The sequence below is a fragment of the Ruditapes philippinarum genome, unplaced genomic scaffold, assembly GCF_026571515.1.
Source record: "Ruditapes philippinarum isolate M1 unplaced genomic scaffold, ASM2657151v2 ctg4965_1_1_1_1, whole genome shotgun sequence".
Taxonomy (NCBI): Eukaryota; Metazoa; Mollusca; class Bivalvia; order Venerida; family Veneridae; genus Ruditapes; species Ruditapes philippinarum.
In genome coordinates this window covers 26,290-170,468 of record NW_026856774.1, presented here as the reverse complement: position 1 = coordinate 170,468, position 144,179 = coordinate 26,290, and the positions used below count along the sequence as shown (strand labels likewise).

At 31.7% G+C, this 144,179-nt stretch overlaps 2 protein-coding genes across 2 annotated transcripts; one reads left to right on the top strand and one right to left on the bottom strand.

Annotated features, from left to right (window-relative positions):
- The first annotated feature begins 32,380 nt into the window (after nt 1–32,380).
- LOC132747665 (irregular chiasm C-roughest protein-like) lies at nt 32,381–105,868 on the top strand. Its single transcript, XM_060737110.1, has 14 exons — nt 32,381–32,704; nt 58,757–58,844; nt 76,310–76,496; nt 89,034–89,237; nt 92,046–92,168; nt 96,123–96,437; nt 98,281–98,392; nt 98,833–98,984; nt 99,368–99,625; nt 99,987–100,280; nt 100,613–100,723; nt 101,419–101,558; nt 101,932–102,059; nt 103,861–105,868. The coding sequence occupies exons 3-14, from the start codon at nt 76,433–76,435 to the stop codon at nt 104,135–104,137; spliced, it is 2,178 nt and encodes a 725-aa protein (XP_060593093.1). The 5' UTR covers nt 32,381–32,704; nt 58,757–58,844; nt 76,310–76,432; the 3' UTR covers nt 104,138–105,868.
- A 19,642-nt stretch (nt 105,869–125,510) lies between these two features.
- LOC132747664 (brain-specific homeobox protein homolog) lies at nt 125,511–139,921 on the bottom strand. The gene is made up of 4 exons (XM_060737109.1): nt 139,231–139,921; nt 128,455–128,745; nt 126,249–126,433; nt 125,511–125,836 (listed from the first exon to the last, which is right to left on the bottom strand). The coding sequence occupies exons 2-4, from the start codon at nt 128,735–128,737 to the stop codon at nt 125,525–125,527; spliced, it is 780 nt and encodes a 259-aa protein (XP_060593092.1). The 5' UTR covers nt 128,738–128,745; nt 139,231–139,921; the 3' UTR covers nt 125,511–125,524.
- Nucleotides 139,922–144,179: the final 4,258 nt, after the last annotated feature.

Sequence of the window (144,179 nt, the reverse complement as noted above, 5' to 3'; positions counted from 1 at the left end):
AGACAAGTAGCTTGATAGATGGAATGGTTTGATAGAAGACCAGGTATTACAATGTTAGAGACTGGCCACAAGGATAAATTGTGGCACATAATGAATGTAATGAAATAACAGACCAGTCTGAGCAGTGTATTGATGAGACAATAATTACATTGTAACTGCTGCAATTGTGCATAAATTTAATCATTGGAGGATAGTACTTAGGGTTAAATTAGATAATACCTTTTGTGTGGGATAACTTGTATGTGTACTTTATTCTGCAGACAATGTTTTTTCTCTGTTTTGTTGTTGCTGTTTTTTGCCTTTTAAAATGAGAAACACAAACATTGGTAAGAATCAGTATTTATCTAAGTTATATTAAATATATTCACCTTTAGCTTTACACAACATATCTTAACCATGCCATGGCACCAGTGCAGGCCAAGATCAACTGGCACATCATGACAGCTGTTTTAATATGGTCAGAACTGTTTGCTACTTATTCAGTACTTTTTGTAAAATTTTCCCTATATATGATGAATGTTATTGTGAAAAACGAAAGATGGACAAGTCTATTTTAGATGTCGGTTTAAATATATTTAATTAAGCGTGATTGCAAAACAAGTTCTTGCAACTTATATATCACTTTGGACTCACTTTGTTGAACCAGCCAGTACTGGTGTCAAATGAAGATTAACATGGTGGTGACCTGATTAGGGCTCAAACCCATGATCCACAGGTTAAGAGGCAGACACCTTAACCACTAGACCACAGCTCCCATTTAAGATATTAAGGATGTAAGGGTTACTGTCATTTAATGAACCACATGTTACAAGCCTTGAAATATCAATATCTGCTGAATTAAACATGACAATAATTTTTCTCAAATACAGCTTCTCCAAATGATGCTTTGTTTTTCATTGTCTTTATTTTATGAATTACAATATATTGGGTAACAAGGTATATGACCTAAAGAAAACTTTATGTTTAGAACTGATTTTTATTGTCAGATAAAGGTTTTCATATCAGAATTTATTTTTAAAAGTACGTCAATTCTTTTGTACTTTGAAAATAAGAATTTCACTGCACTTTCTTGTTACACTTGTTTTCTGCATCATCCAGAAGAGTTTTCCCATTAAATTATTTAATTACACTTTCCATAAAAGGACTTTGTCTTTAATAAAACAAAACACAGTTTTGTATAATTATGAGGCTGTAAACAATAAATTCATGTACCTTAGTTACTTAAATTACCAAGAGTATGTTTTCTCTTGTGATAATTATGACATTAAATCATTAAACAATGAAAACACTTGAGACTTAAAGCAATTTTTTATGTTCTTCAATGCTTATAATAGAAGTTAGTGAAGTCATAATCTGCCTTGCTTCCTAAACAAATTTTCCTTACCATGCTTTGTGTATGCACTTGCACAGCATTAAATTTTAAAAAGTTTTTTAAAAAACTTGGGGGTTTTTTTTTTTAAACCTTAAAACCCCAAAAATGGGGGTTGAATAATGGTTTTTTAACTGAAAAAACCCCACCCTAAAGCTGGAATTTTTACCTTACAATTTATGTTTTTTAAATGGAAAAAAACCCCCGTTTAAAACTGGAAAATTTTACCTTGACAATGGGGTTTTAACCCGAAAAACCCCCACAGTAAAAGGCCCGGAAAAACTGAAATTAACCCAAAGGGTTTTTTAACTGAAAACAACCAATTTAAAAAAATTTAAAAATTCCTTTTTTTAAATTTTTCCCTTTCCCATCTTACATAGTCTCAAAATGTTACTATGGTAAAGCATTCCCCATTTCCCGAGAAATTGTAAAATATTAACAAAAAATTGCTAAAACCTTTGGAGACTCAACCCAAAATTATTTTCTGTTGTCTTACAAAATTGGAGACTAATTATTCTGCATTTATAAAGTCAGGACTAGTGTTAGTTTATTCATGAGAAAGGTTTAAGCTTAAAGAGTTTATTGAGAGGAAAATCTAAGTGTTTTAACCCAATGTCAGTGTGTCCCATTGGGTTTTGGAAATTAAAATTTTTCCAAAAACCCTTTTTAATTGAGTTCGATTTGGGATTAATCTTAGTTTTTTAACCTGGGAAAGAAATGGATTTTTTGAATGCTTTTAAAAAATTTAATTGTCATTTTTTTAATTTTTAAAAAATTTTTAAACTGGAAAAAAAACTAAAATTTTAAACTGCCCTAGTTTTTAAAATGCTCTTTTATGGCATGATTTTTGATAACAGGCAATTTTAGTTTTTAAACCCCTTCTTTTTGGTTTTTATTGTTGAAAATTTTTTCTCTGTTGAAAACAGATGCATTAAAAAATTAAACTTGTCAAAAGAGCAAATTTTTTTTGAAAGTTTTTTGTGTTTTTTTACATGTAAAACATATTCAAATTTAGTTTCCAAAATATTTTGCTTTAAATTTAAATCAGGCATTAATTATTTTTAATTTTTTTTTAAAAGGGAAAAGAATTTACTTGGAAAAGTTTTTCCTTTATTTTTCCCGGGGAAAAAATTTTTTCTCAATTGTCAAAATTTTATGAAATACAGGGGTAGGAGCAGAAAAAAGTAAAATATTCCCAAATAAAAGCTGGGGAAAAAAGCTTTTTTTAGGGTTTTCAGAAATTTTAGATATTTTAAATTTTGGATCAATATTAAAATTATTTAAAATCATGTGTTTTTGGTTTTTAAATTTTTTTATTTAAAAAACATAATTTTAAAAACTTGGGAAAATGTTTATAAATGGGAAAATTTGCAAATTAATCTTTATAAATATAAAGTTTTTTCCCCTACTTGGAATTTCTAATATAAAGGAAGGGGTCTTAAATTTTTTTAAAGGGGTGACAGTACAGGATGCTTAAATATTTTTATTTGATTTTTTGCTGAAAATATTCTAAGAACCCCCCGGGAAAAGTTCATTGGGAAAAATTTGGAATTTTGGGAATTTTACTTCCCAAAATTTTTTTAAAGGGGGGGGTTAAAACCCTTCCCCAAATTTTTTTCCTTTATTACTAAAATGGGGGGCAAAAAGGGAAAAATTTCCTTTTTTCAGGTTTGTTCCCTTTTCTTTTTGTTAAGACGAGAAAGTCCAATTTTGCTTCTAAGACAACCTTGGTTTTATTTAAAAAAATTTTTTTTTAAGAAAAATAAAATTTTTCAAAAAGGAAAAACAGGGCATGTTTCCATTTTTTTTAATTTTAACTATAAAAACTTTTTGACAAAGTTTTTCTTCTTTAAGGGCTTTATGCTGTAAAATAACTTCCATGTCAACCTGTTTCAAAAAAAGGCCCCAAAATAAAACTATAACCGTTTCCAAAAAATTTTTGGGGAAAAAATGGAAAAAAGGGAAATTTAAATTTTAAAGAAGAGTTAATGTATCTTTATTTTATATATTTAAATTTTCCGCAGAAAAATTAATGCCCCTTTTAAAGGTTCTGTAAAACATTTTCTTTCAATATAAACCTTAAAATAATTTTAAAAAAAATCAATCAAGTACAGAAGTTTCTTCTGGTTGACAGAGTCTTTTTCATCATATTTTCTTTTTTAGCTCCTTGGGTTTTTTTAATTCTTATGGAAATTCACGGGTTCCTTTTACTTGAGGGTTTTTTGGGTTTTTAAAAAGGCCCCTTTTAAAAAAATCAATGTGATTGGCAATACAAATGAGGAATGGAAACAAGCCAATTTAAAAGCTCCATTTTAATTTTTAAAAAATGCTGTTAAAATATGCAGAATGTTCAACAGATTATATTTTTATCTCAAAGCCTGCATTTATTTTGGTATAAATTTTTATAAAGGACATAGAGTTAGGATATTTACAGGAGCTGAAACAGAGGACAGTATTATTATAATGTGACAATTATGCAGATTTACAGTACAATTAATGGAGTATAAACATGACCACAAGGTCTTTGTCAAATGTGATGGATTTGATGCCAGTTAAATAGTTTATTGAGCTGGTAGTGGCCAGTTTATGACAGAATTACAAAGATGAAAGGCTGATACTGGATGAAGTGATGAAAAATGAGAATAGAGATCAACAGACAAAGGACACAATCCAGCCACAACAGCTTGGCACCCAGAAGGCGCCAAACCAAAACCTAGAGTTTCAGGATATAAGAGTGGTGAAAGGAGCGGAGGGACATGTAATGAAGTTACGTGAAATTGTCCTCTTTTGTACCAGTCAGGTGCAACCCATTCTCCCAAACCTTAGGGGCAGTGCAGGGTCCGCCCTATTCCTAGGGAATGGGTGGTTTGGGGTGCAAGGGTTACAATTGACTCCATGGTACTGAATTATTATGGAATCAGTTAGAGATCATTTAAATTACACATTTACAACATATATTACAATCATGTCTGCCTATAAAAAATGCAAGTTCAATTTCTTCTCTGAGGAACTTTTCAAGAATGGAGTTTAGTAAAGAAAGCAATTTGTGTTTATTCTTAGTTTTTCTTGAATAAATTTTGATGTTTTTCCTTTTCACATGAGTGTAAGACAACAAATAGAAAATTCAGTGGTAAAGGAAGTCTGTTGAAGAGATATAATTTACATTCCAATGTTTTAATTTGAAGCATCAATCTGTGTGACATTTTTCATTATTTTTAGTTCCCATGGGTGACTGAAGATGGAAACGTCAATGAGATAGAACTGAAAATTGGAAGATATTTTCATTACTTAATGCTGATGGATAAAAAATAAATTCCAATTTTGGTTTAGGGAACATAGATTTTCAGTTTATATTAATAGATCTATACATTATGTGCTCAGATTTTATAAACATTGCCAACTTAAAGGTATTAAAATTTAATGCAGTAAGTGTAAAACTGTGTTGAAAATGCTCTGTCTCTTCCATTCATTAGGAGTATTAAACTTGCAGCAATAATTGGTTGCCACTCATTAACAAAATTATATGTTGCCACTCAAAAACATTATTAAAGAGGCAGCAATGATTGGTTGCCACTCATGGTTACCACTCATTTACTACTTATAATAATAATAAGGCAATAATTGGTTGCCACTCAGCAGTATTATTCTTGCTGCGGTGATTGGTTGCCACTCATTAAAAGGTTTTAACGTGCATAATAAATAACTAATTTGGTTGCATTAAACATACATCTCTATAACTGATGGTGATGGTGGCCAGGTTGCTAATTGTGCTGGCTACCTTCAGCCACTCATTAGTTCTATTAAAAATATTGACCTTTAAAGAGATTTTATCTATCAGATCTGTGAAACCTCTTTGAAATGAAATATGCTTGTAACAGAATCAGAGGTATAACAATGTGGTAATAATGTTTTATTGAATTAGAATATATAAGTTATTGAATTGTTTTTTTGTCATTGATTTTCTTAAAACACCATTAGAATCATAAATGTTCAATCTACAGGGTTATTTATATATTGTGTTTCTGTTTAATGAATTGGAATATGTTTGAGATCTCCAGTAGTCTTCCAGAATGATCCTGTGATTTTACCAGGGGATTTAGTAATTACAATTGATGGGGAAATGTTTTCTAGAAGGATATAATATGCTATGTTTTTTATAGATGGCATAAATACTACCTAATATGGTTGTACTGAATGTATTATAATCTGTAGAGGCAACATATTGCTCTGTATGACAATTATTATTATTATTATATCTTGTAAGTCATTTCATTTCCTTATTTCATTCATAATATTTTTTTAATGACTTTTCTCACCCACATGATATGACAGCAATGATAACATTATGATAGAGTGTTACGTGTTGGAAGGTTGCAAGTTTGACACCCTGCATTGTCAGGTTTGAGTACCATACATGCTCCTTTACATTGGGTTGGATATTGTAGTCATAAACTTCTGAATTTTTAATATATAAGTAAAAAAAGGTGTAAAGAATTCCAACAGAAGCAAGATTGTGACATTTAGTGTTTTATTAGACTCTAACATTTTGAAGAACAAAATAACTGCCATGCACATTATAAGTTCTTTAAACCACCTAACCCTCAAGTTTTATCTACAAATGACCAATAAAAATCAATTTTTACAATTTTTGATCAACCATTAAATTGTATCAGAAGATACAATAGCATTTGGTGATGGATAAGATTTTGATGGGTAAATGTTACCGTGACCGAGTGGTTAAGGTCATTGACTTCCTGACCACTGTGGGTTTGAATCCTGACAGGCTCTTTGGATTCTTTCATGTGAGAAAGCTATCCAGCTAGCTTATGGAAAGCAGTGGTTCTACTCAGGTGCCTGAAGGGCATTTGAGGTCTTTCTCGACCAGAAAAGCTGGAACATTGCCATATGAACAGTATACTGTGACAGTGTGACGTAAAATCCAATCAATCAAACAAACAAACAAAATGTTTGTGTGGTGAAAAATTAGCTGAATCTTATAGTTCTTAAATGATTAATATCTCCATTGACCATTGATTGATCATGTTTTATATTGATGTAAGATTTAATGATTTGTTAAATAGTCACAATAAGAAGTTTGTAGAGGGCAGCACTAGTGAGGCTTAGCAAAGCTTTCTTTATTGATTGCTGAGAAAAAAGGTACTTAGGAGATATTCAAGTGGTACTGTTGGTGACAGAAATGGACAGCTTGTATAAAAAAATAAGACCACAATCCTTACCTTTGATGCTCAAAATGGCTAAACGTTTCTTGGAGAAAAAATGAAACCTTAGCAGATATTTAAACAAAATTAAAACTCATTATATTTTGCTTAATGACATTAACATGCTTACACTAACAGGCACCTACAAAAGTTCTCCAGTCTTTTATTTCTGTTTTGGCTAAATATGAATGCTTGCTTTAAAGCAAATGCCTCCACTTTCATCAATTTTTTTTAAAAAATGAATTTAAAAGAAAAGTATTGTGAGACAAACAAAAATTTATTTTACATATTGCAAATGGCACTTAAAATTCATGTAATTTACCAAAAAGAGGTTAAAATATGCAAAAATAGCCCTTACCACGTCAGTCACATCGGTTGTTCTATTTGGGTGCCAGTGTTCGTGCCTGAAATGATGCACAGAAGGGCACCTGAGGTCTTCCTTCACCAGTTAAGCTGGAAAGTAGCCATATAACCTATACTGTGTTGGCGCTACATAAAATCTAACCACAAACAAAGAAAGAGAGAAAAAACAAAAGAAATAGCGGGTATCTCTTGAAAAAATGCTTGGGTAAAAATGGGTTTAAAGACAAAATATTATGAACTGAACATTTCTAACAATATTAATGATGTTTGTATTTGGGCTCAGACTTGCAAACTTGACATAACTAGACCTTATGTAATTACCCTTCTTTATATTTTAAAGATATCATCTAAAACAGATTGCATTTACAAACTGCTGTCAATATACAGAATCCAATCTTGCAAAATTTTCAATTTTTGGTCATATTGGCAATCTTTAAGGTTTTCCATTTTGACAATTTTATAGGCAAATAAAACATGATACAGTCAGATTACTGTTGCACTGCAAAGATGCCTTCTATTTTACAATGATAACATTTAAGTCATCGCTGTGGACAACAACCATTTGTCACGCAGATATCACTGACCATTAGCATTACATTTGAGCAGACTTATTCTTTTCTTCTGCCAGTAAATTAGATTTTCCTCTTCTCCAAGGATTCCCTTTAGAATCTCAGGAAATACAGACATTGAAGTAGGCAATTAATTATTGTAAGATTAACCAATCACCAATAAATCCTGATTTGGTAATACAGACGGGCAAGTGACATTTTGTGTCCATTATTTACACTTGTATTGCAATATAAGTCACTCGTTTGGCACATTTTGAGGACATTTTGTGGACTTTTTGTGGAGTTTTGATGCCAAGTCTCTGCCGTAATGATATTGTTAGACACATGTTTAATGCTCGTTTTTTTCCAGAAATATAGAAGGGCAGCCAAATGGCCGAGAATTTATTGCATCATTTATTAGTGTCTTGTAGAAGATTCAAATCAATATGGCATTTCAGGAAATAACTTTACAAGCCTGTTTGCGTCTTTAAAACATTGCCCTATTTATTGTTTTCTTCAGTAATATATCTAGAGATAGTTCATTGACTGCTTAATATGTACTATTTTTGGCCACATTTAAATTCCATTCATTCATTCTGAACACTGCAATTATGAATTAGGAAACTGACAAACAATTCCTTTTATGATTATCCAAAAAAAATGTTTTGTTCATTGAGGTTCCCCGGATTTTAATAGCCAAGTGTTGTGGTTTGCTTTTCAAATTATGTAATAACAGGAGATCCGACTTTTTTCAAGTCTGTCAAAGTTTTTGTGTGTGTGCTTGGTCTTTTGACAATATATATAAAATCTGATTTGCATGATATTGACCTTTAGGCTAAAAATGAGAAATAGGGGAAAAGTGTAACAATTTTCACCAGTTTTTGTGAAATTAAATATTGATATAGTATGAATTATACTGTACAATATTAACTGAAAGCTTGACTTTGATAGAACTTGGTGCATTTCATTTTAATTGATTAGTGCTTCATTTAATCATTAGAAATGCAAATTTCATTAGTAATCCATTTGAAATCCACTTGTTTAGCTTAGTAGGGAAAGCATCGGATTTGTAATGCTAGAGTCACAGGTCCGATCTCCAGGCATGGCAATATTTGTCCATGACCATTTATCTTGGACATTAAGTCTATTGGACATTTGTCTCTTGGTCACTTCTGATTCAGAAATCATTTGGGATAAGTAGTTGGTCACTTGTGGAAAATTTGGTAATACCAGGATAAGTTATCCAGGAAAGTTGGCTGTATAATACTGCATGTTTGTAACGTCGCTTTTCATTGGATAATCGTGACGTTTATATAGTTTTATATTACGGCTGTTGTCGATTCATGAAGAAATCTTACTTTTTTCTCTAAAAAATGATGTTTGCTGTATTATAAATTTGTTATAAAGATTGTTGACAGGTTATATGGCCATATATAAACTATATAAACGTCACGATTATCCAATGAAAAATGACGTTACAAATATGCAGTATTATAAAGTTTTATAAACACGGCTGCTGTCGATTTATGAAGAAATCTCGCTTTATTTCTCTAAAAAAAAGATGCTTGCAGTATTATAAATTTGTTATAAATATTTCTGACACATTATATGGCCGTATATAAACGGTTGTCAGTTTATATTTTCAAACTACCGTTTATATAGGACCATATAACGTGTCAAAAATCTTTATAACTAATAGTATATAGGTAAATGAAGTGCCAAGATTTATTAAATCAAAGGGCTGCAGCTCTATGGTATTTTCTGATCTTTGCAATCTAAATCATACTGACTATCTGTATGTATTTTCCTGTATAAGTTTATTTTTATATACAGTCAACTATCGTTATCTCGACATCGCTTTTCTCGATATTTCGTTATCTCGATGAAATTTTGAAAGTCCCGATTTTCTTCCTTCTTTATCTATATTGGAAATATTTGTTTATCTCGATATTTCTATTTCGATATTTTCAGTATCTCGATGTAAAATTTCAGCCCCAACAGTTATTTTCACACTATTATCCTTTGTTTATCTCGACTTCGTCCGTTCCCTTCAGACGTGTGAAAAACACAATCTAGACGATAATTGCTCAATTAATAGCGCGTGTCATAATGTCGATTATGTTTGTAACAAGTTCAGCTGTTTTTATAAAAGTTAATCTATTTAGCGTGTTGATTGACTTATGTCCACAATAAGTGAATTTTACATTCTTTTTAAATATTCGAACACTGTATCAATTCATTATGACTTTAAATGTAAATAAAAAAGTGAAAGTATAGAACACTATCGTTGCAATATTGTTTCACAACATCACCACCAAATCAATCAGCGGTGGAACAATCTTGAGAAAGACCCGATAAATAACCCGGGAGGATATCCGGATCAACCATATCCGATATCCGATTCACTATATTGGTGTATTACTGAGTAAACCTCACTATGTGTTTTTATCACAGACACCCGTATTTCCGCTGGTAAACATCCGCTTATGTTACTTTGTTAAATATTGACTAGGCCTATGAAAACAAGACATGGGGATATTATAGTTCATTTGACATAAGGTATGCACATGTCTTTTGTAAAAATCAGTTTCGCCTTGTTCTAACCCTAATATGTTTATCTCGACATTTCGTTATCTCGATATTTTTTGGACGGTCCCAATGACTTCGAGATAACGAGAGTCGACTGTACTATAATTCATCTTACGCAGCGACAGCATTTAGATTTTTTTCTGTAACAGTTTGAGATTGATACATATGGAATTGTGCATGACTAGAATCCTTATTCATTTTGAGGTATTTTGTCCACGATAAACCTGTTGTTTAACACTGATGAAAATAATTTAGCGAAAATCTTCTCGCCAAAACAGTCCGACATGTATATATTCCACTACTCGACTGTGTACTACCCGGTAATCGACATAGCTAAAAATAGCATTTTCATTGATTAAAATGATATTCATCCGAGTGCATTCATGATAATCCGAAGCTTTACGGAAATAGCCGAACATTTTTCATTGGGTAAAAAAGATATTCATCCGCGAAATTTGTGATTGTAACCTCATATTTCTATTGACTAATCTAAACGTTTAATGCACTGTAATTCGTTTAATGCCTACATTAAAAATGATTCTTTCTTTTAAATTGCTGGTTTTTAAGCAGTTTTGAGTGAGAACTACTTTGCGTTGTTAGGTCTGTAAGGAAATTTTGGGTTAGACCGTGGATGTTAGCTTTGTATTTACTAATCTTGCGATCAGAAAATACAAAAATGTGTTAAAATTGGTGTTAAAAAACAAACAATCCTTTCTGTATTTTGATAAGGTTGAGTTTGACTTGTAATTGTAATTATAGACAAGGTTGATATGAGTCAACCCATTATGATTTTCAAGGTGTAATTTGTAAAAGAAAGCTGCAAAAATCTGTTTGCGGAACTCAATTCAGGCACTTGAGGTTGCATCAAGGTTGAACTACCAACCATCCTATACGTCTTAGTTGTCATAAATTTGCAGTACAATAATTTTAGTCTAGATGCATATCAAACAAACAAAGAAAAAAAACAGCTGACAAGCATGTTTGTCAGTTTTACATTGTGCACATCAGATAAGAAACGACAATAGCCAAGTTAATTAACTGTAAAACTTATTATAAAAGTTAAAATGGTTTATTGATTGACCAATTTTCATCTTGTTTTGATGAAGTGTGTTGTCTGAGGTGAACCATCTGCTTTTGAAGATGCTTATCAAGATAGGTCCAGTCATTGATCATGTTTTTATTGATTTTAGAATTAAACCAAACTGCCCTGTCCAGTGTGAGGTGATTATCAAGGAAGTGCTCCATTGTTTGGAACCTTTTACCCTGGATTCAAAGATCAGAGTAGATTATTTGAGATGTTTATATTGATTAACCTTTGCCTTTCTCAATTTTGTGTTATGGACTAGCATCATTTCATATTTCTGTCTTTTCATTTAATATGTGAGCAGCTAATAGGTTAGAACATTCAGAGATGTATAAAATTGTAACTGGGACATTTTCTTTGACTGGACATGCTCTTTACTCCTGGATTATACTCAAGTGGTTACGGGTTCTAGAGTTCAAAGGATTAAATAGGAATGGCTATTTAAAGAAAGTTCTCTTGAGATTACAGGTTATACTAAAGAGTACATAATGGATTTGAAGAGCATTTTTGAATAGTAATGTTCAGTATGCTCTTGTAATTAGATAGGTGATGATTAGGCAAGGGGAAGCACTTAGACCTGACCAGGAGAAATCTGTTGATACATTGACAGCATTTAAATACAAAAATGTATAAACATTTTGATCAAATGAAGAAACTGGTAGTTTTGTTTGTTTCTTAGAAGAGATTTAAAGAAATGACTTAAGGTGTTTTTTCATCTTTATTTCAGAGCAATTTCGATAAAATGTTACTCAACATGTATGGATTAAGACAGACACTGTGTCATTGTTAAATGCAATATTGTGAGGATCTACAGATTACTGTATGTGAATATATGAAGGTATGTTTTATTTATTCAAGTTTTTAGCCTCCTCAAAAGTTTTCAGAAACTTTTACTTATAGAGCAAAACGAAATCACTAAAGAACGCTCAAAAAGACAAAATTGAAAATGTTGCAGGCTAGTTTTGATTGAGCCTGTTCTTGGATGGTACTGGACATTGCAAGTAACCGTCCACGCCCGATTTTCGTTTATGGTCAGTTATCTGGGATATGGGATGGTGTTGGAAACTTCCATGGATAAGTTGCAATTTGCTTGGATCAAGGTTACAGATCATTGAGACTAAAATATTTTTTTACTCATAGTTCTAATACATCTATCATTAAAGTAATAAAAGAGAGCACCCTGTATTACGCATCAGATATATTATTGTTTAATATTAGTTTGAATCTGAAAAAGGAAGATTTAATGAGAGTGAAGTGGATTGATTAAATTAAGAAGAACCATGATTATTTTCATGGCAAGTTTGTGTCTGAACTCTTCCATTTTCTCCTTTCTACAAGTACATACCACCAACTTTCCTTGTCAAAGCTCTTGAGTCAAAGATGGAACATATGACTGGCCTTATAGAAATGTTATCTTATATGTTTCAAGTTAATCATTTATATAACAAACTTTATTGATCTTAAGACTGGGATGCTCCTTTGGTGAATGTCCATTTTGACATTGCTTGCTGTTCTATTGTACTTTATTTTGTGATGGGAATGTAATATGATATACAACATTGTCTGGTGATAACAAAAAAAAGACATATATGGAATTATGTGGCGTCATTAGCTGTTTTACTGGGCATGTTACACAGGGATATCACTGACCATTGAGATCACATTCATGCAGACAGTCATCTGTTCTGATGTCTTAATAAGTCTACAGAAAAACAAGCTTTTAAGTGGGTTTATTGTAGTGTTAATTATTGTTGTATAAAAGTAACCTGTCTTCATTCATTCTTAACTTGGAAATGAAGTACCAGAATTAATATATTCTGTCCATTACATGTAAAGGAATTGCAGTATAAATGAAAAGGGCCTTGATGAGCAAGTGGTTATGGTTGTAGACTTAAAACCACTTGCCCCTCACCTTTTTGGGTTCAAATTTAGAAAGGGGCTTCTGATTTGTAAATGCGAGGAAGCTATCCCAGTAGCTTAAGGAACTTCAGTGATTCTACTCAGGTGCTCGGTTGTGTGGTTGTGCATAATAATGCACAGAGTGACAAAATTTAATGATGTCTTCTTCCACGTTTAAAGCTGGAAGGTCACCATATGATATTCACAGTGTTTGTGTGACATAAAACTGACACAAAAAAAAGAAAGTATTGCTTTAAACAATGGTGAATTGTACCAGATCTGTTTTATTTTACATGTATAATAATTTTATTTTACATGTATAATAAAACACACATTGATTGGTTTAATATACTTATACCAAATTACAAAGTAAAAATTGTAAAATTAGTGCTATAATAAATCCGTATGTACAATCATAAATATCAATATACAATATTAACTTCCTTCCTTTTTAATATCAAATTATGTAAATTAATTTATCCAAGCAAGACTTTATGAAGGGTTTAGTCATAGAAATTTTTCTCTTCAATAAAAGGAAAATACTTCCAACTAAAAACGCTCCAACATACAATGTAAACTATAACAAAATTGTCCACCAAACCATCTGAGCCTAAAACAAAATTACTCTACCATAATATCTGAGACTCAAACAGAATTACTCTACCATATTATCTGAGGTACTCTACCATACTATCTGAGCCTAAAACAAAATTACTCTATCATAATATCTACTCTTCCATAGTATCTGAGGTACTCCACCTTACTATCTGAGACTAAAACAAAGTTACTCTACCATACTATCTAAGGAATGCTGTATTATTGGTATGGACAATTATTAACAAATTAATTGAAGATAATGAATATCTGTGTCGCAGTGCGAGTGCCCCGCGGGAGAATAAAAGTCATTATGTTGTACAGTTTGTCTTCGTTATTTGTCCAAATAAGGACAATTTGTTGGATATGTGACAGAAAAAGAGGTTTTTTTTCTCCCTGCCTTCCAATAAGAAAAGTGGTGATGTGAGAGCTATTAAAGAAAACATCAAGAATGAGACTGTTTATTCTAGTTAATGACCGGCCTATCTTGTTTTTGTCCTGTGTCTTTAACACAGAAACATCAAGGTGAACCAGTATAATAAGATTGTATAGAAATATAATGCTCTGATTTTCTTGAATTTTTAAACAATGCTGAATTTTATATCTTCCGATTTTAATTCTAGTTCATGGCGCAAGTAGTACATGTACATGTTAATTAATTCTTCATTCTTGAATCTTTGACCTTATACTTTTTTTCAAGTTTGATTTTTTTGAAATATTGTGACACATATGGAGGTAAGTAGCTTCAAAGTGAAGTAATGCAAAACTTGAAAAATTAAAATCTATGTGATAAGATATCTATTTAGCCAGATCTATTATTGTTATGTTTCTAAATGTAAACATTGATAGCAAAGTTAAGAAAATGTTGATAAATTCATAATGTTTTGCTCTCTTTCATCAAAGTTGCATGACCTTTTATAGATTGCTTTATCTAAAAAAAATTCTGTACAAAAAACATAACAATTGCAGACAAAGCAAAAAAAACATCAACAACAAATTCCAGAATATCTGATAGGAAAGTTGTTTTTCTTCCCCAGTAATTGATCTTTATAATAATTTTGACATGCTTTGAAATAGAACTTTATTGCCAAAATATTTCCCTTAACAACCTAAGGGATTTGATTATAGTGCCATAAAAATGCAAAAGTGATGTAGAAAAAATCAGATTTGTTTTTTTATCAAGTCCAAGTTTTGATATAAATGTTTTTTATAGCCTTTTTAGCTCACCTGTCACAAAGTGACAGGGTGAGCTTTTGTGATCGCTTTTCGTCCGGCGTCCGTCGTCCGTCCGTCGTCCGTCCGTCGTCCGTCGTCCGTAAACTTTTACTTTAAATGACATCTCCTCATAAACCACAAGGCCAATTTCATCCAAACTTCACAGGAATGTTCCTTTGGTGGTCACCTTTAAAAATTGTTCAAAGAATTTAATTCCATGCAGAACTCTGGTTGCCATGGCAACCGAAAGAAAAAACTTTAAATATCTTCTTTTAAAAAACCATAAGAGCTAGAGCTTAGATATTTGGCATGAAACATCTTCTAGTGAGTGTCTACCAAGTTTGTTCAAATAAAAGCCCTGGGGTCAAAATTGGCCCCGCCCCGGGGGGTCATTGATTTTCCCTATATGCATATAGTGAAAACTTAAAAAATCTTCTTTTAAAGAACTCAAAGAGCTATGGCTCAGATATTGAGCATCAAACATGTTCTAATAGGTGTCTATCAAGTTTGTTCAAAGAAAAGCCCTGGGGTCAAAATTGGCCCCGCCCCAGGGGGTCATTGATTTTCCCTATATGCATATAGTAAAAACTTAAAAAATCTTCTTTTAAACAACCAAAAGAGTTAGAGCTAAGATATTTAGCATGAAACATGTTCTAATAAGTGTCTACCAAGTTTGTTCAAATAAAAGCCCTGGGGTCAAAATTGACCTCGCCCGGGGGGGTCATTGATTTTTCCCTATATATGCATATAGTAAAAACTTAAAAATCTTCTTTTAAAGAACTCAAAGAGCTATGGCTAAGATATTTAGCATCAAACATGTTCTAATAGGTGTCTACCAAGTTTGTTCAAATAAAAGCCCTGGGGTCAAAATTGGCACTACCCCGGGGGTCATTGATTTTCCTTATATGTGTATAGCAAAAACTTAATAAATCTTCTTTGAAAAAACCCAAATAGCTAGAGTTAAGATATTAAGCATGAAACATCTTTTAGTGAGTGTCTACAAAGTTTGTTCAAATAAAAGACCTGGGGTCAAAATTGGCCCCGCCCCGGGGGTCATTGATTTTCTTTATATGTGTATAGCAAAAACTTAAAATCTTCTTTGAAAAAACCCAAATAGCTAGAGTTTAGATATTAAGCATGAAACATCTTCTAGTAAGTGTCTACAAAGTTTGTTCAAATAAAAGCCCTGGGTTCAAAACTGGCCCGGCCCCAGGCGTGTCATTGTTTTTAACTATATGTGTATAGTAAAAACTTTAAAAAAATCTTCTTTTAAATAGCCCAATGAGCTAGAGCTTAGATGTTTAGCATGAAACATTTTCTTATGGGTGTCTACCAAGTTTGTGCAAATAAAAGCCCTGGGGGTTGGGGCGGCCTATATACAGGTGAGCGACCTTAGGGCCATCATGGCCCTCTTGTTGAGAAGAAAATTTGTTTTGATAATACACAACAATTATAGGTTACTGTATTGCTATCATGACAATTGCTTTGTATCTAATATAGAAAATTGACTTGATATCAAAATATTTCACCAGTGAGGTGTATTTGCTTCAAGACAATGGTTCTCAGACGAAGTTGGGTCCAATTGTCATCCGTTTGTCCCCACCTTGGGATTAGAGATTGGTCACTTGTGGACAAATTTGTAATTACTGGTTAGTTATCCAGGAGAGGTGGTTAAGTGGATCAGTCTCGGAGATATGACCAAATATGTATTTAAGGCATAAAAAAAAGAAACAAACAGAATTAAGTTATTGATTAATTAATTAATTAAAACAAAAAAGTAGATCTTATAATATCTTTATAAATTCAAAAACAGATCTTATAATCATAAAAAGTTCATTTTAAAAATAAGCCGACACCATACAAAAAACGTGTATTGAAATTTCAGTCATCAAGAGTGTTACAAATATAGACCGATCAATAAATTATAGCTATCCAAGATAATTACAAAATTAAGGCAATAAAGTATAAAATAATGAAGATGTATCTTGACGATTATGTGCAGCAATAATGTGGCATATACGGAACAATATTTTATTACCAGCAATATATGAAAAACAGTTAGGTCACGCATTTCATCTTTTAAATTACATGAAATCTTGTATAAAACAAACTTTTGAAATAGCACAACAGGGAATAAATAAAATCATTGAAATATTGGAAATGTTAACTTTCAGTGTATTCTGAATTATATCAGACATTTTTCAGTAGTCTGTTTTGAAGATAAAGTCTCAAGCTATTATGAAAGCTGCATCGGTTGTTGCTGTCATTGGTCCTTGTAGAAGTCCTTGTTGTGCAAAAAAAATCAAGAAGCCCATTCCTAAAAATCTTGGAATACTTGTTAAACATAACAAACCACAGTTGTAAGACATGGGACATTACACTGAAAGCTATATTTATGGAGTTGGGTAACCTTCAGGGTTTTCATCAGAAGTGTTGGCTGCACTGTTAAACCAGTCTGGATTGGTTGGTGTAATTGAATTGCCCTGCTTTGAATTTCGAATAGCCCATTAAAAATTATATAGATTTTATTATTGAAATAATAAAACAGAGCTTACCAACAGTATACGGATCCGGGTCAGACAGCACAAATTTGCAAGTTTGCCTGACTATACAAGTGGCATACTGGCTAAATCACTTTCGGTTTCAGAAGGTTAAGAGCTTTAAACCTTGAACTGCTTTATATTCAAAGCAAGACATTTTAAAGCAAGACAAGTCTTTTGCTCAAAATAAGCATTGAAAGGGACAAAGACTTAAAACCTTAACTAATATTAGTCTCTAATATAAAACATGTTCTGTCAAATCATTATTGAATTTTATGGTACTGTTGTGGCAGAGGGAATTTCTCTCATTATTTTCTAATTCTGCCTTACAGCAAATGTGCAGTTATTTGCATTTTATTGGAAATATTTAACACCACTAGTTATATCTGCCTCCTACAGACAATAACAGTTATAGTATGTTCATTTCTAGACAATATCATGCAGGGAAGAAATTATTCCCGATTTCTCACAGTAAAAGTGACTCGCATTAGGTTATTCATGAGTACGCAGTTTGTGTCAATGTGAACCACAATTGTAGAAAATTGTTTTCCATATAAATTGATTGTAAAATAAAGTTACAGCTTTATGGCTATATTAAGAAACCAGGAAATGAACAGAAATATTGATGCGTGTATTTATGATTAGGAAATTATTGAGTTGTCTCCCTTTCATGATTAATTTCAGAAAATAATATTTCGCTTGAGAGTGTTTGAAATCTACAGCTGAATTAATTTTCAGAACAATGACTTCAAGAGAGCAGATCTGTATCTTTGTGTCACATGTCTATTTTCACATATTATTTTCATGCATTTTTCTTTGAAGAATCAAAATAGATTCTTTTCCAATGATTTTCCTGTCATCAGGGCATTTAATTCTGTTCTTTATTGTTGTACATAATGTAATTTAAGAGATAGTAGTTTTACATATGTTAAATCAAGCATGTAATTTTATAATTTATTTTAAAAAAAGCAGCTAAATAAGTGAACAATTAAAGCAAATTTATTTTGTTGTATTTTTATTGTTGATAAAACACAAAAAAATCACACAGACATAAAATCTGCACTAGAAGACAATTACTAACCCCCCCCCCCTCCCCACACACACACACACACACAAACACTTTCTTGAAAATATCAATATTTTTTTACACAGGAAATATTTCCTTTGATGTTATTTCAATGATGATCTAATTTTACATGTAATTGGCAAGGTTTACTGCTGCTTTTGTTACTGATTATTAAAATGTTCAAAGAGATGTGCTTGATTTATGATCATTTTTTTAAAAGCAGGAACAATGGGGGACTTGATTAAAATTGAAATTTTGGTAGAACTGTTTTGATTTATACTGATCTAAAGGACAATTATTTTATTAAGTAATTTGGTGGATGAATATCATTGTGTTCATAATTATGCTTACAATACTTGAACAATAAGGTGACATCGTGATCAATTTACATGACATGGTAATACTTAAATTAGATAAATTAAAAAAAGTAACAATAAAACAAAAAAAAAAAAAAATGACAGAAATTTGATATGGTATTTGTTTTAAAAAGCTTTAAATGTTTTAGCAAGGCTTATAAATATGACTGCAAGTGACTGTGCAATCAGACCGGTCTCTATACTGTTACGATAGTGTAAGTTAAGTAGAGATACTTGATGAACAAATCACAGACAAAATAAAGCAATGAAACATAATATACTGTACCTGTAATGCCAATAAATACATGATACCAAGAAAAGGACAAAATTAATAAAAGAAATAAGAAATCCATTGAATTGAAAGTGGCGGTGTGGCCAAGTGGTTAACATGTCAGACTAGTAATCTAAGGATTGCTGATCGCGTGGGTACAAACCCTGTCAGGGATAAGCCGATGTTTCTTTGAGCAAGAAACTACATTCATTGCTTTTCTGGTTGGTTCCAGGAATGAATTTGAGTGTTTCAATGAATTTAAAGCTTCCAACACAATCAAATTCAAATAAATTTGTATAAACTAAATTGATAAATTAAATAAACTTAATTTCATTCTGTAGTTGTATTAATTTCATTCTTTACAAAAAAAGCATGTTAGGTTCACATCCTTTACACTAGGATATTATGCTCCACTTCAAATAGAAATATAGACAAATTACAGAGAAAGAGAAAAAAACAATTGTCAGTTAAAAAGACGTGCATGGTCATTATTTCAACCAGAACCTCAAAAAAACTTCGGACAATCATTGTTTTTCACATCCATTGTTTACTGCGGTTACATTAGTGTAATTGAAGGGCTTCATCATGGAGTGTATGTTTTAAGTCTCCCGAGATTTCTGTTTTATATAGATACGTAGGTATACTGTTTGTCTTCCTTGGTGCCGTCGTAAGTGCGCGTGTATACTTTATCCTTGTGTGTATGTCACATGATCAAACTGGGGGGACTGGTTCACGTTTTATTTGAACTATAGATGAGTTACAGAAAACCAGAGATATAGTTCTAGTCAATAATTGGAGACGTGCCTCACTGAGAGCTTTTGCAGTGTTACAGTTTGTTACAATATTGGAGGCATTTCGATAAAAAGCTCTTCGATACTTTGTATTGGAACTTTGTGTTCGGATGTAAACAATAGAGAGCTTCTTGTTTTTACTTGAAAATGTAAACAAGTTATAAGCTTTTATATACAGCTAGTGAAGTATTTAACAATTAAATGAAAAGCAAATTAACAAAGTGAATTTTAAGTGCTATGAACTTAAAGAGAGGAGATTTTTTCGTTAAAAACTTTAATATAGAACAAGTTATTAGAGCTGTAATTCAAAGAAAAGACTGTGGTATGAATTTTTTAACTTTCTATTATTAGATCTCTTATTATTTAATATGGAATTTTATTTCTAAATATAATTTTGTATAGAAGATATAAGAAAAAAGCAGTTAATGTTCCTATTTTGTTGATGACATGATAGTCATGTGATAATAATAGTGTTAATGGAAAGAACCAATGAAAAAAAGGAGATTTTTATAATAATTAAGTTTGCAATAATTTATATCTGTATCCTTATGTAATGTTTAGGAAATAGATATCAATTTTGTTGTAGAATATCATGGTTTGAGTTCAAATGCACATGAATATAATCACAAAGACTGTAGGCCTGAGTGATCAATTACAAAGCATTTGAATGATAAGCTGTGCATTATTATACCATAATGCAAAAAAGAGTTAATATCTATTTCCATTTTAACATGCTAATAAAAAGGAGGCTTGATAAAAATATGTTGATTTCATTGTTCATTGAAGTCATTTTCCTGACATCATTTGGTTTATTGATGCCATGTATGATATGTAAGCATTTGTTTTATGTCTTGCATATATTGTTAGCTCACCTGTCACAAAGTGACAGGGTGAGCTTTTGTGATCGCTTTTCGTCCGGCGTCCGTCCGTCGTCCGTCCGTAAACTTTTGCTTTAAATGACATCTCCTCATAAACCACTGAGCCAATTTCATCCAAACTTCACAGGAATGTTCCTTTGGTGGTCACCTTTAAAAATTGTTCAAAGAATTTAATTCCATGCAGAACTCTGGTTGCCATGGCAACCGAAAGAAAAATCTTTAAATATCTTCTTTTAAACAACCCTAAGAGCTAGAGCTTAGATATTTGGCATGAAACATCTTCTAATGAGTGTCTACCAAGTTTGTTCAAATAAAAGCCCTGGGGTCAAAATTGGCCCCGCCCCCGGGGGGTCATTGATTTTCCCTATATGCATATAGTAAAAACTTTAAAGATCTTCTTTTAAAGAACTGTAAGAGCTAGAGCTAAGATTTTTGGCATGGAACATCTTCTAGTGAGTGTCTACCAAGTTTGTTCAAATAAAAGCCCTGGGGTCAAAATTGGCCCCGCCCCGGGGGGTCATTGATTTTCCCTATATGCATATAGTAAAAACTTAAAAAATCTTCTTTTAAAGAACCGTAAGAGCTAGAGCTTAGATATTTGGCATGAAACATCTTCTAGTGAATGTCTACCAAGTTTGTTCAAATAAAAGCCCTGGGCTCAAAATTGGCCCGCCCCAGGGGGTCATTGATTTTCCCTATATGCATATAGTAAAAACTTAAAAAATCTTCTTTTAAAGAACCCAAAGAGCTAGAGCTTAGATATTTGGCATGAAACATCTTCTAGTGAATGTCTACCAAGTTTGTTCAAATAAAAGCCCTGGGGTCAAAATTGGCCCCGCCCTGGGGGGTAATTGATTTTCCCTATATGCATATAGTTTAAACTTAAAAAATCTTCTTTTAAAGAACCGTAAGAGCTAGAGCTTAGATATTTGGCATAAAACATCTTCTAGTAAATGTCTACCAAGTTTGTTCAAATAAAAGCCCTGGGGTCAAAATTGGCCCGCCCCAGGGGGTCATTGATTTTCCCTATATGCATATAGTAAAAACTTAAAAAATCTTCTTTTAAAGAACTGTAAGAGCTAAAGCTTATATATTTGGCATGAAACATCTTCTAGTGAATGTCTACCAAGTTTGTTCAAATAAAACCCCTGGGGTCCAAATTGGCCCCTCCCCAGGGGTCATTGATTTTCCTTATATGCATATAGTAAAAACTTATAAAATCTTCTTTTAAAGAACCCAAAGAGCTAGAGCTAAGATATTTAGCATGAGACATGTTCTAATGGGTGTCTACCAAGTATGTTCAAATAAAAGCCCTGGGGTCAAAACTGGCCCCGCCCCGGGGGTCATTGATTTTCCTTATATACATAGCAAAAACTTAAAAATCTTCTTTGAAAAAACCCAAATAACTAGAGTTTAGATATTAAGCATGCAACATCTTTAAGTAAATATCTACAAAGTTTGTTCAAATAAAAGCCCAGGGGTCAAAACTGGCCCTGCCCGAGGGGTGTCATTGTTTTTTACTCTATGTGTATAGTAAAAACTTAAAAAATCTTCTTTTAAAAACCCAATGAGCTAGAACTTAGATGTTTTGCATGAAACATCTTCTTATTGGTGTCTACCAAGTCTGTTCAAATAAACAAATAAAAGCCCTTGGGTAAAAATTTGGGCCGGGGGGGGGGGGGGGGGGCTATATACAGGTGAGCGACCTCAGGGCCATCATGGCCCTCTTGTATAATAAAGCACTTGATTGCCCTATCTGTTTAATAGGGAAATTAATAGTGTAAAGCATGTTAGCATTGATAATATATTACAATTTTTGTGCCTTGGCTAACAATGATAACTCTTCATAGAGTAACTCAAACTTTACCAGACATATCTCTTTGCCAAATACCCACAGAACCAGTGGGTCAGAAATAACTTATATGTTTTCTTGATGTTTGTTTTGTTATATTATGACATTTTCTTTGTTTCTAATGACATTTTTCCTTATCTGTTATAATGTTAATGCATATATTATCAGCATCTATATCATGGTACAGGTTGTTTGGATGTTTGATCTTTGAGGTGTTTACATTCTCTCCTGCAGTGTTTTTGTCCGAACTATCACATTTATTTCTTAGATCTTTGTAGCAAAGTAATTTGTGATGTTATATTGTGAAAGCCTCATCAATAAATGCTTCTGTAGGTTGATATGCAATATAAACATTCCTATAGTAGACAGTGTGATCCCACTTCTGACATCAAAATTTGTTGCATGCTAGGGGTAGGCTTGTTAGTGTCTGTTAGGGTGGCTTATTTAGGGCTAGATTTAGTTTGCAACCTTAATTAAACAACTTGGAAGGGTAGATAGGACCTTTCGACATAAACTGCATTAACTGGATTTCAATGCTGTTCTAGATCTGTGCAATATTTATGGCTTTGATAATTTAAGATGAGGACAACTGCCATTCTCAGACTGATATTTTATAGAAATGATCCCTTAATTAGTATTTGGACTAGTTTTTGGACACTGATACTAGGTGGTCATAGAGATATCATTTTATAAGCCTTTGAACACTTATCATGCATAATTATAATGGGCTTAATTTGTCAACTTTGATTTGAAAACTGTCTATTGATATTGTTTGTTGGGTTTGATCCCAAACACTAGAAAAAATGATCCAATAATACGAAGATCATGACATAAGTACAATTTGAAGAGATTATAAGAATCGTTGTTCTCTCTCAGGTCTTCTGGAAGTGATTGTAACCCAACAACTTTTTACATCACTTGTCTATCCCAATGGTGTATGTACATAAATGTTTAAGATGTCTAAAGTTCCCTCAAGGGCAATGGCTAACCATGAGACCTTCATTTTAGTTTTCCCTCTAATCATAGAATACTAATAAGTATACCTAAGTTGAGAGACCATGACTGTTTTAAAGCTTTATAAAATTGTCTTTATGGCCATGCATAAACATATTTTATTTGGTACTTTTCAAATTTGTAATCCAAACTAATTGACACTTTAACTTTTTACACACTCAACCTTATCTTGGTGCTTGGCACTATGAAATTTTTAATTGGAACATGATTGTAGTTTCTTGAGTTTGTCCATCTTTCTGTCTGTCCTGCTGATTCTTCCTTCACAACATTTCTTTTTTATTTTTTTACTGAAATGTAAATACACTAAGGACTTCATTCCTTGATTTGTGTCAGGCACTAAATTTTTATTACACAGAAAGGTCATGTTTTAGAACAATTTTGGTCAAAGTGAGGTCTGGGAGCATTTATTGGTGCTATTTTGAAAACACAATGTCCTGTCAACTGTCTAAAATAATTACATAACCTCTAGAAATTACAGCTGCGTCTGTCTAATAGGTAATTGACATTTTAGTCTTCTGTGGTCAGGATCTCTCAGACAGTCATCTAAACTCCTGGAGGATTCAGACCACAGGTCACATGATACACTCTTCAACAAAGAGGGAGAATTATTTAAACACAATAGGTCACATGACAGCTCTTCTTATAGGAGGTATAGAATTAAAGCCTGCAAGTTAAAGATGAAGACACCTGTCAATGTAAAACAAAATTAATGTCTTGCACTCTTATATAGAAATGTTGATTTAGAATGTGACTGATTGGTTATATTTGTATAGTGCTAGATAACAATTTTGATAATGGTAGAAGCTGAAACTGGTCATATTTTGTTTCTAAAACAGATAGAAGATTAAGTGGATGGACATGCAGCTTTGTATCTCTTTTATAAAACTGTACTTGCTTGAACTAAATTTATTTAAGTAATACAATGCTTTAATCAACAAAAATAAATTTGCCATATTTGGCATTATTAATTCTAAAACTTTAGTTTTGACAAATCTGTAAAGAGCTACTAGACTTTTATTTCTTTAAAAAAAAACATAAAAACAAAAAAAAGCAAAAACATAAAATGGACTATCATCCTGAACAGACAATAGCTTGCACTTTGTAACTAATAATACTATTAAATTGACTTGCAAAACATGTGTCGTTGAGGGCTTTAAAGAAAACACCAAACACAAGAGTTATTGCCCTTTATAACTTTGTTTGCCTTTTACAGTGCTATAATGTTATAGAATTCAACTTCAATTTACTAATATAAAAGATATCATGGTAAGACTTGCAGAAGGAGGGGTGTATTTTAGCAGATTATGTTAAACAGAGGGGAATCAATGATTTGTAATTAGTGTGTAAAAAGTTTTGACAATATTGACATGTTGCTCATCATTTAGATTAATTATGTTTGTATACCACACATGTTGATGTCTCTCTGACACTGGTTAAATAGGCAACATTTTATGCAAATACAGTACAATATTTTCCCTAGTTACACTGTATTATTGGTACTTGACTCAATTTAATCTAATTTCAGACCTAATTTTCATGGATGTTTTTTTTTCTTTCTTTTTTTAATTCTTTAAAAAAGTTTTATTCTACTGGTAGAAATTGATTTAGAACTTACTTTTATGTTTTTAGCTGTTTATACAGAATTTATGTTAGTTGGATGGTGTGCAAATTAAGCTTATAGACACAGTCTTGAATCTGTTCATGGAACCAACCAGTACTGAGCAATGAGTGTAAAAAGTTTCTTGCCTAAGGAAACAATGGCCGAATGAGTTGTAAAAGCCATATTCTAACACTATCGGAAATGTTTCTATATAAACAAAGAAGGCCCGAAGCGTGCATTATTCTGCAACAATGCACTCGCCGTTCTTATTATCTCCCTGTGTATTTTCACATTGAGGGCGCCATTTTGTTTGAAAAATCTGATAAATAAAAACAATTTTTTGTCGAATTTTGTTGTGAAAACTATCTAGAATGATAGAAAATGGTCTAACTAAGAAAATAAATCCGAACACCAATATCTTTAATTCAGTCGTTAACGCTGTACGGACGTTTAAAGTGTTGTTTACGTGACGTCACAATGTAGCGCCAAACAGCACGTGCAAAACAATCAAAATCAAGTACGCTATTTTAACGTCTCAGACAAGTTAAGTTTTACATTTATTTCACTTTTAATAATTTGTATTTCGCTTGGAAAATTATAGACTGAAATAAAATAAACAAACAAAGTTTTATCAACGTTTTCAAATTCGTTATTCTCAAAATGTTTCTACACACGGTAGATTTAACGACAGTTTTTTTCAACCCACTGGAACGGCCTTTAAAGAACGTTTCTATTGGAAACTCTGAGGCGAAAACAAATTTAAACGCCAAACATAAAGTCCAACTTTATAATAATAATTATATTTTTTCTTGACGTGTTAGAATGGAAATAGATATTAATTCTTCGTGCATTATTGTATAATAATGCACGTTTTTCGTTCAAATGCTTTGTAATTAATCACTCAGGCCTATCGGCCTTCGTGATTATATTACTACGCATTTGAACTCAAACCGTGCATTATTCTACAACAATGCACTCAGAATTGATATCTATTTCCTAACTATACTACTGAAATCTACTAAAAATGAAAGGATTAACAACAATGAAAAAATTTTGAAAAGTTGGTTTTACTAGATAGTGATTAACTTAATATGAAAATTATTTTGTTAATGTCTTTTTTACAGAACTGTTCCTGCAGATTAATGGAAATTGCAAAATTGTATTAAAGTAATTTAATAGATATTGCACTTTTACAACAGAGAATGATTTGTTTGTCTCAGCTTCTATCACTATAACACCTCACATTTGAAGAATTTTTGGCATTTATAGGTAGAGGAAAAATAAATTGTATTAATGAGTTTAAAACCTGGAGCCACTTATGCTCATATATCATGCTTTATGAAAGAAGTAATTGGAAAAAAACTAATTTGTCAATGTTTTACTAGAAAACCTGGTGATAATGTTAGCATAGAAGATAGGCTAACAGTTGTGATGGTTGTTTGATAAAATGGTGTCAAGATTTGTACCTGTCTGCCTGGAATGTAACAGTACCACTTTTATCTTAACAAATACTGTTTTAACCATCTTTTACTGGGAATTTAGTTTACACCTACTTTATTTAACTGGTATGATTGTAATGAAAAGGCACTATGTTCCAATTTGCAATATTTGGAACAGTCCATTAGGTGTATAAAGGATTAGCTTTTGAAATTCTAAAAAAACTTGTAAATATTAATTTGTGATCTTGTTCATACACAACTTGAGAGGGGCAATAGTGTAACACTTGACTAACATACAAGAACAAGTAGGATAAATTTAGTTGCAACACAACACTATTACAAGAATGACAACATGACATTGCCTTAACTAGGAACACTTATGATAATTTTACTTACAATACAACACTGCCACAAATAACAACACAACACTACAGCAACTATCAACACAACAATGCCATCCCTTACAACACGACACTGTCACATCTGAAAACACAACACTTCCATAACTGAGAACACAACACTTTCATAACAAAAATGCCACATTGCCACAGCTAACAACACAACTCTGCCACAACTAACAATAACACTGCCAAAACTAACTGCACAACATTGCCACTCTAACAACACTTGCACAACAGTGCATCTTAAAATATCTTAATCAAAATAGTTGGGGGTGCATCTGTATTTTACTGTTGTTCAAATTTATATCAGTCTGCTTCAATTCAAGGTAAAATTTACAAGTTCTTACAGTTTTGAATGTTCACTTATTGCTTCATCAAAGTCATTTGTCTCAATACATGTAACTGTTCCATCATTTATTCACTCCCAAAAACTGTAACAAGTTTGATACCTGAAACAGTAGATTATTTATTCTCCATAAAATGAATGCTTGTTATTTCTTCGATACCTGCTAAATCAATTTCATCTCCAACATAATTGATGGGCCTTTCAAAAATGTGTTCATTTTTTTAGGTATCCTTTACCCATCTTGTTTTACCACTTGTTTTAAAGTTTTTTGCAATTTCGTAACATCGCAGGAATCTTGCTGAATCCTGTATAAAATGTTTGCTGAGTTAATATCGGAAATATTCTATATTCTTCAGCAATCTCCGTAGAGATTTCCACTGTTTTGATGAATCATAGAAAGTTTGTGTGGGGGAAGAAAATTAACTTCAATTCAATTTTATTATCACAACAGCAAAGTCAACATTTGAAATAATGCTGAATGGAAGGAAAATGAGAGAGAGTTATTAAATCATGTAAGGGATTTGATTATTTTGATAATAGAATATATTGCAATGAACTCCCCTATTTGAGAGCATGATAACATTTTTGCAACTATTGAAAATATAAGGTTGGCTTATTTGCAAACAATTTCAGTTTTATATGCAAAGGCTATTATATTATCTATATCAATAGATTAGATTCAAACATCACACAGGGAAATGTAATCAAATTTGAAGACTGAATAAAGTCACATAACTCTGCCTCCATAATGTTAAGCTGTAAGTCTTGCCTCCATTAAGTGAAGTCCCGTAACTCTTGCCTCTATAAAGTTAGCATTATGACTCTTGAAGAATTAGACAATGCATTAGTTGTGTTATTTTCTGCCTCATCCTAAAAGCAATTTTTTTAAGAGTTACTTCCCTTTTGTAACTTGAAAAGTGAAGTGTATACCAGCTATAACTCTTTTGAAAGTTGTTCCCCTTTACAGACAAGTTTACATGCTGTGTTCCTTTTTTGCATTTGTACAATTGATTGAGTTGTCCTGCTTTAAATTACAGAATTAAGTCAATTAGTTTAGTTACAATAATGCCAATATTGAAAAAATTGAGCATTCAGTTGCATGTTCAGGCCTTGCACCATATACCTGATGTGTTCAGTATATCTATCTTCAATTTTTCTGTCCCTACAAATATGTAAAATATCTCCCTGATTAATTAAATGACATATGAGTTGACATTAATCCCTGAAATAAACAACTTTTATTCTGGCAGCAGGAAAAATTTGACTTTGTAACTAGAGTGCTATTTTGGCAAAAAACATTGAGAACGAAGCGCATTTTTCCTATGAGTTATATGACAGTTATATGAAATATGCAGATATATTGGCAAGCATTTAGCAGTCAGGTGTTAGAACACGGGCTATCATTCAGCACTCTAACATTTGTTAGCACAGCATTATTATCCCCGGGTATGATGACAGTTTGCTGCCCAGATACACGTTCTATAAACATCTGCTATGCTATAATGTCTGCAGTAACAACAATGTTTTTTGTATAATGTTTTTGATATATAAATATTATCCAATGAGATGTTGTTCCTATAATTATATGTATTTGTTTTAGATTTTTTGTTGTTTGTTGTTGCTTTGATTGCTTGTCAGAGATATTGAATTACTTCCCCTTGTTTTACATGCAGTATAATAAGTGTAAGAGTTACTTCCCTTTTAAATTGTAGCTATTGCAAAACATTAAGTTTTGTAACAATTTAAGCTGAAGAATGCTATTTTTTTTCAACAGAGTTAAATTTCAATACATTCTTTAGTTCACTTCTCATTGATAGTAAAGTTTGGAATTATATCTCACTGACAATCCTAAATTCCTCAGTTCAAAATTTGAACAGGATACAAAAAGTGCCTATAATAATAGGCATTAAGTTCTTTTTGTATTCAAGGGCAATGTTTTAGTAAAAAGTCTTAAATTACCACCCTTTGCATCATTTTGAATTACTTCCCTTATTGAATATAAAAGCATGTCAGTATTCAATGAATGTCAAAATTCTGAGACATTTATAATTAAAATGTTCTTATGTCCCAGTTTATTTGAAAACAAAAGTTACCCTTTTATATAAATATAGCATTTTCTATCATAATTATTTTTGAAAGAATCCTTCATGTCAATTAGTAAGAAACATAAAATTTGGAGCAAAACACCCAAAATTACAACATAAAGTAAGTAAACATGATTATTATCATCAGTGTAAGCAATTATTTCGACTGCATAACATCATATTATGACAGATTTTATTATAGCTCACAGAATTATATAGTTCAGATTGTACACTAGTTTCTCATGAGGCGACAGCAGACCCTAAAAAAAGTTTTCTCGTAAAGAAATAAAAGCCAGGGGAAAATTCCCAGCCCCCCTGCTTGAGAAAACTATTAGAGAAAATTGAAATGAAAATGTCTTAGTACCCCTAGCATCACTCAATTTTACAAACTGAAGACACCTGCTCTAAAAGAGAAACAAAAATTGTAATCACAGAATTTTCGTAGGAATCTTAGATCTTGTATCCAGGCTTTAGAACGATGCTAAAATGATGCTTAAACTGAAATAAACTTGTGAAAACGTTTTGGGAAAATTGCTTGTTTGTTTTTTTCTCCACAAAAACAAAGTTCATTAAGAAGCTATTAAGCATTTTTTTTCCGTTTAAAAATCCTAAACAAACAAGTTTTTGAATGTCACACACAAGTTCTGAAAAGAATTTAAATCTTAACATGGAAATGTTCTCTTTACAGTCATCAATAGAATATTGTTTTAAAAATAATTCAAGATTTAAAGTCAAGTCCTACCCTTTAAATCTGCTGGAACTAAAAATAATTTAAGCCTTTAATGTCACCGGTATAGCTGCGGTCTCACATCCCGGCAGAGCCCCCGTAGTTTCCGGGGTGATCCTGGAACGACCTGGCTATGACCGGGAACAACCGGAGTACATCTGTATATCTGCCGGCAACGTTCGGGATGATCTGGGAACAGCCGGCATTCAACCCCGGATGGATTCAAATATTTAATATCACCATGGTCATCCGGGAGTAAGTGAAACTGCAGCTTATAGAACTAGGCCAGTCACGTAGTCTGACCAGGATCTATATACTGTAGGCTGACCATTGTTAAATTTTCACATTTATATTCTTAAAACTGATTTGACCATCCAAAAACTGTAAGCTCGATGAGGTCATGAAAGAATTTAAATATGTAAACTTAAAGGATTAATAGCCAAAATCACCAATAGCAACATCAATCAAAATGAATGTCATTAAATTTTGAATTATCTATACCCCATAAAAGAATGAAGAAATTATGAATATTATAACAATATAAATTACATTAATGCAGGCAGTGACTGTGACTGGGGGGGTTGGTTGGGTGAATGGTTAAATATTTTGAAATATTTAAATTGATAGAATGTGTACAAACCTGCCTTCATGTGTTATACAAACAACCTGATAATTTTACTCTGTGGACTAGAGTGTTTAGGTTGTTTGTATGCAAGAGGTTATTTGAGTTTGAATCCCATGCTGAACTCTGGCTACATATTTCATAGCATTTGTATCATGATGGTACATATTGAAATGTTTACAGAATAATATAAAACTAAATTAATGTATAAGATTATAATATCATCAATGACATAATGACTCACTCAAGTTTGATGTTTCTAATTATACCTTTATATAATTGAACTTTTTATTTTTCATCAGGAAACACAATTTTGATATAGAAATGTCATCGTTGCATCATCGTACATGAGAAGTTTATATCTATTGACCTACTCGGGCCTTAAATGGAAGCTGTTGTTATAATAATTATGTAAAATAAGTGGATTACAAGTTGATTGAAGTGCTATAATAAACAATATGTGACCAGTAGGTGGTTGATCTGTAGATTATTGTATGATTTGAAGCCTGTTATAATAAATAATAATTGACCAGTGGGAGGGTGAGAAATAAATACAATGCCAGCATTCCTGGTAATGGGCCAGTGGTAGAGGTCATCTCCAGGAAACAAGTGGAATATCTCAATCTTGTCACATCGTAGTATTTCATATAACATTAAAGAGATTGTTATGATGTTACATGAGTTACTTTTATGATGTTGGTAACTTTAATGTGGATGTTTGGATTTTTCATTCCAGGTCGTATTATTGATTATGAATGTTCTGTTCCTTTTATTGAAAAGACCTTAGTTTTATTAAATGAATTCAGTTAACAACCAGTAATAGCATATTCCTTATGAAATTTTGAAGAGTTTTAAAGTATAAAAATTGATGCTTATTTGACTTAATAGTAATTGAAATATTGAAATAAAGCAATTCTAGATACAGTAATATTCTTGAAAAGTTTTCATCGTTTTCTGTGATCATATTAAGTATTCATCTTTTCATTTATTTGAATTTTTATTCTTAATAATTTGTTGAAAAATTAATGAATCCATGATAAGAGGTTATTTTTTTATTAATGTTTTTAAATAAAATTAAAAGGCTTTTTTATTTTTAACTAAAATTTGACTCCTATGTAACAATAATATTACAAAAATATAATTTAAAACAAATTGTTGCATTATTATGAAGGGTAATTAAAGAAAGAAAAAAAAAGAAATCAACGTTGTTGAACCTTCAACAGTAGAACATTATGTACAAGGACAATATGACTCTGTCCTTGAGACATTTCTTTTCATTGCTACCAGATATTTTCTTAACAATACTCTTTTGTTTAGTTTTGTATTTTGAGAATTTACCAGGCTCTCAAATTTCTGCTAAAATGCTAAGAAAATGCAGCAGAAGTGCTTGCAGACTCATTGTTATCACCATACCTTTATCAATTCATAAGACTTATTCTGATTGGCTGTCTGTTCATGTAAGCTGCAATTTGATTGGTTGAAACACCTGGTTTTAGAATTTTATTTCTGGCAGCACTGCTCTGATCAAAATGTACATCAGTGGGAATATATAGTAGCTCGGTGCCATCCCACCACAAGGAACTTAACAACACTTGTAAAACTGTTGTTGATTTCAACATATTGTTGTGTGAGTAATTGTTCAGTGTGCCATTTGTGTGTAATTTCAGAATAAGCTGGGATTTCTAGTGTGTACACCAATGTGTAAAGTGAGAACAGAATTTTGGATACATCATCTACATTTCCGATCAAGTGTGTGATTATAAACCTAGCTAACCTGGATTTTTTATTGTTTATATCACAGAACATTATCTTGGAGTAGGGCTAAACAGATTCTCAGGTAAGATAAAAGAAATCTTCCTCAGATGTTTGGTAATATTAACAAGCACATAAAGCCACAAAAATCTCTGTGCTGTATGGATTGTATTTTTATCGAACTCTAAATATTACTCTATAAAACTAATCTATCTTATTACTTAATGATTCGCACCTTTTGATAATGTTATATCTGTTTACCAATTACCATTAAGGAACGATTACTTCGTATGCACTTTGATGCAGTTTTCTAAACGAGGAGTCCTGTTATTAAAGCTGAATGATCACTTTGAGGTTTTTTAAACATTAAATCATTATCAATGAGAAAATAACCCATAAAAAACAAAGTTTAAACATTTCTAAGGTGAAAAAAAGATATTTGATGTTTAAATTATCATCTTTTGATAAAAATTAGAAGAAGAAATTATCACGTGGGTGCACAGCAAATCATGAGTAAAATACATTTTGCACTTTCAATACTGGTACTTTTAAAATACGTGTGTAAGCCCTGAAGCTAGGAAAACTGGAATATGTAAATTTTGTTTTGCCTAGAGTATGTAGTTGAATATATTCAAATTAGTTTTATTTGAACCATTAGCAGTCATGCAAGTGCTGCGGAAAGGGATTGCACAAATTTTTAATTATCGAGGGTGCATATCAAAATAAGATTTAAATAACAATACCATTTGACAAACTTGTAAACTAGATATGTTATAGAGAGGAACGGCTGAAATGATGTCTTATTACTGCAGAAGTTACTACAAATAGTTAAATGGATCAGTGAGTCTAAATTTAGCAAAATAAATTTGATTTTCATGGAATTTCTGAGTGACATTTTACTTGATTTGCCATGTTTATTTAGTTTTATTCTACAATAAAGTTTAAATAATGTCACCTGAAAATAGCCCAGAATATTTAAAAGGCTAAACTGTGTCAGTCAGAATTATTTATTGTATACGTAACATACATTCTGATTGACATAATATAATAACCAGAAATAATTTGAAATATATTTTCAAAAGTTTAGTCAGTATAATGCATCAAAATGTTTTGCAGTAGTGTTAAATCAATTTGCTTGCACAAAGCAAAGCAAAATAACAAAATATGAAGTGCAATGGTAATGGTAAAAGTATTATGTATACAAAAAAAGCAAATTGGCAAAACATAAACTATAAAGAAATTGTGATTGTGTGCAGAAATGTATCAATAAAGCAGAGACAAAACATATAATCCAAATATTATAATGCTTCAGATATAAAATATACTGTTCTATTCTGAATACCAGTATTTAACATCCATTTGAAATGTTACTATTATTACTAATTGCTTTGATGCCTGTTATTCATGGACTTGACAAAATGAAAAAAAAATGTTATTGTTGCTACAGCCAACAATTTCTAGAATACTTGAGTTAAATAGCATGTACAACTAATTTACCATGAGCTAAGATATTGTGTTATTAAATATAATAATATTATGGTCTATATTCTACCCTCTTGAAGTGAGATTCTGACTGAGGACAAAATGTATATTTGGATGTTATAATATTTTGACCAGTTCAGCAAGAACTTGAAGGACAAATGATTGCAGCTAGATTAGTCTTTGTTGGACTTGAATGCAACTTACTGTTACATTTCTTTGGTAATGTTGATTTCTGTTCACTTATGTTTACATTGAACACATGAATTATTGGGAACATTCACAATTTAAAACTGCATTTTTAGAATTTAAATAACATTGACAACAATATTTTACCCTTATTTACCATTATTTTCTATCTAAGTTCAATCTAATGCTTAACTCATAAGAAAGTTTGTGGAAAATATTACAGTCTATCATGGCAATTACATTATAATGGACAAATCAAACCCGTGAATTTGATCATTTGCTTTTATAAGCAAATAGATTTAAGTTGAATTTATCTTATAATTTGAACAAAGCAAATATAAGAAATGAAGAACACTTCAAAGCTAAAGCTTGAAAAATTGAAGTTTGTGCAAAAAAACGTTAGGAAAAAAAACGTCATTCGAAAGCATCATGCTTAGAACTCTTGTTATAATGTTACTGATGTTCCTTTTTAGCAATGAACTTGTAGACTTTGGAAATGTTATAAAGGTAGAAAAAAACATGCCAATTGACCTGATTATGTCATTGTGACTGATAACTAAAAAAACAATACAAAAACATTACTGATATACCTGCACTGATTTACTGATTTGTATGCCATTTTTTATGGGACAAAACCAGACTTGATGACAAAAAATATACAGGTTGCAAAGTCATCAAAGAGCATACCATTCAGTAATAGCTTGCAGTGAAAATGAATGGTGATAAACGTAAAAAAAAAGTAATCAGAATTTTCTTTCTGTAATAAAAATGCATGTTTTGTCATGTCGTTTCGTCATTATGTAGGGATTTAGATTGATTTGTTGTCATACAGAAGTGTTTCCCAACAGCCAAGGTGCTAGCAATATGTCTGTTTAAAACATTACGAGCATAGCTATATTGCCTAATGTCAGAATTTTTCCCATTCACTATTTGACTGATGGCTGGTTATATGTATATATATTTCCTAGATATTTTTCTGAAAACCTTTATAGCAAAAATGATGTACCTTGAATGATATTTTCTTATAGAGTAAGTGTAGTAGTGAAGTTAAAGGTTGTGAGTTATAGAACAGTAGAAGTTACAACCAGGGGTGTCACAATTCCATGCCAAAACACCTAGTTTATCACCAGTTTTCTTTGGCATCTGATTTATAATGGTTTTCTAATTACTGTGGCTGATTTGTTATAGATAAAATATCTACCATTTTACTCATCATATTATTAAGATTCAGTTTTAAAAGATAAAAATATGGTATGTTTAGTTTAACCTACTTTCAAACTACCAGTAATAATATAGATATATTTGAACTTATTTTGAAATTTGTCTCAAAGAGAAAAAGTTATGGCTTTACTTTAACATACGAAGTCGGGTTGAAAAGCTAAAATATACAGATAACTTTTTAACAAGTATTTGTATTTATTTTCTAAAGTAGGTTCAGTTAGAAAGTTTTCTCCTGCAAACATGCCAATATTCAGATAAAATTCAAATAAAATTCTTGGTGATTTTGAAATGGGCAGCTATTGAGGTAATGCTTTCCTTGTTCCTAAAAGATTTAAACACTTTTAGAAATTGTTAGTCTTATCTATAATTGCCTTTATGGCAGCTTTCTGTACAAATATGTTTCTAAAACTTTTATCTTGCATACAAAACACTGAAATGCTTTTAAAGGTGTAATTGTTATGTGCAGTTTGAGCTATCTTGGACAAGTTTTGAGAAATTTGCTACCTAAATGAATGAAACTTCATTGTAAAGTATCTCATAATGTAGCGGCCATTTCCCAGCTTCTCACTGGTTTTGATAATTTAATTGTTTATTTTTATGCCCCCAGTATTTAAGGATAGGGCATAAAGATTTCCCTTGTCAGTGATCACAATGTCAGTCTGTAGATTTGTAACTTTAAGGTACAAGTAAGTGTACACTTTAAGCTCCTCATGCTTTATTTAAGGTACAAGTAAGTGTACACTTTAAGCTCCTCATGCCTTATTTAAGGTACAAGTAAGTGTAGACTTTAGCTCCTCATGCTTTATTTAAGGTACAAGTAAGTGTACACTTTAGCTCCTCATGCTTTATTTAAGGTGCAAGTAAGTGTACACTTTAGCTCCTCATGCTTTATTTAAGGTACAAGTAAGTGTACACTTTAGCTCCTCATGCTTTATTTAAGGTACAAGTAAGTGTACACTTTAGCTCCTCATGCCTTATTTAAGGTACAAGTAAGTGTACACTTTAGCTCCTCATGCCTTATTTAAGGTACAAGTAAGTGTACACTTTAGCTCCTCATGCCTTATTTAAGGTACAAGTAAGTGTACACTTTAGCTCCTCGTGCCCAATTTAAGGTGCAAGTTAGTGTACACTTTTAAGCTTCTCATGCCAAATTTAAGGTACAAGTAAGTATACACTTTAGCTCCTCATGCCTTATTTAAGGTACAAGTAAGTGTACACTTTTAAGCTCATCATGCCTTAATTAAGGTACAAGTAAGTGTACACTTTTAAGCTCCTCGTGGCTTATTTAAGGTACAAGTAAGTGTACACTTTTAAGCTCCTCATGCCTTATTTAAGGTACAAGTAAGTGTACACTTTTAAGCTCCTCGTGGCTTATTTAAGGTACAAGTAAGTGTACACTTTAGCTCATCATGCCTTATTTAAGGTACAAGTAAGTGTACACTTTTAAGCTCCTCGTGGCTTATTTAAGGTACAAGTAAGTGTACACTTTAGCTCATCATGCCTTATTTAAGGTACAAGTAAGTGTACACTTTTAAGCTCCTCGTGGCTTATTTAAGGTACAAGTAAGTGTACACTTTAGCTCATCATGCCTTAATTTACGGTACAAGTAAGTGTACACCTTATTGGAACAACCAACATTATGTAGACTAGCTGCATAGTCTGATCTTAAAACATCACTGTAATGAAATAAAATATAAAACCATCAGGAACAGGCAACTAATTGTTCTGACAAATGAAAACCTCCAGGAATTGGAAAATAATTTCATCAAGTGAAGTAGATAAACACTGTCAATGAGAGAAAAAAGAATAAAAGAAAAATGAAAATCAATGAAAGTGGTAATTATTAAATGTGTTAAATTAAAAAAATATAGATAAATATCAGGAAAAGATTTATACTTTAGATTTTATAAATAAATGGAAATATGTCTTTGCAAAAATAAATGTATTTAAATGCTTATTTTCTGTACCTATTTTACGATAGGTAATATTTCACTTATCTCTGCCTATCTTTTGAAAATTCTCTGATAAAATTGATTTCATATTCAGCAACAAAAGCAATAGATAAACATTGCATGATATACAACAATTATATTGAATATTGAGCTCATTTATTTACTACAGTAGTTCTAGACTATTACAAGTCTACAATTGATCATATTGCTTATTCATATTAACCTTAACCTTTCTGGAACAACAAGTGATTAGCCTTTGTCACACTTTGGTGCAGTCTGGCCAGATTCCTTACAACTTTTGAATTATGATATTGAAATCCCTCCACCATTGAACAGACTGTTCCAAATTTAAAGCAATATGGTATTGGTGGTAGTTTTCACATTAGATCACAGCAGTAAGTCACATTGAATCTACCAGAGCACAGTTCAGCCACTGCATCATTCCTAGGCAGGCTGTCAAGCAGTTTACCAGTACTAGTTGCCTTCACTTTCACAAGGAACTGATAACTTCTATACATACAAGAGCAGAGGTACAGTGCAAATGACTGTAGAAAAGATTTCATGATCAATCACAATAACAATGACCTGTGCCGTCCAGGAATCGATCTCGGGGTCGCGAGATTCACAGTCCAAGTCTCTACCTATTGAGCTATAACCAGATGGTTTTCAAAGTAATATGCAGCAGATTTAGGGCATGTTGAAGATGTCCCTTTCTGCAATGCCTGAGAAAAAAATATTTTTTCACTGATATAAGGTGAAATATCTGACTTATTCAAAAAGCTTCCACCTTCCTACTTCTCTATCGCCCCTGCCACCCCAACACCCTTACAAAAGAAGAAGAAGAAAAAAAAAAAACACACACACAAAAAGCCAAATAAAAACCAAAAAAAAATTTTTTTTAAAAAACTTCTCTATCACCCCTGCCACACCCCTAAAAAAGAAACAAAAGAAACAAACAAAACATACGAAAAAAAAAGAACAAATAATGAAATAAAAAAACAACAGAAAAAAAAAAAAAAAAATATAAAAAACCCAGAGAATTGTTATCTGACCATTCTCTTGAGAAGGAACTATTTTAATTATGGAGTTACTATCTCATTGACATGTTTACTGGAAAAAACTTAAATCTTGTTCTGTACATATTTTATCTTTAACACATTTGTGTTATCTCCAGTCCTGATAACAGGGGTTTCCTTGATTAAATTCAGGGAAATGAGAAAGATGCATCGGTTTTCTATGTTTATTTCCCAATTTTATTTCATTGGAAAATTGAGTTCAATCAGATCATTTACCCTGAATGATTGAAGAAATAAAATTTCTTGTTTTAAGATTTATAAGAAAGAGGTTGTTGTATATGGGACAGTGTAAATTTACAGAGTTTATCATTCTCTTTGTATTCAGAAGTTCAAGAAAATGCGATTGAAAAGATTTTAAAAAGAACATAACATATTTATATTACTATCTCTTAGAATGTTTATAGAGCAGTGATGTTGACATGGTTGACCATGCCAGCCAGGCAAGCCTGTACATCATGAGGCCGATTGCTGATGTGCTGTTATCATCACCATGCAGTTTATACTCCAGTGCTTGTGTGTATTTGAGTTATGATTGTGCTAATATTTGTGCCGTGATTTTGCCAGTTTTGGTGCCAATTATTTTGCTAGTTTTGGTGTTGGTAATTTTGCCAGTTTTGGTGTCAGTGATTTTGCCACTTTAGTGTTGGTAATTTTGCCAGTTTTGGTGCCTTTGTCAGTTTTAGGGCCAGTGATTGTGCGACTTTAGTAACTGTATGGAATAGATTAAGATTAGAACAACCCCTATCCATTTCACACTTCCTTCATTATCAACACTTAAGGCCAAAAAAAAAAAATTGTTTGTTTAGGGTAACCTTCCCAAAATTGCTAGGTAGGGTAGGTAGGGATTTTTTTTTATTTTTTTTATTTATTTTTTTTTTCAAAATCTGTCGTAAGTTCAGAGTGTTTTCTTGCACATGGCAGTCTTTCCTACACTACTGACATTGCCTGACTTTGTATTATCATATTTTATCATATAAACAATAATTCTGATTAAAATCTGCATAGCTTTAATGCGATTTAATGTTATTTCAATATTGAATAAAGACAATATACCCAAACGTGTTAATTTTGATGTTTGTTTGCTACAGGCACAGTGCCACTACTTTAAGTTTGACTCTAATCTGAACAGCAAACAGTGCAGATTCTCATCAGCTTGCATGGTTTCAATTCTGCTGATCTGAGTCTTCAATGGTTGCATGGTAGGAGTTAAGCACAATAAAAGAGCTAAAATGACATGCTGTGATCTGGCTTTCAAAGTTTTAGTTAAAAAATCTAGACTTGTTTTTCACTTAGTATTTGATATTCGTGCATTAAATACTGCACATTTCATTGAATTAACAATTGTAGAGCTGACATCTTGAAGCTCTTACAGTATAACAAAGTTTATATTTTGACACTATGGTACAATTTAACAAAATCTATAATTTTGAATTGCACTTTTGATACACTGGTTCACATAAAAAGTGCAAACACTTCTATTTGTAAAATGACACCCTTGTCAATCAAATACTGTTTATTTTCTATCAGATACATGTCAACATATCAAAGACAACAGCCAAGCTTTTTGATGAATTGGCATTTCGTAGATGTCATTCAAAGTGTCGTCTAATAGTATCCATGGCCCATCTGAAAAAAATCAAAGACTAGATCTCAATAACACATGGAAAATGGGACGGCATGAAACAAAATGATGCACAGTACAGAGTCAGACTCCAAGTCTGGCTAAAAATTTGTTTCAGTATGCAAAAGAGGATGAAAAATATACTGGAAAAGCTTTGCAGGTCTCCAGAATATCTATGTAATAGAAAGAGCACCGAAACACGAGGCTATCTGATTTGTACGAGGGGGCGTAGCCCCCGAGTATAAATCAGATTGCCGAGTGTTTTGGTGTTCTTTCTCTTTTGTATCATAGTCAAACATAAAAGCACGTTCCCTGTTCCACAATATGAAACCCCGGTAAAAATGAACCAATGAACGAACATCTGAATATGACATTTCTGTCGCTTTCCCTTCTCTGCCGTCACAATATGTAAACCCCAGCAAAAATGAGCCAATCAATGGGCATGCTCTGGAGTGCGGGTAACTAATACCCGCACTCCAGTTACCGCACTGTGCATGTATATGTATACGATTTAACTCGGACACTTTTTCAACAGAAAAGTCCCCAAACTATGATACAAGTACATATGACCTGTGGCTATACTTTATACTCGAGTGCACTTGATTTTCAGTGAGACAAGGGTCTCATTTGCCTCTAACTACTGTCTGAACTTGAACTGGTTTAATAAATTGTAACACTTTCAATTTTCCAATCAAGCTGAAATGTGTAAATTCAGTGTTTTTTTTTTCACCCTTTTCATTTTAATGTTACTGTTTTAATATTCATTTTGAAGTGTGGCACAGGACATATCAAAACAGCTTTTCAAATTTTTGAATATAAAAAGCAATAAAAAATAGTGGCATTGATTTTACCTAAAATGTGTTAAACCTTGTTATTTATGCAATAAAATATCAATATAGATCTACTAAAAAAAAAAATTTCACCGACAACATCCGAGTACGAAAATTATGGGTATGTTCGTTCTCGGTGTCAAAATTTTCCACTGGCAGGTAGTATCGTCGGGTTTTCGCATGAAATCAATGCAATATATATTTTTCTTTCAAAACTGTCTATGAACAGATCCTTATTTTCACGTTAATTAAAACAGTAAAGCCAGAAAGTCAAATATCACCCAGGTCCGAAAGAGTAGACCGTCATGACATGATTGTACATTGTAGCCTGGTATTTACGCATGAAATACTACATCAACAAAGAGATCAAACGGGTCGAACACACATGCAAACAACTGGATTTTACATACTTTCAAATGGTTTTATCCTCCACGAGTGACACTAAGTCCTATGTGCCTGTATTCTAAGATAAATTCTACATGTAGAAATTCCTAAATCGGAAGTGTTCTCTCGCAACACGTACGTGGTTCCCCGTTCCGCTCTATGTCAATGTATGTAAAACGGAACCGTAGAATACTTCCGGTAGGAATTCCCTTCTAAAAATATCGTCTACATGTAGAATTTTTGTTTCCGATAGCGTGATATTCATTGGACCACAATACAGCACGAGCCAATCAAAACACGTATAACTAAAAATGACCGATCTAAATCGTCTGAGAGTTTTACGAGAGCGTCTCAAGCTTTCAATTCTCATTTATCCTCCCTTTGGCTAACAAATTTTTTTTTGTCCAGAAACGGAAAAAAATAGTTAGGGTCGGCGCATTTTTATAGGTAGGGTCGGGTTACCCGAAACAGACATAATTTTTTTTTAGGCCTAATGAATAAAAACAGGAAAATAAAATTGTCATACATTCTTCGAGTCGTTAAAATTCCAAATATCTGAAGTCAGGATGAATTTATTATCATGCAAGACATGCTCTAATCTTTATAATAAGAATAAAGAACCCTTCACAGTTAAATTTCAATGTTATTTTTACTCTAAATTGATGTAATAAATCACAGTTATATCTTTATTATGCAGTAAAAATATCAGAATAAGTTTTAGTTTTATTTAGTGGTTAAATGCAGTCTTATCTAAGAATGTTGTTCACAGCATAATCATCCCAGTTGGGTGTATCATATTTTCATGGCTCAAATATTGAGAATTCATTATTTCAGGAAAATAGCTTTGATTGTTTGCTTCCATTTTTTTTGCATACATTAAGCTGAGTCAACTATAGTTTTTTTGTTTGAAATTGTTGTTGTTTCAATTGATGATTCATTGAATAGGATTGTTTATAATAATTGAATAAAGCCTTGTATTATTATCATGATGTTGATATGTAATACAGACATAATTATCATCTAGTATTAGGTGGAGAATGATAGAAAAATTGAAATAGGATATACAGTTAAACTTTGTTGGCTCAAACTTGGATAGCACGAATATGTCCCTTCGCTCGAACTCATTGCCCAGTCCCGGCAAAGTTCCTATATAATATATATTGTTCTACCTTAGATAGCTCTAACTACAATCACTCGAACCCGATTTCTGGTCCCATATAATATATTGTAGAGAAAAATTTATCAAGGTGTCTTACTATTAAAACAACACTAATTTTAATATCCCTTCAATACTGAACAAGAATTTCAGACAATTATCGCATGATGTAGATCATTCTTTTGCTCAGAACTCACAGTGTTTTATCAATTTTGTCATTGGCAAAAGTTCATAGCATCAATATAATTATGAGCCGCGTCATGACAAAACCAACATAGTGGGTTTGCGACCAGCATGGATCCAGACCAGCCTTGGATGCGCAGTCTGATCAGGATCCATGCTGTTTGCTATCAGTTTCTCTAATTGTAATAGGGTTTGTAAGGGAACAGCATGGATCCTGATCAGACTGCGTGGATGCGCAGGCTGTCTGGATCCATGCTGGTCGCAAAACCCATTATGTTGGTTGTGTCATGACGCAGCTCATATTTTATTCAATCACTTTGATTGACATTACGATGTACACAGATTTGGTGAAGATTATCTTCAGAGTGTTGAAGAAATTGACAATTCCTGGTCAAGTGGTCTGCACATTTTCCTTAGGACATGAAAACATTCGTGTGATTGTCACATTCAATGTATCTCAGTTAATATTGTAGTCATTGTAATAGTTTGATGTATAAACTTGTATTATCATGTCCTATGATGTTAGCCGGAACTACGAAAATGTGGGTTTATCTTGTCTCATCCTTGGGGACAGTTATAGCTTCATGGTGCACCACTTTTGACAATAGAGCAATCAACGTTTATAGGTTATTATCAATATATTAACAAAGTTGCAAACTATAAAAGATTGTTAAAAAAAGGTTTGTGTCTTGGCATTATGTGAGTTAGGGGAGACTCTCTAGTGTCCACTTGTGCCCGAGGTAAATGCAAGGCAGGTATTCCTTGGGTTTCCAGCTGTATGTAATGGCTAGGTTTTGGAACAATGGCATCTCTACAATTTCTTGCATTTTCTCTAAATTCACAGTTTTCCAGGTTTGTTAGTGAGTTTTTTTCGTGCTGATTAGATGAAAGCATGTACGATGTATTTAGTTTCACATGGCAATATGACACACAGCTTGTATATTAACAATATGCCCTTAATTGCCATTAAGAAACTTAGAAAAGTGTAGAAAAAGCATATAAAACACTCTTCACTCTCAAGTTTAACACTTACAGTGTAAATGTTCTTTTCTACATACTCCAGCAAACCTTGATTTAGGGGGTTGCTGTTGAAGTATCAGCGATTAACTCTCTCATGTTAAACAATGAATCAGTATAGCTTAAATTTGTATCTTTTGAGTAATAAATCTGTCTTTTTCAGACTGGCAAGTTAAATGCAGCATCCTCATAATTCTTTTCAGAACCTGTTCTAAGTTTTTTTTATTTAAACATCTGGTCCCAGGCTCTGTGTAATATCATAATTTCTAAGTTCTGTTTCCTTGGCACCATAGTGTAAACAATACCTTAGTTTGGCTCAACTTGTGCTGTTATTTTATATATGATCAAACATTAGGTAATCATTGTTTATGAATCATAGTATAAAACCTGGAACTATCAGGAATCAGGTACAGGTGTGACGGCTTTTAGACATGAATTACAACACTTCAACTAAGAGGAACTACAGTTAAACCTGGTTATAAAGACCTGACAGTTTATTGCTTATGGAAGGTGGGGTGGATGTTCATCTATATCCACTGGTTGTCATATTGAAAGATTTTTTCATACAGATATTGTGTTCTGAGATAGGTTGAATTATGCGAATGGGCGAGCTTAAGATATAATTATACATGTATGTCAAATTAGTGTTTTGATGGGCAGAATCAATTTGAAGACTTTCTGTGACTAAATTTCTATGTAGTCTTCATTCAAGGTTTCTTTTAAGCACATATTGCACATAACATTTAAGAAGTTGTCATCATGCAGTGGTCTAAAACTCCAGGAAAAAAAACGTTTTCTTGTTTTGTCTCTTACCTTTACAAATTACCCAAAGCATAAGGTAACCAGGTGTTCTGAGGCAACCTTAGGTACTGGCACACATCATGACTGTGTTTCTTTGATTTGGAGAATATAGAAAGTTATAAACATTGAGAACATGTCTTGGCACACATTGAGGTGGTGGTTTTATGTTGTTTGTGATGGTGCTTTACCTTATTAATGAAATAATTGGAAAAATGTTTCCATATCCCCTCCTTCCTGTAGATTTACCAAAATACAGATTATGATGAATCATATGTTTGCTGGTATATACTTACCATGGATTACCTAAATGAACTTGTTCATCTTTTAATCTAAACTTAACTATAGTTATCTTTATATTTATTATTGTGAAAAATCAAATAACATGTATAGAGAACAATGCAAACCATGATCAGACTGAAGCTGTCATTGAAACTATATCAACTGATTTGATAACTTGTGTTACTAACAAAGTTTACAGAATAGAAAGACAAGAAAGTTCGTCTCAAAAGCGCCACCCATTTTGCTTTACAGGTAGCATGACTATAAATTGAAATTAATTATTTTGAGAGACCTTGGCAGCCATTAAGACTATAATTTATCTTACATTACCCAATATTGGCCTGGTTGTCTTTCCTTCCATTGTTATGATTTTGTCTTGTTGAATTTGGAGAATCTTGGGATTACCTCAACCTTCTAGATTTCACTAAATCTCCGAACAGCTGAATAAATATATGGGATATTATCAGTTAATTCACTCTTCCCTAAAACTTGTCATTTCATATAAAACTTTTGTTGTATGCATCATCTTCCAGGAATTCAGTTTTAATTATCTCTCAACAAGATTGTATTATTTCTTAATTAAGGAGAAATGATAACACATTAAAGTATTCTTAATGAAACATTATCGCTGTCGAAGAATTTTTTAAATTATAACTAATGGGTAACATATGCCTGCATGATAAAGATTTATTCACTGCATGGTACATGACTTGTGTATTTTCTATTCTTTCTTTAATACCTCTTAAAATGCTAGACATGCCTTCTCCAAATGGATCTTTGTAAACCATTATATAAAGAAATGAAATAAGATCCTACAAACAAGCATAAAATATAGCCTCTACATTTTTTTGCTTTGACTATCAAAGATTTACAAATCAAAGAATCACTTTTACCCATTGTGAGCATTGCCGAGCAAGTTGTGATAGACTATGTCACCAGTATAGAGCCAGGCCAACCTGATATAAGGCACGAAGATGATATATAATGTTGACTGCACAAAACTATTAATTTAGTATCTAAATAAAATCCCTGTAATACTCAAAATTGACAGGCTACCACTCTGAGAGATTGGGGTGTGAAATAATCTGTAAAGCGAAAACATCAAAGTATGATGATGAAAACACAAAACCATGATGATAAAAATGCTTAAGGACAATGACAAAATGTGAAGAGACAAATTATTTTTCAAAGAAAACACAAAAATTTAAGTTGATAATTATTGCTTATTATACCACCACAAACGAAGTTTAGGGGGGGTATATAGGAGTCAGCTTGTCGGTTGGTCGGTCGGTCGGTGGGTCGGTCCGTCGGTCGGTCCACATCATGGTTTCCGGACGATAACTAGAGTTTGGATTGAGGTATTGTTATCAAACTTGGTATATAGCAACCTTATGTGGAAACTCCGGTTGGTATTGCATTTGGACCCCCTGAGGTCAAGGTCAAGGTCACTGTTACTAAAAATAGAAAAATGGTTTCCGGACAATAACTAGAGTTAGGAATGAGATATTGTTATCAAACTTGGCCTATAGCAAGCTTATATGAAGACCTGGGTTGGTATTGAATTTGGGCCCCCTGGGGTCAAGGTCATCATTACTAAAAATAGAAAAATGGTTTCCAGACAATAACTTGACTTAGGAATGAGATACTGTAATCAAACTTGGTGTATAGCAAGCTTATATGAAGACCTGGGTTGGTATTGCATTTGGACCCGCTGGGGTCAAGGTCACCATTACGAAAAATAGAACAATGGTTTCCAGACAATAACTTGACTTAGGAATGAGATATTGTTATCAAACTTGGCATATAGTAAGCTTTTATGAAGACCTTGGTTGGTATTGCATTAGGGCCCCCTGGGGTCAAGGTCAATGTCACCGTTCGGTTAAATAGAAAAATGACAATAACTAGTTAGGAATGAGATATTGTAATTTAATTTGGTGTAAAGGAAGCTTATATGAAGACCTGGGTTGGTATTGCATTTGGACCCCCTAGGGTCAAGGTCACCGTTAAAGTGTTACTAAAAATAGAAAAATTGTTTCTGGACAATAACTAGAGTTAGGAATGAGATATTGTAATCAAACTTGGTGTATTATGAGCAAGCTTATTTCGAGACCCCAGTTGTGATTACAATTAATTGAAATATTTCTTCGTACAAAGTTGATAGTTTGTGTTCAAATTTATCTTCAGACTACTTTTTTTTTTTTGTATTAATCACCTTCAGTGATAGGTCTAGTTTTAATTTTTGTCTTGACATTTAATCATCAAAGTATACTTTAATTTTTTCTCTTCTAGGTTTTGTCTTTTCTAGCATTTGTCAAAAATACTTCCATATTTCAGATTTCTTTATTCATATAGGTCAGCCGGCCCTAATGGAACACTATAAAATACCCCATTGTCCGTTAGATTGTGTTAGTATGTAGCTATATATGTCATATTTAAAGTAATCAAATTTTAAAAGTTTTAATATAATACAGCTCAAGTGCTAATTGGCCAATTATTTATGTGATATATTTATGCACTGGAAACCAATGTTCTAGACAAAGTAAGTGATGTTAATTGGACTTTGGTCTCAATGGTCAGTATGTCAGTATATAAAGGTAAAGATATGGTCAGTATTTGAGTGGCACTGACAGACACATTGCCCTGCAATATTGTTATGTTTCAATCATTCTTGTAGCTTCACCTGTCACTAGGTAATTCTTCTATACACTTAGACAACATACTGGTCACCTGAACCAATACATACCTGAAGGTGCATTGTATTTACTTGTTATCACAGACATATTCAGATATAGAAAGTAAATGTACAGTCAACTATCGTTATCTCGACATCGCTTTTCTCGATATTTCGTTATCTCGATTAAATTCTGAAAGTCCCGTTTTTCCCCTTCTTTATCTTTACTGAAAATATTTCTTTATCTCGATATTTTTATTTCGATTTTTTAAGTATCTCGATTTGATATTTCAGTCCCAACAGTTATTTTTACACTATAATCCTTTATCTCAAAAAATAATTATTCGTCTGCCCCCTCCCGCAGAGGTTTGAAAAACACCAAGCGGACGGTTATCGCTCAAAGCGCGTGTCATAATAATTGATGATGATATGTTTGTAATAAGTCAAGGTGTTTTGAAATAATTGTTAATTAGCGTGTTAATTGACTTATGTCGAAAATGAGTGAATTTTATCGAATAATCGGTAAATTAAATAAACGTGCTAACTATTCATAAATTGTGTGCTTTTATAAATGTGCTATTACTCTCACAAAATGATTGCTATGAAATGTTTTCATGTAATTTATATGAGTTATTATGCAATGTTAAAATACTAAATAACAACGTTTATGTTTTAGTGGTGTATAACTGAGTAAACCTCACTATGTGTCAATCACATAGCACCTAAATGCTGTATTTCCGCTGGTAAACATCTGCTAAATTATATAACAAACTGTTAATTTTTATTATAAGGATTGACACAAGATAATGAAACATCGTACTTATTTGACTTATAAGGTATGCGCATGTCTTCTGTAAAAATTAGTTTTTGACAGGTTCAAACCCTCATACGTTTATCTCGACATTTCGTTATCTCGATATTTTTTGACGGTCCCGAAGACTTCGAGATAACGAGAGTCGACTGTATTTATTTCCCATTTACAATCATTCTGGAAACAATTAATTTATAATTATCTACTCCACAAAGTTGAAATGGCAGTTGAATTCCCATTTACAATATTAGTGTATTTAAATCTTTTTATATCAATTGTTTATAATTCTAACACGACCCGCACCGCATTTTTCTCTATTGAACATAGAAGAACCGAAAGTTTGTGTTATATACCTGACGGAATGACTAAAATGTGACACAGTGAAAGTAACTACGGAAACAAAGCAGACACAATTTAGCATAATATCAGGTACAGCAGCATTTATTTGTTGTTGTTGTGTTAGAATTGAAATAATATATCCAAATCTGTGATTTTATCGCTTGATAAAATCACTGTTTGTTGTTAGGATGCGCATCATTATATCACTCGGGCTTCGCCCTTGTGATATAATTCCTGGCATCTGTACTCAAACAGTGATTTGTACTCCAAACAGTGATTTATTGAGCGATAAAATCACTGTTTAGGATAAATCATTATTTCTTAATTTCAAAGCATCATGTATAACACTATCCAAAATCAATTCTTCACCTTCTGCTTGTAATTGTATATTCTATTACATTTAAATGGTTAAATGTTCCACCCAATCTCTACCATGGCAGTTTGTATGAGAGGAGAATTAACATGTTAATTGGCAATCTAAGTTTCTTGGTGATTGCAAACAGTTATGTCTGACAATTGTAGGTGTCTGTTCCTGGTATTGTAGTCTGAAATTAATCACTATTTGATTGGATCTTGGATTGTTCTCTATAGCCCTAAGGTTACAGTTCTCAGAATTAAAGTAAAGTTTATCAAGTACTTGTAATTTGCACCACCAGTCTGTAGATATTATTATGTAATTACAGATAGCAGAATGTTTATATCAACAGAAAAATAACCACTTATGTCTTTTTCCTGAGGTGAATTTTCTTGAAATTGCAGAATTTGCTTGAATTTTTCTGAAACTTCTGGTTTCTATATGTGACATTGTGGAAATATTTTTCAGAAGGGACTGGTTATATTAAATTAATATTATCTATTATTAGAACTTCTAAAAAAAGATTATCCATGTCCTGTTGTAACATAAGTAATCTGTATAATAAAGGGTTATGTGGGTTCTCAGTAACCAAGCAAGTCCATGATGTGCCCAGTATTCACTTGTTGGTTCGCACTGGTAACATGGGTAGAATCTATTTGCCACTAGCAGGCAAAGGGTTTAAAAATGCATTCAAATGTCACTGCAATATTATGTAAAAATGGGGTTCCAAATTGAAAGATTGATTCAACTTAAATAAGGAATGCAAGCTACATGTATAATCCTCACATGACATGGTAAGAAAACCTTTCAAGTTAAAACAAAAGCACTAATACTCCTATTAGGTTAAAACAGGCTTGAAGAATTTCAATCAAAATCTTTATCATTCATGTATATACCCTGTTCCTGTACAGTAATTTAATGATAACCTCCATCTTATAGTACTTTACCCTGTTATGTCATTAGAGTGATGATTTCCATCTTGTTGCATCTAACCTTGATTATCCTATAATCCTATAACATCATAATGATTTGATCTGTTATAGAAATGTTGGTTATGTTTTATACAATGTTAGGCAGATTAAGATAATTGTTGTATGTTATTTGGTGTGCTAGTAAATACCAGCAAGTGTATAGTAGTTTTCCTGGAATGTTTTTATCTGTGTTGTTCTGGTGAAATATCTGTCATTCTTGGTCAAACTGTGCTAAATACCTCTGTACCGGTTAGTGTTTTTCATTATTCAGTGATGCTATGGTTAGTGTGTTCCAATTAGGATATCTCAGATATTATATATAAATTAATCATTATTGGTAGAAATTGTGCTTTGCATTTTTGGTATGTAAATAATGTAAAAGTGTTTAAAAGTTCTGTACAATTTTATATTGAATTTAAGGATATACTGGAAATTGCATCATGCAATAATGTGTATGCAGCTGTATTGTATTTATTGTATTGTGTGTATTGTATTATATTGTATTTATTGTATGTATTGTATTCAAGAGCAAAGATTAATGATATTAACTTCCTGGATTGATTCAAGATCTTAGTCCTGAACAGGTACACTACAGCCTCATTATAACGCTCATGTTGGGGTTCAATGTCTCAACACCGCGTTCTAACGAGGCTCTCATTAGAACACTCATTGCGAAATTACGGCATTACCCCACCCACCGCATATATATATATAACGCTGACGATTTTTACTTACTGTTCAATGAATATGGATATTATCTTTTTCTTAAACAATGCAATGATGTAAACATATTTTATATTTACAAATAATACTAATTATATTTAAAAGAAACAAAAACTTTTGAAAGAAAAACTAATCATGAATGTAGTGTAAACATTTAGCCATTACTTTAATGGCGTTTGTTTAACTAGGGGACACAACTAAAGCTGGACTGTAAATTACATTGTAATTTACAGTCCAGCTTTAGTTGTGTCCCCTAGTTAAACAAACGCCAATTACTTCCTGTCTTTGCCACTCTATTTACAGTGCAGGATTTAAAATTGATTTTTGGCTTGTGTGGGTTTACATGTCAAAGATATGTGACTGTGTGAATTTTAGTTTATTTATACTCACCACCGGTTGCCCATGTCACAGTTATGATATGAATTTGAGATTTTGGAATCAATTTGATGCCTGACTGATGGACAGGTAAAACAACAAAAGAGCGGATAAACGCTTACCTAGGCATGTTTTTCACACCTTTGGCGATCATAAATGTTCTAATAACAATTGTTTATTGTACTTGACTGTCAAATTTAACAAGCGTTATAGCCCGCTATAAATCTAGATCTATTAATTTTATTTTATTTATTATGTCTCCCCCACCTCGGGGGGAGACATATTGTTTTTGCCCTGTCCGTCCGTCCGTCAGTCCGTCCGTCCGTCAGTCCGTCCGTCAGTCCGTCAGTCCGTCCGTCCGTCCATTCTTCGTTTCCGGACGATAACTAGAGTTCCTTTTGACCTACAGCCCTCAAACTTCATAGGATGATTGGTCTTATAGAGCTGATGATCCCTATTGTTTTTGGGGTCAGTAGGTCAAAGGTCAAGGTCACAGTGACTGTTGGTCAATTTCTCGTTTCCGGATGATAACTAGAGTTCCTTTTGACCTACAGCCCTCAAAACTTCATAGGATGATTGGTCTTATAGAGCAGATGATCCCTATTGTTTTTGGGGTCAGTAGGTCAAAGGTCAAGGTCACAGTGACCGTTGGTCAATTTCTCGTTTCCGGATGATAACTAGAGTTCCTTTTGACCTACAGCCCTCAAACTTCATAGGATGATTGGTCTTATAGAGCTGATGATCCCTATTGTTTTTGGGGTCAGTAGGTCAAAGGTCAAGGTCACACTGACCGTTGGTCAATTTCTCGTTTCCGGATGATAACTAGAGTTCCTTTAGACCTACAGACCTCAAACTTCATAGGATGATTGGGCTTATTGAGCAGATGATCCCTATTGTTTTTGGGGTCAGTAGTTCAAAGGTCAAGGTCACAGTAACCGTTGGTCAATTTCTCGTTTCCGGATGATAACTAGAGTTCCTTTTGACCTACAGCCCTCAAACTTCATAGGATGATTGGTCTTATAGAGCAGATGATCCCTATTGTTTTTGGGGTCAGTAGGTCAAAGGTCAAGGTCACAGTGACCGTTGGTCAATTTCTCGTTTCCGGATGATAACTAGAGTTCCTTTTGACCTACAGCCCTCAAACTTCATAGGATGATTGGTCTTATAGAGCAGATGATCCCTATTGTTTTTGGGGTCAGTAGGTCAAAGGTCAAGGTCACAGTGCAGTGGGGGAGACATGCGCTTTTTTACAAAAGCATCCTCTAGTTTTTTTTTTTTTTTTGGGGGGAAGTTTTTTTGTTTTTTTTTGGAGCCAAGGTCTATGAGCGCTATACTGAGATTAGCGTTATAACGAAGAGCGATATATAGAGGCTACAGTGTGATGCCTGCATTGACACTGAATACATATAGTTCTAACATTTTGATATTTAAATAATTGAAATCATCAATTAATTGTTATAACACAATTATTCTTAATAGCAAAAAGGCCCTTGCTGTTTCCATAGGTAAAGTTTTGTCTTCTTGTGGATGACTGCCCGTTTTTGTCAATTATCAAAATTACTCTATTTCTATGTGACAACTTCTGGAATTTATTATACAGTAGCATTTCTGTTGTTTACATCATTAACATGAAACAATTTCTAAAATATAAGGAAATGTCCTAGAAAAATATTAACTACAAGTTTGTTGAACCGTAATGAATATTTTTGTTGCTGTTAAACATAAGGTATAAATAAGGAAGCAAAATATTTTTGTCTTAAAAAACACAACACCAAAATATTTTGTACTGCTTTGTGGGAGAACAATTTAAATGTGTTTCTATAAATATTGATTAAAATTGTCTCATTGCATTAAAGTAGTAAAATTGTACAAGAGATGCACTTAACACTGCTTGCAACTCATCATCATGATTGGCCTACGATCCCTGTGATTGGCCGACGTGATCGGCCCGCATCCGTAGCTGTCAACTTAATGGTGGCAGGGAAATTGTATGTTAACTTGGGATCACTCCCGGATCATTGCAGTCACCCTGTAACTTTCAATATGTGTAATGATGGATGTCAGATTGATTGTTAGTGAGGACTATTACACCATTTTATACTGACATTTATACCCTAATTAACCAAATGCAATGTCAAGACATGTCCTGATAATCTTAGTGTTCTCTAACCTTCACTTTCAATATTGGAAACTTTTTTCTCAAAATAAGGACACGCTGTTGTTTGTTATACAGAGTTTATTTTAGTCAGATGTGTGTAGGAAGCTATAAGTTTACACCAGCCGGTACTAAGCAACGGGTATAAAGTTTCTTGCACAAGGTAACAATGGCTTGCCTCTTACAGGGTATCACTACCCACCTGGCCAGCTTATAATCCCCAGATTACTAGTCTGATGTGCGTTTTCCAATAGGCCATGATGCCACTTAGCATTTTAGCTTTTGTTCAAGTGTTTCTTTTAAAATACAAAACTTTCTGAAATTAGCTGTGTCAAGTACTGGATAATTATTTTACTTTATTTTAGTTTAGTTCTCAGATATCTGAAATATTTGATGGCAAAAGAATTATTTATACCATAGTAAGTTTCTTTATGCTATAATGTAAGCCTTATATAACAAAAGTCTGGCTGAGTATTGAAACAAATGACAGAAATTATTGATATTATAGCAAGAATGTAATTACAAGTTCAACATAACAAGTCTTAGAAAAATCACGGGAGACAGACAGAATGACAGACAGTTATAATTAAAGTTCAATTTCCAAATTTCAGGAGAATTTGAAATTTGAAATCCAGACTGACATTTGACAAATTTAATTTAATGTTGGTGTTTTTTTTATCTTGATGTAGGATTTGTCATTTTACATACAATATGTAATAATATTATTTTAACTTCATCCTTTTTGTGTTCATATTTATCTTAAAAACAGTTCAAATATAACAAAAGAAGGTAAATGCATTAGAAATAAAATTACCTGTATGGGATTCAAACCTGCAATTACTGACTTTAAAGCAAATAAAGATAATAATTTAGACCATGTAGCCAAAGAAAGAAACCCTGATACAGTTGGCACGGAGGTTCATATTCGTACAACACTTAAAATGGGTAGTTTTTCTGCACAAAATGTCTGTTGTAACTGGTAGATTTACTCACTGTCTCGCGGCTGGTTCAGTTCTAGTTATATCATGCCAAGATTCCAAGCGAAGATTATTCAGAAATGTATTTTGTTTAATCTGATATTTTAAGACATTCTATCAAATTGGAAAGTGGAAACATGAGTCAATCTCAATGATGATGTCAGGTTTATAAATTTTGTTGTTTTTGTCAAAACTTGCAAACTGACTGTATCAATGAAGCTGTTTTTTAAAATCTCATTAAAATTTTATAAATTTTTGACGCCCATGAAATATATTTGGTAAAATAAAAACTGTTTTGAAGGCAATGAATCAGACATTCAGGTATGTAATAATCTATTTTCAATATATAGATTAATTTGACCGCTACAGTGACCTTGTGGCTAGAAAAACAACAACCAACTAATTGTTATGATAATGGTCATTGGTTAAAATTTCCATTTGATGATTAAATTTTTTTTTTTATTCCAAATATATTTTGAAGAAATGGGACCTCTGATTGTCCAAACTGGCGTATTTTTCTGTATCAATTTTACATATTTTTTTTAAATATGCAAGTAACTGATTTGCAGGTGCATTGATTATGATGGTTTGTCACTTGTGACAGATTTACCAATTCTGTACTGGAATCTAGGAAAAGTGTTGAAAGATATTAAAGTAACATTTTGAAATTTGATAATGGCATGTTCAAATGTTACATTCTGTATGCCAATCACATGATGTACAAGTGGAATGTACCAGATAGACAAATATGTTTTTTGAGAGATCAATAAAATTTATAGTTATAATTATAACTATAATTATGTCATATGATGGACTAACTGCTAATAAGGTAGGATATTTGATTAGGTAAATACATGGCAACTAAGTTTTAATGTTTATAAAACTTAAAATTTGACTGTTTGTCCACTGTGTTTCAATGATGCATGCGTTTTTGTGATGATGCAAGTATTTCATGTAATTTGATTTATTTTTTGGTTCTATAATAGTCAATAGGGCCCTAATTAATAATATAAGGTACTCTAGGTGGCCAGGGGCTTGTAAGTAAGGGAATTTGCATCATTTTGAAGATAAATGGAAATTTGTTGACAATAATACTCATATGCAAGTAATATAAATTTTATTTTGCTAAAAGAAATACAGTAACTGGTCTCTTGCCTCAAGTTAAAAGAAATAAAAAGAAAAGAAAACCATTTTTTTGAGGATTTTTTTAAAGGGAATAAGGGAAACCTTTATTAAATTGGGAGGGAAATGGTGCCAGATTCATTAATTATAAATTAAAGGCCCAGATTGCACTGACTGTAAAAGCCGTTATGTTTGATGTGTATTTAAATAGTGTTTAATGGACTCCAGGAAAGTGATAGCATTGATTTGGTCATTAAACAATGTAGGATTTATCAACACTCTGATTGGTTTATCACTGTTGTATAATTCACTTATCACACTGTAGTTGTTAGGTTATCACACAGCCTGGTGAGAATTTAGACAACACCCCTTTGAGGCTGTAATTGATTAGACCTGTGTGTTGATTTCATAGACCATCATGCTAGTTTGATACACTCTACATGAACATAGTGGCTGTGTGTGTGTGTTGATTTCATAGACCATCACCCTAGTTTGATACACTCTACATGAACATAGTGGCTGTGTGTGTGTGTTGATTTCATAGACCATCATGCTAGTTTGATACACTCTACATGAACATAGTGGCTGTGTGTGTGTGTTGATTTCATAGACCATCACCCTAGTTTGATACACTCTACATGAACATAGTGGCTGTGTGTGTGTGTTGATTTCATAGACCATCACCCTAGTAATTGATACACTCTACATGAACATAGTGGCTTTATAGTGTCATGGATTACAGGAAAAAATAAAGGTCATGGATTATAGAAAAAAATAAAGTTTTACCGTAAGAAATTTAAGGTATACTCTAACTAAAACATACATAATTATATAAACCCCTACCACTCTAAATATCTGGACAAAATCATTTCATTTTTTTATATTATTATTTTTGGAAAATTTTAAAATATGTACTGACTTGCATTATATATAAGCCTGAACACACAGTGCAGATACCATGTGTGTTCTGCACTACCATGTGTGCTGCACTAGTTGCATGGATAGAATCTGTTGTAGTCTGCAGGGTATGGGTTAATTAGGATTTTTCATCGAATGTTTCATTGTTTTAACTAGAAATGTTTTGAAAGTGCAGATTAATATTTAATGATGTAATCCTCCTATGATTTCCATGACGATCAAGATATACCGTAATTAATATATGTTTCAAGTACATGCTTGTGTCACTGTTGTGAACTGGTGCCATTGTTTTATTAGTTGCAGTTTAAGCAAACTTGTGTTTTATAATAAATAATAAATTCAAATATATAGGTTCTATATTAGAGATTTATTATGTAGGTACCATGTTAGAGTCTATGTTAAGTCTTTAAGTAAACATTATAGAATATTTTTATGTTCTACATGATACATTCTTTAATTCTTATCGCTCTACATATTTATTAACCAGGTTTTCAATTTTGAAAATCCTGGTTATTAGATTGGGGTATGGCGGGCGGATGGGCGGATGGGCGGATGGGCGGGCGTCAAACTGGCTCCAAGGTCAAGGTCACAGTGACATTAACATTGAAAATCCTGTTCGCTCTGTAACTCTTCAACCCTTTGAAGAATTTTGATGAAACTTCAGACAAATGTTTACCACATCAAGATGACGTGCAGAACGCATGTTCCGCATGGCTGGCTCCAAGGTCAAGGTCACAGTGACATTAACATTGAAAATCCTGTCCGCTCTGTAACTCTTCAACCCTTTGAAGAATTTTGATGAAACTTCAGACAAATGTTTACCACATCAAGATGACGTGCAGAACGCATGTTCCGCATGGCTGGCTCCAAGGTCAAGGTCACAGTGACATTAACATTGAAAATCCTGTTTACATGATTTTAACTTGATTTGGCAGTCAAAGGTCATATCATCTTTGGAGGTAATTTAAAAAAGATATGATATATTATTTCATGTCTACTTTGTAACTTGTTTTTCATTATACAGAATTATCAATATAATTATAGTGAACAAATTCTTCTGTGCTGAACTCGTCCTACATTTCTCAACGGATTTTGTTCAAACTTTCACAGAAGCTTTGTCATCAAGCACCCTGGCACATATTGTCGGGGTTTTGTGATTGGATAGTTTTTGACCTAATTATGGCCCTTTGTTTTTTTCCTTATACATAATATTATAGTGAACACTTCTTCAGTGGCAATTCCTCCTACATTATTCATGTTTTACATTGCACATAGTTACATTGTTTGTTGCTTGTATTTGTATTTCAAATACAACATATTTATCTACAATGGTGATAATTGAAAACCTGGTTTCATGGCATTGCCATGTTTCTTGTTTTAAATGTTAATCTATGAAGTGGTGGCATGTCCGAGTGGTTTACACACCAGACTAGTAATCTAATGATAGCTAGCTGCATGGGTTAAAATCCCGTTAGGGGCAGCAAGAAACTTTACACTCGTGGCTCAATACTGATAGGTTCCAGGAATGAATTTGAAAGCTTCATACACAATCAACTAAAATAAATACTGTATAAACAAAATATCAATTCTGGGAGAGCCCAATGTCTGACTATTCCAGATTTACACATGGATCAGTTTTACTTTTAACTCTGTACCAGGTTCTTTTGAAGATTTCACTGACATACTCATTTTCCTTGTCGCTGTCCTGCTTAATAGAGTGCATGTTTTATGTTCAGTCCTTAATTATCATCTATGTAATGAGTAAAGTGGTGTGTAAAGGTGCATATCTGTCTTCCATCTCTTATATATACAATACATCAGTCGGTTTTTGAGATCAACACAATTTAAAGGGTACTCAACAATGCACAATGATATATGGTCCAGACATTATGGTGCAGTTGCTTTGTTAGAAATAGAAATTATCATGAAAAAAAGGATTATTTATTCATGATAATTGAATGGGAGAAGTATAACATGGCAGTTTACCCTTGTAAGCTCGTAAACATTTCATTGATTTGCAAAATAGTATAATTACCGTGCAGTAAATTGGTCAGAAATTCCGCCTCACTTTGTTTAATTGACGAAGGTATTATCTATTGTTTGAACATAGGGAATAGTAAATGAGTACGCAGCTCGAGATCTTGTTATGTAACTTACAATAAAAACTAACAGACCCAGTGTAATGGCAAGATTTGCGGGACCCTAGAGGGCGCCACTGATTACATTGATCTGAGGCATTCTAATTAAGGGGTTACACAATTCCCTGTTTGACAGTATCAACTGATATCTGTTTCAGTAGCAATAACTTTGATGCTTGCATTAATGCAGCTAGGCATTGTTTAAGTGATTGACGATTAATACAGTTATTTACAGATTCTTTTGATCACCCCCCACATAGTGACATGGATGTGACATCACCAAGTGGGAGTCTGGTTTTACAGGATAATTAAAATGACCCTGTGTTTAGATTCTTAAAGTGAATTTGTTGGAGAATGGAATGCTAAAATTGGAAGTATTTTCTCTGTTTTTCAGGACTATAATGGAATAATGGATTAATAACACAGAAAGGAAGCAATAAGGAATTTAGTGAGTTAGCAGTTTTGGATTATTAAATCTCAAGGTAAGAACAAAATTTTTGCACTTTTTTTGGAGGAAGTCATTATAACTTTAATATTAGTTATATGACATTCACTTCCTTGGACTTAAAATCAAGGATTTCCATTTAATATTTAGACCTAGTAGGAAGTAACATCATTATAATTATGTATACATTGTTTACATGCAAGCACCGAGTGGTAAAATTAATACACAGAATCTTGAAGATTTTGCTTACATAATACTTAATACCGAAAAAAAAGATGCGGGTGTTACCAATTTGAACATCAGTTAAGTTATTTTTACACCCCCTCATTTCTGAACTGTTTAAATGATTACACAGACTGACTAGGGAGCATTGATGTGATTTAAGACGTGATGTAACCATATTAGGGAACTCTTGTTACTTCACGTTTGTCAGCTGGCATCACAGACTGACTTCGTGATAGAGACAGACTGCTCGTCTGTCTGAATCAATTAAGATTTAAATTCAATTTATTTGGCACACTGGAAGCCAAATTCTTGAAAATGCAGTAAATACAAATTCCTGAGACTAGCTCTTTTTAAATTGCATCTTTTTTAACCATCTAGCCAGAAAACAGACCTCTTCTTATGCTAACAGAAGCAGGTTTGTTTCAGTGAACGGATAGATAATGGTGTATCTGTCATAAATAATGTCAGTGTTTGCCGCAGCAACGTGCATCCCTGCATCATAGCACTGTATTCATCGTAGAAATATGTTTACTGCACCCACAATGCAACTGGAAACTGAAAATATATCAAGCGTTCATCATAGCCAGAAAGTCGTATCTCAGTTTACACAACAAACAAGTTGTTACGTTGTTTCTATTGTTATAACAATGTTTTTTGTCTGCAGCAAATTATATTCCTTCTTATTGACAGGTGTAAAATAAAACTATTAAGAGGCTGTTAATTTGCTAGGCAAAAATGTAGGAAAAAAAATAAAAATAAAAGGTGTCAGGTAAGCATAAAATGCAGGTGTTCTCAAGACATTGTAAATAGCTTCAATTAAGGTGGTTCTCAAGTACTAAATGCTTTTTAGGCAAAGTAATTTAGATTCATCTCTTAATATTGTAAGTTATTGAAAATATTTTTAATAAAAGTTAAAAAATCAAAAACAACAACAACAAAAAACCCCACAATTCAGAAGATCGAATCATGTTTTGCTAACTCTACAACTTGTCCAAGTATTTTAAAATGTGAAAAATATTTTGTGAAAATAATTATAATGTTTATTTTATACTTTTAGTAAGCAAAAAAGATGATTTGTAAATTTCTTTTTGTGTGTTTTTCAAACTTCTTAAAAGATTTAAGATTAATTTAATATCTAACATATGGAGACTTTCCAGCTTTACTGGTAGAAGAAGACCCCAGCTGCCTCTCTGTGTGTTATCTCAGGCACAAAATTAATGGGCACCTGGGTAGAACCTCTGGCATTCCATAAGCTAGCTAGATAGCTTTCTTATATAAAAGAATACGGAGACTTTTGCGAGGCTCGAACCGACAGCTGTCAGAGGCAAGTGGTTTGAAGTCAAGGACCTTAACCATTTGGCCACAGATACCCCAATTATTTGATACTATAGAGAAGTAATATCATATAGATAAATATTAGAAATAGAAAAATTTTACCTTATGTTAAGTTCTGGTATGTTTATGATTACCTGTTCTTATGGCATCTTATGATTACTAGATGAACATTTTACTGAAGTCATTGCCAACAAGGCATCACCAAACTCAAACGAAGAAAACTTTGATCTCTTGCTGTAAATTAATATTTTATGAGTGTACATGTATAATGTTGTATGTAGTGTTTAAGTGAATAATTAAAACAAAGCTTTTATAATCATAAAAACATCAAATACAATCTGTTTTCCAGGTGTAGGATTAGTGTACATAATTAGTACATATAATACAAAATGAATTACCTTTCTGAATGCTATGTCTATTTCTAAACTTTATGATTTGGCTGTGTTGTTACATGCGGGAGGAAAAACTTTTCTAAGGATTTTAAAATAAACAGAATTGTTAATTTATTGTCAAACTTAGACAATTAAATAATGTTTCTTGAAGTTTAAGGAAAGTCATGAGTAACCATGATTTGGCGATATTATCAATTTGTAGTCCAAGAAAAATCAAATAAAGAAAAATCAATTAAATTGAAAAATGCCATATGAGCTTTATTGTGATGATGCAATATAAAACCCAACCCTCCAAAAAAGAAATTAAGTATAGGTGCTCACTGGAACAAAGGTGAAGGTTAAAATCTTTTTTGTGAAAGTTGGCATCTGGCAAATATTGTCTCTGGAACATTCTTATTCTCCTCTGGAATAATTGGTCAAGAAGTATTTAAACTTTCTCTATGCCATCTGAGATTGATAAACCAATATTGTTATATAATACACTCATGATCAATTCAGATAATCCTTGCTTAATCTTTGTGCAAATAACAGTATTTTTTCAAAAATTGTTTACTTTAGTGTAAAACGACCTAAGACCATAATTATTGGCACTCTTGCACCCAGCACATTGTGAAAATATTTTATAAATAAATGTTTTATGATTTGTAGTAATGTTGTTAGGGAAGTTTGAAGATGTATAAGTTAACTATTACATTGTATTCTGTACCAACTGAGCAAATAATTGCTTTATTCTAAATTTAGTAACAATACATGTATATTATGCTATGGAAGTCATATTTTTCTGATGTTTCATTGATGTATGATACAAAATGATACTTTTATAATCATTGTAATGTTTTATTTCTTCCTGTCAAAATCATTTAAGACATAGAAAATTATACAAATTTCATTGAGGAGGCATATACTGGGTCCCTCAGTAATCTGTTGTAAGTTATACAATAATAAGTAAACTATTATTTTTATTGGAATTTACAGCACTAATGTTATAATAAATTGATATAAATATGACTTTTATAGTCCCCTGTGGGAGGCAACTGGAGTTTTTCCAAAATAATAATACATACACTAACAAGGTTAGTTTTCCTAAAAACTTTTGCTCTGTATAATACATAATTATCTAATTTGTAGGGTAATAGAAGTTCCTCGCATCAATTTCTATACATTATTTCTTTGCAAGATTTTCATGTACACTTCAGCCTCATTAAAACGCTCATGTTGGGGTCCAATGTCTCAACACCGCGTTCTAACGAGGCTCTCATTAGAACGCTCATTGTGAAATTTCCGCATTACCCCACCCACCACATACATATATATAACGCTGATTTTTTATACTTACTGTTCAATGAATATTGACATTATCTTTTTCTAAAACCATTCAATGATGTAAACATATATTATATTCACAAATAATACTAATTATATTTAAAAGAAACGAAAAACTTTCGAAAGAAAATTATAAATCATGAATGTAGTGTAAACAACCATTACTGTAATGACGTTTGATTAACTAGGGGACACAACGAAAGCTGGACTGTAAATAACACTGTAATTTACAGTCCAGCTTTAGTTGTGTCCCCTAGTTAATCAAACGCCAATTACTTCCTGTCAAGGCCACTCTATTTACAGTGCAGGATTTTAAATTGATTTTGGGCTTGTGGGTTATTTAATTCAGCGAGGTTTACATGTCAAAGCTATGTGTGTGAATTTTAGTTTATTTATACTCACCACCGGTTGCCAATGTCACAGTTATGATATGAATTTGAGATTTTGGAAACAATTTGAAGACAGGTAAAACAACAAAAGAGCGGATAAACGCTTACCTGGGCATGTTTTTCACACCTTTGGCGCTCATAAATGTCCTAATAACAATTGTTTATTGTACTTGACTGTCAAATTGGGCAAGCGTTATAGCGCGCTATAAATCTAAGTCTACTTGAAAAAAAAAAATTTTTGTTTTTTTGGGAAGTTTTTTTTTTTTTTTTTTTTTTGGAGCCAAGGTCTATGAGCGCTCTACTGAGATTAGCGTTATAGTGAAGAGCGAGTTATCGAGGCTACAGTGTATTTTCCCTCTATTTAAACATTCTATTACATTCTAATCATTTCAGATATTCTTTAATTATCATAAAATGTTTTCAAACTTCACTTCCGAAATTAAGTATAGCAAACTTAGCACACACATTGCAAAACATCTGCCTATCTAATACCAATACATCATGTATAATGTAACATTCAGCAACATCATAATAAATAAATTATTTAATTGACATAATATTTGACAAAATCTTCAACATTAATTGTGAAAGGGTAAAAAATTTCTTCATGAATTTTGATAACTTTTCACTAATCGTAGTTCTAATTTTATCATTAAATGCATAACATTAGGATGATTTGCTGAATCATGTTTAATGTATGTACCAAATTTTGTGACACTTTATTGGGTCCAAATGGTTTTAAAGTAACATTTTAATGATATTTTGTGTACATAATTTCAAAGTTACAAAGATGATAAGCACATTATAATAAGCACATTATAATATTTTCGCTCTTGACAATTTTTTTATTTTGTTTTGATTTCTGGCTACAGTAATCTCCAGGTTTATTATGAGAAGATAAAAGAAGACAACACTAGCAGAAAGTGATCATGTTGGTTAATTGTGCTGTTTTTCTTAGTTACATCATGAATAGGAAGATAAAAGAAGTGTTTAATTACAGAGTTTTCCTGGGTAATTACATTTAGGTTAGAGCAATGATATCTGTGTACATCCTGACAACATCAAACAGATCTAGTTTGTTCTAGAGATTACATCATCTGCTGATAGCTAGCTCTTTTGTGAGCAACACAAAATGTTTTTTTCCTCTTCATATAATATGTTCCTTTTAGCATGACTTTACTCATCTTTGTCTTTTTATTTTGTATTCTTTTAATGGAGAGTCTCCTTAGCAGTTTTATTCTGTTAAAACTGATATGATAATCTTTATTTTGTATTTTTTCCTTTGAGACATTTTATAGTCTCAGTACTAAAACACTGAAGAAAAAATTGTTTAATTAATATCACCAATAAAAAGTATGAGGTGAATTTTCTGCTGCTGTTCAATATGAACGTACCTAATATGACAATCTTGATAAATTAAATATAAGCAAGTCTGAGTATGTCTAACAAGATCCAGTGATATCATGATAACTAGATTAAATATTCTAGCTGTTATCAAACTGACCTCAAGAATTATCTACTTAACATCTGACCTTGTTGACAGCTACAAAGTGGTGAGTTTGAAGCCCACCCCATGTGGCCTTGTAAAATAAACATTAGCAAGGTGTCATGTCAATAAATCTCTCCTCAACCCCACCTGAAGGTAGTGGATAGCTTCACAGTTATCTCAGATCTGCTTCATCATGCTAGTAGTGGACAGTTTTAATTGTCTTCTTTTATCAGGTGATAAATCTACTGATTGGTCAGATATTGTCTTAGAATACACAAATCAGACAACTTTATCTTTATGCTAGAGATTTATTTGTTCTGCTGCACTTTCAATAAATGATATATATCCATTCTGTTTTTGGTCTTTGAAAATATTTCAGAAATTTTGCTTGGTTATGGAAATATCAACTCATGCAAGGCCCTGAAAATAATGTCTTTTTAACTGCATATTTCATTTTAAGTCTTAATGATCTGTAAGCTCTGATTATTCTACTTTTTTGGCTACATTACTTATTATTCCGTAGGAATGGAAATTTTAAGATTATTAGATTAATTTTGTTTTTTTTTCTTAGCAAATTATAACAAATATATTGGCCTGTAAGAGAATGACAGAATTCTAATTACAAAGAAACAATATGCAATGTTTAGAGAAGAACAAAATAAACATGAATAAAGTATAGTTACCTTGTTCAAGATGTTCAGACATCAATTATTTATCAGCAGGTGCTATGATAATGGCCATTTAATGGCCAATTAACGGCCAATACTTGCCATGAAATATCTTACCCATAATTCTTAGCTTTCTTCACTTGCACAAGACTGTAATGTATGGGAAAAAAAGCAGGAAAAATAACCAAAAAAAAACAACAGCAGTATTTATAACTTGGCATAAATGTGTCCATTTTATTTATTATGTTTTGAAAGTTTTCTGAAATTAAATTGATTTGTTATAATGAAGTGATAATAATTACAGAAGAAGTAACAATATTTCTTTGTTATTTTGAGAGTTTAAGATTGCTGTGGAATTTTTCTAAAAGGAAAATTTTCAATTTATTTTGTTCTGAATTATTGCCAATGTAATTACCTGTGTAACATATCTGTTGTCAGATTAACAAAATAAAACAACACCATTTAATTGCTTCGCATTTCACTTGTTAAAAATTATGAAATTAATTTGGATTATCTAGAAATAGAATGGTTTTAATCTAAAAATAGCATCTGACTTTGAAGCCTTCCTTTCATTTTGATAAATGCCAGTTATTGACTCGTATATAACTGAATTACAGTCATCACTATGCAATTAACAGCACTTTGATGAATAAATTATGCAAATTAGATGTTAATGATATGAGGTGCCATAATTAGACAAATTTGCATAAATTACTGAAATATCTGAGCATATTTTTAATATTTGTTAATTGCTTGACCCGTGCAGTGTCTTTGTGTATATTCTGTGGGACTTTTGGAATTAGATTCTTGTAAGACTTTCATAGCTGAGGTAAATAATTACATTAATTCTTGCTAAAAATTTGTTTATTAAAGCGAAATATTATTGGTCTCCAAGAATGGTTTAGAGATCTATATGTATAACAAGATTTATTAATGCAGTTGTTAAAGGTAAAGTCTGAGTCTTAAAAGGTAATAAATTCATTTAATTGACTTTTTTGTTAAGATTAACTTCAATTATTTACCTGTATTTAAAAAGATGCAAGAAAAGAAATAAAAGCATAAAAGATTTTTATTGTCTTATAACAACTAAGATTTTTACAGGCATACTGCCAGATCGAGAAAGAAGCACAGATATTTATTTCTTGGACAAAAAAGTTAAATTGCCATCAAGTGTTTTCCAGTAGAGTAGAGAAAACATAGATAGGGCCCATGAAGAGTTGATAAGGCATGAATTGTGTAGTTATTTTAGATCTCTGACATTTCTAGGAGTTATTGTATTTGACAGTTATGTGCTTTCCTTGAAAATTGAAATGTTGCGCTTTCGTGAGCATGTATTTTGGGGTTTTTTTGTTGCTTTTTTTTAGTAGGAGTAATCTTTTATAAGAAACGTTGTTACAACCCATCTGTAATGACTTTTATCCTCCTCCTATATTTGTGCTGTGGAGTTGATCTGCTCTGACTTTAGAATGGATGATTGTAGGACTGTCCTTGATGGAAATCTATCCATATATCACAAAAAGGAATATTTTGATTATGAATTGATATTAAATCGAATGTTCAATATTGATGATATATCTATATTGCAATAATCAATATCATTATAATTTCATCACAAGCTTATATAATTCGTATTCAAAAAAATATCTGTATTAAGAAATCATTTAGCATATTGATTTTGTTTGTTTGTTTCATTTTACAACTTTTTCCAACAGTATTTCAGTCATATAGGCGGGTAGTTTCCTGGAGAGTTAGACCAGAACTAGACTACCTTCCTCCGCGCTAAACTACCAAAGCATCTCCCGGGGATCGAACTCACGCCAGAAAGGTAACTGGATTAGAAGTCATCGACTCTAACCCATCGACCACGGCGGCGGTCTCATTTAGCATATAATCTTAACAATGGATATAGTTCAAAATATACAATTCATTTATTCAGTATAGTAAGGAATATGATGTATGTATTTGTTTTCCTATGATTTCTATCCTGAATGAATCATTCTCGACTTAGAAATAATCAGAGAAATATTTTGCTGTTTTGATAAAGCTAGTGCATTATGGTAGTTTTTATTGTTTGCAAAAAAAGTCATCTTTAGAAAAACCAGCATCTCTGGTAAACGTTTTAAAGATAATTTGAGTTATCTATTATAAAACCTGTTTGATCTTGTGGAACTATATTTCCTGTATGGCCATTATTCGTTATATAACAAAATAAGTAGAGTAGATATGTGATTTTTCCCGTAAATTACCTCTCGGAGGATTACTTTACTTGAAGGTTTTGGTGCCGATATTTGGAAGTAGGGGAAAATTAAAATAGCTGATCTGACGAAATGCAGACAGCTCGATTCTGATGAGTCATATAAATATATATCGAAGAGTAAGAAATAATTACGACTTTAGAAAAACCGAGTCTCCTGTATGGAAACAAATTCAGTTATTTATGATATAGTCTCGATCGCTTCAGCTGATATGATCGGATATTGCGGTGAAATTTTGGTTAATGAAATTTAAGATTATAGGCATTATTTCAGAATCTACTGTTGATTCCAAAGATATTTATATTCATAATTCATGCTATGAATGAAAAAGTTAAAAATACTTTATATTTAATATAACTTATATACTTTATATTAAGATGAATTATAGCCTCTCATATTTCTTTAATGATACCTCTTTCAAACTACAGAACAAACCTTTATAATATTGCACGGTAATGTTACTTAACGTTGCTTTTCATTGGATAATCGTGACATTTATATAGTTTTAAAAAAGGAAGTTTGCTGTATTATATACATTCATTTTAAAGATTCTTGGCAGGTTATATGACTGTATATAAACAGTTGTTTCAAATATAACCCTTGCCTGGCAGCTAGGTCAAATAACCTGTTAGAAATCTTTACAAGAAAAGCATTGATGCAAAGCATCAAAGGGCGTCCAAGCAAGAAATTCAGCAAGTGAAGATGAACTAGTACACATATGATGACAAGATATTCTTATAAACTACCAGAAATGTATACCACTTATGAATGAGCGGACGAAAGACATTGTTCATAATGAACTTTGATTGGCATGCTAGAGATTAGAATATTACTTGTTATTTCTTTATGATCGTGGTTATTAATAGCAACGGATATACATGTATGCAATCATTTATAATCCATATGTGTAACGCGTGATTAACACGTACCACACATTTGTCCCTTATTATGTACATGTTATCGCTATTAGCGAAGACCCCCTTAAGGTATCTGTTCACACTTTAAGTTAGTAAAAATATGACACTGGTTATATTACCATGTTGATCATGTTGAGCATAATTGTTTATTATACAATAATTGTAATATCTATTAATTTTAATTTAAAAAAAATACAAATTTTATGAATATTGTTTTCTTTTATTCTTTTTTGTGTTTTATGTGCTATTTTAATACTGAGTTTTTACTACTCTTTTTTATTAAAATTGTAAAATAAATTTTAAGAATTCAATTGTCATATTGACCGACGATTATAAGTCAAAGCTTAACTGGAAAAAGTCAGTAAATTATGGTTTATCTTTCAATATATAATATTGTTTATTCTTAAACCATGTACATGTACATTGTATTTTTCTTTATCATTTTTTAAATTATCGATCAATTGAATAATTCATAAAATCTAATTTGTAACTTTGAATAATTCCTCGGCATCTTTACTAAACACGGATAACAAATTGAATAATTAAATAAAATGTTTCAAAGTTGATAATGTCATTTTAATACCATAAAAATGTACCTTTTTCTCAATTATTGTACATATCACGGATTTATATTGCATATAAATCCGTGTACATATTTATTGTTTTTATCTCATATAGATAAAATGAAACATGCTATTGTTGTTTTTTTCTAATTGTAACGATATCAAACATCTACTCCAAAACCGGGAGAGACCGGACAATAAACGTGTGGTACTATTCGCCGGTCACTAGTAAATCCTGGTCAAAATAGACCGGGAGAGACCGGCATTTACCGATAGGAGTGATAAAAAGATATATCTATAAATAGGTTTTTGGAATATTTAGGTCATCAACTGATCATTCTAGGATACATGTACAACAATAACATGCCATGACATGATAACCGACTGTGTACTACAAAATGATAAATAAAAAACCCCGAAGAGCGCGATTTATTGACGGAAAAGGTTATTTCATTTGTAAATGTTTGCATTGCGAAAATTCATTGTAACATATCGCGACATTTCATTCTTATTTAATAATCAAGCACCCTCATACCGATCGGAATTTTCGGCTTTTATTATGACCGACTAAAAGGCTCGAGAAGTTGCTGTCGCCCTTTCACAAAATCTGATCTCATTCCATAAGAGCGCCGCGCTTCGGCGCGGACGCCAATAACTAATAATATACAAGTCTGCTAGACATTAACTTGTATTGCTTGTATTACAACCCTTCTTTTGGATGTAATTTTATATGATGGTCACTATAATAATATTATTAAACGTCCACCCTGTTAATGGGCCTGGCCTAATATTGTTTTAATGAAATACTCTTTTAAAACTGAATCAGAGAAATAAATGGTATATATTATCTGAAATATTACATGAATCATCTCGTCTATCTGACGAGAAATTAATTACACAATACTTTTTTTTCTCAAATATTTCTTACACAGTGACAATCGCATTTCAAGAAAACACATTAATATTTCTCTCTTTTCTTTGAAATCATGTTTTGCATGGCTACATTTCGTCTGAGAATTCTGTCTAGATCTGCTCTGAGATGGTGTTACCAGATGTGTGTGTGCACGTAATGCATCGTGCGCTCTGCACTCGCTCACATTGGAAACCAATCGTGGTATGATAAGATAAGATTTAATCTTAGATAACTGTCGACTTTTGGCTTAATGCTGCATAAAGTACAATATTTATCCTATATGATATTGTTGGTGTTTATTTAAAACTACAACAAAAAATGTAAATCTGCAGAGTGCCGATTTGTTCTCCCTATGATGAAATCTGTATCTCTTTGATATCTAGGTAATTATAGAGGCAAGATTTTTGGCCTCGTTCAGGAAATAACGTTTGCTTTTTTGTGTATATTTAAATAAAGTCTAAATGTAAAATATTATATGAATATGACAATGATTGTTTAGTTTTGATATGAAATATGTCTTTATTTGATATGATGTATTATGTTTTTGTTACTTTGATTATCATGGTTATTAAATTAATAAATGATAAGTATTGTATGTTGTCATACTTTACCTGCTGAATTTCTTAAATGGACTTGTCCATCTTCCATCTTTGGAACTGTCCATTATCAATGTTGGGAATATCAAGATAAAACTTGAATGTTGGTCAGCCAACAGTAAAGAGGTTAAGGGTTAAAAAATTCTTCATTGTGGTTGTTTAAAATACATGTACAATTTTGTGTGTATTGAATTATGCCGAATCAACACATTTTATATGTTATCTTGTTACTTTCATTGTGATATTTGGTGTTTTTTTCTTCAATTTTCATTATAATAAAAATAGTTTTTAACAAGTTTTAAGCTTTCGTTTTCTGATGTAGACACTTCTTATATTCTTTACCTAACCAAACAGCTTATCTTGATTATCTAAAGTTAAGGGGCCAAAAACATAAGAAAATGAGTGAAAGGAGGGGCATGAATCTTGTGGCAATTGTATAAACAATGTTAACATTATGTTAACATTACTGACAGAAGGCACCAGGTCTGTGTAGATCATGTTACAATAAAATGTTACCTATCTTGTAACAGGATATTCTGTTATCATGCACTTATCATGGCTTTATCCATGGATATAATTAACTATTCTTTATTGCCCAATATAGTACAGTAGAATATAATCTAGAATGGTATTTAAAACTGTATAATTTATTTTTGTCTACCTATATATCATTACCATGACTTAATTCACCTTTTAGCGGAAATAATAAATATCATCTCATGAAATATTAAAGGAGTGAATCACTTAAATTCTGTTTTGTAGTTCTCCTAGAAGAACCCAGTTTTAATCAGGCTCACTCAGCTGCTTCAGTCTTGTCAGTACATAATGGATATTATGATGGCACGTAAGGTTTGGATTGCACTGGTTCGAGAACTGTATGGGCATTGCATACATGTTTTACTCTGTTGCCATTAATTGTTTCAAAAAAGCTAAAAGTAGTAAATTCTGTGTAGGGAGTCTGACAGAAAGTTTAATGCAGTTAATGTTTTAAGGTTGCTAGTAGTGACAAAATACTGCTACAAAGCCAGATACAACTAAACATCATCATTTTATCAGGGTACGTTAAAACATACATTGTATCAGGATTTCTGTGCGGGATATACCTTAACATGTATTGTATCAGGATTTCTGTTTAGGATACCCCAAAGTATATATCAGGATTTCAGTTTAAGATACACTAAAGCATGTATCAGGATTTCTGTTTAGGATACCCCAAAGTATATATCAGGATTTCAGTTTAAGATACACTAAAGCATGTATCAGGATTTCTGTTTAGGATACCCCAAAGTATATATCAGGATTTCAGTTTAAGATACACCAAAGCATGTATCAGGATTTCTGTTTAGGATACCCCAAAGCATGTATCAGGATTTCTGTTTGGGATACACCAAAGCATGTATCAGGATTTCTGTTTAGGATACCCCAAAGCATGTTTCAGGATTTCTGTTTAGGATACCCCAAAGTATATATCAGGATTTCTGTTTAAGATACACTAAAGCATGTATCAGGATTTCTGTTTAGGATACCCCAAAGCATGTATCAGGATTTCTGTTTAGGATACCCCAAAGCATGTATCAGGATTTCTGTTTGGGATACACCAAAGCATGTATCAGCATTTCTGTTTGGGATACACCAAAGCATATATCAGGATTTCTAATAGGGATGCAAGTAATTGTATCTGGATTTTTGATGGGAATCAAATTGTATGTAATATTGAAGTAGACAGAAGTTAGAACCAGTTGGGGTGAATTTAAATTTCAAGTTATGAATTTATCTGATTTAATACTTGCATCCTCATTTTGCAGCAAATTTACTACAAATAATGAGTCATCATTGAGCTTGCTGTAAGTTAGTAACCTGTTTGCAGCTAGAGAAATAGATTGCTCAAATAGATTGCTCAGTTGATCTAACTCTATCAAAATCTATAATACTCACAATGATATAATACCACCCCGGAGTTGAGTTATTTAAATATCTCATCTCTCACTTTCATTCACATGTAAAATCAATTAGAATTTATCTTTTCCTATCAGATAAGAAAGAGTTATCAACCTTTACCAGGGATAGAAATAGAAAAATCTCCCTGTAATGTGAAATATTGGTATTGATTTGTGAACTTTACATGCTACCATTAAATTACATTACGAAGACTCAATGCTTTAATTAGCAATATTTAATCTTTAATTAAGGAATCTTTATTAAGTTTTTCTAGGAAAATGCGTGGAACATTTAGTTGATGATGCATGTTGAAAGTCAATTGTGTTGTGTTTGATTTACTCGTGCCATCAAGTTTCAATGCCAGAGCTTCAGATGACATGAGTGACTTACCTGCATGTACTGTCTCTGAGAGAATTTTGTTGAAGCTGTGAATTATAATTGTGATTGGGTTGAAAATAAGGAGATTATAGTGTTTCTTGTAATTAGTGAAAGTAATACAGAAATTCTTTATTCCAGAAGTAATCACAAGTTCTTTAATACTCAGAACTGCAGACTGCACCAATACATTGATTGGAAAGACACTTACTTTTGATAAAGTCGTGTAGCAGTGGATTTGTACCCTTTAAAGACTTAAGTTACAGGTCACACACTAGTTTCAATTATAAAAATAGATTGTTTATATAAATAGAATCATTATTTTGTCACGGAAGTGCAGTAATGGGATAACTCCTTGCAAACTTTTAATATATTATGTTAAAAATCTGGAATCAGGAAGCATTAATCACATTAAAATTACATGAGAGTTGCAGACTGTTTGATTGAGTCTGTACATGAGGGAAAATGAATTAGTGCAACATCCCTCGCGCCCCCTCTAAGCACCGGCTTGAGCGTCACTCAATTCTCAACACTTAATAGTGCTCAGGCATCAATGATCCCGGAGGACCAGGAAAAACCCTTTACTGCCCTAGGTAACAATAAGGTAGTTAGAGGACAGTTATTTGGCAATGTTTTGTAAGTTGTTGCTCCCATTAGTGATAAATCTTGTAGATAATTTCACCATGTATTTTTGACCATATGAACTTTCTCATCCAGTCTGGATACATATTTATTGGTTTTAAAACTGTTTCTCCAAGTGATTGATGGTTTGGGAACCAATCTTGTCAAACTTTGATGGGAACCATTCTGCTCTAACCAATGTATCTTCCTGTGAAACATATCCATTAAAATCTTCTTGGAGAGAAAAAGAAATTCTGGATATTCGAGGGAGTCCAGTCCATTGAAAAACTGAAGTATCTTGGTTCATTTAGTTAGAAAAGTTATCACAATTTTGCCATGTAACCTGCAATGTGTTGTCAAATGACTAAAAGAAAAACCAGAGGAGTTGTGTCATTGAGAGAGAGAGAGAAAAAAACACAAACAAACTTCAAAGCTGAGATTTTTCATGACCAATGATAAACTGATATTTAATGATGTAGTCATAAATCTTATGTTCCGTGGAGCAAACATCTAAAATAGTTGAAAATTTAATTTTCTTCAGATGCTCACTGTCAGAGTAGGAGTTTGAGGAAAAAATGATGCTCTCTTTTGTAAACCAAACGCTTTGATCGCTGGGATGAAATACATGTCTTTGATTTGATAAAATATGATTAAATGTTTCTGAGTTATAGAAATTTTCTTGTCGTTGTGAGTTATAGAATATTTTTTGTTGTTGCTTAATTTAAGAATTGAGGTGGTTTTTTTTAAGTCCCTGGGAAATGAACAGCAAGTTCATATTTGAATAAATACCAATTTGTTGTATTAATTTGTCAAATTTTAGTATAGCGTACTGAGCAGTATTGTTTCTTCAATTTATGTTTAGGAGTTTAAACCAGGGAGGTATTTTCCTTTCATATAATTAAGTATATTTGAGTTTAAAATTTCATATTTATAAGTAATGATGAATTACTTATTATCAATTTTGAAACTTTCACTTATTCATAGATCTAATAGGAAATTGAAAATACATGTATACAATTATGAAGTTTTATATTTGACTGTAATTTTTTAAAACAATTTGAAAATATCACTTTTTTAAATCAGAAATTTTGTGCTTGAATTGATTTATAAGTATAGTTTTGCAAATCAAAATTAATGAAGTATATAGAAATGTATATTCCAGTCCCAAGTTGCACAGTTTTATGGCTGATGTTGACTCATATAGAGACTGTTGATTCTCTAATCATATCAGTTACAATAGATTTATTGATTCCTGATATTTAGTTTTTACACTTCCTTTGAAATATAGAAATTATCTGATAAATTCTACAAATGATGGAAAGTATTTTGGAAATGTGTCAGAACTTAGTTGGCAATCAGAAAACAATTTGCAAGAATCTTGGGAAAATTAGAATTTAACAAGAGCATGCTGTGAAAGCGGCCATCTTGGACATTGCAGAAATGAATTATGGGAGTAATGGACAGATGAATTATGGGTATTTTTGATTAGGTTGTTTGCAGACTGGGGTCATTTTACAATTTCTGACTGGCAACCTATCTGTCATGTAAGTGAACTCTTGATGTTAAATCAAGTGAAGCATGAGTTGTGGCCCTTTATCTATTACACGATCTTTAGACCTTTTGGTTTATAATTGAAAAACCAGTGTGCCCCCTTAATTGAAAAATTCTTTCCTGCTGTTTGATGACATATGTGAGAAGTTTTTCATTTTTCCAGTATGGTATAATGTTTAATATACATATACTTTTTTCCCTGATTATTTGTTAATCTCGGTTAAGATGTTATATCAAGAATAAAAATATTAGATTTTTATGTTTTTATCACATGTTTATGGTATCAGCTTTAGAGGTTGAACACAAAACATCTGCTGCAATATAGCTGAAAGAAAATATAATATCGTAGATGAAAACATTGATATAGACTAAAAATATCGGGATTTTTCAAGGACGATTAAGTTACGCATTAGATCTAGGATCATTAAGTTAAATGACTTTTCCAAGTTTGATCTTTAAGCTCAGTATAACTCGTTGAATGGGAGCAGCAGTTCTGTATTACTTTCAAGGTGCAATGTCAGTGCATTTGTGCGCAAATTTTGTATATTTTTCTAACTGTATGTAAAGGTATTAACAATCTGATTATAACAGTGTTATTTTAAGCATGATTCTCAAAAGGTTGAATGTTTTCACTTCCTTAAAACTTCTGATTGTGACACATTCTGTGTGAAGACACTCTAGTGATTTAGCATATAAGTTGTTGTAAAAGATTTGTTATGTCCTAATATATCCAATTTGTATGACTATGCCATCAGTACAGAGGCTAATCTAAACAGCTTTTTCCTGAGATTTTTTAATGTTGACTGTTTAATGCATGATTTTAGAAGTTTGATATGTAAACATCTTGTACATTGTGTCAATCTGAGTACAGTAACTGTTGTAATTTCAAAGCAGGACAAATCTATCAAATTAAGCATAATGTAACAACTTGAGAAAGTTAATTTAATAACATCCAAGCAGCTATTATCACATTAGCTTTCAGTAATATAGAGATACAGTTTTTAAGAGGCACACCATGCAACAAGAATGTTTTTTATTTCCTTCTCAATGTTAGTAGTTGTAATCTAAAAAAATAAAGAAATGAAATGAAATAAAAATGATTTAACTTCGCAATGGAAAGTTTAACATTTAAAGCAAGACAGTTCATTACAGTTATTAGGTCTTAAATTCCAAAGAAAACAATAACAACTATGTTACACCTAAAATATCTATGTCACAGATATACGGACAACACAGGATGCGCTATCTGTAGATCAGCACGTGGTAAGGTTAATGATATGCATGGGCTATTTTTAGAAAGACAAAAATCAATCATAAAAGAAACTAACTTTTGCGTCTTGAAAACGAATTGAAACGGTTTCGTTTATAATTTACTTCTGCTTTAAACCGATAAATCAAGTAAAAATAAAAATCCTATTTATAAGAACAAACTGGGATTACCGAAGAAACTAAAAATAGCTTAGATTTCCGTAATACTACTTCGTCTGATTCCGCAGTATGACGGAATTGCCCGAATTGTCACGGTTGCAGCGGAAACCTAGACTGGTTTCCCATTCCACCATGCACTAACAAATGTAAGCAGGAAACCACCTAACCGGAACAAGTTTTTCAAAACAAATGTCTTGCGGCCGTGGCCGCAAGCCAAAAAGATAGAATCAACTATAGTTCAACTTGTTGCTTTTCTGAATTTTTTCTTTATTTTAAGTTGTTTTTAAAGTTTTTTGTAGGAAGATGAAAATACAGATTTATGTGTCTGGAGTTTACACTCCCTGTAGAGAAGGTTGTTGAGTCAGTTTCCATTTCTTGAACGAGGGATGGCAAATTATGTTACCTAAATCAACTTACTTATCATTGATTTTCATGATGAAATTGTCAAAAAGATGAGCAATGGTATCTGATTAAATGGTCATGATTTATATTTTAAGACTTGCTTATATTTTGTCTGTTTTCAGGATAAATTTGTGACAGACGAGTCGGCAACAAAAAGTTAGATTGTGCTGATACTGTACATTCCAAATAGACAGGAACTTCTTGAATTTTACTGGTCTTCATCCATTACTGGTTTTAACTCCAATATGGCAGGTACAGAGGTGTGGCTAGCTGTTCCTGTCATGATAGTGCTCTCCATTGTCCAAGATGGTAAGTTTATAATTGTTAAAAAAATTTACGACTTTATTTGATTCTTTATTTGTTTAGACATATTTTATTTCAGTTTCATTGTATAGGAAGCTTTTATTAGCTACAGACGCACTGTTGAATCTGTTCTTAGAACCAGCCAGTACTAGGCAGTAAATGCAAAGTTTCTTGCTGGTACGAAGCAATGGGTTGCCCCTGATGGGTTTTGAGCCCACATGTCCTGCAATCCCAGGATACTACTTTGTTAATCACTCATCCATGCCACCTTACATTCAGAGAATGACCAAGAAATGTTATACAACTCTTATTAAGAAAAATTTACACAGAAGTGTCGAAAGAAGTTAAAGTACTTGAAAATTCTCAATTTTAAGCAAAGCACCAATAAATTTACCCACCCATATATTTGGTCAATGGAAATTAAAATCAGGGCTTTATGATTTCATCCCTAATACACACTGCCATACCAATATCAGAGCCAACAATGTTTTTTTCTATCTGCCCAATGATTATTTGTTTTTCAAATTTGGAACTTGGTTCCCTGCCAACTGTTGCACATTCCATAGCTCTCCAGCTCTAATAAAACTGTAGTGGAGACAGTTCGGGAACCAGCTTCTGTTACCTGGCTGAGAACATAAGTTTATAACAACTACTGGGTAATTATAGTTTGTTTATAAATATGTGGAGTAATTAGAAACAAGTTAGATTAACATTGAAGAGTTTTCCCACTTGCAGATGCCAGTAGCTGTATTATAAAGTGTGTATGTTATATAACATGCATCTAACAGCTGTAGAACTTTATGTAACCATGTCAACTAGTGTAATATACAGGTTGTATGAACAGCAGGTTCTCTTGACCCTATCAGGAAATACCCATAGCTAATGTTGCAGGAGGAGGACTTGTGAGCCAACCCTTTTGCTCTCTTGCTGAAATGTACTGCAAATTTCATTATATGAAATTTTGGCAAAACAGTATATTCAAGTAAAACCTACATTTAATTCTAGAGACACCTACGGCCAGAAGGGATTGTTATAAATGGGTCACTTAATTATTAAAATTTTACCTTTTGGACCAAATTCTGCTGCAAGGGGAGAACAACAAAGAAGTATTTTATGTGAATAAATGTATGATTATATAAAGAAACAATTTTGCCTCAGGTCTTAACATTAGATAATAATTATATCAATTTTAACAATCATTACAAATTTAAATGCTAATGCACTGGCTGATCAAAAAACCTCTCCAACAAAATAATGTCTCATGATTGAAAAGCTCCTGGATGAAAGTTGCAAACATAAAAGCATCAATGGGATGCTTTTGGTCATTTCAAGGGGAGTTTGTCCACCATAAGAGAGCTTTTGGTCATATTTTGAGGGGATTTTTGGTCAAGGGGCTTTAATGTCTTATACTATATTATAGTTATAGACAGCATCATTATTTAGCTGATATTCATTTTGTATACCATGATTTATTATCACAGTATCATGGATGGTTTTTGTAACATTTTGATTCAAAGGCAGACAACGGGATATGATATTAATGCAAATTGCCTGCATACTGCCAGCACCAGTCAAATGAATTCCATTGATTTGCAGTATAAGCAAAACACATAAGAAAGAAGAATAACACCATCAAAATAGATTTCAGGAATCTATTGAGGTTTGAAAAAAGCATTTAATTTGTTTTCTTTGAGATTTTCTGCTTGGTTTGTTGGTACTTGTACCATTATGCCTAACAGCAAAATATGTTGATAGAAATGTGACATAAAAAGCATGGAAGCGTTTTATGACTCAATTGTCCCACTTATTATAATTATTTCCATTACTTTTAATCTGTAACTCTTCATTAACATCATTTCTTGAATAAAAAAGGCAATTAATCACCAAGAAGACTTTTATTTTATTTCCTCATTCAAATATTTTGTACAAAATTTCTCATGTGAATTTTGTGTTAGTCACATAACAAAGTGGTAATTTCTTGTTGTAAACTTGTTCAACATTATTTTGAAGTTAACAGCTATATAATTATGATTAACTGTTGTTTTTGTCTTTTAATTTATTTACTGTCCCATTTTGGTTTCCAACATAAGTTTTTTGCAACACCCCAGAAATCAGTATCTGTAAATTGTTGTTTTTGTGCATGGAGCAGTAGTTGCCCCATCCCAGGGCGACCATGGTTCTTTAACATGCTTGGTGTAAACCACTGATAACGGGGTATTGGTTTGTGAGGTCTAGTCAAATGCATAAATAGCCAATAAGTATTGTAAGTTGTGGAGTAGGGGATCAAACCTATGATCACTTGTGTTTAGTTCACCACATCACCACTGGACCAGTTGGATCTGCCCCTATAAAGTTTATTCTTCAAGGAGTTCAATTTTTTGTTAAGTGAATACTTTTAAATGTAAAACTTTGTTTGATAAATGATGATCCTAGTGCTTTTCCATTAAAGGTACATTTTTCAATGATGACAAAATATTTATCGTTAGAAGGGAAAATTTCAAATTCAGGTCTTAGTGAACTGCGAACTGACAGCGGCTGATGTTGGTCTGCACTGGTCACATGGGTAGAACCTGTGGCTGCCAACAGGCCTAGAGTTAAGTGTTTGTATGTTATAATGTAAGATACCAATAAAAGGCGCAATTTTGCTGGCACTAATTGTTCAAGTATGAGAACCATACCAATAATACATAAAGAATAATAGTGACAAGATTTCTCCCCCCTCTCATCTACTAGGATGATAATGCAGTTTTACCTCTTGTCCATTCACGATGTTAATGAGAAGTATTAGGCTCCACCTACTTGTCATATAACTATGAACTGGAACATTTTTTTGAGCCTATTAATTCCATACCTTAGCATTAACACTTTGATCTATATGAACCATCAGTGAAGCTTGTTTCTTCGACCATATGCTGTGTCTCTTATTGCTTAACAGACCTGAAATAAAACAACAACATTATCCATCTTGATTCTTTGTTGTAAAATTCTGTGAATACTTATCACCTAGATAAATCTGTTTTACCAATCTTCATGTATATACGTCAACATAACGGCTGTTACTAATTTTCACTGATGTTTCGTTTTATTTAAAGGAAAAGAAACAATTAAATTTTTTCTTTGTCTTAAGCTGCTGATGTGTTGTGAACTAAGACATTTTAGCTGAGTGAGTTTGACAGACAATTTTCTCAAGTGTATGTAATAGTACCTCACAGTTCTATCTGTTATTCTTTCCTTAATCTCTGTGAAATGGAAAAGAAAAAAAATATGTCTTATTTTGTCTGTAAAAGAGATAAGAAAGTAACAAAAGAAAGGAAAGTTTGGAAGGTATATTTTTTCAATCCTAGTGGCAAAGATAGATAGAAGATAGAAAGCATTATATAATATGTATATTTACAATAGTCTTAGATCACCTGTACTGCCTGACTATAATTAATGCCTTTTATAAAATGGCTGCTGAATTTAGATAATTTTTATTTTTTTTGTAGTAAAAATGTCTTGAAGACGACTGAAACCTTTAATTTGACAATTACTACAGTAGGTTTTTAACATCATATTATAAACTCTCTCTCAGATAGTCCTTGTTCACAGTTTTGACTGTATTTAAGAACTTAAGTGCTATTACCTTTATATTAAACCAATGTTTTGATGTTTTACTGGCTATTCCCATAATGATGTATTTTTCACTGTATTAACCTATGATGTTTAGTTTTTATTTTCATTTTTCTTGGAACTTCTCCAAGGCCTCATAGATAGGAACTTGCTTTTTTATGCCTTAACTATTACTAATGTTATTATCCGTGTTGATTGGCCGAACCATATTGTTATTGTGTACAGATGACTTATTAATCATGACTTTTCAATGGTAACACCTTCTGTTAGCTCTTCAATGAAAGAAGGTACAATTATCATTACAGCTGAGCAAGCTCTTCAGTAAGTGAAGGTGGGAAATTCAAAAGCTAATTTTCCTTTGATTATAGAATTGTCAGGTAATGTAACCAACTCTTCTTTCAATCCAAAATGAAAACAAAATATTACAATAAATGGGTTAACAGAGAGAAAACAAAAAGAGTTTGTCCAAATATTTTGTTAGATAATGTGTTTAAAGAATGTAATACAGGTGCAAGCAATGTGTTGATTTTGTTTTAGTTTGGTGTGTACTTGGTTTTAGTTCAGTGTATCTGTTTGAAGGTAATGAGGCTGCGATTAATTACTGGAGGTAAAAAAATGTGTCCTTGGGTGGTCTATAGATGAACTCAAGTTGTAAATAAAAAATGCACTGAATAATCAGAACCAAACAAATACATGTACACTATGATAATGATCCTTGTACAATGTATATGGAATAGGGCCTAACTTTCAAAAAGTTCTTCTATTTTTGAATGTTAATAATATTCAAATATAAGGAAATTATCAGATTTTAAGAAATTTGATGTAGCAGAAGTATTGTACATATAACTATTTCTCTTTAGGGTAAACTTGTTGCCTGACTTTTAAAAGATGAAGAAAGAACAATTTTATACATTACAAAAATATGCCTTTCTACAATGATATTTTGAGGGTTGACCGCAAGACTGTTATAAGTCCTTCTTTATATTCATATAAGTTACTGCAGTTTTTGCGGTCAACCCTCAAATTTTATAACTATAATTATAAAGTACATCAATTATCCACAGTGCATTGACTGCTGATCAATTAACAAAATGAGTTGAGAATTTCCAGGTGCAGAGCTGTACAGTTTAGAATTGATTTTGTTTTCTCAAGGAAATGAAAATTTCATGTAAAACTGATAAAAAAAATTTCAGAAGGTGCAAAATTGTGATTTGACAAAGTGTTTTTTCATGTTAACATAGATTAATTAGAGAGATTAGGTTTGCTGGGTACAAGCATGGCACATGTCAGCGGAATTGATTAACATCTAGAAGTTATTGTGCCCATTAATTACAACAAGCTTCTTCCTATTTTAGTAAGGTTTGGACCTTTTGACCTGACATGACCCTGAAACCTTTAATAAAAATTAGGAATTAAGCTGCTATATTTAATTCTTTTTTCATTTTTGATTCACATCAATAAAAACATGTGCTTAACTTTGTTAGGTTATAGGGGTTTCTGTGGCTTAGTGGTTAAGGTTGCTTACTTTATACCAGTTACATGTCAAAGCTGTGGGATAAAATCCTGGCAGGGACTTTTCATATAAAAAAAGTTTATTGAGCTATAGGTGATGGAAGGTTGGTGGCTCTACTCACCTGAAGTAATCTTAAGTTGCCATTTTGACCTAAATTTTGTGACATAAAACTTGATCATTATAAAATAAATGAAGAGGGATTTATTGTATATAAATTGTCCAAGTGAAATAATGGATGTGCTACATTTCCAGGCTCTACATTTGTTGCACATAGGTACGTAGGTACAAGCCAATGTTGGTCAGAAAATAAATGAGAGTAGACCAAGAAGCTATATTTATATCTAAGTTTACATTTCTCCTATATATGGCGCCAGAGAAACTGCTGTTTTCACCACTTTTCAGGCCATCAGACATGATTCCTGACAGATATCTTGGTCAGCATAATGTATATTAACCACCTTTAGTGTACTATCATAAAGTTGATCAAACAAAATAGTGCCTCATTGATATAAATATGTATGTATATAATGTGTCTCATAGGAATTACAATGGCCAATTTACCAAATTTATCGGGAATAAAGTTTATATGCCTAAAACCTTTCTTTATATATTATGTATATCAGAGAGTTACTCTTAATTGGCAGAAAGGCAGAAATGAAACATTTTGTATTGGTTAGGAAATGCATATATATGTACAAAGTAACAAAATGGTGTCTTTTGAACAGAAAGTAATAATTAAAATGATTTAGTGTATTTTGGCCAATGAATTTACATGATCTGAAAAGGAAATGATTTAGTGAACATTGACCTATAAATTTGCATGAGATTAAGAGGGAAATAATTTAGTTTACTTTGATCACATAAAAGCATGTCTCTAGATTTATATGGTGATAAAGCTAGAATTGGCATAATTAAATCAAAGTGCTGCAGCACTGAATGCGACGGACATGCAACCGGAGAGACATTAAGGCTTCTTTTAGAAAAAACAAACAAAAAAAAACAACAACAAAACACAAAATATATAACAGAGAAAATTTGTTCCATACAAGTTCGAGATTTGTAGAGCAATATTTTTTGTGTCCCAAATTGATATAATTCAGATTTTCTACTTTCAAGCACTTAAATACAGAATGAAATTTATGCCTAAAAACTCTGGTCAAACTTGTAAATCAGTGTCCTTATCGATTTATTCTAAGAAATGATATGTAAATAGAAAAAAAACTATCCACGAAATATTTCTAGAATAAATCCAGGCAAATAAACTTCAAACATAATACATTATACATTTGAGAATGCTATTTAGAATTGCTTTGTGTTATATCATAGTGGGCATACAGACAATAAAATATAAGTCATTTGTATTTTTATTTCTCTTGGATATGTCTCATTAAAAAGAAAATTGGTTAAAATCATCCGCAATTAATAGTGTATTTCTTAGATTTTTTTTATTACAAGGTAAAGATGTAGAGGCCAGAGCACATCATTTTTATTTTAATTTAAATGTCACTTAAGCACTACAGTGTTTAGTTGTCCTTTTCAACTTCACACTAAATTCCATTTTCAACTTGTTTGCTTCTTACAATTGTATAGAATTTCTAAAAGTATTGCATGTAATCCGCTGGTTTATTAATTACATGTTTAATGTGTACTTCCTAATCGCCTGTCCAAAAATCAGAACAGGTGAAGAAGAATCTATTTTTAGAATAGCGAAGGTTAACTCATATCATGACCTAGTAAAATATGTAAACAAAACCACAAGAATCGGAAGTAGAACTGATATTATAACTTCCTTACCATGAAAGACTACATGGCGGTAAAGTGTTGTAAAACTCTCTTCTTACATGCATTTTCAAAAATAGATATTTTATACTAACCATTGTACTGTATCTAATATATTAATAACTGCTGGATATTCAGCTAAACCCGCGGTATGAGTCACGAAAATAGTTCTTCTTTTATTAATGCGCGAGTTATCCTAGAGTCACGAAAAACTTTTGATTTGTTAATAATAATGTTTTGTATAATGTAGAAATATTTATTTCCTACTAATAATGTCTTGGAACTCAGAGGTTACACCTTTATTGTAGTATAATTTGCTGTCCTACTTTTTCGACAGCGGTAAATCGTTTCAGCAGTAATTTGCATATTGCGCAATAATACTACGGGACTACAACGCTTTTATCAATAATATACGTTCATATTTTAACTTGGATAACTTAATTTGAAATTGAAAAGGCTAAATATGGAAGACATTAAGATATCCAGACAAAGTATGGGAGTTTTGAAGGATCAAATTCATGTACTATTTCTTGGGCTGTTAATTGGTTTAGGACACATTGCGCGATTGTAGCCAACGAAATCCCATGTGTAGATGACTTAGCTCTGAACGCTCCTGAGGGCGCGTCTGTCGCAAAAATTAACAGTACACAAGGAAGACTGGGAAGTTTTAAATTAGAGTATATTGTAAGCAATGGTGAGGTGGAGAAGAAGCTATATATCATGTGTTAGTCTGGACAGTTGAAGGTTTGAAGGCAACAAGTAATTACATGGTTGATGATCTATATTTGATATGTTGTTGTTGTTGTTGTTGATGATGTAGATATTTCCAGGTACTCTATCATGATTTGTTGTGATATACATCTAGCTGTAGACCAGCAACAACGTCTACATAAACTCCTGTCAAACTGATAAGCCCAAGCCTGATACATTGGTAACACCAGGCTCAGTACATGTCTTGTTTCCCCAAAATTGTTTCACCTTTTACTGATAAGCCCAAGCCTACACCACTGTCTAACCAGCAGGCATGAACTGACTGTAAAATTATCAGATTTAACATGTATTACTTGTCTCAATCAAAGAACCTTAAATTTCCATTCTCTACCTGATAATGTACATGTGTAGCCTGTCTAAAATGATTTAAAGGGACATTTAGATTTAATTATTCCTACAATGTGACGTTGCTAATTATGTATCAGATATTTCAAAATGTGCCTTTAACACTTATTAAGTGTAATTTAAATAATATGATCGGGTTTTAAAGGATTTTAAGTTTTAATTATCAAACACTCGCAAAATAAATTTTAATTTGATTGTCAATTTGTACAATTACATGTACAAGGTTATAAAGTGCTTGTAATTGTCCATGTACACTTACCTTTATTTTGATCAAATATGGGTGGTAAAAGGGTTTGCAAATCATGGTATGTATCGGTTGACCCGGCATTGCAATTGTTACACCATGCTCCGTTACAAGTAGCGAAACATGATGTATGCCTGTCTTTATTTTGATTAGAAACATTATTTTCTAGAAACAGACATGATTGTATTGTATTAAACCACAGTTAGCTATCATTTTATGATTTGTGTCTGAAAGAATATTTCCATTCTATCATTGTGTAATCAGTTGTATTACATTTGTATCATAATTTATTGTTAAGTTTAGCACCATGTTAGTATTTTTATATATAATAAACAAGGGGAGGACCTGATTATGGTTGAATTTGATTTCATTTTGTATTAGTAGAATAATGAACATCAGATAAAATATGATATAAATAGACAGTTAAACAGTCTGTGCTAATACGTTGTCTAAATTCTCTCTTTGCACATCTGAAACTGATATCAGAGTTGAGTTTCCTTTGTCATGTAAATATGAATGATATAGGTCAATATTTATACATAAACTACCATAGTAGACCATGTTTTGTTAAATGGCACCACAGCTTTTCATGGTCACCTAACCATGGTTGCTAACACCATGGTCTACCATTAAATAACATGGTAGTTCATGTCTACTTACACCATGTTCTACCATGTTAATTTATTCCCAGGTGAAATGTATCATGTTTTATCATGAAATAACATGAACTAACATGGCTCACATGCAGATCATGGTTAGCCATGGTTGACCATGTTATGTTACACAGCCCCTATGTAAGATGACTTACGTAAATTACTTATGATGTAGACTAGCATAATAATAGTATACATAAAACTATGAATATCTTGACTGAATTTGAGAGTGTGCAGTTTTTACATAGGCAAACATATCTTATGTTCTTTTAAAGTTAATTAACCTGCATATTCTTTGTGTAATGTTTAATATGCTGGTCCCTTGTGATCACTTTTATTTGTATACTTTGCCAGACTTGTCACTTTATCCTAATTCCATGGTCATTTGAAGCATTTGGCAATGTACCATACATTAAATATCCATTCTGGTCTGATAGATATTAACCAGCTAGCCTGCATATAAAACAAACAGTGCTTGCCATTCATCTTTTTAAAATGTTCCCGCGTTTTCCCACATGTATATTTTCCTTGTGTTTGCATCTTTATCAGTGTTTATTCCATAATGTTTGTTCAATCCAATTGTGAAATATAAAATCTGGGTGTTTGGAAACATGTTAGCAAAGTCTGAGTGATTAATTCCATTGTTTAAACACTTTAAAACAAATATATTATGTTGTTGACACAATCACACATGGATTTGGACGCCATGTTTGAATGTTGCATTGTGGTATGGTTTACGTCAGCTTTGAAGAGTATTCAAATTATAAGACTAGGACTACTGTTTAATACAATGCAACTAAGGGCTGTGGGTTCAAACCCCAGAAGGGTCAACTTTTTCTTTTCTTTTAACATTATTCATGTAACTTTCATATCCCTTTTGGTAGGGGAAAAAAGTGTTTCATATTTTTTATTTAATTTATATAAGTATTTACTGACATAAAAATTATGTTTATAGTACACCATGGTACTTCATGGTCATTTACTGTGATTTTACCATGGTCTGTAATTTTGTTACATGGTAGACCATGGTTTTTCATGATTGCTTATTGATATGCAGAATGACCATGTTATAACATGGTCATACTCAGCACTTAGACCATGATGTGACCATGGCATTTGATGGTTTTTCACTGACGACCAAGAAATAACATGTTCAGATATCAAAAACCATGAAATACTACGTTGACCAACCGTGGTACACATTTCACCTGGGACATTAGCTAAGCTTGACTGATCGAAGAATAAGGAGAGCCATTGTATTCACCACAGTGCTGGTGTTAGACCTAAATTTGTGTGCACAATTTAGTATCTCCAAAACTGCATAAAGGAATGGGTTTAAACTTCACATACTTATTCTTTGTGAATATTTAACATTATGAACACGGGTCCCCTAACCCTTTTTACAGAGTTAAATGCACCTTTTTTTACTGTTAAGCACCGGGAAAAGTCAAGCGCTCTGACTAAACTGACAGCTCTTGTTAAAAATATCTTTACTCATTATTGCAAAGTTTATTGCATACAATACAAATTTTTATTAAAACTTAAACAAACAACAATTATGTGCAAAAAACATGATATATCTACCGTCTCAGAGACAAGTTTACATTCTAAGAATGCATACAATATAAAGGCCTAAGATTCTAGTGTTCAAGCGCCATCATGGTTAAACATTTCAAGTTGTCAAGGACTTATTGTTGTGTAATAAAGTCAGACATAAATGTGCACATCATGTGTTGATATTGTAGTACCTCCCTAGAGAGGTATTCTGTTATACCATTGTTTACTGCTAGTTTTTGCAGGATAAATGACACTAAAGTTTCATTCACTTATGATAAGTTCTGAACACTTACATGAAATAATGCTGAGCTAACACATATTTTTAAGCATTATTGGTTAAAATTATTTTGGTCTACTTCTATATTTTTTTTATCCCTTACCCCTCAAAAGATCTAAAATGGACTTGTATATGACAGTATATCTATAAATCTGGACAAAAACCATTCATCATTTTAAGGGGCGTCCGTGGTCGAGTGGTGAAGGTCGTTGACTTCAAACCATTTGCCCTCACCACTGTGGGTTCGAATCCTGACAGGGACTTTGGATTCTTTCATGTGAGGAAGCTATCCAGCTAGCTTACAGAACATCTGTGGATTTACTTTCATGGCTGAAATAATGCACGGAAGGGCACCTGAGGTCTTCGTCTACCAGTAAAGCTGGAACGTTGTCATTACGACCTATAATGTAACGGTGTGACGTAAAACCAAAATAAACAAAAAAATCATTTTAAGGGAAAAATTCAAGTGAGTACGAGGTAAATAGCTGACAGTGCAGTCCATGGTCGGATACCAATGTGATATTTTACTTATCTCAAGGCGTAAGAGGGCTGGGACGCGGGTAGAGTGGGGTGCAGCAGAGAAAAAACGGATGTTGTTCCCATTATGATATTTTTTTTATATCTCATATAACTGGGGTAGCTGGGACAAAAAGGATTTGAGTGTGATATTATATTTATCTCAACATGTAATAACTGGGGCAGCTGCGAGATATAATGTGCCGTCATTATTTCATCTCCAGGAATGAAAGTAATATTACATTACCCCATAAAAACATGCAGACTGAAATACATTTGCACATTTTATCATGACTGTTTAGTTGTTTATTGTGATACATTATTATGATGTTTATTATGATGTTATTATAATATTATTACCCTGTTTTGCTGCGCAGGTTATTATTCTATGTTCTCGTAAATAATAATCGCAAAAAAAGCGGCCAGAGAACGAAGATGTGAGGTATTGATATTGTTGTAATAAATGCAAGTTATACTACTATAGAAAACTGTAGAAATCTCCAGTGGTTTGTGAACTTTGTAACAAAATTATATATTTCTTTATATTCTTTCTGATTGACTGTCGTTTATGTTTCTGTAGACAGTCGTAATGTCTGTGAATTTGTCAGCAATAAACACACACAGTGGGGTTGGAAAATTGATAGTTATATTAATGGTCGAGGATTATTTTAAGGATTGTGGGTAAAGAACGATTGCGTGTCACGATGTCGTAACATTCGGAAATCTATCAACTGTATATCTATCTATTACATATTGAGATATATTGTGTAACACACCCTGTTAGTAGATCAACTATTACCCCACCCTCTAACGATTATTGTCTTTTTCCATGCCTCTGTTTATTTTCTCTTAATGCTGGAAAATTTAAGAATAACATGGAAACAAATAAAATGTCAAAGAAGTGAAGTACATCATGTCTGAAATGTAACATGCTGTAAAACTGTTATCACTTTTATTTCTCTAATTTGATAATGTATATAGCTAATTTTAAATGTTTTTACCCTGCAGAATATATGTACATGTAACTGTCATGTCCTATTTAATTTTGTAATTGTCAAATGTTTGATTATAAGGCAATGTTATTGAAAGGCATTTCTGATGTCTCAATATAAGCAGCAAACTGTAACGTTTACGTTTTAGGCTGGATACACTCATAGTACAGGAAGATGTGTCACTAAGTGAAAAGATGATTATACTTGCTCTTTTTGCTGGCAGAAATACTTGTACATGAATTAATTGATTTCTAAATTATTCAAATATACTTGTTAATATATTTCAGTTATGAGCGTTCAAGAGTTTTACAAGCAGCCCACTAACCAGTCTGCTGTTGAAGGTTCGACTATAGTTTTACGTTGTATTATCAAGAACCGAGTTGGCATTGTACAGTGGACACGCGGAGGGTTTGGACTTGGTACCAAGAGAGACTTGCCTGGCTTTCAGAGGTACACCATGATAGGGACCAAGGGTATCACAGAGTCTACAGGTAACAGTTCAAAAATTGATACATTAATACAAAATACGATTCAAAATCTTATTTCATTTACTAGACATATTTGTTATAGCTTGATTGCGAAACAAGTTTTTGCAACTTATATTCATTACTTTCAAGTCCGCTTCCTGGAACTAACCAGTAATGGTGTCATGTGAAGAAACATGGTCGTAACCAAATAAGGGCTCTAACCCATGATCTCTGGGTTGAGAGGCATACACCTTAACCACTAGGCCATCCCTTTAGGCTAAGAGTCTTATTTATCACAAACATATATGTATTTCTTATAAGCCGGATATATTTTGCAATATAAAAGTAAAGCAAGAAAATTGAAATTTTCTGAACCAAACATTTACTTAGTAAGTTATATACTGTACCTTTATTAATGCTCATACAACAAACATGATATCCAATCACTTTAGATTTACTTAGTCGGTTAACATTAATTTTAGATTATAGATAGATGATAAAATCTCTGCTAAATGCTCCCAACACAGTTGGGTTGGACTTATCTCCCCCACCCCCAAAAGCAAAGCCAAAGCACTGGCCTGGCAGTATGGAGTATGGGTGAAGACCTAGTTAATAAGTAAACTGTTGTGGGTTGGTGGGGAAAGTTTACAATTCTCTTATACATTGCAGCTGATTTAAAGTAAATTAAGGTTAAGTTGTAATTCATATCTTTGCTAAAATATTCTATATGGTTTCTATATTAAGATAATTGTTCTTAATTAATACGAATAAAATTTCATCTTTCAAATGATGAATATCCCCCTCAATTTATTTGAAAATTGGGTGTTTTAAAATATCATTAATTTTCATGCCTCATTGCATAACTGGCAAATTTCCATCAAAGCTTCAAGAAAAAGAGAATGTGTTTTCAATGAATTATTTGATGTGTGATTTAGGAGAATTTCTTAGCGAAAATTATAGCTTCGCCATTTCATAATAAATTTAATTTTCACGCATTCTTTGAGCTCATGTTGAAAATAAAGAAAAGTTCTATGGAGTTGGGTAATAATTGATAGGGGGTAATACTTCCGAGATTTTTTATCCAATTATAAAAGGTGTAATAGACATGATTACATGGAAGGAATTGTCGGAGAAATGAATTGTGGGTGTAATAATTACAGACAGGGATAAGTTGTATTGTTCTAGCCCCAGGCTTTACTTACAATAATGAAAAGAGATGTGGAAAAATCACCAGTTGTAATTGATAGTTTTTTAGCCACTGGCACATCTTAGAAGAGACTTGAAAGTGAGTAATTGAGTGACTGAATTTATGGTGCAGTTTCTGGCCATTATATAAAGCATGTACTCATTGCAGGTACTTGTAAATGTCACTTTGAATTGTACATGGGATTTTTATTATGTGTGCTGGAAGAAGAGAGTTTGTTGTTAAGTCAACTTGACAAGAACAAAGAGTTTTTGAGGGCAAATTCAAATTCTTTTACATTGTAAAAGCTTTCAGTGCCAGCAATTTATATTATGCACAGAAACTGATGATTTTCTTTGCTGAAGGCCTCCTGATCTTTTAGGTCTTTCGAAGTTTTGTCTGGTATTATATATATCTTAAAAAGATTGACAGAGGCTTTTAAAATTGCGATATGTCATGTACAAAAATCTATATCCTATTGCAATTCTTTGTATTGTGGTAATATTTATTTACATCAGTGTAATATTGAAGTTTTTATCTAGAGTCATGGCCCCTGAAATTTTCAGGAATTCATTCCCTTGCTTTCAGTCATTAAAATGTCACAAGTAGACAGTTAAAAGCCATATGCCCCAAGCGATCCTGTTTTTGTAGTTTTATTACAAATTACTAGAATCTTATTTTATGTCACAATTCTAGAATCTAATGATTTACAATACTACATTTTATAATCAACATGGTTTGGAACCATGCCTTGATTTCCTATCTTATCACATGAGTTTCCTGTGGTTATAGGGGTGAGAAATATGCTGGGATAGCAGAAGAAAACATGCCTGGTTTACTGATATGTAAATTATGATATTGTTCACAATGTCTTACAATGTGCTCAGTCATATAATTATATAGCTGATTAATTAATTACATATCTAATATATGTAGATTAATTCTAGCTATTAGGGCAGGGTGTAATTGTTACATTTAAATAAATCAATTAGATGAAGATAAAATGTCCAGAGATGTCACATGGTTTAATTACCCCAGTATATACATGTATTACATATTGATGAAATTTGTGGTTTTATCTAATTACAAATGTTCACCATATAACTCTGTGGTAATTAAATATAAATCTGGCATGTATTGGCTGAAAGAAAGTTACACTGTACGAAAAAAGTTTAGTTGATATATTCTGAATTGGTCGGTTTGGGTTTGGTTAACATATTATGTTTTAACTTCAGTAGTAATTTCATAGTAACATACAAAACATAAAATTGTACTCTCTCAGTAAATATTTTTCAACAAAACACCCCAGTACTTATAAAATTTAACATTTTTTTCTTACCTGGTAATGATTTTATCACCAAAACTTACATCATAACTTACATGTAAATGATCTAATTTGTTGAATAAAAGGTATGCAATCGTTGCTTGGAAAAGACATGTTTTCTTTAAGCTTTGTCAAATTTATTTTTTGATGGAGGTACTATCATACAGTTTGGCCACAGTATGCTTTTTTTGAAAAGCTTAGCTTTATTTTGATTAATATGCATAATTCATTCTTAAAACAAAACTTGTACTATGGAACCTTGTGTCCATATTTTCTCACTGTTATGTAGATAATGTTACAAGTATGATATTTTATATATTTGTAGATGAATATAGTTTGAAGATAGAAGAGTTAGAACTAGAAGATGACAGTCATTATTCGTGTCAGGTCAGCGCGATGAACGATGAACCATTTATAGTCAGTGATGTTGCTTATATCACAGTTCTTAGTAAGTAGTTCTTAACCTTAGAACAGATAGCATTAAGCCTTTGCCACCAGTATAGAGCCAGGCCAGCCTGCACACCTGTGCAGTCTGACCAGGCTCTATACTGCTGGCTGACAAACTTTATTCAAATTGACATCCCTAAAATTCATAATGGACAGTCCCAAAAATGGAAGTGGGACAAGTTCATTTAAAATATTCTGCATATTAAGGGTTTATTCTTTAATCTGCTTGAAACACCAAAAGTGATCAACCTTTGCCACCAGTCTACTGTATAAAGTCAATCCTGACAGTTTGATACAGGTTCGATATTGTAAGCGGCTCAATATTTGTATTTTGATATTGAAATCCCTTATATTTAGAATGGACAAATCCAAATTCAAAGATGGGCAATTCCATTACTTATATACAGGAGGTAAAAAGCTTTCTTTGTCAGATAAACTACTGTCATTGTCAGTGATATGGCTTTTGTTGTCAGTGAACCTTTTGTATTTGTCAGTGGACTAGTTTTCAATGGCAGCAGAGTCAGTTTCTCTGTATCCAAGTGGTTATGGTTGTTGACTTTGAACCACTAATGCCCCCTCCACTCACTACTGTGCATTTGAAGCCTTCAGAGAACTTTGAATTATTTTATGTAAGGAAGTTATCCAGTTAGCTTCCTGATCACATTAGTGGTTTTACTTAGAACACTGCTTGTGCATTGACAGGCACCTGAGGTCTTCCTCCACCAGTAAAGCTGGAATGCCGCCATACTAACTTGTGTTGGTGTCACTTAAATTCATTAAAACCAAATCAAATTTGTCTGAATGGAACAAGACTAACCAAATTTCTATTTCTTCACAGCAAATATAATTATAGATCCAACTTTATATTGGCAGAAATAAAACTGCAGCCATCCTTAATAATTGTCTGTAAAAATAGACAACAGTTTGTAACTGGAGGGAATCATGGGAAACATATAATAGCTCATACAGCTTGATTTTATTGTTTCAGTTTTTACAATATTTCCCTGTTTTATTTTACCCACTGGTCTTGAAAATTTACAATAAGTCATTCTAAAATATCATGACCTTTTATATGTGTAGGCAGAACTTTTCTTTGATGTTGTTTGAACATTCTAACATTCTGCCTGTGTGGCTTGAGCTGCCAATATTTTGATACTTTTTTCTGGAAATTTAAAAAAAGTAAAAAATGATGAGTATAAAAAATGAAGTAGTAATGTAATTTGCTTGTAAAAAAAGATCAGATAAAAAAGGATCAATGTTCCTGCACATGTTACATAATTTTCTAGAAAACATGCGTTTTATCTTTGCCCATTTGTGATTTAATTTCCTGAAGTCTGCAGTTATGGTATTGACATGAATTTTTTGTGTGAATGCATTTCATGCTCAATAAAGACGGGTATATTGACTAATGTATAAAATCATTTTAAATTTTGGTTTTTCCTGACAGACAATTAGTTTAAGACAGTTTAAATGACCAGAATATGAAAGGTCAAATGTCCAATAACCAGGAATAGATTTTAAATCTCAAGCCTACCTGTGAAAGGTCTTCTTGAACGTCATATTAGTATATTCAAATGAAAAACTCTTGTTTGTTTGGGGTTTTTTACCAAAAAAATGTAGATTTTTTCTCTAAAATTATATGAAATATTTTTTTAAAGCCTCCATTAATAACAACAATGTCATTCAGTACATAGTCAATATTAATTTTGACCAGTAACTGTTGAAATTCCTAAAATTGCGCCAATGAATAGATCCAGATTAAAGTGCAAATAAAATAAAAGCTAGTATTGATCCAAACAGAATATCTGATATCATTGGGGTTAATTTGTCCTTGTGTTTTAAAAGCCTATCTAGATATATTGCTGGCAGCTTGGGTTTGTCAAGGAAGATAAATGTATATCAGAAGCTTGTCCTTTAATTAAAGCATCTATCAACCCTGATCATGATGAAAAATGTATGAACCAGGCTGTGTCGTTACTACTGCTGTAGAATGATATGCTGCAAGTTTTTAGAGTTGTTCTTTAATACGGGGAAATCAAAGGCTGCAGGGCTTTAGCTTGCTTGGCTATAGACTACATGTGTATATTTAAAAGGAAATCAAATAAAAGACAATTAAAAATACATATAGATTTCTATACATATCAGTGAAATTCCCAGTGTCATTTCTAGTTGGGAGCTGCCATTTTTTGTAACTCAAGGATGATCGATGAACAGTATTCTGACAACTGAAAAATCACAACTTTTTGGTTTAAGAATCGTCTATGTGTTCTGATTGAAAACATAAGCGGTGCATGAACTACTGAATGATCCTTTAAAACGAAAAATTTAAAATGAAAAATGAACAAATTTTTTTTTGTATCTGATTTCCTAGTTCATAGGCTTTGCCTACTTTCATTATTATAGTGAAAAAGTATTTCGTAAGTTTTCATATATTCTACAAAGTTCTATTGTTTCTTTGGTCTGGACTATCTATATTCTTTTTTTTTTAAGCACTTGGACATCTAACTCATGTATAAGGTTTTAGCCCACTGTTGCTTCAACTGGTCACCAGTCTCAGTATGAAATAGTACCCAACACTCGTGGTTATTCTCTGTTAACCTGAGTATGTTTTTGTATTGAAAGATGACCAAGATTGACCATTGTCTGTATCAATAACATTATCAGTCATAAGGTACCCCACTTGTATTATATTAGACATAAACACTTTCATGTGCTATTTTGATTTAAACAGAATTTATTTTAGTTTGATTGTGTAAGAAGCTATAAGCTTATAGACACACTTTCAAATCCATTCCTGGAACCAACAAGTACTTAGAAATGATTGTAAAGTTTCTTGCTCAAGGAAATAACGACTTGCTCCTGACCGGGTTTGAACCTATGCGGCTAGCGATCATTTAATTACTAGACAGATGCGTTAACCACTCGGCTATGCTATTTTACAGAGCAAAAGACTTCTTGGTTTTCATCAATGGAGCATCATAGTTTTAGATTTAGAACAAAGTGTCAAAAAGACAAATTTGATTGTGTAAAACTTTATCTTGATTTCATTTATGTATTTTCTTTTAGAAAATTATAATAACAAGGAAACTAGTGTTTCTTGTTAACTGTTTATCTATGAGAAGTCTTGTTATACAGTAGACTGTGTACAAGTTTTCTTTGATGTAAATGTATTGTTAACTACATTATTCCTAAATATTTTGTTTAATTTTGTCAAGATTTAGATTTTTTGTGATACCCACGTTTGTAAAGTAGGTCCTCACAGATAATCAATTGTTTATTTTCTTCTATCAGTTAAACATTGAAATTAAATCAAAGTGTCTGTAGTGAAGAATGATAACTTAAATTGTAGACTGTGAACAAATTGAAGTGTACTGTTTAATATAAACAGGAAATTAAATGTTTAAGACTGGTTCCAAAGAGAATCTCTCATAGTGTTTTGAATGGTTATTTATTCATTTGCTTACAAAATACAGATAGTTCTATATTTTAAGCACATGATAAACACGATAATTGTGAACATTAACAAGGACCCTAGCAATACCCTGCTTTGAGTGGCCTTCTCAAAGTTCCATTAACCATTTCTTTACAACATCAAACTGATTCGGATATAAGATTTCCTTTATATTTTAAGTGAATTAAAAGAATAAAGTTAACCCCTCCCTGCCTACCCTTTACTTAAAATTTACCATCTTGTGTGGCGTCATTTTACCTTTTCATGTTCCAGAGCAAACTGCTGGCAGTACCAACTAAAGGAAAAGAGACAAATGACTATCTTACTTACATGACTTTGGGCTCTGTTTAAGATTAGAATAATGTTTAAAAGTGATGATTTGAAAATGATTCTGCTGACATGTTATTTTCCAAGATAAATAAGGAAATATCTATATAGTGGAGTGTTTATTACAGATTATACGGTACATGAATATACCTTATTGTATGTATTATATATTTTCAGTCCCGCCAAGCCGGCCAATGTTATCAGGTACATTAATACCAGTTAGACTTGACACACCTACAAATGTCTCGTGTAGCGTGTTGAACGGACGTCCAAAACCGAAGATCACATGGAAGAAAGACGATGTTACAATTACAGATAAATTGTTTGAGGTCGCAACACTACAGACTGATGGGAAGCGTGTTGATGTAACAGGAATTGTGACAATAACAGCGACTGCAGCAGATGCTGGGAAGAAGATCGAGTGTGGGGCATGGAATGGGGCTCTTAAAGACCAGGATCCTTTGTGGACACAGGCAACTCTTGATGTACAGTGTAAGTATATGAGTTTGTGTATGACATTGCACTTAGGGGCCACATGTATTTAAACATTACATTCAAGTAGACCACACCAAGAAATAAAGACCAATTCAAATAATGATATAACATCCAAATAAAGACCACACCCATTAATAAAGACCACACCCCAATAAGACCACACCCATGAATATAGATCACACCCAAATAAAGACCACACCCATGAATATAGACCACACCTTTGAATATAGATCACACCCAAATAAGGATCACACCCATGAATATAGACCACACACCCAAATAAAGACCACACACAAATAAAGACCACATCCAAAATAAGACCATTCTCAAGTAAAGCATCCATGGCATGTTTTTTTGCATAATTTCATGGGATAAAGAAGTCATTGGTTAGCGGAAAAAAATATTTTAGGCAAGAAAAGTGTTATAAATTTTTACTTCAGATGAATAGAGATTTTTTTCATGAAAAACGCTGACATTGCGTTTTGTTGTGAAGTTTTTATAGATTGAATAGCTTCCAGATGTCATTGCATTGGAAGTGAAGCTAATGGTAGATGCCAATTTGTTCTTTATGTTATTGATTGAACATTTTAATTACCTGCATAGCTTCAAACTCTGCCAGAATCTGCATGTTGTATTTCTAGTGGCAGTGAATGGAATGACATTGCAGCAGTTTATTGTTGAAAGATTCGTGGCATACTGTAAATTCATTTAGTTTTGTGGGTGTGAAATTTCATGGTTTTGTCACAAAAGACATTTTTGTGGCTTCTTCAATGCATAGATTGTCTTATTTTTTTTTACAAAAGAAATGCAAATAATGTAGTGATGTTACAGCCCACAAAATAAAAAATTTTGGACCTAAAAATCGTGGATTGACCTACCCATGAATAGCACAGAAATAAGTGCCCCACAAAGATTTTACAGTAACTGTTTTAACTGTATGAATTTCGAGAAGAAATCTTCATTATCATTGTCATGATTGCTTTTCCCTGGCCATGACTTTGTGATTGATTTTTGTGTCTTGAAAACTGAGGGATTGGTGCAAAAATCGGCTATGTTCTAAATTTCGGATGAATTACAACTGTTTAACATCAAGTGTTCTGAATTTTACGCTTTAATTGACGTGAAAATGATGAGGCCTTTCCTTGTTCATGATTTTTTTCAATCAATTTCATTAGAAAACAACACTCAAAGAATTGCAGAACATTACCTTTTAAAACAATTCATTTCCTTTTCAATTACAAACTTTGTAAAAAAATTAAAATGAAATTTAAACTTTTTAAATTGTCCAATTCAGTTACAGTTAAAAGTGCAACAATGGCATCTATAGATTAAAATATCTTAAAATATATTGGTTATGAAGTAATTTCTTATAGCTTTATTTTTGTTACTATAAGAATTAGTAACTTTTTGTCATTAAGAAGCAAAATGTAAACAAATAGTTTTTTGACTTCCATTCCAAAAACTTAGTCACTATAACTGTAACAGGAGAAAAAGTTGCTTCAGGTAATTGGTCAATGGGTACCTTTTTCAAAACCATAACAGAACTTGAAAAGTGAGAGGCTTTTGAGAAATAAAAATAATAGCAATTTTCTAGGACGTAATGGACCTTTAAGCATAACTGACTGTCAAATAGATATAACAATACTACATGTATTTGACATTACTTTATTCAACAAGCTTTTTCGATTTTGATCAGTCAACAAGATTCGTAAGATTATAACAACAAAGAATGAAATCAAATGGGATATAAATTTATCCTTTTCAAAATATTATAATATTAATATTGATAATCAGTATTTTTTTTAAGATTTTCATGTATTGAGTTGTTATATATTTTCAGATGCTCCAAAGATTAGAATGGTTCACAGTAATCCCGACAAAACTATGAAGGAATTTGATAATGTAGAATTTAAATGTTCAGGGGAGGCTAATCCGTATGAAATAACTTGGAAGTAAGTTAAGAGTTGTGTAACTTTGATTTTCATAGAATTATGATATTGATAATTAAAAGTTGAGGTAATTAATGTCAGTCTGATTTATTGTTTATTTAAGTGTCATTTTAAGATTATTCATAAAATACAAAGACAATAAAGCAGTAAAGTATATTGGTTGTCGTCAAATGTCGTCTGGTGATAATGACTTTTTTCATGTGAGAAATATATCTAGCTACCTTGTTAAAGAGAGCATTTGTTTTATCTGAAGAGCCCATTACCTGAAATATTGTATAAGAGATTGTCTTGTGTATTTACCACCAATATAACCTTGTAGACAATTTTCAAATCACTGTGAACAGTTACTGTGGCATAAAACCAAACTTCAAAAATGTTTATTTATATACATGTATCATATTATTGCATAAGTTATGATAATGGAAAAAATTTGATTGTTTTAGATGGTATATTGATGAAGAATTGATACCAGACCAGACAAGTAACAAATATCGTATAGAAAAGATGCCACGTAAATACCATGGCAGTACTATAAAGTGTGAGGCTACCAATAGTGTGGGTAGTACATCAGTTGAACATGCTATGAATATATTATGTAAGTGACCCTAAAATGTACATGAACACCTTCCTGTTGTGGAACAAGCCATTATCGATAATGGTGATTTTCTGAAGAAATTTAAAAAAAGTTAATTAGCCAACAGTATCAAATCTAATTAGAATGCATGACCATTAATTTTAGGTTGACCAAGGTCTATGCTCATGCCAAAGACAGTTTATATACAGATCAACCAGTAGAAGGGTTAATGTTGAAGTATTATATACATTTTTCAATGAAGAAACATATTCTATATCTAAAAGGTTCATGTCTCTAATTACAGATGCATGTTTTATAGGCATACAAGTGTGACTTGCCACCTGTGACATTCAAAAGTTAAGTCACTAAAATGGTAAAATAAAATTTTATAATTCCTTTTGTAGATGGGCCATTATTTAAAGATAAAGAACCGCAGCATGTACCTGTTGACGTCGGAGAACGCGCTGAACTTCGGTGTGAGGCAGATGGCAATCCGACGGCAGAGGTAACGTGGCGACGTCAAGGGAAGTACACTGTTCTACACACAAGCTCGACATATGTTATACCAAGTGTACGAGAGGGCATGTTTGGTGTATACACGTGTACAGCGACGGTTCTCGGCTTCAATGAAATCAGCAGGGATATTTATGTCACTGAAAATGGTATGATTTCTGATAATTATTATTGCAGTGATGTAGTTTCTATTGGTCATTAAATAAGAAATTTGTACAATTTATTTATCTTAAAACGCTGGTTTATACCAAATTAAAGAGACACTGCTAAACTCCACACTTTTTTTCACATCATTTAGATGCAGCAAAAGAAATCCTGCATTTGCTAAAAATACACTAAATTTAAATGTAGACAGGTTAGTTCTCATTTGGTGCCTTGGTATTGTTTAGAAACAAGAATGAAAGTTTTCATTACATATATAAACAAGTAACATTTATTTGAAAAAAAAAATGAAAAAATGAAAAAAAAAAAAAATTATTTATGTCAAAACTTGACTTTATTCACTTTCAGGTCCACCAGAGATTATCAGTGATGTGACACAATATGGCGAGAAAGATGAACAGATTATGATTCTATGTATGAGTATATCCTCCCCTAAACCCATCTTTATCTGGTCTCGTAACGGTGAACCCATAGATTATGCAACTTCGGGACGATTCTCAACGTCTGAGGAGCCACTGCCGTATGGCGGGAAAAGTTACCTACAGATAATTAATGCTAAAGAGGAAGACTTTGGTGTATATAATTGTACGGTAACCAATGGAAAGGGAATGGCATCATTAATGATCACATTAGAAGAGACAGGTAGGCCTATGTTGTATTGACATTTTGTTGAGTCAATTTGATAAACAATTTTAAAATCTGATTTATCACCAATTTTTATAATATAATTATACTGTTTATAATTTTTTTCTGCATTACATCTAAGTAATTGTGAGTTTCAGCCTTACAAGGTTCTTGATTATTTTAGAGCAGAAAGTTAGAAGGATGGGCTGAATAATTATTGTACTTTATATATTTTTCATGAAAGAAATTATTTATTAAAATCTAAACTTTTGGAATCTTATTAACGCTGTCTTAGTGATAGACGAACAGTTTGTACAGACACTGAGGTTATCGTGATGCTTGTATTACAGATGAGATGCCGGTGGCATTGATGATTGCTGGTGGTGTTGGCGCGGCAGCTGTTATTTTATTTATTGGGCTGGCAGGGTACGGTTACCATAGATGCAGACATTCAGACAATGGTAAACAATGGGAAATATATTATGCTTGGAATTTTGATGCCTGGCTGAAGCCATTATAGTTAAATTATACAATATAACATTTTATTACCATGTTACAGTGAAGAAAAGGTTTCTTTTATTTAATGGTCACTTCTAATGCTTGGCTGTACACTTGTTTCCAACACTATATCCCATTTTTTCCTCAACACCAAATTTGTTAATATTGTTTGTGTTTTGGCACTTACAAGAAATTATAGTTATTAGTTTAATTTTTTTGGAAATCTCACATTTCATTTTAAAGTAAATAATAAAGATAGGTTTGATTTTTATAATAATCAGAGGAATTCTGGTTGTAAGGAAACGTTTGTTCTTTTTTTTCATTCACATGTATTGAGGTTATTCAAAATTTTTAATACCCGGCATTATTTTTATATCTTTTCAAAATTTATTAACATGTGAAATTACTTTAAAATTTTGTATAGAATTTGGTAAACAACAATGTTGCAATGGTAATAAATTGGAAAAAATATATATTTAAAGAACATTATAATAATATCTAAATAAGAAATTTAAAGAAAAAAAAACAACAAAAACATTTTTTAAGTCTCATCAGAATCATTGTTTCTCAGATTTTATTTAGATTTCATCTCATAAAATTTTGATCATGTACGTAAAGTTAATTTTGAAATTGATCGGAATAGTGGCATCCCCTTCAGAATCATACGCTGAGACGGACAGTAACACTGAGATCCGAAAACGAGACAAAAATGAGTCACCGTCGGAGATGACGAAATCTACGCTGATGGATCAATGGAGACAAGATTATAATTATAGATATTCCGCAGACTTCGATGAGGTAAAAAAGTTATTTCTTTTGTGTTCTTGAGCAGGAAACTTTACACTCGTTGAACTGGTTTATTCCAGAAACAGATCTGTGAGTATGTCTATAAGATTATAATTTCCCACACAATCTAAAGTAAATTCTAAATTTTATTGAGTGTCAAGTTTCTTGCACAAGAACACAATGGCTAGCCCCTGACTGGGTTTGAATCCATATGGGAAGCAACTCTAAGATTACAAGTCCAACATGTTTACCAACATTGAAACAGTTTATGTAGTAGTCACATGTTGCAAAAAAAACTTTATAATTATAAAAATAACAAATTACTAAATTTATTATTAAAGAAATGCTAGAAATTGTGTAATTGATATACATGTATATATTTCAGGTTGATGCGAAGGGTAAGAATGGACAATATGTTGGTGACACAGAGAGATATGGCACCATGCCAACTAATTACACAAATGGTCATATCTATACAGATCAGAATGGCGATGATCTTGGTCCATTAAACAGGTGTGTATGCATTTATATATAATATACTCTTATGTTCTTGATTATTATTTATATTCTCTGTTCTTGTTTCACCACATTAAACTGTCTATAAGTAAGGCAAGTTATGACCTTGAATATGTGATGATCCTTTATATAGATTGGTGGGATTTTCTGACATGTAAGCAGAACAGTGCAAAAGAAGTTGATGGTCTTATCTAAGAGATTTGCATACTAAATGCTTTTAAAATTACAGACTTATTATGGAATAACAGCAAAAATATAGGATAACAAGACTTAATTTTTATGCCCCCGCCATATAATGGCAGGGGCATATAGTGTTACCCTGTTCCGTCATTCCGTCATTCCGTCCTTCCGTCATCATCAGTTTCCATTCATTATCTTAATAACCCTTGCACATATTGAACTCAAATTTGACATATGGATATGTCATGAGAAAATACAGGTCAAGTTCGAAATTGGTCATGGTTCGATGATTTTTGGCAGAGTTATGCCCCTTTTACTTTGAAAATAATATGAAATTTTCAGTTTCCGTTCATTATCTCCCCAACGGTACAACACATTCAACTCAAACTTGACATATTGATATGCCATGAGAAAATACAGGTCAAGTTCAAATTTGGTCATGGTTCGATGATTTTTGGCAGAGTTATGCCCCTTTTACTTTGAAAATAATATGAAATTTTCAGTTTCTGTTTATTATCTCCCCAACAGTATTAAACATTCAACTCAAATTTGACATATTGATACGTCAAAGGAATGCGCAGGTCAATTTCAAATTTGGTCATGGTTCGATGATTTTTGGCAGAGTTATGCCCTTTTCACTTTAAAAATAATATTAAATTTTCAGTTTCCGTTTATTATCTCCCCAACAATATTACACATTCAACTCAAATTTGACATATGGATATGTTTTTGGAATGCGCAGGTCAAGTTCAAATTTGGTCATGGTTCAATGATTTTTGGCAGAGTAATGCCCCTTTCACTTTGAAAATGATATGAAATTTACAGTTTCTGTTCATTATCAACCCAACAGTGTTACATATTCAACTCAAAATTGACATATGGATATGTCAAAGGAATGCGCAGGTCAAGTTGGAATTTGGTCATGGTTTGATGATTTTTTGGCAGAGTTATGTCCCTTTCACTTTGAAAATAATATAGATACATCTTAGGAATAAGCAGTTTAAGTTTGAATTTGGTCGTGGTTCAATGATTTTAGACAAACTTATCTTTCCTGAATGTTGGAAAAATTTTGAACTTTCAGTTTCAGCACTCATACTTTTGTGGAAATGTATATAGCCATTATGTTGGCTACAAATATGCAATATGCTATTTTTAAAAGGTTAAGACTGAATAATTTCAGTGCCTTGAACATTGTATAAAAATGGTTAAGACTGAATAATTTCAGTGCCTTGAACATTGTATAAAAATGGTTTGTGTTAACATTGAAAAGTTTTAAGGGCTTTGAACTTAGAATGAAAAAAATAATTTGTGCAAACAAATTTGGAACTAAATATTATAACATTTGAAATTTTGGGTGCATGCGGGGGCATCCGTGGCATGATGACACATTTCTAGTTTGGAATAACTTACAAAACTAACAGACACAAAATAGAGTGGTGAATATTGTCTTGGGTTTTGTGATTATATCTTTTTGGCAGCATCACTCCCATTAGGTTTTTACTATACATATGTTTTTTGGCAAAAAAAACCTGGTTATAAGTTTGATGATTTCTTGTCGATCTTCATCTGAGATTCTTTACAAAAAAAGAGTATAAACATTTTACTCGCACCATTTCAGGTTTGAGAACAGCTACAGCACTGGTTATATTCCATCAACGTTCAGAAGTCCTTCTAGAACAGACTTTACTAGTGGTAGAATTACAGCTAATGATCTAAATAGTGGTAGAGTGTCCGTCAATGACTTTACAACTGGTCGAATTTCTGCAAACAATTTAAATAGTGGCCGAGTGTCGGCAACAGACTTTACTTCCGGTAGAATCTCAACCGAACCGTTAGAACCATTCAGACTGCCTGCTGCTGACTTTACAACAACCAAACTGGCTACAAATGTGTAGGGCATTCTGATTGGTCAGTTTTGAAACAGTCATTGTGTTATAAGTATAAGAAGTGTGATTTCATTGGATGAATTTTGAATGTTGTTAAGTGCAATTTGATTGGATAGTTAAGAAAGGTTGCAGAGTAAAAGTGAAGATATGTACATGTGTAGTCATCCAGCGACCAAGTTAATGAAATGAGGTTGATTATTGACAACTGTTGAAGGCAGAATGTGTCTATAAATGAATGTATAAGAATATTCCAGCTGAATTGAAAAGACAGAAGACACTCATTCCAAAATCTGTGCAAGAAAGGTTTTTTTCTAACAGAAAAGACATAGATAACAGACAAGTTTTCTGATAGAAAGTTATTGAGTGTATATTCATTTAATGCAGGTGTAATGCACATTGATTGGAAGAAATTATTTGAAAATATGTTGAAAACAACATAAATGTAAGGAAATTAATTGTGTGAGAAATGGATTGATGAAACGTTTTTTCAAACTTGGTAACAGAATGAAAGAAAAGTTCTTGTCAAGGAATTTTGTAAGAAGAAAAAAATAGGAAATTTTCTTTTCAAAATAGCTGAAACGGAATTAACTTTTTCTGTAGGAAGAAAATGTGTGTGTTGATGTGTTGTGCTGGTGTTATAATTTGTAGAAGTAATGTAAAGTGCCTGTATTGATACTGGTAGTTGGTAGAGAGATTGACAAGTCATTTTAATCATTACACTGTTAATTGACCAGATGATTGACTGTAATGCACATTGCATTCTTTTTAATTAGCACATGTTCTGCAAAAAAGTCCTTGATTAAATTAAATGTTTTCACACAACCTGTCAATCTGGACGAAACTATTGATCGTTTTAGAGATTTTTTTTGTTTTTTTTTGACAACTGGATTTTATGACAATGCTTGAATAACGAACAGTGCAGACCATGACCAGGTGGCAAGGATGTGCTGGCTGATCTTGGTCTGTACTGGTGGCAGGGGTTGCATCAGTTGCCACCAGAAGACTATAAAACTTAAATCATGGTTATAATTTATTTGAAAATTTTCAGCACTTCAACTAAGTTTTCAAGTACTTGTGAGGCATTTCATCAAATAATCTTAAATCTAACTGGAATTAAAAAGGCAAATTAGGCCTCCAAAATTAATACCATTTTTTTCCTGTAAAGAAAAAGTAAATAATGGATTTAGTGCATGTTAGATGCTCTTCATGTGATGAAAACAGCACTGAATGAGAATTAATTTGTAATTAAAGTAGGAAAACTGTAAACAAATTGGTATTTTGTCTTCAATATAAAATACTAAAGTACCTAACTCTTCTAATGACTGTAAAACAAAACATGATTCTAGTGAAAGGCCAGTGAGTACCTTTGTAGAAAATGTAACAAGACACTTAAAAATAAAAAGCTTTTAAGAAATAAAAATTATAACATTTTTGAAGCAAAATGAGCCTTTAATTGGAAAAATTGTCTAATTTTAAAATCTATAGAAAATGGTTACTGATTATGCAAATTACCAGCCTTTATTAAGTTCTCATTTAAACATAGAAATAGCTATTTTTAAAAAAAACAAATATCTGCCTTGAATTTTGTAAAACCTGAAATGTTCACACAAGTGTGTTTGCACTTGAACTAATAACTTCATACTATGAACTTCATTAATTGAACAGATATTGGGAGTTTGGTAACACATGTTAGGTACTGCACATTGTCCTTCATCAACGTCATTTCATCAAATGGTGATTGTAATAACATCATTGTCATACAACAAAAATTGTATTATAATATTATTGTCATACAACAGTTACTGTATTATAACAATGTTATCAAACATCAGTGATGGTAATATTGTATCATAAGTAATGTTCAACAGTGATTGTATTTTAACATTGTCCTACAAGAATAATTGTATTATAATGTTATAGTCATACATCAGTGCTTGTATTATTGTATTATAATATTGTTATCATGCAGCAATGATTGTAATATTGTATTATAACACCCACCATCATCATCATCATCATACAACAATGATTGTATTATTGTATTATAATATTGTTATCATACAACAGTGCTTGTATTATTGTATTATAATATTGTTATCATGCAGCAATGATTGTAATATTGTATTATAACACCCACCATCATCATCATCATCATACAACAATGATTGTATTATTGTATTATAATATTGTTATCATACAACAGTGCTTGTATTATTGTATTATAATATTGTTATCATGCAGCAATGATTGTAATATTGTATTATAACACCCACCATCATCGTTCATCATACAACAATGATTGTATTATAATGTTATTGTCATACAACAGTGATTGTATTATAACATCATCATACAACAATGATTGTAATATTGTAATTAACTATGCTAATTGTGATAGGTGTGTGTGTAATGCTGAAAGTTGTTGTCTGTTCTTAGTCTTTTTTATCTACATATATATAAGAATTTCGTGAGCAAATTTTGATATATTGTATGTATTTTCATATCATAAATATCCTTCAATGCTCTCTTAACCCATAACCTGCTGAATTTGTGTAATGGATTCGCCCAGCTTTGTATTTGGAACAGTTCATTCTAGGTTTAAGGGGTTTAGCAATATAAAAATATAAATTTAGCCACCAACAAGTATAGGGTGAGGTCCGGCTGTTGGGATGTGACAGGCTTTATTCTGTTGGCACAGAATTAACACATCCCCAGTTCCAGCAGTTTGTTGTTCCTTTACTATAATTTTTACAATTTTAGCCAGCTGACTTTTTGAAAGAAAATAATATAACTTTTCTAAACAGTTTTTATTGTTACAGTTACTTTTTAAAAATGGTGTTTGCGATGGTTTTCCTGTTGGTCTACGGAGAAGCTTACTCAATAAAGGCATGAATTATCAATTTTATACATCACTTTAGTACTGTATCAAATCCACAGTTAACTGGAAGACCTGTATGATTACATTGGTGAAGTTTTTTTGGATTTTTTCTGAATGTAGGATTCTGCTCTTTTCCTACAAAAAAAATGTATTTATAAAATAAATTTAAATGTTAGAATTTCAAGTTTATTTTCAACTTACACTCTTGTAGTTAATAGTTATTATATTAACAAATGAATTTTGTTAGAGACATTTTAGGTCATCGATTTTACATGATTGTTTTGAATGATATATATCAATGTATAATAGCTATGTACATTGTTTATTTTGATAAGTTTACTATATATATTTAATTATTTGATATATATATATATAATTCAGGGCATGTATTGATAATAATTAATCTTGACAAGCACTTGTTGCTAGCTATAATGAAATATCTCAACAACATGTACATTATTATATAATTTATGATTATTATAAATGACTTTAGTCGGCCAAGTGCTAGACTAGGACAACAGTATATGATAGAAGCAGACTGTATTATATTGTATTGTTTTGCAATAATTTTATGCTGTGAAACTGATTTGTTAAATAATGTTATTATTTTTTAACTCTTTAACTTGCTAATATTTTAACAATGGACTTGCTCTGCTTTTTTTGCTTTGATAGATGAACTGAGTGGGGTTTTAAATATTTAAAAAAGTTATAAAGCTGAAAAATGTTGATAGTATCAAGACTGGTCAGATTGTGGAACTCTTAGGTAGCTAGCAGCGTGAGATTCTACCCATTGCAGACCAAGATTAGCTGGCACATCCATCTGTGATCATGGTCTGCACTGTTACCTATTGAGTCAACAGCTATATGATTGTCCTAAAATTAATGAATGGTTTTGTCCAGAAAGAAAATAGACAAGCACATTTAAGATATTTGTCAGAGAAAGGGTTTAGCTGATCTAACACTGATGACATGGTCTTGTGACCATCATAACACTAGTACTTAGTGGGTTATTGCTTCGGTTATTATATCATAACCACACACTGTGATTGTACACTTCCATCAACATATTTAGCCAGACAATTTATTATCTTACAATATCTAACAATATAATCAGAAGTTGAGATGAAATGTTTTCTTTGCATTCAAATCAGTTTATCTGGAGTTACAGCCCCTTTTATCTTGACTATTCCTTTATTGGGTGTGCTACATTTATTTATCAATATTATGTATTTTGTGTTTTGTAAAATTTAAGTATTGCAATTTACAGTTAAGTATTTAATTTGATTATCTGCAGGAACAATAATAATAACTGTGTGTAGAAATAATTGAGTTAGTTTTTGAACCATATCATGTGTAGTGCCATTTTGAAAGAAAGGATTTTTGTAAAAATGATTATCCCCCCTTGTTAACCACATTTATTATGATGGAATATTGATAATCATATTGTTGCAAATGAAATTTCATGTTTATATATTACATGGTCATAAAGCATGGATTTTGACTGTTTTACTTTTGTTCTTTACTAATGAATTCCAATCCATTTTGTGTCAAGAAGTGTTTTTGTTAAACTTACAGCCACCAATCCGGCTAGATAGTTAGTTATAACTAGTGAATGTTACTTATGTCATTATAATGTGTCCTTGAACTTTTCAAATATTTTTTTTCTTTCTTGATTCATGCATCTCATAATTTAATGATCTCGGTTTAATTAATTTGTAAGATTCAAGAAGACTTAACATTCACCTGTTTTATTTGATTTTATTTTATTCTCACCTTTTTTTCCTTCTTTTTCAGCTTTTGTGTTTAATTTTATAAAGTTGTAAACACTGCATTATGTGCTTTTAATGTTTTATTTTGTGCTTGTAAATTGAAAAATGCAATATTTTATTGATGTCTTTATAATAATTGACTACTTTAGACTTTGCATAATAAATGCCTTGTTTTATAATTGCATAATAAAATGCTTTATTTCTTAATATTTGTCCTTGGTTTTTGCTATGTATCTGCAAATCTTGTTTTAAGTTTGTTTATTTCTGTGTTTTACAAAGGAAAGTATTATATTTGTATATTGTGTTCACCATTTTTGTTTTATTCAAGATTCCCTCCCTTTATTTTTCCACATTTTATGTTCAGTTTTATTTTTCCTTAAGCAAGATTAATCTTTGTTTATTTACTTTATAGATAATGACTTTATTGAAAAAATTTGTTTTTGTTTCAGTGAATTAAAATGCATAGATACATGCTATTACTGTAAATATGCAATTGCAATTTCTAGACATGTTGGATAAGACTTAATAAAAAGTTAATTTGTATTTTTGAGGCTACCTTGTCAAGCTAAGATGGATTAATTTTTCTTAAGGTTTAAAATTTCAGAAAAAATAAGCAATTTTAATTCATATATAAAGCATAAAAACTATTTTTTTTTTTTACAATTTTACGTTTTTACCTGTATGTTAATAATGTCTCGATAATAACGTCCTTCTCCACTTATGGTATATACTTCAGCTTTTCTAGTCATTTTTAATACATTTACATTTGAACCAGTGTTCTTTATTCGTTTTTATTTTTGTCAATACTACAACTTTTTCTTCATGTTTTTATGTCATCAACCATGTTTTATCATAAATTAAAACAGTTGACCCATTTTTTTAATTGCCATGTTTAGAATGAAATCATCAGCAACTTTCACACAAAATTTCAGACAAGTGTTTTACAAAACCTGCAAAAGTCTAGTTACTTCAACTCATAATTTAAATTCTTAAGTAAGATCAGTCTTGTCATTAATTACCATCAAGTGATAAAAGGGATTGATTTCAGACTGAGTTGAACACAGTTTGGTGGTATGGAACTCCTGATTTAGTTTAGACACGGTCATTCAAATAACATATTTGAAAGACAGTTACATGTATTATAGTATCCAAGTATTGCAGTTTAGTTGGAGATCTAAAGGGAACTTCCTGTGAAGGTTTCCATAGCTACAACGATAATTTTTTTATATTCCGTTATAAAGCGATCTCAGAATCTGTTCAGGTTTTATTTTAATGTAATCACAACTGTCTACAATCACTTTCTTTTCATAAAAAAATCTGTAGATATTTTCATCAATATTGTTTCTATAATGCATTTTAAAGATGAAAATGTATTGATATGCAATATAACATAGGAGGAATAAACCAAATTTGTATCAGTATTTTTAAATCCTACTTCAACTGATTTATTCATATGGTATTATTTTAAGGTACTGAGGGGCAGATGCCCTCAAAACCTATTATACTACTAATGGGCAAAATAAATAGAGTTGCATTGGCACAGTGAAATGTAAAAGAAGTTCTACTAAGAAATATAGTGCTTAATTCTTTATGTTCTTTAAGTAACATTGTAGCAATCAGCTGTCAATATATTTATATACTGTAAAAATGAAATTATTTAACAAGCATACCTAGGTATCCTATAGGAATTTATATACTTGTAAATGATTTGGTTTTGTAATTTATTGACAAAATGAATTAAATAGCATGCTTTTTAAATGGATTTATTTATATTAATAATTAATTTAAAATAATACATATTATAATATAATGAGAAGTTAAGAAATAAAATGTCTTTTAAAATACTTAACCATGATATAACATATGCCTGGGTTTATGTCACAGAACAAAATATTTATAAGATTATAAAGGAAGTGCCATATTTTATACACATGCTCATCTTGGTAAAGCTAAGGTAACTGTTATTGTACGTAAATCAAAAATCTGTTGAAAGAATTAGAAGAATTAAAAAAGAATGAAAATAAAATGCAAGAATTTTTAGCTTTACGCAAAAGATATTAATGGCATGAAACTTTTTTATTATACAAAGGAACTCAAAATTAAAAATAAACGAGAAAAACTTAAGATAATGCCTTTTAAAAACTTTATGGTGCTTGTTTGTATTTGTTATGTTTTTTTTTCTATAAATAGATGTTTTTGTTCTATAAATAGGTTTTTTGTCTAAAAATAGATATTTTCATCCTAAAAATAGCAATCACAATGGTCAGAATCACATAATAGGAGTTCATCTTGATAATGATTAGCATTTTGCTTTTACTTTTGTATATTAATATGTTCACAGGAGTTGACTAAATATATTATATGGAGTATTCCATATACCAAATAGTATGTAAGTTATATCATTCCCGCGAGATATTTACTACTTACCCCACCCACTGTATTATATTGTTGCTGCATAATACGTGCTACTTTGATAATGTTTTATAATGTGAGTGTGTGACATCATTGATTGAATATCTAAAGAAAGCTGTAAATGTCAAAATTGACAATTTTGCATTTAGTCTGTTCATGGACATTTGTGTTAGATGCAAGTCACTGGTCATGCCCCCTTGCACTGTCTTTAGGAAAATTCAATACCGTCATATGAAATTTTAATTAATCTGATACACCGGCAGATGAGGTTTTGTCATATGAAATTTTAATCTGATACATCCTTAGATGAGTTCAAAACCAAAATTTTACAGAAAATAGAATTTATGATGGATGTTTTTCGTTAATCAACTTTGTACATGCATTTGTATATATGGTTCATTTTCTTTTTCAATCAATGATGTCATACACTTCATTTCTATAATAGTGTTATCACTGTATCATATATACACTATATCATGTTGATGTAAGAAATGTGTAACTTGTTTATATGTATATACAGTTACATACATCTTACATGAACATGATGTATGTGCTAGCTGTTGTTATATGCTTGAGTTGTTTGCAGAAGTCCATTATGTATGTCTCAGAATTGAGTGCAATTTATTGGTATATATTATATACATGTATTATATTATATGATATGAAAATAAAGTTAATTTTCTACAAAGTATTCTTCTTTATCATTTCGTGTCCCATATTGCATATACTCGTATAAGTAGAAATGACACAAGTTTTTGAGAGCATCTGCGTACTGCGTACATATTTCTAGTGGCATTGTCACAGAAGCTATTTTAAAACACAAATAACCAAGGATTGTTTATTTTAACTCGTCAACATTTCATTTATTTTAATAATAACATCAAAACATTCTTACTGTAACCTCGTGATATTGTGTTGTTGACTGAAATGTTTATGGGACAACTAGAGAGAAAGTGGAGATCAAAGGCCTTGGTTCCAAGCTAGATTAGAAACCTATCTCCGATAGTAATAATAAAACTAAATCTTCTTCTTGTGTCATATTAAGACTAGCCATTTATTTCCACTTAAAGGACAAATGTTATATAAATACCTCTGACTTTGATGACCTGTCTAAAACATACCCAATTATCTCTATCTGCCAATGAATATATGTATAACGGAGAAAACGAGTATGAAGTCCGAATGTCCATCTTGACGTTGAAATATAATGTAAAATAATACAAAGAGATTCATTTGTAACAAAACAATGAGGGCCCTTGTCCTTTCTACAACAAAAGAAAATAACTCAAGAATTTGCGCTCTAGTTTCAATTCCATTGTAACTCTGGTCGCCGGAATTTATTTGAGCCGCGTCACGACAAAACCAACATAATGGATATGCGACCAGCAGGGATCCAGACCAGCCTGCGCATCCGAGCAGTCTGATCAGGATCCATGCTGTTCGCTTACCAACTTTATTACAAGTAGAGAAACTGATAGCGAACAGCATGGATCCTGATCAGACTGCGCGGATGCGCAGGCTGGTCTGGATCCATGCTGGTCGCAAACCCATTATGTTGGTTTTGTCATGACGCGGCTCAATTGTACAGGGTCTCAGTAATCTTATGGGGCATTCAAATTTCTGAGGTGGCAATCTTTATCCTCATACTAGGTGAATAGATCTCATTGAGAAGTACGTTAGAAGTACGTAAGAACCATATCTAGTAATTGTCCGTCTTTATTTTTTTATATTTATTTTTGTCGGGGCAATACTCAAAAACAATTGAGGAATCAAATTGAAACTTTAAAGGTAATTAGATACTTCCAAGGAGAAATGCAACTTGCAAAAGAGACATTACTTTCTTTTACATAATTTTACAGTTATTGCTTTTTGTAGTTTTTTCATAATTATTGTCCTGGGCGAACATAAAAGTGTGTTGAAAATATCAATATGATGTACTTCATACCTGGATATATCACATTTAAGAAAATTGCAGTATTTAAGAGCCATAATAACACTCTTATACATAAATTCCATATTATAATTATTGTCCTTTGTAATTTTCCATGGGAGTATTACTTTAACAGTATTGGAGGTAGCAATGCAGTGTCTAAGAACCATAACTTTCTTTTGCGTTTTTGGAGTCAATGCCCTTTGCAATGTTTCATGATTAATTTCCGTCCGGTATAAACTATTGACGGTATCAACTTGAAACTTCGTAGCTGAATATATCTTATTAGGGAGAAGGGTTATAGTAATTTTACCGGGACTTAACAGGTACTGGAAAAAGGAGGCATGCGTGGGTTATCTTAGAACAGTGGCAGTTATTGTTATAATTCATTCTAAATAATGTAAGGAAATATTAATTATTTAACAGCTATCACAACAGAAAATGCTGCCAATTTTGCTAGTATTATTTCATTTGATTATTAAGACACACGCTTTAAAAAAACAAAAAAAAAAAAAAAAAAACGTTTCACCTTCAACATGTAGTAGGTTTGAATTCTTAAACTATTTATTATACGTGATGGCTCAGTCGCCTTAGTCTCATGAATCTATAGGATCGTTAAAACATAATTATCTAAATTAAAGGTCGTACACAGACACAATACACAGACACAATACACAGACACAACCCCTCAACAACCAAATTGAAAGGATGAAAAGAAATGAAATAACTTAGATAGTTTATTGGGTCGATGGTTGCAGAGGGATAACCCGTATTCACCTGATTTATAAAAGTTATATTAGGTTTCTTCCCCTTAATGTCTCAATGAGACCATTTCCATCTTTGATCTATGAGAATTAAAAAAGATGAATGATTGAATTTGGTTTTACAACCATATGAATACATATATACACAAATAAATATTATAAATATATGAAAATATTTTTAAAGAAACATGTATATCTAGATTAAACATTTACTATAGCCAGCATATAAATAATTTACTATTCCATATAGATGTAGAAACATATTTTGCAACTTTCTTCTTTTTTGGGATAAAATTTCAAAATGATAAAGATTTATCCACAACCATCACGAAAGAATCACACATTTTTGCGATACAGATTATTTACGATACAAAAAAATGTAGAAGGTTTTGTAAATATCCTATTTTAAAAATGTGCAAAATATTATGAGGCCCATTATGCCTCATAAATGCTTTTATTTTATTTCTCAAAAGTTTGTTAATTTTGGTTAATTTAATAGTAACAAAAAAGTTACTCATTGGCCAATTACCCGAACCATCGTTTCATCGGTTGCTCTCTGGCAGTAAGTACATTTATAGTAAATTTATATTTTGTATGGAAGTGAAAATACTATTTTTACTTTTATGACATTTTTTTCTTCAAATTTATCGCTACTTTCTCCAGGTAACAAACATCTAAAACCATTATTCAAACATTTGCCCTTTCTTAAGAAGTATTTTTTCTATTTCTTATAGAATAGGTGTGTTGTCATAGTTAATAGGAGGTAACTCGGTAAGTCCACTGGTAAATTATATTGTCATCGTTGTCTCCCTTGACAAAAGAATCCTAACACATGTATTGTTATGTGTTTATGGTTTTGTCAATATCCCTAAAATGGAAGATGAATTTAAACAATTTTCGCTGAAGGAAACCACGGTCACTCGGATACTTTCTACAGTTTGCAAGCGTAGGGTGGCGTTGTGGGTCGTTCTCGGTGGTCCTCCTTTTAGTTTTACAATAAACTTCGGCGTCACTTACGGGAATGGTTTGGTTAGAACATTGATTGAGTCTTTTGAACAGTATTACAACTGAATCAAGATGTGTTTGATATTACATGCCTTTTATGCTCGAGCTTCAAATAAGTCTTCAGTCTAATCTAAATAACATGCTCCGTACAGAGCCGAATCAGGACGCATGTATCGTTTGAAGAAAGTATAAAGATATTTGAGAATATAAATTGTTCCATCAGTGTAACATTTTAGACTAATCTATGACTAACTTATTTTACTGGCTTTTTAAAGAGGCTATAAAATGTCATACTATATTCTTTTATATATCAAATACATTATAACTCAGTAGAAATATAACAGCAGGTGTTAATTATGCAACATAAAAGTCATATTAATCCACACAATGAATACAATATTCTCCTCTAACAAAGGCAAACCTGTGTTTTATTACGTTTTATTTAATGGATTTACAGAATGTTACATGCTTATCACAACGCGAATACAACACGTTGTCAGGGAGTCGCGATGATAATTTTTCTATCATGGAGAAATTATTATTGAAAATAAAAATGCTGATAAATGCTTAAACGACGCTCTAAAATACATGAATGCAAAATTTTTATTCATAATTTTATCTTATCACAGAAATAAACATCTATCACAAGATATCATTACATGTGTTTAGGAACAAATTGTATACCTTTTAAATTATGTCTCCCAAAAATACCATTAAGACCACTTGGAACACCTCGCCAAATATTAAAAATCATCTCGGAAATAATATGGATTGAAACTAGGTCAGATAACTGTATTGTAACATGGTCACCGATTGGCTACAAAAAGTGCATTAAAAATCGTAAGATTCAATAGGACATCGGGTGATCGGATGAAAATGTGTTTACAAGTATGATTTTTAAGAAACCAACACTGCATTGGTCTCTTAAGAAAATGAACTGTTGCATCATATCTAGGATATTTTTTCTATGAATACTCAATTTTAAGGGAAGGTAAGGGGTCATTATTTATAGTTAAAACATATGGGAAAATAATGCAGTAGCCTGACCTCTACCACGTTACTTTGCAAAGTGTAGCCTATTTCGGTGATATACTTTAAACACAATACATGATATATACAAAGAACGGACATGGTATTTATAAATTTTATATTTATATAATTGGAAAATATATCTGATAATCAGAATCTATTCAAACTGGCATACAATTATAACCAAATCTGAAATATTGTCAACAGGTATGTCATTTGTACTTTCGGTTTCTAATAACAATAAATTATGTAATTTTCACTTAAGATTCACCTAATTTATGTCGACTGTTACACGACATAAAAGCATATGTGAACTGTTTACATAAATATAAAATTTATAAATACCATGTCCGTTCTTTGTATATTACATGTATTGTGTTTAAAGTTTGAAGAAAGAATCGGAAAATTGTGATTGAATCACCGTACAAAATAGTTTCTCAATTTGCATAAAATATAAAAGAATACAAAAATTCTAAAAAAAAAAGAAAAAGAAAAGAAATGACAGAAAATGCAACATATATATGTAAAAACATATTCTGTATAAAGTATAAAATGCTGCGAGATGTTTGTTTGGTATTTGAGGCTTTATATTGAAGATTCAAATTAAAGCGTTCGGATAGTAAATTAAAATTATTTTGCGAATTCCATGTTCTCATGTGTTCTATGAATCTGAAATATACGGGACTGAAGTAGATAGACTGACCAAAGACGATTCATCTCAAATATGAACATGGCCATTAAATGAGCTGCGTCATGACAAAACCAACATAATGGGTTTGCGACCAGCATGAATCCAGACCAGCCTGCGCATCCGCGCAGTCTGATCAGGATCCATGCTGTTCGCTTACCAACTCTTTTACAAGTAGAGAAACTGATAGCGAACAGCATGGATCCTGATCAGACTGCGCGGATGCGCAGGCTGGTCTGGATCAATGCTGGTCGCAAACGCACTATGTTGCTTTTGTCATGACGCGGCTCATTTCATACCTACAATGACTTACATGCTGACACGAGATATAAAATGACGTCACCTCTTGCCAATTTGCTTCGAGGGGACAATTTTTCTCTATATATATCAGCAATGTTATACCAAAGACGTGGGCATTAGAATCAACGGCTCCCTTTTGTAAGGCGCTCAGCATTAAATAGATCAAACTGGCGACTCTGTACGTTATGTAACGGTGGTTTGGACCGCTCAACCGTGTCTTTCCTAGTACTTCACCATTTGTTCTATTTATTTCAATTGATACTCTGCATTTTAAGGAAGGACTTCTCTTTTTGGCTTTCTCTGTCAATGCCCTCTTTAGATTTAGTATTAATTTAGTTAATAAATTAATTCATTTAACTAGTGTTTACTTTCGATGATTTGGCGCTTTATATCTATTATATTTTTGAGAACAGAACTGAGATGTACAGAAAATTCCTTTGCATAGCAAACTGATTTACATTTTGAAGTAACGTATAAATTGTTGATTTTATGAACTTCAGTTTTCAGTATGATATCTCATACGGAATATCGTATCATATCGTTTTGGGAATAATGTTGTTTTAGGTATGTTTTGTTTGGTTGTTTAGTAAGTATGGCGCACCAACACAGTATAGGTCATAATGATGCCGGAACACAAAAGAAGAATTTGGCTTACCTCGGGTATTCAAAGCAAACTTCAAAGAAACACATGGAGTCAAAACTAACCTAATTGCTGGAGCTAAGAGAGGCATAGACTCTCGTAATTTAAAACCCATTAAGTCGCATCTTACAATCACACAGGGATAAACAGTGGCTGCAAGTCGTATGCCTAGGACATAAAGGGCAACCCCTAAGCCACAAGGAACATTGTTTTAGATTTTAGATTTTAGTGATTTTTATGTCTTTCAAAATACCCACACCATATTTTTTCATACTTCCTTATATAAGGTGAAATTATACAGTAAAAATATGTGAATAACAGAATGTCAATAAGATGACAATACAATCTCTATATTGCTGCTCAAAAACAATATTTTACAAGTAGTTTATTTCCGTGTGTAAATATTTTATTGCTGGTAAAATAGAAGATTATAGCATGTAAATTTTCTCTACAATCAGTAACATGCACGAAAATGTTCTTGTCCAGTTCTTTTGATATTTCCTAAGTGTTTTTTACAATATCCGTATAAATCTGGTATCACGAGTAAAATATTAAATACCCTATGAGATACATGTGTGTAAAACTGGCAATGTGACTTATATGTATATTGTACAAATACACATGTACATGTATGTAGAATATATATCAAATGGATCTATAAATAGTTAACAAACAAAAAAGACAATTGTTTTGCAATAGTATTAACGAAATTGTTTGATTGAACAACAAAAATTCCTACGTAAGAAGTTAGCTTGAACAGTGAGCTAAGCACAAGGCATTGCAATTTATAGCTTCAACAATGCTGAGCTGAAATGCTCAACTGGCAGAGCAGACTAAAAATTCATTGTTTTCTACATGTATAGGAATATTGGCAACGAATTACATACTTCATATGCCTGTTATTCTAAAAATAAAGAAGACGTAAATAATCTTCTTCAGCAAATTATCAAGACTGTTAAGATCACATTTTAAATACGTAAAAAATTCAGAAAAACAATGAGTTTTCCAGCTCTAAATGACGCATCATTTTGCGATAAACTTAAACATTAAGTATTTGTTTGTTTTGTTACTGTCTGATACAGTACATACATTTCGATCATTTAGCTTTTCTTTTAATTATTTGAAGCTCCAAAATTTCATTTTCATGCTGTTGTTATGTTTAAAATAATTGAGAGAATTTTAAATTACACCATGCTTAGATTCTGGATTTCTTGAAACAAATTTTGAAAAGCCGTCGCGATCAAAGTAATCCATATATAATAAGTTAAAAAAACAACAACAAATAACATTGATATTAACAAAATCATATCTTGAAAGGGCCTGACACCCGCTCTGGGTAAGGCCACAATCAGGAGGACTTGGGCGCTCGACGCCGGCGACAATCGGCCGCCTATACACCACATTTCTCGCCGCCCAAACGGCCGGGAGATTCGGTGCTGGGCTCTTCCCGCTTCACTCGCCGTTACTGAGGGAATCCTGGTTAGTTTCTTTTCCTCCGCTTACTGTTGTATCTTATATTATTGTTGTGTTTATAATATTGATGTATATGTATGTTTCTTATATTTAGAGGTTAATACTTGGTTGCTACTCGGCATTATGTGATAATGGCCCGAATATGTGCATAATGGCCTGAGGGCCGCAGGCCTGAAGGATATTATGGACTCAAGATTAGCGACGATGTCTAAACGCCGTATTTCGGGCAAATGTATTAAAGACGTTAATGTCCATTATGCGACATTAATCGCATTAATGCGATAATGAAGCTCGAGTCCACAATGCCCCTCGGGCCTGCGGCCCTCAGGCTATTATGCACATCTTCGGGCCATTATCGTATAATGACGAGCATCAACCAAGTTTTAACCTCTAAATAATTGTAAATGATCAAAGGCATATGTTGCATGCCGATTTTGCCAAATAAACTTGTAAACTTATTATTGTTATACCATGTTGTGTACACAATGGTACAACACTGCCATGACTTTAATAAGAATCCCATACAGTTCTTTTTCAAAGTGGACTGGTTTATAATGGGCACATTTTCATTTTAGGGAATTCCTATAAAGTAGTTCTTGCAAATAAAATGTACGAAGAGTTTTGAGGATGAATATAAAGATGAATAATAATATTTCGTTTTAGAACAATTAATAATTTAATTAATCTGCTATATATCAATATGTAATATCGGATTATGTATTTCTCATCTAAGTACAAAAATGTATGTATAAATCTTTCCTGGTTTGTTGTCACAAATGATACATTATACAAAATGCTCTATCAACATATTATTCATGGTGTTATAGACCTTCCATTGCAGACCAATTCACTTTAATTCCTTGTTTAAAAAAAAACAAAAACAAAAAACAAGTAGATAAAGTAAAAGATGTGTTTTAGCTCAATATAATCATTGTTTATGGGAATGCATTGTCATATTTCATCGGAGATTGGCATCGCCGCATTGTCCAGATATTTTTGATAAAACGCATTTGATAAAAAAGAGCCCATACAGTACGTTCATTTTACAAAAAAATGTCAATAAAAAACCAATTATGTACTAATAAAGTTGCAAAAAATGATTTTATAAAACGAGTTGTTAATGTATATGTAACAACCGCTGACACGTATTGTAATGTGGTCGGCATTGACACATAAACATAATACTAGTATCAATATTTTGACAAAACATTACGCGCTTCCGTTGATTCTTTTGTACAGCACTCTCGTTAAACTGTTAGTTTTGCCTTCAGCGACTTTGTATACAATCTATTCCGACCCAGTTAAACTATAACTGTGTTATTTCTTCTCTTGAAAGCACACAAAAACACTTTCATCAAAAGTGCTATGACGATTATGCTGTTTCCCGTTTTGTGGCCAGCGTGTTATTCGCTAACTGGTATTATATTGGTGCATTGTGGGTAAAGGGCTTAGCGGTGGCTCGTAATAATTGGCTATCGTTTGAATAGCTCTTCACTGAGAAAAGACTCCCGTTTGTCATATTTGCTCATAGATTAGACCGGCTTGGATTTCAATTTACAATTTCAATAGTTTAATACTGGCCAATACTTTAAATGATACAAGTGATTATTATTTGCTGTTATTGTACTTGTCTGTATTTGATCTAAATTCAGTTTTAAATTGCTATCTCAACTGTCTTTATAAGTATTTTATAAAGAAAAAAAAATTCAGTATATTTTGTTTAGTAACAAAAATTCCATTAAATTTGAAAGACTCATGTACATAGATGGGAAGGTAGTGTAGGGGCAGGGCAATGGACTCCTTAACCGGAGGTCTTGGGTTCAAATAAAAAATGCAATGAGGATCACTGGCGTCCTCATTTTACATTTCTGAAATTATTTTCTATGACACAAAACACATTTAATGTTCCCCCGAAATGGTTTCGTCATTAATAGGAAAAAATAACATAAAACACATTATGTTAATTTAATCATGTACACGGTCAACATTTTGACCACTAGACAAATATACCCTTTATTCTAGCGCTATAATTTTAATAATTCTTTCACAATTTCTCACCAAGATTTTGAGCTGGTCTTCGCGGAAATAAGTTCTTGTTTCAACATTTAATTACACCTTTCAAGAACTAAAAAAATCAACCTTAATGGCCTATTAAGAGGCCCAATTTAATCCAAAATTCTATATTAACGATATAAGTAGCCGGCGACATACAAAAGAATATGTTGTTAAGAGCTTTTAAGCCCTTCAAAGAATTAGATTTAATAATGAAGTGATTTTCCCAGATTATAATACAGGATTAAGGTAGAATATGATCGACGTTTCACCGTGTCAAATTCTTTAAAATATAAAACACACCGTAAAATACGCCGTAAAATACACAGTAATAATAATCAGCACAAAAACCAAGTGACCAATATCTTACTAACCTATATGTTATTTTGTTACTAAAAATAAAAGTGGTCGTTGTTGTCTTACTAACCTATATGCCGAGAACTTCTTCCCTTTGAAATACCATTATATTAAATGTTTGATAAATAAGAACATGTATATTTTCAGAGCCGTAAAATTTAATCAGTATATTTAAAGAATATAGTTTAATGCTATCACGAAAAGCACATGAACAACTGTTTATTTCTTAAGGAAGCACATATAGCATTTTTGATTCATGTAAGTACATAAAGAACAATAAATTGTTTTAGAAAGCACATATAAAAATACTGATTGTAGAAAGTAAATGTAGAACATTAATTAAATCAATTGAAATATATAATTTCCTAAAAACAACATACAAACTTAATTGAAAAACATATGCAATTCTTTCCAGCGCACCAATTTTTCAAGGTGTACAATTAAAACAATTAATGTTTAAATGCACAGTTAGAACCATTCATGTTCTAGATATCACGTGTAAAATATTTGATATGATTCTATCAAGTAAACACGTGATGTTATTCAATCGAGCAACCATTCATTAAATCCATTACGTTCAATTATCCCACATGCTATTTGATGTTATATAATTTCATAAACAATATTTTCATACTTTATTTTAAAAAGAATATTTAAGAGAATTATGTTTGCAGCAGAGTATAAGAAACAGTTGACATAGAAGTGGCACAATCCATCATGAAACCCACCTTTTATAGCGGGGAGAGTGATGCGATTTGTAAATATGGAACGCCGTTTATGTCACTAATCTAGCGTAACTTGAATACGTTGTTTGGTGTTTGTTGGTTATTTTTATCTGTCTATGATGTCCAGAGAACAAGTTTAACCTTTGAGTAGGTTTCTTAAACATGCTTATTTTAATAATCTCATATTTGATTTAATGTCATATTAATGTATTTAAATGCTAATTTAAGTGTAGCAAATCACCTTTAATCCCTCTTTAATACCTTGAAATTACAGTAAAAGTGGCACTTTATTCTCTTTAAAACATTTCATATGTTACCGCAAGTACATACTTTACAGAATTTTATAATACCTATCAACTTAAATCATGTCTCACTGGTTTAAGTTGTCTATTAAACTATCTTTTTTAAAATTTATCTGAACCATGTATCACCAACTCAATATTCATTGTTGTTTAAAGTATAGGTTAATGTTTATCAGAAAACATTTACATAAGTTAAACTGGTCCAGAGCGGCTCGACCAATTAAATTTGGCAAATGCTTACTATTGAACACTGACAAATTTAGTGTTTGAAATTATTTTCATAAACAGTCGATTTACTTTACTGATTTATAGTTAGCCAATTTACTAAAGTAAAAGTGTTGCGATTCATTTCAATTAATACTGCAATTTTATAGGACACAAAATAATTTCAAACACTAAAACACTATTGATCTTAACTTATTTGATATTAATCATTGCCGTACTTTCGTAATTGAAATACATGTACACATGAGTGTAAGAATTATTCTGAATTAAAAAAGGAACACACCAGCATGTGTCATTGTAATTATGTTTAGCTTTCAGAACAGCCGTATTATTTATATACACCACAACAACAATTCTCATTTTCACGTGATTTCACGTGATTCAACGTAATTCAAAGTGATTCCACGCATTTTCTTTCCATATCCCTTATTTCACATGAATATTTATCATATTTGCATGAATAACTGAGATAAATTACATCTCTTTAATATAAATCGCTGCATTAATAAACAACAAGAGTATGTAATATTTATTGATTTATTAACAGTAATAAAAAATAAAAGACTAGCAACGAATACAACAGTAATTCTATCTATCCATCAACATTTACCTAAATATTATACCGATTGTCAACAAATAAATGTACAACAAAATATGACATCAACGTCCATCCATACATATACAATATTGGTCATACAATGGTCTTGTATATTTCAAGCTCTCTTTTAAATGTGTATAGATGTATTTAGTATATATCTCATTATGCCCTATACAATTCATATTGTTGATGGAATATGAAACATAAATTTCATGGAAACTATAGCAAGTTTCCACACGATTTATATACAATGCATGACTTGTTTTAAGCTGTATTCACAATTAAAAAAGCACATAGTGTATGTGTATTTGAAATCATAGGGTGTTGTCGCGATTTTTTCCTTTCACATTATATATAAGAACGCACCAGAAGAAATGTCACTTTGTTGTCTAAAAAAGTATAACTTATATCATACATTCGTTATGAATATTTCTGACAGGTTACATGACCGTATATAAACAGTTGTTTACATATAACACTCGCCTAGCGACTCGGACTATATTTCCAAACCACCGTTTGTATACAGTTATATAATCTGTCAAAAATATTTATAATTAATAATATACATGTATATCATTATAACAAGAGAAAATATCCTGAACAAGGTTTGTACTTCTTAACTTCTTAAATATTCGCTATGTTATATTATTTGAATATTTTTATTTTTTCTAGGGTTTACATTTGAAACAAAAGGGAAAGGGCACAAGAGAGGTAAAAGCACTGAACAAATTTTTTTTTGCTGATTTCTGTTGCAAACTATTACTGGCGATAAAACAGATATAAAATATAAAATTTATAACATTGGCTAGGGATATATCGAGGGATGCTTCTGATAAAGAAGACCATTATGCAGAAATATCCCGAGATATCCTCGTAACTTACTCGTTTCATATAGTTAAGTCAAGTCAAATATACTTCAAATATTTCATATACTATAAATATTACTTACCAGAATTGGATCATTTTGACTTATATTCCATGTTATAATAATACATTCTGTATATAGAATAAGCAAGGATACAAATCTAGAGAACCCCCTATGTTTGAAATAAAACGAGTTTGTCCAAGCACTAACAACTTAATAATGTAAATGTTTTATGTATAATACATACATTTATACGTCAGTTTTCAAATTCTTTGAATTTGTGATGGATAAAAGTAAATATGAGGATATTAAATGAGTATAGATTCAACACTGAATTTATTGAAAGAGTTGTATAAATTTATATATGTGTGCCTCTGGCGGGCATAATATTATTTTCTTCAACGAGTTCAATAAATTAAGCGATGAATCTACACGAATAAAATATTCTATTTATCACATAACCAACATAAAAACTGTTAACAATGAAAATAATCATTTTTGTTATTGACGCAGCTAACATTTAGCACATCTATCTTAACGCTATATTTGTATAACGCAAATGACATCACATCAAAATATATGCACCTCCGTACGGAGTCGCAAAAACGGAACGGGTTTGTGATAAATTTGTTTTAACATATGCATTTATTCTAACAACATATAGGAAAACAAAATCCCTAAAGAATGCCAAAAACGGCATAATTGAAAATGTAGCACACTTGGCTTGATCGAGCCTTTTATGGGCGTTGATGGTAAGTGCAAGGTGCCGTCCACGATCCCCTAGCATCGGCAATTTTTCCTAGGATACAAATCCTGAATACATAATGTAACAAAATCTTTGTAAAAGCTGCCGTAAAAATGATTTCATTCCTGTATTTCATATTGTGATTGTTCATGATATTCTGTTCTGTTTAAAAAGCTTTACAAATAAAAATAGAATATACCTTTTTGAAGAAAAAAAATTTGCATTTCTCCATTGGCTGAACAGCTAAAATTTTTAATATAGTAATGGTTGAATAAGAGGCTCAAAATGTTACTAATAATAGAAACATTTAAAATTCAACATACATGTATAGCTTTCCTATGAACAAGTGTACATTTATATAACTATTCATTAAAAAAAAAGACGATGGTTCAATGGGTATAATTTGAATAATTTTGCTGAAATATGAAACAAAAGGTATATTGCCGGAATGTCAGTGTTCGTGAAGTTATTACTATACCCACTCAATCCTTCTCCCCATTGTATTGTTCTTGCACATGTGTTGCTGTTAAATAATAACTGGCCTTGAATAATTCCTCTACTGGCTTTCCATAAAATAAATTATCAAAACCGCAATACTTTATGTATATGACACTTATAAATTTCATTTTTGTTGTTTTGTCATGAGTTTTCGCGATCAGATTCAACAACGTCAATTTCTTCATTGTCTTCGTCATCTGTATTCGCGTGATAATTTGAACACCCGGATGTAAATGAACTTTGACCTTTCACGAGACTTTCTACGTCATATCTGGTAAATTTTCCGGACGATGAACATGACGTCCGCTCTTCATCAAGAGACGTGGAATGTTCGTCATAATTTCCACAATCACTGTCATCGTCGTTAAGTTCCGTGACATCATCAGAATCATTATGTCCTTTCTTTTGTAACTTTTTGTGTTTCATTCTTCTATTTTGGAACCATGTTTTCACCTGAAATGAAGGTTTGAAGATATTATATTGTATTTTTAGACAGTTACAGAGAAAAGATTTCATTTCATTTTTCATACTCTTTACATAATTTTACTTGAAGCGGCTGCTGCGTAAATTGCACCCCCCTTTTATTCATTTGCATTATACTTAAATATTGATAAGTTTTAATTGTGATATACCGGTATATGGTTCGCGTACTAAGACTGTCATCATTCCATCAAGCACGGACTTCAATTATGCAATAAAAGTCCGTACGTCAAGTGAGCTAAACAAGTATTGTTTTGTTTTAATGAAGAAAAAGAAAAAGGTAAAAGAATTCAGTAGAAATAATATAACAATATTAATTTCAATTCATATATCATTCAATATCACGCTAATGACTTTTTTACAGACACAATATTACATAAAGTACCTGAGTTTCCGACAGGCTGAGTTGTGAAGCTAGCTCTACACGTTCAGGGGTTGATAAATAACGCTGAGATTCGAACCTCTTCTCTAAGCCGTTTAGTTGTTGGTCACTGAATACAGTTCGAGCCTTCCGCCGCCTGCAGTGCTTTCCTGGACTATCGTGTTGAAAGAGGGGACCCAGAGGAAATCCTGAATAATAATAAATACGCCATTTTAAAATTTCAGAATATGTTATAAATCAATGTTTTATGATGTGTTGATTTTAGCAATATAGTTGATTGATTTAACGCAGCAATACAGTTTGTTTCTACAGTTGTTTATAATACTTTACGTTTATAAAGTCATTTTTCATTGGATAACTTCCATGAACTAATTAACATTCATAAAAAAAGTTTGCCAGTTGTGTATCTAGCTTCAGTTTATGATCGTATTGCTCTTTAATCTATGTACACTGTTACTAAATGTACTGATATTAATTTTTCGCAAATAAAAAAAAATGTGCTGTTTTGTAAATTATTATATATTATGTAATCACGTATAGACCCCGCCATGTTTACGTAATATATTGCCTGTTAAAACATTATAAATCTTAATATGCAGGCAGTTATTATACAAAATAAATGTACATCAACTTTCTTTCGCATACTTGAATCTTATACTATGCGAACACAAAGCACAGAATGACAGGTGACTTGTTTATACGATGTATGAAACAAAGCCGAGGATGGTTGTTTTGTCGTTAACAATATTTGGATCAGATTCATTCAATTTATATATAAGTATCGATAATTAAATATTCTCGAGTCGAGAATTTTTAGCATAAAACGTGTGTATATAATTGTCCATATCTGGAAATATGTTGATTAGTTTTTTTATATAAATATATCTAACAGCGGCAATCTAGCGAATATAGATAGCAATTTAACGCCCTAAACCACAGTAAAATTCACAAGAAGAACACCTCGATCACTTCAAGCTCTCATCGTGTATACAGGGTGTGCCAGGTGAAATAAAGAGCCGCAATTATCAAATAAATCAAAGTGGGAGATACTTTGTGTTATATTTATAAATTTTTTAATACATCGCATGATGGAGGGATAGAATGTCAATTGGCGGCGTGACACTAGGAAATTCTCACATTCTAATCAAGTTATCATCTAACCGACGGAAATTCTGAAAATTGTCTTAATCAAAACAGTATGTTGTCAATAAGTTAGTATACAAATATTCCTATCATGTATACTTCCGCGCTAAAATAATATCAAAACTATTTAACACATTGTCACCTAATTGTAAAACACCTGTTAACATACAGATATTCGTGAATAAGAATCTGTTAAATACGCTAAATACATGTTTGGATTGTAAAGTCTGAGATAGCACAAACTTACTGTACTAAATTGCAATTAGACAGGCTCGCACCATAACGTATTGTCATTAATTACAATTCAACCAGTACAAAGCAAACGCTTAGTAGACGTATAGGACAAGTTTAAGGGAAAGTTGGCCCCTATTGTCAGTTATTTATCCACCTTTTGTAGTGGTCCTTAAGTGTCCTTAACACGTCTCGTTACGTCATATAACCCGCGGATTCTTTCTTGAGCGCAAGAATATATATACCTAGGCGGTGCGGTGTTAAATTGTTAAATATCTTACAACTAAAATCTTAATCTTAATACATCAAATATATCCATAATATTGTACAACATAGGGATCTTATGATATCTTCATTTATCTTGTATTAGACGATCAGTACTAGAAATTAAAGTAATGTTAGATAACAACTTGTGAAAAAACTGATTACAGTATTTATAACTTGTTAACGCGTTGTTGTAATCCATTCATTTATTATATCATAATAAAAATTATATCATTTTTTTAAATTCTTTATATTATTATATTATATCATTATCATTTTTGAAAATTATTATTCATGTTTGTACTGAAAACTCTTTAGTAGCCATTCACTCAAAAGTTCGTTCACAAATAAGCAAATCAAACCCGAGGATCAAACCCGAGAACAAAGATATAAAACGTAAAATTAGCCGATAATAATGATGACGATGACGACAATGATAATGATGACAGTGATGATGATGATCATTGTAATAATAATAAATAATAACACACTTCATGTGACTGTTCACCTTAGAAATACCACTATTTCAATAGTTATGTTATCTTGAGTTAAAGTTGATAATAACATTTACCAGCTGCTGACGGTGATATGAAGTGGTGCTCGGCATGCTTTGCTGCAAGTCCCTGCACATGCTGTAAAACATGGGGGAAGAATACTGGTGAAGCGGGAAAACAGTGATATGCCGCAGCTGCGTACTCCGCCGGAAGTGATGGTCTCATAATGGCGGACAGATTGTTGAGGTTAGAGTATTCTCGACATAGCTGTTTAGGTTTGCTCAACAAAATGTCCTCAATAAAGAATGAAGATGGTCGCGAGGTAGCTGTAGTTTCCTTTAATCTGCCGAGCTCCATCATTCAATCGTCTGAAATAAAAAAATATAGAGATAAAATAGTGTCCGGTGACTTCTTCAAAAAATAAGCAAATATAGATACATGTATGAATAAATAAATAATAATAAATAAATAAATAATTGAATGAATGAATAATGAATAAATAAATAAATAAATAAATAAATAAATAAATAAATAAATAAATAAATAAATAAATAAATAAATAAATAAATAAATAAATAAATAACATCTTTAGATATTTACATTGCTTGTCGCTGTTAAATTTTCGTAACTCTGTTGTAATCATTCAGAACTACTGATGTAGAAGTCAACTAACAAAAGAGAAAATATGTTATTTGTTACTATTTTTCTCTGTCTTCTAACTAAGCATTCTTCAATAAAACCCTCATTTACTATTTTTATCTCACGTTAGAGGTTTCCTAAGGCGTTACAGAGAGACATAAATGGATCCAAATGGAATTAATGAACTCTTTGATGATTAATTATTGCCCTTAAAGGAAGCTTTAATCCCTAATGTCCGTCAAATTACAGAATGATTATAACCCAATCCTATTCTCACGCATTGAGGGATCTACTTCCGTTTCTAATTATAGCACATAAGCAGACTTCATCATAACCGGAAGTAGTTCCACTAGAAGATGGTTGTTTACAGGCGGCGCAGAAAATTAATTACTGACCAAAATATTTAATGTCAAGGGATAATTATCGCTTTTACCATGTAACTGCTGTAGTAGACAGAAGAGTTATTGTTTGAGACTTATTGTTTTAACTATGAATTTATTTGTATTTTTACATTTTTGTGTATTTGCAAAATCTAACGAATGGATGAAAATCTGTATATAATATTTTAATCTGAAATCGTATTGTTCGGGCATATATATAAATATGAAAAATTCCGTATAATATCACTTATGTCAAAAATAAACACGATAGTTCAGTTACAAATGTCCGTGTGTGTTCTAAATATATACATCTTTAATCACAAATTTCATTATGGACAAACTAAAGCTCTTACGACTACGTTAGATTGTCAGATCATCCCTGATTCTATAAAGTCTATAAACCTCGAGCGGAAATTAAGTGCCTTCACGTAACAATTGTAATGCATAATGCATTCCATTTGCTATCTAATTCAGCTCCGAAATTTGATAAATTAATCAAATTTTCTGATTACTTAAGTTAATTTAGGATAAAAACAGCTTAATTTGAGTGTTAGCGAGTTTTCCTTGCCTTTTGAAATTTGTCGTGATTTTAGCCTGAGAGAGAGAATATCGCATTAAGTTAATAGCATGGATCATTTTAGTTGCTTAAGCAAACAGATTCTCGACTGTCGCCTTCTCGGAATACCTAATTTTCCCAGCAGACGACAATCTTTAAAGCATAATAAGAGAATTATCGTAATTTATAAGCCAGTGAGTTATTTCTGCCAAATTAAGACGTCTTCTGGCGATAAAAGAGGTTGGCTGCGTGAACAATGATCATCAAGTATTCCTGGAGCGGCAAAGATTATTTACTGAATTAAGCTTCGAACAAGCACTAATTGGCCCCAAAGTGCTCTCAAAAACAAGTAATATGTCATCACGTAAACTTTGAAGATACACTTCAATATGAAGGATATTTTTTTAGAACATTCCGTTTTCGTTTTTCTTACTTTTATGTGTGTGTATTTTCGTAAAGTAAAATTCGGTCTGAAAAAAGAAAGAGCCTGAACAAATACTTTTTGCAGCGTTTTCTTTGCATCAGAAAAAGTCATCCGCATACAGAAATTTCTAAAACTGTAACTTTAGAAATAAATAGGTGTCTAAGTTTGTCTTCTTGCCTTTTGTTTTCACATCATCAGAAAAAGCATGTATTTGATTGAAAATGAACAAACCGTTTATAAAGTATATGTGACTGCCATTTTTTATCATCAAATTTATATTAAACCGTTGAAGACACGAGAAATGTTGTTTCAAGCTCAACATATGTATTACATGTACATGTATAAGTGATATGATGATTGGAAACAACACAATTAGCGAGACAAAAGGCGGTAAGAAATAAATATTTGACTTTAAGGAAAGTACTTCAACCTTTTTTTTTTATAAAAAAGCTAACATGTTTTCTTTAATAAGAATTTTATCATAGATATTCAAAGGTCCGAAATTGCTCGCATGATGTGGAATTATTTTTGCCCTAACATTTTAATTTGTAAGCGCTAAGATGCACATTTAGCCTCAGAAAATGACTAATTGTTTTCTTCTGTAGAAAGGGCAACATGTGTTTTATAACGTTGTTTAGATTTGTGTAAGATACTTTTGTGAAGCAAAATATGAGTTTGATATATAGCCAATAACTGAAACAAGATATAATTTTTAGGCATATTGAGCCTTTCCTATAGTCGATTTTCGTTGGAGCATCGTGACATAAATGTTTTCATATTCGGCAGTTGTACAATTCGGCCATTTAAAAACGAAAACGAATTTAATTTTTACCATTGCTTTCTGTTTACATCTAAATTTCAAGTTAAGATAAATGAAGAATAAATGCTTAATGTTATTGTCGCTGTTGTTTAAGTTGTTGTTTTGATTGTTGTTTTTGTTGTTGTTTAGTGAACGCACTCATGTAGTTCGCGTGTTTTCGTCTTAAGAAACTGATAATTAAGGGAGTGGTGAGTAACTAACTATGTTTTTGTCATTCATAGCACACTCTCTTATAATGAGGACTTGTTTAAGACATTTATAAATTCCCATTGTGGTTAATTTTGGTAAATTGTGTTTCTATTTCTCAATTAAACCCATTTAAAGGCAAGAAGCGAGGAATGAAAACATATGAGACAGTTATCAGAACTTGCAATTAACAATTAATTGGACGTTAAGGCGTTCTCAGGGGAGACATTTTCACTCCCCATTCAGGAAACATTCTGCCTGGTTCCAAGTTTAATTACCGGATTTCCCAATTTCCCTGACTTGGCAAATATTTTAATTATTACCTTATTCGAAACAATGTTTCTTTTTTGTATCCATTCTGTTTGGATCTTCCTGAGTATTTCAAAGAGGAAATTATTTTATGTTTAATACGTTATGAAACATATTATTTTGAGAAGTGTTGAGATTCATCTTATCAAGATGTTGTTGTAAATGTTGTACTGTTGTTAAGTTATATTTTGCTATGTTTGTAAATGTTTCTATCGATGTTGTTAAATATATTAACATATAGTTTAAGATGTAATATATGACTATGTTTACTACATCGTTTATGAATAAACCCATTACAGAATGTTAAAATATTTACTTTAATGATTTTACAAAGATACTAAACCAATGGTTAATAACAGTAAAATCTACATGTATCAAAAGCATTAACCGATATTTTTTCAAGAAAAAGAATAAAATCACCCCGAAAATGAACTTTAACTAAAAAAATCCCAAAAGGATCACCATTCGCCAACAGTCCATTAAATAACAAAATGTTTCAAAAATGACAATCAAGCCCCATGTTTCCATTCAGTCAAAAATATTTCCCAGTAATGACCACCACACCCACATGTCCACTGCCACGCAAAACTTACAATTTGACAATCAAAACCCTATATCTATTTACTACAAGTACCTTAATAAAGAAAGCCATTTTACCCCACCGGTCAATTTATTGACCTTCTGAAAAAAAAACAACAACAAAAAACCCCAACGTTATACCCGTTTTGTCCATCCATTTACCTTCCGAAACCTAACTATTATACCCCATCTACTCATAAACTAACCTTACGAAACAAAACCGCTTATATACCGCACTTGCCTATAATCTAATCTTCCGAAACCGGATTATTATACCCTACCAGCCCATTAACTACCCTTCTGTAACAAAAACTGTTACACTCAACTTGCCCACTAACTAACTTTCTGTAACAAAACCGCTCTACTTCCTACTTACCCATCAACTAACTTTCTGGAACAATAACTGTAACACTCAACTTGCCCATTAGCTAACTTTCCGAAACAAAACCGCTGTACCACCTTCCCATTTACTAACAGCAGATACAGTTACAGACTACTAATATCTGAACAAAGATCTATAAATATGGTAAGTTATACTGACATTTGTCCGTCAGCTTCTATATGTATTGTATTTTACTCTGTAAATTAATTTTTAAACTTCTTTGCTATTTGTACTTATAATGTTTAATATGTTTGAACATGACTTAATTGGTAAATTCGTATTTGAACAACGCTGTTGCTCAAATATACAACTTCTTTTTGCAAATTAATTTGTTCATGAACAAGCTGAAAAGTTATGGAACGTATTTTTTTTAATTCGTCCTTCATCTTATATATGTGTTACATAATATCTTTAAAGATATTACATACAATTGTTCACGTTTACAGTTATATGTATATCTAAGATGATGTATTATGTTTACGACCTTTTATTTTTATACGAATAAGAAATGAATGTCAGCATTATTTCAATTACAGTTTCAATTTTAAAAAAAAATCATTCGGTAGACGTGTGTACATTAAAGACTTGTCCATAGTTGTAGTTATAAATATATATTTATGTAACTATATAGAACGCCTTTATATCCTTTGTTTACTTATCGCTATTACGACGACGGCGAATATAATTATTTAAGAATGCATTAGTCGTTAATATATTAATTATAAGACATTTTTGGAATAACAAACCGATACTGTTCACTCCTTCTCAATTTATATAAATTCAGAATGTACAATTTGGGAAAAGGTACTCTAATGGACCTCACTACAGGCAGAAAATACTCCATTATACAGAAAGAATTCCGTGATTTACCTCCTTACATCTCCAAGTGCTTCGAAATGACAAAAATACCATGAAATTTGAACAAATTACTTTGATAACTGAATATAATGTGAGCTAATTCAGTATAATATCGGAAAATGCCAAGAAAATTGCCATAAAACGCCAGTCTCTAAGAAATCATGCCTTTGGAACTCGCCTCCCGCGGATATTGAATTTCCTTAACAAATGAGCGCGTAGTTAAGGAGCATTTGCGGAGTGTAACTTGGTTATTTGTAAAGTGGAAACACAAGTCTCTAAAAATGGACCCATGTCGTGCCAATTTCTGACAAATATCAGAATTAATTGGCGAATTAGGGACTTTAAGTAATTTCTAAAACGCCATCAGGTAGTAATATTTCGCCATTAATTCGAGTGAAGTTACTTCAGTGCAGCGTTATGGAACTATTTTATGCGCTCTAGCATCTCTGGATACCCGTAATTTTACGACTTGAATGTTTAAATCTAACTGCCGGTTCTCAACAAGTTCATATCAAATGACGGTTTTGTCTTTCATTAAATTATTGTCTTTTGATTTTATGGCATATTGTTCTTGAGGTCTTAATTTGCAAGGACAAGTTTAAGATTATTTCATTTTTCTTTTAGATATTTTGAAATAACTATTTTTTAGTATTTGTTCTACACAATCTACGAACCGACTATCCAAAGTTCCCTCTGCAAAGGGTCCTATTATGATGTAAGAAGTATTTTTTGATTTTTGTGACGTGTTGTATAATATTTATACTATACATATTTTTGTAAATACATGTATGTGCAACAAGAATAAGAAAAATATGAAAACATTTAAATCTGTTTCTATCGATGTTTTCTCTGCGTAGTAAAGTTTAAACGTTTCTATCTTTGTTATTGAGGTTTCCAATGTCCATATACCATCCTTACAAAAACAACAAAATTAAAAACAACAGCAATATAATAAATAAGACACACCTACTTAAATTAGCATACACCGTGTGAAACAATCATCCACTGATGGCACCTGTATCATATTGTGGACATAAGAGCAGTTCTTAAACCAGTCTGAAGACTTTATATTTTGAATAATATAATAATTTGATAGAATATATTATTAAAATGTCGTTGATATTGACAGACGTCACCAACATTTCTTAAAACGAAAGTTGTAATTCATGTAGTGAGTGGGAGCACGGACTTAAATTAAAGTCCGTGGTGGGAAAATGCGCCTCTTGTTGCTTTTGGAAAAATGTATGGTCACTTTATCGTCCTGCAAATCATTTTTTCCTCGACTATTTAAAGATATCTATAAAATGTTAAGGAATTAGATGCCTAAAATGCAGACCTCCTTTCTGAGGAAAATATATTTTTCATTGAGGAGAGATATTTTACATGGGGTGTGGATTCAAACCCAAATGGAAACTTCGATTTGTTTTCTCTCTGTCTTTGTCAGATTATGGTTTACTTTTATATTGCTTTTGTAAAAACTATATTAGGATTTTTTTTCAGTCGTATATTTACTTTTTAGTGTGAAATGAATAAGACGTCGGTTAGATTTATAACTTAGAATTATAATGTTTCAAAAACTGCATTCAATTGTTGCACGGTCAGAATTCTGCCTAGATTATCATTACTGAAGATATTACGATGCCACAATGATAGATGACAAAAAGACTCATCCTCTTTCTATTTGTTCAAAGCTGACAAACAACGTTATTTATTCCAAAGTACCACTTCTTGGGTAAAGATGAAAAAATTGAAAAAAAGTTCAACTGATGAAACCAACTTGGTCGTTCTATATTACTGATACACATGTCATTTTTAGATAAAAAATGTCTTGGACGGACAAGAATATTTTAAGTTTAACAATTTAGTCTTTAAATGACTTTAGAAACAGTGTCAATAATATATCTAATACATTAAGAAAACACATGTCATAATATTTGGTTGGTAAATGAATTAGTATCTTCATTAATTGATTTTCTAAACTACTGCAAAACCTAGTTTTTTGTTTCTTCTCCGATTACTGTCCAAATGACAACCGGTCCCTTCGTCCGAAAACATTTACAGTAAACATGCTATATAAAAAGCGTCGTGGCAATTTAAAAAATATATTTATACATATGTGGTGGTGTATTGCATAACTGAACTATACAAGTTTTATCAATTACATAACGAAAAACATAAATAGAATTAAATGTAACATTTATTAAATAGCTTCTTCATAAATAATATGCAGTTGGAACAAATAAAATAAAAAAATCAAATAAATGTAACATTAAAGGGTTGGATTAATCTAATCTAAAAATAAATAATTTACATTTCAACTGATGATAAATCTAGTTGCAAACTATAGAACCCTTATGTTGATATACAAACTGAAACCCTGAAAATGATAAAAGGTACCTGCATGCTTTATAGCTCACTTTTAATTCAAGTTGTCGTTATTAGATCTCATTTATTTTACTATTAGTGTTAATCAATGTTTGCCAATTTTATTATACCTTTTTTCAAAACAAATCTTGTTTGTACTGCAGTCATGTGACACCGTTCTGTAGTAGATAATTTTCAGGAAGAAATGCCATGTTTTGTTTTTGTTACAAATTCATTTGAAATTAAATATTCTGGTACATAAATGTTCATTTTTATACCATTCCTTACACAATATTTACATGGATTAATTTATACATACTATAAAGACATTGACTTTTTGAATTATTTATAAGTATATGCGTAATACTTAACTAATTAGTTTCAAATAAATTAAAAATAGTAACAAGTGTGTATGTTAAATCGACTATAAACAGTAATTCGTCAAAAAATTTCTGGCGCCAGGGTAGATTAGATTTTATTTTCGGCTAGTTTTTTGTTTCTTAGATTTGAATGTGACCCAGTGACACATTGATCAATGTGAAAATGATACGGGCTACAGCGAATTCTGGGATTATAAAAAAAAGCTTAGTTAGCCCAAGGTTAGTCTGAGTGCATGCATACAATATTAATAAATATCTGAACAATCGGTTTACTTTGACATGAGATGAAGGAAGGTAACCTTACAACGACCATATACAGTAACAGACTAAAACAGTACATTTAGACAGAGACTTATATTACAAATAAAAGCTCTGTGATCTAGACAGTTTCTAGATTTTTTAAAATTTCGAAATACGTATATAAATTTCGACAAAAAGTTTGTACCTTGGACAAAGACAATTACATAGTGACCCTAAAATATGTCATGTAAAAAGGTATCTTCTAAATATATATCAATAGTGTGTAGTTATTTTATATTCAATGATTGTCTTTAAAATAATAAAATTCCCCAATACTAGTTCCCAAAATAATGTTTTAGCAACAAAGGCTAGTAAATAATAACAATAAAGAGAGTAATAATAATAATAATAATAATAATAATAATAATAATAATAATAATAATAATAATAATAATAATAATAATAATAATAATAATAATAATAACAACTTTATTTTGAGATGGTGACAAACATAAAATATTGAGTAAGAAACAAACATAATTTTATGACCATAGAACGGATTCGCATGTTTATTAACTTCCGTTTATTTTCGTTCAATTTGACTGACATTGATAAAAATTTTAAAAGAAATAAAAAGCCGCAATGTATTTTCAATCATTTTATATCTACATGTACGAGTATGTTATAAAAATAATAATATAAAAACCAGATAATTTGTATGCTACTGTTAATAATTGTTATTTTTTCCCCTGTTTATTTTTTTATATTTTTTTTCATCTCTCCTTGTGGTTATTAAGATATTTACTCGTGTAAGAGGAAAATTTGGTCGCCAGAAGATGCTGAAATGCAGACTTTTTCCGCAAAATAATACAAAATAATATGATGGTTCAATTTGATAAAGTAGGTTTGACATATTCCAAAAGTATGCTTCTACTTAAACATTTTCACTTATAATCATAACAGATAAGATCAAAATACATGTTTGTTAAAGATGATAACAAGAAAATTATTTCTTTTTACAAAATAAAAATTAAAAAATGAATAAAAAAATAAAATAAAAACATATAAGCAGGTTAGATATGAAACTGCATGTGTTTTTTTCAACGTTTTTTTATATTTTGTATGCAACATTTTATTTGTAATAATAAACAATTTAGATAATAGAGAATATTATTTTCGTTCATACCCTGTGTTTTACTTATATTTAATATTTATCAAATAGAAAACAAAAATAATAATAAGTATAGAAAAATAGACGCGAAATTTGCATTGAGTTTTATAAAACCCAAATAAAAAACAACAAATAACTTTTTGGGGGTTGATATTAAAATTAGGAATTAAAAAAATATATATATATGGTTCCATTGTTGAAATCTATGTCTTCATGTATCTGAAATCAATGTAATAAAAGCCATACCAAAAGCAATCTTTTTTGTAAATTTTTTGGTGAAATAATTCGTTGAAGAATTTAAATTTGGCCGAATAGTTGTTATTAGTTTGAGAGAATTACTAAATTATTTAATAAACAAAACTGATTAAAAATATATAGGTCCGACCGTTGCTGTTATGGAATAAATATTTTAATATTTTTATTCCAGTTTTTTTTATTTTCTGAAGTTTTAGTTCGTTTTAATGTAATAAATACAATAGTTGAGCGCGCATTTTATAATATATCTTTAAAATGAAAACGGCACATCATCCCTAAATTTACCTGGTTTTGTTGTTTTTGTTATTTTGAATATATTATGAAAATAAAACAAATCATAATTTACAGAAGAAGCGCACAATTTAAGATATATTTTGTTTGCTCTACACATTTTTATTTTTTTATTCTTTTTTTGCGATCATTTTTTTCTCTTTTAATTTCTCTTAAAATCGGAAATGTAACTTATATATAAAGAATGAACACATAAAAAATGAAAAAGAAGAATGTATGCTTTTTTTGATTTTTTTGAATTTGTCAATAAAGCTTAAAAAATAAAAAAAGAAAGAAAAAAGCACATTAATATGATGAAATAATGTTCATATTATGTCACAAAACAGGTGTAAATCATATTAATATTAGAATACTAATAGATTATATAAATTTATTATTTCTTTTTGTTGTATGAACAGTATTGTGAAAACAATAAAAATATATCACGGAAAAATATGAAATAACGATCCTTTTGGCACTCCTTTTGATATTTTTTATTCTAAAATTAATATGTTAATATTAATACTTATATTTTGTAATGAAATATATCATATATTCTTTATCATTTTCAGTTTTGTCGCTCCATTTCTTATACAATTGATCGGATGAAAAATAATAATTCGGCACATTTATTTGTCTCGTTGAATATATTGTCAGAATTTATTCATTTCACAATTCCGTATTTTGATATATCTTATACTTTATTAACACATATTTTTTTTATTTTGTTATTTTCATAATTCACACAACATGCGAGTTTTAAAAAATAATAATTCAGCGCGCGAGGTTCTAAATAGTGTGCGAGTATTACTAATATACTTGTTAATATTAAAATTTTATTTAAAAGTTACTTTGTTTTTTAAATTAACCATTTTTTTGCGTAAAGAAAACTTTATTCGGACGAAACATTTCAAGAAAAATAAACGATCGCGGGCGTAAAAGAAAAAAAAACACGAGAAAGAAAATGAATAAACAAGGATACTTTTTCCTCTACAGAAATATTTTTCACAACTAAAATCACTAAACTATATCAAACTCACCTAAATTTCAGAATTTTGTAAACTTGAAATATCTTTTTCTTCTCAAATATTTTTCTCCACAGAAGTCAACAGCCTCTCAGAAATCACTTGATAGAAACACTCAGCAATACACAATGCGCATCGTTTTAGTGGCGAAATTGCGGCAATTCTCTTCTAGTAATTCCAAATTAATCGTAATTTATTCTCATTTTATGTGCGATAATCACAAAATTCTAATAATGGTGTCAGCAACTCATAGCTAGTTGATTTATGACCGTACTTCAGTCTTAGCCAATGAAAATACAGTATTCCATATTGTCAACAGAAATAGTGTCATATGATCGCGCTTTAACTTGGCATCGTGGCAGGAAGGGGCGGAGCTTATGAGAAGAAATGAAGTGATTTTCAATTCATTTGTAGTTACACTTAAAGTTGTTGAATTGTTACATATTATACATTATTGCGTTGTAAATTGAAATTTTCTTTCTTTTGTCCGCGCTTGTTGGAAAAACATGTGCATTACTTTTTAATTGCTTTCAATTAAAAATTAGAAAATTACCTAAAGTAATCGAAATTTCTAGCGTTCAATTTTACCAATTAACAGAAAAAATAAACCTGTATTTAGTGCGACTTGGTTTCATAATTTTTCAATTTTCTCGTAGCTTCCATTTTGTCGACACAATAAAATAATTCATTTAATTTTCAAACGTCAAATAAACAACTATGTATACAATATCCATCCGAATTATCTTTTCGTATTATCAAAGTTATTCTTTTTTATTAATATACTGTCATCACAATTATGTCTAAATTTTTATTTTTGATCCTGTTAAAAATCTTTTTATATATTACTGTAACGCCAATTATCCGTTTAACTGTATAATTTAAAAAAGAAACGTTTTGCACAATATTTCCACGTACACTCTATGATGTTCCCTTTTCAAATAATGGTCGACAAAATATACAAGTAAAAAATATAACTGCATGTGGTCCGAGGGTTTTTATGTTTTTATCTTAATACAGCGGCCATATTTGGACGTATTATGACGCAAAAAATGAATGGTTGTTTACTTTTGTTATTTTTATCTTAATACTAGCTTACAAAAGGAAGCATCGCTCAAGATAAGCGAATATTATATGATAATCAAAGTCGTTCACACTTTATTTTCTTGAGACATCATAATTGCAATTTGGGGGAAACATTATTACAATTCTTGTACGGACTACAATAGGTCATTATTAGGTTTATAAACAGATTACGGCGCGCGCATGCCGAGCGTCAAACAGCCCTAATTCGGAACACCACGGATATGACCGTTCACACATACCATTCGCTTTATGATCGCGGAACGTCATCACACTGCGAAAATAAAATAATCGTACAGTCTACTTTATACAAAAAGTCACCCTGAATACGGCTTAATTGGTGATAATCACGCAACTAAAAGAATAAAACAAAACTTCTTAACAGATTTTCAGGGTGGTTTCGAGATTTTAGCTGTTCGTATTAGAGAAAATTGGATGACAAGAACAGATAAAATTATTCCCGCTGTGACGATAAAAGTCAGAATTCTCGTCGTGTCTTGTTCGCGGCACGTGATATGTTTCACAAGGACACATTATGAAGAGCTTTCCACGGGTTTTTTTTTCTACTGAAGTAAACTGCAGGAGTGCATGCCACTTTTATGAACAGCTGAAAATAGAAAAGTTTATGTTATTATAAAACACTTTAACTATTGTACTGTGGTGTTATATTGAATGACAGATAGTATTTAACAATTTGATATTTCCAACAATTAAGTATATGTGGGAGTAGGTTAAATGTAGGAGTGAGTAAACTTAGAATATAGTTTAAATCACACATTACTTATATTTGTACGTTTCCATGCTTTATAACACATAAAATTATTTTCATGTATGAAAAAAAGCTGATGAAAAATAGTACCAGGTTTAATTTACATATATTTCATTGTTTTTCATTGACTTCCGTCTCTCGTGTGGTTTGGAAACTGACTGAAAATTTTCGGAGATTATAAAGCGCGAAAATAAACAAGTAGTAACAAAAAGTAAGAATATAAATGACTTATTAGTTTTTTAAAGGGGGAGAAGATGTGTAGTGTGTTGGATTTTACGTCGCACCAACACTGTAAAAGTCATATTGTGACTTTCAAGTTTTAGGCCAATGGGAGAGGAAGACGTTCAGGTGCCCTCGGCACGAGCGAGTACCTTAGTAGATCCAACGACGTTCCGTAAGCTAACTAGATAGCTTCCTCGGATGAATATAAATACATGTAAATACATGTTATTATTTATTTGAAAGTGTCCTTAAATGTTTATCATTCGGCTTTTTTTTATATAATAATCTTTAATGACATGAATGATAACGTGTCCGAGGTTTGTACTCTCAGTGCCTGAAAGGGCGGATAGACCCTCATTAAGCCTAGAACAAATACGTGTGCTTGAAAGAGTTTGTTATTTATGTATTTATGTGAAATTATGTAAGCGTATGAATGTGAATATATAACAGAAACCAGTCATATCAAAAATTGTGTATTAACAGCGCACGTTGGAACAAAAGGAGTAACTGACGTCACGGTTTCACCAGTCTCGTGACATTTAATATCGTCAAAATGGCGGCACTCTGGTATTTACTCTTTCGAAAAAATCTTGATGTGAAACTATTTTTCTCTCCTAGATATATGAATTCGACAAGAACTTCTTCATGCTGCCTATAAGGATAGTCTAAAAATGAAGTCGTTTAACCCTCCATTCATAACCGTACCTCCAAATAAACAGTCAACCTGAACTGTTGTGTATGACCTTGGAAGGAAAAGGCATTATGCCAATATTGTTAGGGCGGTCGTTTTAAGGTGGAACTGGTAAAAAAATGTCAATCGTCTTTTTGCTGTTTGGTAATTTTCTGAGCCCAAGCTAGATAATTATGAAGAAATTACAATACAACAATAACAACAATAACAATAACAGAAGCAGGGCATCGTCGTCCTCGTCATCGTCCTCGTCCTCGTCATCATCATCAACAACATCATCATCAACGACAACAACAACAACAACAACAACAACAACAACAACAACAACAACAAGCCAGTCAATGTTGTTATATTACATACATATAAAATACCATATGATTTGTCCGTATCTGTAAATATCGGTAAATACTATCCCGTACACACCAACTTTCTACATAGACTTTTAAATTACCAAATAGAATATGTTATAAATCATGAATTTGCATCTACTTAACTGTTTTAATTAATTTTCTGCATCACTAGTTAGTTGGAACAGGCGAAAAGTCGAATTTAGCATGTTTTCGCGTGGCGATTTTTCTCCCCGCTATTCGGAGATGACAAAGCGAAACATTAAATATTGCGTGTTTTTGTGTATTTGCGTGGTGTCTTTTCGTAGTTTCACCCACCATGCGCAAGGTTTCGCCAGTTCTCTTTCATATCCATATAATTATTAAATGTTACTACCACCTATTATCTGATTTTTCACAAAACACAAAGGTTTAGTTGGAACTTTTGTTGAGAAATGTAGGTTCTGGAGTAATAGTTTTTAGTTTAGGTCCTTAAAAGTTATTGACTTATGGATTAGAACAATGTTGTCAGGACCTATATTTCTGTATAGAAGACCATCATGTGAAGTATAACATATTTTTTTATTATCTTAACAAATATCATTAATATCCTCAATACCATGTCAAAAAACTTAGTGTAAAGATCGTACCCGAAAATAACGCCTGGTCTACATTACAGCCATATTTGCACGAACAGTCTCAACCGAGCCAGTATCTGATGATCTTCTATACAGAAATATAGCTGTTATGTCCTTATAACGTTGTTCTTATGAGTACCTAAAGTCAAATCGTAAGTAAGATATATTTTAACTTATTAAGTATTGTTGCGGCTGTTCCTCTTAATTTCCAGCGTTAAGACGTTGCTGTACGAAAAAGGTCAGAACAATTACTGGTAACTGCAAATGTACTTACATGTGAGGACATAAACCACGTGTACTTCTTAGAAAGTCTTTAACAATGTGATAAAACTATGTGATTACAGATCGTTTAAGATTGAAACAGTGTATTAATGTGTTATTGCTCATCCACAATGTCTTCTATAATTACGGGAATGAACACCTGTAAGGTCTCCGTTCGTTTTCTCTTCATGATTTTAGTAATTTCATCCGATTACATTAATATCAACTAGACATAAATGTGTGTACCTCAGATACTAAAAACACCATTTAATCTTCATATATTTAGTCCTTATCGTAAACTTTAACTGGTAACCTTTTCACTTGTAAAGGGTTTTCTTGGGAATATTGCAAAATAACAGAAATTCCCAACTAAAAAATACCAACAGTTTCGTCAATGTTTGAGCGTACCAAAATCTGGATGAGAATATAATAATATATAATCTATATAATAATGGGAAAGAAGTCTACTACAATAAATAATAATGTTGATAGTATTCAACATCATACGTGAAAACAAACCACACAAGAAGCATACATGGTTTGATACACGATCTGATAAAATATTCATATACAGCAGATAAAAAAGTGTTCTAGAACACAATTTTATTATTCATCATATATGTGTCCATACTAAATCACTTTAGAACACTATCAACATTTTGGTTTCCAGAAATATTTCATTAAGAATATCCGAAGAATACATGTCTATTGTTGGTATGTTCTTTTTGCCCTACGTAGATTGCGCATGCTTGAGAAAATACTACTTCCGGACATTTTTTTTCATAGTAACGGACCACGTCGTAAAAAGGTCTATATTTGAATTACGTTTGGAAAATGTGCCCATTGTAGACCAATCGACTTTATCAACCTACATTTCAGTCTATTGTTATTTATAATAAATATATTAAATATATTGCAATGAAAAGTCGAAATACGTTAAAATGTACAAGTGTAATTGTCAAAACAAGACTGTTTTT

Bases quoted from the DNA above. Each gene is read 5' to 3' on its own strand.
- LOC132747665 (XM_060737110.1), top strand. From the start codon at position 76,433: ATGGCAGGTACAGAGGTGTGGCTAGCTGTTCCTGTCATGATAGTGCTC. The intron at 89,238-92,045 runs GTAACAGTTCAA...ATATATTTGTAG, and splicing joins GGGTATCACAGAGTCTACAG to ATGAATATAGTTTGAAGATA. The intron at 96,438-98,280 runs GTAAGTATATGA...ATATATTTTCAG, and splicing joins GGCAACTCTTGATGTACAGT to ATGCTCCAAAGATTAGAATG.
- LOC132747664 (XM_060737109.1), bottom strand. From the start codon at position 128,737: ATGATGGAGCTCGGCAGATTAAAGGAAACTACAGCTACCTCGCGACCA. The intron at 126,434-128,454 runs GTAAATGTTATT...ATTATTATTCAG, and splicing joins CATATCACCGTCAGCAGCTG to GATTTCCTCTGGGTCCCCTC. The intron at 125,837-126,248 runs GTACTTTATGTA...CCTTCATTTCAG, and splicing joins TCAGCCTGTCGGAAACTCAG to GTGAAAACATGGTTCCAAAA.